General features: G+C 39.7%; 1 protein-coding gene across 1 annotated transcript; it reads left to right on the top strand.

Moving 5' to 3' along the window:
* Positions 1-21,929: 21,929 nt before the first annotated feature.
* PPM1A (protein phosphatase, Mg2+/Mn2+ dependent 1A) lies at positions 21,930-60,630 on the top strand. The gene is made up of 6 exons (XM_040641817.1): positions 21,930-22,060; positions 49,938-50,791; positions 52,970-53,087; positions 57,161-57,269; positions 58,697-58,754; positions 59,737-60,630. Exons 2-6 carry the CDS (start codon positions 49,958-49,960, stop codon positions 59,764-59,766), a joined length of 1,149 nt encoding a protein of 382 aa, XP_040497751.1. The 5' UTR covers positions 21,930-22,060; positions 49,938-49,957; the 3' UTR covers positions 59,767-60,630.
* The last annotated feature ends 61,266 nt before the right edge of the window (positions 60,631-121,896 follow it).

Genomic DNA, 121,896 nt, shown 5'->3' with positions numbered 1-121,896 from the left:
AAAGTATAGAATGCAAGCAATACAATGAAAAAGAAAACTGACTTTTATTATAGCATTTCCCCATGCTCTTCATCTTGGAACATATTTATATATTACATTGCCATTTCATTATAAAAATTTAGTTATTCCCCCAAGCAGAGGAGGAGCCCCTTGAGGGAAGAGATTCTGTCCTATGCAACCCGATGTGGAATTCTGGGTGTTTGGTAAGTGCTCATCAAATGCTTAATGAAGCATTAAATATTGTGAGACCTTGTACTTTATGCTGCTAACCCTAGGCCCACGATAGGACTGGCTTGCTTGGAAAGTACCACCCCAGCACCTTATGTCAGACTGTGACAAAACACCCCCGGGAAGCCCCCAGAAGTTTGTCTGGCTGCTTTCTATTGCTGCCATCACTTGAGTGACATGTGGATTTCCAGAGTCGGGTCCCATGGCATTCACTTTCCCTTCCCCTTTTCTCATAGTGCAACATACACACTGTTGGCTGAAGGATACGTACTTTTGGCAAAGAACAGGTTAAGTCACACATAGGCATTGTCTTCTCTACTCGCTGCACTGAGAGCTGGTTTGGGGCAATGAGCTGTCTCCTGACTGCTACCATGGGTGGGATCCTTCTTAGCTCAAACCTTTGACTCCCAGCCTGTCCTGATAATTTGTCTTTCTTGTGCCATTTGGTTTTGAGGTCCCCGATTTCTGAAGGCATAAAGTAACTTCTGCCCAGGACTTTGAATTTCTCTCCTTCTAACCACTAGAGCTCACTGCCAACCAATCTCCTGAAATGTTGTCATGGTGTAAGGCTTGAAATGAAGGCTCAATATTATTTGCTGTTTTGACATCTTATAAAATCCAGAGACCTTCCAGCAGCCTAACTGCAAGTTCTCCTCCCCGCACTCTTCATGCAGATAAGGTCTCTTAGCCAAACAACCCTCCTTATCACGGGGACCAGGCGTGCCGCTTGCTTATTCTTGAGCAGCAGCTTGCAGTTCCCCGCAAGCCCACAGAAATATTCAAAGATTATTTATTTATTTATTTGAGAGAATGCGAGAGAGAGAGAGAGAGAGAGAGAGAGAGGGAAAGCATGAGCAGGAGGAGGGGCAGAGGGAGGAGCAGACTCCCCACTGAGCAAGGAGCCTGAATGGGGACTCGATCCTAGGACTCTGGGATCATGACCTGAGCTGAACTCAGACACTTAACTGACTGAGCTACCCAGGCGCCCCCAGAATTATTCAAACAAGCCAATCACATCCTCCCTTGGGAATTAGGTGGCACCTCACGCTCTTGATACTACAAGGTCTGCTTCCGCCAGCCCCTGCTTGTTCACTCTGACCCTTAGTGCAACCCCCATGTGGCCCTGTGTGGCATGGAGTGTCCTCTCCCAAGCTAAGTGTGTGTGACCGATAAACTGTTGTTGATCTCATCAGTTCGGTGTCGGCTGTCACAGCCATCCCCACAATCCCAGGGCGGGAATCTTTCCCTTCCTGATGGGGTGAAGCAGAGGCTACGCCCACACCATTCCTGTCGGGAATCCGTGGTTATTAGTTCTTGCGCCTTTTTCTCAGCACTGCTGAGAGGCACCTGTTCCCTGCAGATTTTCCTTCTGCTGCCCTTCTGGAGTGCTGCATGCTGCATTTCCCCAGCCTCGCCCACCCCTGGTTCTTCACACTTAGCAAGTGACCAGCTCTTACAATGGCAACTACAACATGCGAGAGATTCAGAAGCAACTTCTTCCAGTCAATACAAAGTCATCATCGAGTATTTCACTGTCTTTCTCCGGCAACATTAGCGTTCTCCGCTTTTCTTCGGTATTTTCCTACATCCCTCCCACCACTCTGAGGTCACGCACACAGTCTAGAAATAAAGGGAGTTTTTTCTATGGAGACTCAAATGTCAGATCTACAGTAGCATACCTTTTAAAAAACTCCACTACCCTGAATAAGAAGCCGCTTCATTTTTTCACTTTCTTACAACATGGAAGCACATCAAAGTAAGGTCATTGTAGATGCACTTTTAACTAACCAATCTACTTGTAACCCACAGTTTCGTCATTGTAGATGCACTCTTAACTAACCAATCTACTTGTAACCCACAGTTTCGTCATTGTAGATGCACTCTTAACTAACCAATCTACTTGTAACCCACAGTTTCGTCATTGTAGATGCACTCTTAACTAACCAATCTACTTGTAACCCACAGTTTCGTCATTGTAGATGCACTCTTAACTAACCAATCTACTTGTAACCCACAGTTTCGTCATTGTAGATGCACTCTTAACTAACCAATCTACTTGTAACCCACAGTTTCGTCATTGTAGATGCACTCTTAACTAACCAATCTACTTGTAACCCACAGTTTCGTCATTGTAGATGCACTCTTAACTAACCAATCTACTTGTAACCCACAGTTTCGTCATTGTAGATGCACTCTTAACTAACCAATCTACTTGTAACCCACAGTTTCGTCATTGTAGATGCACTCTTAACTAACCAATCTACTTGTAACCCACAGTTTCGTCATTGTAGATGCACTCTTAACTAACCAATCTACTTGTAACCCACAGTTTCGTCATTGTAGATGCACTCTTAACTAACCAATCTACTTGTAACCCACAGTTTCGTCATTGTAGATGCACTCTTAACTAACCAATCTACTTGTAACCCACAGTTTCGTCATTGTAGATGCACTCTTAACTAACCAATCTACTTGTAACCCACAGTTTCGTCATTGTAGATGCACTCTTAACTAACCAATCTACTTCTAACCCACAGTTTCGGCAGGAGGCTTTCCACATGCCCTCAGGAGTGCTGAAGGGAAAAGAAAAAATACCTAAATGAAGTTAAAGGTCAAATTGGGGGAAAGATAAAACATTTTTGGCTGTCAAGGTGTTCATGGGCTATTAAAAGTAGTACTTAAAAAAAAGACAGATAGATGCCCCAATAGAAATATTCCTATAGAAAAGGCATCAAAAGATGGTTAAGGAGTTAACAAAAGAAAAATCACAAACTACCAACAGTTCTAGCCAAAAGATCCGTCCTCTCTAGCAAACAAGTAAATGCAAATTAAAGTAAGACCAAGAGGGGCGCCTGGGTGGCACAGCGGTTAAGCGTCTGCCTTCGGCTTAGGGCGTGATCCTGGCGTTATGGGATCGAGCCCCACATCAGGCTCCTTCGCTATGAGCCTGCTTCTTCCTCTCCCACTCCCCCTGCTTGTGTTCCCTCTCTCGCTGGCTGTCTCTATCTCTGTCGAATAAATAAATAAATTCTTTAAAAAAAAAAATAAATAAATAAATAAAGTAAGACCAAGAGACTAATATTTTCCTGTGAAACTGGCAGTGAGAGGACTCTCCCACCCTGTGAGTCTTGGTGGAAGGCTTCTCTTCCCATAGGAGGTGCAAACACCCGGGACTGTCATTCCCAACCTCTAGGTTTGGGCACTCAGATGTAGTGACCCAAGATCGTGTGTCCGTTGCTTATCATGCCTAGAAGCTGGAAGAGAGCAGAACTTTCTGGCTGCCACAGCAGCATCCAGTATCCAAGAGCCATCGGGGCAGCGGTGCCAGCATGGTGTCTAGTGTCCAGGCCCAGTGCCAGCAGTGGCAGCAAGCGCGGGCTCCTGTTCCACCTCAGTGGTGGTAGCAGAGGAGTCCTTGCCACACTGGGTCATTGGTTAGATGTTGGCTGGGGCTCTGGCTGCCCAGCCTTCCTCCATCCCTGCCCATTACCCAAGCCTGAGGGTCTAGCTTTCCTGACACATCTGTGGGCTGTCCAACACCTTGCAATAAATTCCTGCTGTAATTTCTGTTGTTTGACTGATAGAGTAATATATACAGAAAGCTCTCCCTAGTAATTTCTGGACATATCTTAAGTAAAAAATTAGAAGTGCACATTTAAGTAAAAAATTAGAAGTGCACATTTAAGTAAAAGGATATCCTCCTGTGCCCTGTTTAGAATAGCAGAAACATGGAAACAATCTGAACGCAATCTCTCTATATAGGGAATTGGTTAAATGGGTTATAATATATCTATAGCACGGAATATTATACAGTAATTAAAAATCATGTTCTTAAAGAACATTAAAAGATGTGAAAATACTCAATACTAAGTTTATTTTTATTATTTATTATTATTTTTTAAGATTTTATTTATTTATTTGACAGAGATAGAGACAGCCAGCGAGAGAGGGAACACAAGCAGGGGGAGTGGGAGAGGAAGAAGCAGGCTCATAGCAGAGGAGCCTGATGCGGGCCTTGATCCTATAACGCCGGGATCACGCCCTGAGCCGAAGGCAGACGCTTAACCGCTGTGCCACCCAGGCGCCCCTAAGTTTATTTTTAAAAAAGATTTTATTTATTTATTTGACAGAGAGAGAGAGAGCACAAACAGGGGGGGCGGCAGGCAGAGGCAGAGGGAGAAGCAGGCTCCCTGCAAGCAAGGAGCCCGATGCAGGGCTTGATCCCAGGACCCTGGGATCATGACCTGAGCCGAAACCAAGTTGGACGCTTAACTGTGCCACCCAGGTGCCCCAGGAAACTTGGTTTAAAAAAAAAAAAAGCCTGGAATTCATTTGTCCGTACAAGGCAGGAGGTCTGAATTGAGTGAAAGATTAGATGATAAGTGCATGGACTGATGGAGAGGCCCACAGAGGGAGGGTGGAGGATCATAGAAGCAATACAAGGCTTAAACACCTAGGGAACAGAAAGATATCCGCATTCTCCACTGAGAACATGTTAATTGTCTTTGCCTTATGCTGATGCTGCTCTTAATAACACTTATTACAATGGCAGGATGCTTTACAGTCTATGAAGTACTTGCACTTCCCCATATATTATTATTAGGCTCATTTTACTGGAGAGAAAATTAAACCCTAGAGAAGTTAAATGATTTATTAAATGTCTCATGTTATTCTGTGGCAGAACTGGGCCTACAAACCAGGTCTTCGCTCTTGTGACTATTCCTAGAGGTGGCACAGTAAGGTGATTGAAAGCTTGGGCTTTGGAGTCCAAGAAACCTGGGCAGGCACCCAGCTGTGCCCCTGACTATATGCACTCAGAGCAATTGCCTCGTCCTTCGCAGTCTCGGACTCCTCGTCTCAGAGCAAGAGAGAAAAACACCTACTTTGAACAGCCTCTGTGAAAATAAAAGGTGGCTGTTACTATCCCACCATCTCCTTCACAAGCCTGTGTTTGTTTAGTCTCCCAGGACTCACATCCCTGTTTTGGGTAGAATTGTGTCCTCCCCCAATTCATATGTTGAAATCCAACCCACAGGACTGCAAAATATGACCTTATTTGGAAATGGGGTCTTTGCAGATGTAATGAGTCATTGACGTCATACTGAAGTAGGATGGGCCCCTATTCCAATATGACTGGTGTCCTCATCAAGAGGAGAAATTTGGGGCACCTGGGTGGCTCAGTCGGTTAAGTGTCTGCCTTTGACTCAGGTCATGATCCCAGGGTTCTGGGATCGAGCCCCCTTTTGGGCTCCCTGCTCAGTGGGGAGTCTGCTTCTCCCTCCTCCTCTGCTGCTCCTCCTGCTTGTGCTTTCTCTCAAATAAATAAATAAATCTTCAAAAAAAAAAAAAAAGAGAGAGAGAGAGGAAGAATTTGGAGACAGATACACACAGGGAGAATGCCACATTAAGATTTTAGTTATGCTGTCACAAACCAAGCAATGAAAAGCTAGGAGAGAGGCCTAGAACAGATTCCTCCCTAATGCCTTCCAAAGGAGCATTGCCCAGTTGAAACCTTGATTTTGGACTCTGGCCCCCAAACTGTAAGACAGTAAGTTTTGGTTGTTTAAGCCAGCCAGGTTGTGGCACTTTGGTAGGGTAGTCCCAGGGCACTTGAACAATCTTCCACCCACCATGGTGCTGGTGCTGGGTACGTCTGTATCAGTACCTATTCCCAGTCCCATGCAGGGTGGTTTTGTTTTGTTGTTTTGTTTTGTTTTGTTTTTTACCCGGATAGCAGTCAGCTTCTCTCTGTGATGCTTGCATCCAAGTTCATTCATCAAATAGGGGTCATCGAAAGGGAAATCTGTGAATGCTGGAGAAGTCCAGATGCTAGGTTTAAAAAACAATTAGTCTGATTGTAAAAGTCTCATTAAAAATATACCTTAGCCTTAAGTGGGTTTAAAGTTGCCATTTACACTTTAACCATCTACCCTGTTAGAGTGGGCTCTCCCTTCAAGCCATACTTAATTCTGGAGCAATAATTCCCAACTTAGAATCCCTGGGGATGAAGCTCAGGGGACTGTATATTTAAAAAGCCTTCCAAGTGATTTCATGCTCAGTTGGTTTTCTGTACTAAAATGCCATTATTAAATTAGATTTGAAAATATCTCCTAATAGCAGTAAGAAGCAAATTAAGATCCTAAAGAAGTCAAGTATATGCCCTAGCTTCCTGTTGCTGCTGCAACAAATTACCATAAACTCAGTGGCTTCAAACAGCATAAATGTATTATCTCACCATTCCGGAGATCAGAAATAATAAGATCTGCCTGTAGGGCCCTGCTCCTTCGGGAAGCTCTAGGGAGAAATCCGTTTCTTTGCCTTTTCCATCTTCTGGAGATCACCTAACTCCTTGGCTTACGACCCTTTCTTCATATCATTCTGACCTCTGCTTGCATCATCACACCTTCTCCTCTGACTCTGCTCCTCCTGATTCACTCCCGTAAGGACACTGGTGATTACACTGTGCCTCGGGTAATCCGTGATCATCTTCCCACCTCAATACCCTTCACTTCATGACATCTCCAAAGTTCCTTTTGCTACATAAGGTGACATATTTGCAGGGTCCAGGGATTAGAGGTGAACATTTTGGTGGGTCCATTATTCTGTTCACCACACTGTAAGAATATTTGCTTTTATATATATATATATTATATATATTTATATATATAATATATATTTTATATATATAATATATATATATATAATATATATATAATATATATTTATATATTTATATATATAATTATATATATTTATAGAATAAGGAGACTTATTCTTGCGGGATGTTAATGAGTCACATCCTCCCTCTTTACAATTCTGGACTCTTTAGACCTATCTACGTTCTGATTTTCAGTTAAGAAAATTAAAAGTAACTGGGCACCTGGGTGGCTCAGATGGTTAAGTATCTGCCTTTGGCTCTCCACGTCCTAGGTTTGAGCCCTGAGTAGGGCTCCCGGCTCAGCAGGGAACCTGCTTCTCTCTCTCCCTCTGCCTCTCTCCCCTGCTCATGCTCTCTCTCTCTCTCTGTCTCTCTGTCTCAAAGGAGTAAATTTTTTAAAAAGTCTTTAAAAATAAGAAAAGAAAATTATAAGTAACAAATCTGGAATAAACTTGCTAGAATTTGAATGTCTTTGGAAAAGAAGAGAATATAATCTCTTTCAGTCCATTTTAGTTTCCAAAATTGTAGACGTCCCTGGGTTTGGGACATTACAGGATTTCTCTAACTATTTCAAAAGATGTTGTTAACTTTTCAAAAATGTATCAAGATGAAACTTATTTTTATTTACCATAACTTTAAACAAATATACCATATATATTTAGGGCCACAGAAAGAACTGTGTTACAAAAAAATTTTTTAAGCATCATTGTAATATTGCTAGTGGTGGTATAGGAATCATGGGCTGGGGGTGCCTGGGTGGCTCAGTCGTTAAGCGTCTGCCTTCAGCTCAGGGCGTGATCCCAGCATTCTAGGATCGAGTCCCACGTCAGGCTCCTCCACTGGGAGCCTGCTTCTTCCTCTCCCACTCCCCCTGCTTGTGTTCCCTCTCTTGCTGGCTGTCTTTATCTCTGTCAAATGAATAAATAAAATCTTAAAAAAAAAAAAGAAATCATGGGCTGAGTTGCTATATTAATTATCAATTGCTGCTTTAAAATTACCCCCGAAACTTTGCGGCTTAAAGCAATGAACACATCTTATCTCATAGTTTCTGGTCAATTACCTGGGGGTGGCTTACCTGGGTCCTCTTGCTCAAGGTTTCTTATAGTCTAAAATCAAAATGTTGGCCAGAGCTGCTGTGACTTCAAGGCTCAACTGGGGATGGGTCCCCTTCCAAGCTCGTTCATGGTGTTGTTGGCAGGATTCAGTTTCTCCAGCCTGTTGGACCAAAGGGTTCTGTTCCTCACTTGCTGTTGGCTGGAGGCTGCCCCTAGTTCCTAGCCAAATGGACCTTTCTATGGAGAAGACAGCTCACACCATGCCAGCTTCCTTCATCAGCACAAACAAGCTGGAAGGAAAGACAGAGTTCTAGCAAGACAGAAACCACGGTCTTTGGCAACCTAATCTTGTAAGTAACAGCTCATCACTTTCACCACCTTCTGTTTGTTAGATGGGAGGTCCAGCCCATACTCAAGGGGAGGGAATTATAAAATGATGTGAATAGCAGGAGATGGGGATCATTGTGGCCATCTTAGAAGACTGTCTACTTTAGATGGCTCTGGGATCCTCCCCTTCTATTTGTTTATGACTCCCCCACACCCTTTTTCCTTAACTCTGGCTGCCAGTCACACTGGCTTTGTCATTATTACTACAGGAATGGATGCAACTAGCTTTTTGAAATGATCCTGTCATTTCTAATATGTTTTTAGATGCTGACAAACACTACAATGACTTCCAACTGTATGCGTCATGTTAAACCTCTGTGATCACTGCCTTCCATAAATCACTGGCCATGTGACTCAATCTCCAGCCACCCCCCACTCCTTCCCATAGGTTGGACTAATATCATCCACTTCAAAACCCCAAACCTCTAGTCACACAATTGGTGTTTCTGGCCTGGGCCGCTTCTATCCTGAGTCATCACGTTTGTTTAAATTATCGAAGGTCCCACTGTTAGGCAACTCATCAGTGTAAACTATCCGGAAACATGATGAATAATAAAAATACTCCTATCACTTTTAAAGGCTACTTCCCAGGAACTAGGGAAAAAGGCCAAATTCTTTATTACACAGGTTGTCAACTAAAACACTGACACATGGTCTCTGCTCACAACATGGCAGTATGGTTTCCGGGGCAAATGTTCTGAAAGAGAGAGAACCAGATGGAAACCATATTGCCTTGTATGACCTCGCCTTGAAAGTAATGCAGTATTGCTTCAATCACATTCTATTTGTTAAGGCAGTTTTAAAGACTTACCTAAGATCAATGGGAAAAGATATAAATCTTCTCCCACCTTTTGATGCAAGAATGGCAAGGTTCGAAAGAGGAGAGGTAGAACTCGAAATATGACAGAGGTCTTTTCTGAAAAATAAAATCTGACATAACCATCCCCTCCTGGAAGCTTACAACATCTTTGACAATTCAGTCTCATACTACTTTTCATTCCTGATATCTAAACTGCCTCTTTGCCCTTTGCTTTCAATCCATTTAAGAGAGTCGTGCCCATCTCAAAGATTCTGGGCATAGCTTTCCCCCTCTGAAATCCAACCTAATACAAATCCAACCTATCCATCAAGGTGTATCCCTATTGTGACTCTATGAACCAGACAGAAACCCTAATTTAAACTGGCTTAACCAAATAGAGAATGTATTGCCTCAAGAAACTAAACATTCCGGAGGAGAAGTTATCTTTACACATGCCCCACACAGCTCCAAACTCTCATCATCCTTACTGCTAACAACCATAGAGGGACAGGATGTCTTTCTTCTAATGACTCCCAAACAATTCCTAGAATTTACTCTAATTGGTCCACTTAGATCATGTGTCCAACCTTGCATCAGATTCTGGTGTCAGAGGAAAGAATTACACTGAGAGGAAGAAGTGGTTCTTCCTAAAGAAATGTACATTACTGTTACCAGAATGTAGAAGAAATAGAACTTCAGTTCCAGGGTCAGGGATTTTTCATTGCTAGAGTAGTGGAATGTTGAAGATGGAAGGAACTGCAAGGATTGACTCAGCACCTTCATTTTACGTATGTGGAAACTCAAAATTAAAAAAGATGAAATGACTTGCCTAAGTTGCATACAGCGGCATAGCGTCAGAGCCAAGACTAAAACCCTGTACTCTGACTCCCGAGGCCAGAGGGTCTTTGTATCATCTGATACCTTAATAGACACCAACATTATATTTTAAGCTTCAATTTTGTTTTATAAAAAACAGCAAAACTTGGAGTCACATGGGGTCAAATTCTAACCACTCACTTGGTCTATGAGTTTGGAGAAGTGACTTCACCCTTCTGAACTTCCATTTCTCATCTGTGAAATATAGTAATAACAGCTACCTTGAAGTGATATTGTTGGGATTAAATTAGAAACTGTGGAAATAAAGATTCTAGCAAAAAAGGAAGCGCTCAATAAATGGTAGCCATCATTTGCATCTCTTGTCGTGTTTAATGGGATTTGACGCATACTACGTTTTTATTCCAAACTTAGTGTTTGACTAACAACTCTTTTCATAGGTGTGGGGGTTGTGATTTACATCATCGAGAGCATTTCATTAAGTCAGTGAAATTTCTGGCCCTTTAACAGCTTCGAACAAATATTAATAACCAAAAAGGATCTATCTAATCCAAATTAGATAGCATTACAAGGAGCATTTCATGGACTTTTAAACACCCTTTTGTAACATTGCCTTTGGGAATCTAAGTGTAGGACAGCAGAAATTTTATATGTTGTCAGTTCCACGTGTTTCTGTATTTTAGTTTTTGGTTTTGAATTCAGGGAGGACTGACATGTGATGATGAGTTTAGTGATGACAGTCCAAATAGTCTGACTGCCTTTAAGGCAATGTTTATGGGTACAGAACCCAGATATGATACACATGACTCACCAGGCCATATAAATCACTGGTATTTTATATCAAGCCAAGATTTTTTTTTGGCGTCCCATGTTTCAAGTACTCACATTGTTCCCTTTAACCTTTCCATGCTTTTGTTGTGATTGACAACACAAAAGAGTTTTGTATGTCTTGCCTACTTGGACAAAGGTCAGTAATTTCCTGAACCCCCCCCCCCCACGAGATGGACATATGGTTCTTTAAAAGTACAGATCCATATATTTTATTAAATATCTTTTCAAGAACTTACGATGGCCATAAAATGTAATTTAAACAACAAATTATTTCTAACCAATATTTTAATTTTATTTTTTTAAGATTTTATTTATTTATTTGACAGAGAGAGGGAGAGAGAGAGAACAAGCAAGGGGAGCAGAAGAAGCAGGTTCCCTGCTGAGCAAGGAGCCCGACATGAGACTTGATCCCAGAACCCTGGGATCATGACCTGAGCTGAAGGCCGATGCTTAACCAACTGAGCCACCCAGGTGCCCTAACAGATATTTTTAATGGAATTGATATGACATATATCAGAGTCTGGTAAATAGGAGGTTTGTGATATGTTACAGCAACTATTATTTGCATCCTTCTCTATATTTAATGTCATTTGACACATTGTAGATTCATAATCAGTACTCAGTTTTGAATGATGGATTATTTTTCCCAATGATAGGTGCTTATGATTTACACCATCCAGTGCATGGGCTGAATCTGGCACTATATCAGAGATTGGTTTTTGGCTCGCCAATGCAAAGACTACAGATTCTACAGGTGTAATATAATAGCCATAATAATTTTTATTATGAAATATTTCTTGGGTATCTATAATGTACTAATTATAAGATTAAGCATAAAATTAGTCATGGTCCTTTTCTAAAGGCCTATTCTAGGTTTACCTTGAAGACTACCAATACATGACCTTTAAACTAAAGGAAGAAAACTCAGTAGCAAATAAGACTAAACATGTGAAATATTTGTATTTCTTTCATTGGTCCATGAGTGAGACTGAAACTAGATATGGCTGTGGAAGTAGTAAAATTCATCTTTGATTTTATTGAGGTCTTTACCAAGTTCCTTCTTAAATTTCCTTTACCCTATCCCACTAATGCATGTCAATGCAACTTGCTTCCCACGTATTAAAATTTAACTATTCAAAAGATCTAAAGATTTTCATATTAAGTTGTAAAAGTATCTGCCTTAGGTAAGGCCACCTAAACTACCATTCTCACTGGATAGCACGAGGTGTAAATAACTAGCAGAATTTTAGTCTTCAGCCTTCAGATGTGTGTTAAGAGAACATCAAGTGGAGAGGGAGAGGATAATGAGGTTCTAGGAGAGTATTTTTGAGGGCAGTAGGTATTCACCTGAAATTGAACCACTTGAATGGCTGTCTATCTTACCTACTCTTAATTTAGCCTTTCCTAAAAGGTACTTCTTGCTACATTTCACTGTACTTACAAAGAAAGGCTACATGATGAGCCATTGGCAAAAATATCTAAATATCTTTCTCAGAAAATGAAAACATAAACTCCAATAACAAGAGCTCTCTAGAAGACCTCATTCCTACCACCAAAATGTAATCATTCTATGCCATTTAAAGCTGAAAACTAATTTCACTTCCTCTTTAAGGATTTGTAAATTGACATGAAAGGATTTTTCTACTTCCACTTTTACTTTTCTAAAATCTCTTCTCCATATTGCAGCAAGAGCAAAACATAAATCAGATCACATCATTCCCCTGCATAAAAACCTCCAGTGGCTTTCCATCACACTTAAAATAAAATCAAAATGCTTACTGTGGCCTATAGGCACCTTGCCTACCTAGCGCTCTCTCCCCCCTTGACCATGCCCCAGACATCCCAAAGTTCTGTCTGTTCCTTGATATGTCAAGAGCAGTCCCACCCCAGGGCCTTTGCTCCTGCCTGGGTCTTCCCTTAGATCTTTACCTGGTGGTTTCCTTTGTCATCTGGGCCTTCCCAGCTGCCACCTCTGTAACAGGCTTTCTCTGACCAGTGGCTATAAAGTAATCTTTCCTTTGCTCCCTCTCCCATCCTGCTTGCCCACATCATACTTTGCTCTACAGCTATTACAGTGTTTATTCCCCTGTAAGAATCTTGTTTGATTTCTGTTGACCCCAAGTAAGAGCTATGAAAACTGCCTTTCTTCTTCACCCTGATATCCCCAGCCTCTAGAGCATTACCTGGCATTTTTGAGGTACTCAATACCATCGATTAGATAAAATGCGTGATGGTGACTCAAGTCTATAATATAAACATTACAAATACTATAACACATAAAATATAGGGTTTGGAGTCCTTTTTTAAAAACAGTATAGGAAGAACAATCTAGAGTTTAGGTTCAGAACCAAATGGTCACCTCTGGTGTAGATGGCATGAAGTAGAAACTCACATTAAAAGGGTCAGCAGTGATGGGGGTGGCAGAACCCTCCAGCGGAGGACCGTTGGCATAGGTCACACCTACATTTCCACCGGCCCTCAGGAAGCCAACGGACTAGAAGCCAAAATAAATCTTGAAAAGAATAATTTTAGCCCTACAACTGACAACTCTGTTGTGAACCTATGTAGGCCTATAGAAGAGATAAAAAGTTGCATGGAAGATGTCAAATTATTTACAATGCGTTAGTATTAAATGTATCACACGATGTGCTTTAAAGTAACAGTTACATTTTCTTGTGTATCTACACACCACGGAGCAATGTGGCAGGTTCTTTCTGTACAAAATCTCATCTCTTTTCTGCAAGGTGGTTATTCCTGTGCTCCTGATGAAGAAACCAAGGCTGAGAGAGGTTAATAACTTGTCCACAGGATAAACAGAGCAGAGATAGGCTTTGGGATAGCCTCTTTGGCTTGAACATGTTTAAAATGTTCAAAAACGATTGTTATGAATACCTTCAAACAAAATAAATATGCTCTCCTCCTCCATAGTTTTCACCACTGCCTGTTGTCAGACGGAGCCTGTCTCACACTTACGGCGGACCTGCCTGGCCCCTACCATAGGCTCTAGAGTTGTCAGTCTCTGATGCTAATCTGAATGCCTCCTTTGACCAGCTGCTTCTCTACGAAGAAGCCTCTGCCATGTTTGTACCAATGAGAGGATGGGACCCTGGGCTGGGGGTCAATGGCTGTTAATGCTGGCTTTTGTCTTGCTAAGCGGGATTTGTAAAGAATCAGCCAAAGAGAAAGGAAAGAGTCTTAGGAGAAGGGAAGAGAGTTTTCCTTGAGTGGAGAGAGCCGGAGAAGGGAATTGGCGACAGCTGGAAACAAAATTCTAAGGTAAGTGATGATTTTATATGGAGCTTGAGAAATATTTTGCTGTTCAGTGTGTTGTGTACCTCCTCTCCCAAGACATCTTCAGCAAGGGCACCATTTTGGACTTTTTTTTTTCCTTGGATGGGAAACTGCAGTAGAAAGGGCCGCAAGAAGAAAGTCAGCTCAAGAAGGCCCGTCAGCTTCTGGGACAGAAAAGGCCATGGCTTTGGACTCAGATGGTCCCTGGTCTGCAAAACAGCTCTTTTTCTCAGCCTTAGTTTCCTCTTCTGTAAAATGGGGGGTGAGAGAGATGGAGAGGAAATATCTTTTTTTTTTTTTGCAAAGTTATTGTGAGAATTAAATAACACCCATAAGGGGCCTAGTATGGAGCTTGACATATTCCCTTCCCCTTATATTGAACTAGAATTGCCTTCGCTGTAATTCCCATGAATTGGTTCTTGTTCTACTCTGCAGAACCCAAAGAGATTTATCACCTTTTTCATGTGATAAAGCTCTAGTTTGTCTAGAACTTTCAAGGAAAGAAAATGCATATTAACATCTCTGTATCAATTGCTCTGAAGCCTAAAATGACTTAATTTTTCAATTACTGGTCTAACTACCCAATTAAAAACACTTTTAAGAAAGAATCAAGATAAAGATTAAAAGTGAATCCAAATACTGAACAAGTCCTTCAAATATTAAGAAATTAGGTAAATATACATCTCACCATGCAGCTTTTCTAAAGGCAAAGGATCTAAGTTGGTAATTAGCTAAACTTATTGAGCATTCATGGGGTGTCAAGGATGTACCAGTTCTTCTGTATTTGGCTGCTTTTAGCTATAAATAACTGAATACAAAAATAAAAGTGGCTTAAACAAGGAGAAATATTATCCACTCCCCCTCCCAAAATAAATTCCCAAGGTAGGCAGTTGCAGGGATAGCCCAATGGCTCAACAATGTGCAGGACCCAACTTTTGTCATCATTCACCCTCTCCGCGTTACACTGTTTCTTTGCAAGATGGTTCAGAAGTTGCAGGCTCACAGATAGACATAACAGCATATGGTTGAAGAAGCCATTTTCTCTTGGGTGACTCTTCTTATTAAGGACGAAAATCTTTCCCAGATCCATCTCCCAAGACTTTTCCTCAGGTTCCATTGGTCAGAACTGCATCACATACCCATGCCTTAAGCCAGTGCTTCCCAATTTTTTCACATCATGACGCAAACAGAAAGAGAATGTTTTTATGACATACAGGGGTACCTGAGTGAGGTTGCTTGTGGCCAAACAGGACAGTCTCAGGTTTCAGCAGCTGACCCTCACTCAAGGACTTAAGGGATCAATAGTTCGTCGCATTTGTAACCCATTCAAGACAAACTAGTGTGTGCTGGCACATCGATTGGGACACTGTGGGCTAGGCTACGAAGGAGACTGGGAAAGCATTATCCATATACAAACTGTAGTGACAGAGGATCTACCAGTGAGAAGGAAGAAGGACATGGTGGTCAAGGGTGCTCATCTATTCTAAATCTTACAATACAATGAGAGGAAATACAATTGACCTTTGAAGAACATGGGTTTGAACTGTGTGTTGACCTCATGGATTTTTTATAGCACAGTACTGTAAACGTATTTTCTCTTCCTTATGATTTTCTTAATAGCATTTTTTCTCAAGTTTACATATGTATAATATACAGAATGGGTGTTAATGAACTTATTGTTAAGGTTTCTGATCAACTGTAGGCTATTAGTAGTTGAGTTTTGGGGGATCAAAAGTTATGTGCAGATTTTCAAATGCACAGGGGTCTTTCCTTCTAAACCCCTGCCATGTTGGAGAGGTTTGAACATGGAGAAGGAAACTAAGGCTAATGATTTAAGTGACTTACTTAAGGTCACAGAGCCAGGAAGTGGCCCAGTTGGCACAGTGGATGCAGATCCAGTGGAATGCTGGTAAATGTTTAACAACCAGCTTTCCAAATGTAGTTCTGACATGCTTGTTGGTTAGTACTTAAGATAGAACTGAAACAGCAAACATGTAAACGGAACTTACTTGTCAATGATGTGAGGACTACTTTGCTGAACTGGATGTTCTGTGCCATTCACCATGTCACAGCTATAGACACAACATGCTTTTTATTTTTTTATTATTTAATTTAATTTTTAAAATAAAATCAGTTGAGAAACTTCTTTTCTTTTTAAGATTTTATTTATTTATTTAACAGAGAGAGAGAGAGAGAGAGAGAGCGTGCACAAAAGCAGGGGGAGTGGCTGGCAGAGGGAGAGGGAGAAGTAGGCTCCCTGTTGAGCAGGGAGCCCGATGTGGGGCTCGATCCCAGGACCCTGGAATCAGGGCCTGAGCGGAAGGCAGGCACTTAACCGACTGAGCCACCCAGGCGCCCCTATACAATATGCTTTTTTAAAGTTGAATCTGCATTAACAGTTTTCTCTGTCACTCTCTTAAGTCTAGACAATCAACAAAGCCTAAGTCAAGCCCTGATTTGTGGCCCTTGCTGATTTCCATGGTGTTAATACTCCTTTCATAGCCAATTTCAAGCTACCAAAGTGAAGTCACTGAATACAGCATTGGAAGAGATGTGCAGTAATACATTATAGAGAATCTTCACTACACAGACACAATACATGTTAAGTAACCTCAAGAGCATAGATAATAGTAAGATCCATTAAAATAATTTGGAAGTGATGAGTTTTTTAATATACATTAGCTTTGTTTAAATTTTATTTAATTGGAAGTTTTATATAATTTAATTTTTCATAATGGCTCTGTTTAACAAACAGCTGGCAAAATTCCTGAAAGTTAAACAGCCTGCTCTCATGAGCCAGCAGAAGCCAGTTCCACACACCACTGTTGACTCGAAGTCCATGCGTTTTCCACTGAGTCTTTTTGCTACTTTTATTACTGGAGTGTAATTGCTAGAGACGATCTGTAGCAAACAGGGGAGAAACCTGGGTACCAATGATTTCTTCTGGTGCTCCTGTGTTGTTGCTGCCTGACACTCCGTTTTCTCTTCTGTAAAGGGTGAGAACAACAGTCCTTACCCTGCCTACCCAGAAGGGATGTTGTGAGGATTAGATCGGCTGCCCTAAGTGACAATGCTTTGAACACTACAGACAGAGAAAAAAGCCTTTATTATGGTGGTTATTTCATCACTGGTTCTCAGCCAGGCCACTGTCATTAAGGATGCAAAATATGTCCCAGCTTTCAAAGATACGGTTTAATTCGAGATCTTTTCTAATGCCTGTGGTAGACAGTAAACACCCAGAAAAATTTTTCTTGAGAAGTCCAAATTTTTGCTAGTCTTCACCCGCTCAGAGTAACAATGTTGGGAGAAAAATGCTTCTTTTTACTCATTTCTAGCTGCTATTGGGTTGTCTGAAGGGATCTCTCCCTGGGCTTGTAAAATGCTGCTTATTTTCAATAGTTGAATAAAGGTCCTTTGATTTTTAATTTTGATTTTTCAAGCTGCTGTGCTTTTTGGGCCAGACCAATTCACTAAGTTATTTGGCATGGATCATGCCCCTTTGCTTAAGGTGGTTTTCTAACTGTGAATTGGATTAAGTATCCCAAATATCCCAAATTGAAATTCTAAACTTGATTGACTTTATAAAATATATACCTTGCGTTTGCTGAACTTCGCTTTGGTCTGTAGAAACTTTTCTGCCAAAGCCTCTCCCACATCAGGCCCTTTGCCTATGCTGATTCCCTCTGCCAAGAAAGCTCTTCCCTGATTCTTTGCAAAGTTGACTCCTCCTCATCCTTTAGCTGAAATGCTACCTTCGTACAAAAGTCTATTTCCTTCATAGCACTGATCCCAGTCTTAATTTCCTTATTTGTTTGCTTCTTTGTTTATACCCCTGGTTATAATATCAGGTCCTTGAGGGCTGGGACTTTTTGCCCATTCATGTCCTTATCTACTACCAGCCTAGCATACTGTAACTATCCGTTGATCAAATGAATTTTTCTGAAAGGACCTGCACCAATGTCGTGGGGCTCTGGCCATATACAGTTCTCTTGAGGCGAGAGCCTACTCTGAAGATTCCCTAGGACTTGGCCTGTGGTGTTCATGGTGACCCACCTTTCTCTTAAAAGGTCCAGGAGGAGTCACGGTGGCAACACAAGACTGGGGGCTCCCATCTGCTCCACCCTGATGGAGCTGCCTCAGTGATGTCACACAGGACAGGATTCTTTAATCCTTTTCATTCTGTGACAGTCCTTTAAATACCTCAGGTTTTCTTGACCCTATATGGTGGGGGGGGGGGAATGGAGAAAAGAGGGGCAGGGTGGGGGGCACACCCCCCACCAACAAAATTAGTTTAGGGGCACTATCCACTGATATGTACTGCTTCAGGAGAAAGTGGGTAGCAGAGGCTGTAATTTGGACTAAGCTAAGAAAAAGTGAGAAGAGAAGAATGGGGAAAAGAAGGGCAAAGGGGACTAAAAAAGAACAGAAGAAAGGGAGAAGAGTGATAAGAAGAAAAGAGAGAAGAGGAGGACATATGAAGAGGATATTTCTGAGAAAGACACGTGGAACAGGTAGTGAAGGTGGAGGAGGAGGGAAGAGTTGAACCTCTGTTCTGCTTGGCTTGGTGACTCTTGAGTGGCTCAAGTGAGGGGAATGCTCGAGTACTCCCCTGAGCGCTCACTTAAATTGCTGACCTTTATTTTGAGAGGCCTGAGCCAGGCTGTCTCAAGGGTGACTCTCCTGGATGGGTTCACAACAGTAATTTGGGAACAAGTAATGTAACCTTCACTTTAAATTGTGATTGTGGAGGAAAAGAGGAGAGAGTATTGCTAACCAGAGTAAGCTTCACACTCCTCACCTCAGCCCCCAACCTCACCCCAGGCCTCCCGATTACTAGGCTAATAGCACACAGTTAAATTCAGGAACTGAAAGCCAATCTTTCAGAAAATCTTCTTCCTCTCTGGTAATTGAAATGTAAACAGAATTCCAAAGCAGAGTAGGATAGTTTTACAATATACTTATAAGAATTACTAAAATACAATTATGGGAATATATTCTCACTGAGGTTTCGCAGAAACTCACTATGAACATCCCAAATATGTGTAGGAGGCCCAAGCAAAGCCTTGTAGTTCAAACAAAAAGAAAACTTTTAACCCTCTTTTTTCAATGTCCTTTCCTCCCTTCTAAAATAGTTGGGTTTTGCCCATAGCATAATATTTCGGGATCATACTGTTTAATATAATAAGGAAGGGGGTATTATAATATCAAGCATACTTATTCAGACAATATTAAGATACCTTTGTTCCAGACTTTAAAATGTTATAACCCATGAGTTTCCTAGTTCATACCAAAATGTCCCTGCAAGCTGTATCCAGAAGTAAGAAATAGTAGGAAGGTACAGCTTTATCAGCAGTCTGTGGTACACTGTGTGGCCTCCTTAAAAATCTCTTTATGCTCATATTTTCTATTTTGCCTCTTCTGCTATAATTGACCCAGATTCTCCTACAAGTGTAGAGCAGAGAGAAGAAAGCTATGGAAGCCTAAAGGGAGGAAGCAGAAAGATAAGCAAGCCCTTCAAGTTCCCTGTGGTCCACTACTGTCATTGGCTACCCAGGCTCTGCCTTAGGAATAAGAAAATTTGCTTTCCAGGGGCACTTCAAATAGTGGTTGCCACATGGGCTTTTTAATTTCACAATTGTAATGAGTCCACTAGCATTCTAATCATGCTGTTACTTGTCTTAAGTATTAGGAATTTCAGTATGGCACAGTTCCAAAGATCTTTGATCTAATTTCCCTTTTTTTTGGCAAGTGTACGGAGAATTAGGAAATGTTTCCTCAGATGATATTGCGACCAAATGCATAAGTGAATTTTATTTTCATGTTGTATACCTGGAAAAGATCCATCTTCGTCTTACCCTAAGAAATTCTAACACCATGGATATTGGGTAGAGTGATTTTTGGGTTTCTTGAAGAATTGGCCAGTCAGTGACTATTTGGTGAAACTGTTTTATCCTGTTGTCAGGTTCCAGGCCTAAATGTGAAAGGGACAGAATCTTCCCAAAAAAGTCATGTAGAAAAAATTGGAGATGACTTTCACAGCTTCAAAAACAGTTAAGTGTTCCCTGAATGACAGAAAGAATAAACAGATTGCTTTTGATCTAAGAGTAGGGGCAACAAAGTGCTTTTAGGATATACAAAGTACAGGGTATAAATGCTACAGTGAGTTCCTGAGATAAAATGGAGAGGCTTCATCACAATTTTACCTTTTTATTGGCCAGAATGCAATTTGACTAATATTTTCAGGTGTTCTTTTTAAAGTACTTGCCTCCTACACTGACTGTTTTTTTCTTTGTAGATTCGAGACCATCTTTTTAAAACACCGTTTTTCTTTTAAACTACTCTCCCGGCCAATGTGGTATAGGTCAAATTCAAGAACAGGTTAAGCCTCTGACAAGAGAGGGAAAGACACCCCAGCCAATGGGAACTCGTGCTGGTGATGTACTGCTCCCAGTTCTGATTCATTGGCCGCCTAGGGTTTGTCATTCTATCCCGGCGTCTGCAAACAGCGTGGGTCGGTTTTCTGTAGTCCAGCTAGCTAAACTGGATTTTGGCCGCAAGCATGTGCAATTTTAGTTAGATTCACTTCATCTCTAACTCTTAATAGAAGCAGCTGTTACGTTTCTGATCATTCTCAAGAAAAATCTTGTGTTCCTTAAACCTTGCAGGAGGTCGTTGGAAGTCTCCTGTGACAGAATCACGTGACTGTCTAACATGTGCAAATAAATACAATGTAGAATCCGATGAGCTACAGATGGAAAACCTGCCAGAAACTCAGAGCATGTGCCCTGTGCGTGTATCAGTTGCACTAGCATGTGGGTGGGTGGTGGTAGGGTGTTGCTGCCCTCCGGGACCAGAGGTGTATGGTAGGGGCACCTGCGTGGGGCTCCCGGGGTCACTGGCGAGGGTGGCTCCCGAGGCCTGGGGTTTCTGGGGGAGGGGGTCTGGCGGAGGTCTGGACGCAACAGTGAGTTCAAGCCGCAGCAGCCAGGCGGCAACTAGGCCGCGACTGCGTCCGAGAGAGGTCGAAAGCACGGGGTCGGTCCTCCGGGTCCTGAGAACGGCGTCTTTGCAGGGAGTGGGGTGTGTATTTAAGACAAGTGGAAGCGCCGGGGCGGGAGGAGCCGACGCCCTAGGGGGAGCTCCCGAGTCCCGGCTCGACAGACTGCCGGGTTTGGAGAAGCTCTCGATGGCCAGGTCTCCTTACACTCACACACTCTGTCCAGCCTCCAGGGACGGGGGCATAAAGGCTCCAGTCCCAGTTCCGATCCGGGATTCGGAAGCTCCCTTCGGCCTCGGCCTGGGGCCCGGGCCGCGAGGGGGCTGCGGCGAGAGAAGCTGGGTAGGGCAGTGATGTCATCTGAGGCTGCCCCTCCCCCGCCTGCCGGCCCTCGCCGCAGTTCCTGCCCAACGACATCCGGGTCTCTCCAGCTGCTCCGCCGCGCCGCAGCTGTAGCGGCCGCCGAGCCCGCGGGGCGGGGCGGACAGAGGAGTCGGGGAGGGGCAGCACGGCGCCGTCGTGAACGCGCCTGCGCGGGGACGCGCTCGAGGCGGCGGCGGCGGCGGCGGCGGCGCTACGGGCGGGAGCGCGCGCGGGAGCGAGGGAGCAGTGGTCTCGGCGCCGGCCCGGCCCGCAGCTTCGGGTGCTCGGGCGGCTGCAGCGCCGGAACGGGTGGTCGGGGAGGGGGGGTGGGGGGGCGCCAGGCAGGTGGGGCGCGAAAGCGATGAATCTTCGGCTCTTCCTCCTCCTCCTCCGGGACCCGCTCTCCGCCTCCCGCTCCAACGCCCGGATGATCTGAGCCGCGAGGGCGCCGAGAGCCGGGGGCCCGGACGCAGCCCCGCTCCTCCCCTCCTCAGCCCCCTCCCCGGCCTGACCTGGCCGGCGGCCGCCGCGGTGACCCCCTTCCAGCCCCCTCCCCGGCCGCCGTCGCCGCCGCTGCCTTGGCCGACCAGGGACCTGCCCGCCCGCGGCTGCTCCCGGTAAGCGCGACGCTCGGGCCGAGGGCGGGCGGGCGGGCGGCGCGGGCCTGCGCGGCGGCGGTGGCGGCCAGGCCTGGGCCTGGGGCCTGTAAACAAGCCGGGCGTCTGCCCGGGCGCTCCCGGGAGGAGACACGACAACTCCACCCCCTGGCCCGGCCTCCTCCCCGAAGCCGGGCGGCGGGCCGCAAGGGGTTAACGCTTAGCGAGGGCGGTGGCGGCCGGGAGGCGGGGGCGGGGTGTTGGTGGCGGCGGCGAGGGGAGGGGGCGCGACCCTCCCGCCGCCGAGGTCCGGCGGGTGTTTGTGGCCGGGACGCGGCCGAGGGCCCAGGCCACCCTGGCCGGAGAACGGCGGGCGGAACTTTTCCGGAGCGAGGAGTGGGGCGTCGCGGCGCCCCCACTCGCAGGGCCGCCCTGGGTTCCAACCCTTGGGAGGGAGGCCTGGAGAAAGAAGGGGGTAGGCTTCCTTTGGACCGGACTTCGCTTCGAGGCACCAAATTCTGGAGGATTTGCTTCAGGTCTTACAGGGGTCTGAGCTGAGAGTGAGGCTTCTTAAGAACTAAAGTCTGTGATGCCTCCACTTCATTCATTATTAAGGCATCGAACAAATCCATTGAAGTAAATCACACCGATTTCTTGTATTTTTAACTGTGTAAATTTGTCTGGTAAAGTTCTTCATGTTAGAGTTTGGTGGTTGAGGTATGATTCTGTTCTGCTTGTAGATTTAAATATTTTCTTGAAAGACAGCTGGCTGTGGAGAGCCTTCTACCAACCGCAGTTTAGATGCGTTTTGAAAATGTCATCACCTGAGGTATTTTTCCTTCTCTCTTCTCAAGCACCGCATGGTACTCAACAGATCCACAAAGGTCATACTGAAGTTGTCCAAGCCAAGAAATATACGCGCCGCCCCCATCCCCACCCCTGAATTTTCTGCAAATTACACTAGTGAGCGGAATGTATTTTAAGAAGTGATTGGAAGAGTGATGGGAGGTGTAAAAATCAATGGGATATAGGTATTTTCCCAGAGTAGGTGATTTCGATATTATTGAAAGAAATTAAAAATTTTAAAAATTGAGGAAAAAGGCTTAATCTTTTCAAACTTGCGTGTTGGGATTTTAAACACAACTAGTTTTTATATGGAAAGAGCTCTGAAGAGTAAGGGGATTTATTTATTTAAACGGTACTCTCCTGAGCCTTAGGGGTTCCAGAGCTCACAGGAGTTCAGCAGGGCTTACTCCCCAGTTCCTCTTTAACTGGAACTTCACTTTTAATAACTTTTATATTTTTACATATTGGGCCTTTTACAAATATTGTATTTCTGTAACACTTTACAGATTAGAAAATTGATTAGGGAGATAGTGACCCATCCCACTGCCTATTTTCTAATCATAGATGTTACCTTTATTAATGTTTCTTTGTCAGTAAATAATTTGAAGCACAAAGTAACATTGCTTGCCTGATGTTACAGTTCTGTTCTTATGTGTAACTCACATATATCTGAATAAACATTCAATCATGTAGGGATGATTACTTTTAAGCTGCAAGTTGCGGCAGTGACACGTTATTGAAACTATAATGAGACGTGCACATGGAAATTACTGAAGACATTTTTGATTGATAGCATCAAAAGGTTTTTCACATTAGTAATTTTATTATGGGAGAGGTATATAAGACCAGGAAGTTTGGCTAGCAACCTCAATATATATTTGAGAAATAACAGGGTTGAATGCTAGAATCATTAAAATTTCTTTTTTAGGGGCACTTGCGTGGCTCAGTTGGTTAAGCTTTGGACTCTTGCTCTATCCCCTGGTCGTGAGTTCAAGCCGCGCCTTGGGCACTCTGCTGGGCATGGAACCTACTTAAAAAAATTTTTTTTTCTTTTTTGGTGGAAATTTACATAAATTTATTTAAACATTCCTTTTTTAAAAACACAGGTTGTATCCTTTTATATTTTAGTTTTGAAGGGTTGGAGTGATGACCATAATTACAGTATAACCTGTTGAAGGGAACACTGTACTAGGAGATAAGAATTGTTTAGTCATGGCTGTGCCCCAAAGTATCTGTGTCCACGGACAAGTCCTTTAACCTTTTGAGTCTCAGTTTACAAATCAGTAAAGCCAAAGTGGTATACTGTACTATCAAATGCATGGCCAGTTGTTAAATTTTTTTATTCTGTTAACATTGTCTATTCAGTATGCCTTGACCAAATACCTGGTATACATATACCAGGCACTTAGATGTTTCAGTGTTCTATATCTGCATGTTATTTAAAAATAAGTGTCTTCTTTAAAAGAATTTTAAGTTGGTGATTGATCTTTCGGGATGATATTCATGTAGGTAGGCTTTATTGATTTTTCTCTTGGGATTGGGAAGTCTGGAAAAACTCTTGGGAGGAAGAAGGATGGGGATTCCACAGGAGACAAAGGGTGGTTGAGACTACAGGTTTGAACAGGTGCAGGACCCTTGGTAGTTTGATATGAAGGGCATTATAAGCACACATTATGAAGATGTTTCTGTGAGTTCAAGCTGGGTCTTGCTTATCTTGCTAATAAACCTTTGTCTGAAAATTTGTTTCCTATACCTAATTTTTTTCAAAGGAATATATAGCAACATCATATTGTCACATGGTAAACATTGCTAAGCAGTTACCAAAAACTTACAGTCTTTGAATTTGTTCAGATTATACCTAGACCATTTATTATGGTAGCTAATAGGATGTGTAGCCGATTCGGCTTAGCTGTGAATGCTTATTTATTTGATAATTTAAAACTAAAGACTGACATGTGTCCACAGGGAGCTCTTTGTCCCTGAAATGCTCACCCATGAGAGCTGGATTAATTTCTTAAGGTGTAAATCTGTGATCATGTAGATATAATCCATTATAGGGTGATATTTTGATGATTCCCCCCTTCCCCAGATGATTATCTAATTCTTGCCTGGGCACCTGTTGAGTGGTCCTGATTACTTTCCATCCTTAGATCAGAGGAAGGAGGCAGCCATGTAAGAAAGTGGCTCAAGTGGAGTCCTCCAAGAGTTAAACAAGAAGATAAAAACAAGGTGTGGCCCTGTGAAATATGTGGACCTTGGGTGAGGGGAAGGTATGAGGCAACTAGGTAAAAGTTTGTATCTTCATATACCTTAGGTAGTAGCTTTATGCCAGAATGTGTTCTTTCATCTCAAATAATGTTGGCAACATGAGCTTCATTTATTTTTGCACTATTCGCCAAGAAATTCTCTGAATTTCTACCTGGGATTATTAACCACCCTTATATGAAAGGAGCTTGGGTTAGATTATATAAAAATCAAAAGGTTGATTATATTCTTTTGCTCTTTCTAATGTCGAATGTGCTTCACATCACACAAGTAAAAATTTTATATTTTGTTGAGCCTCATTCCTTGATGATTTTGACCTTTGAGTGTCCTATTATCTATGTACTACCTAGATAATCTCTTTACCTAGCTTTTCTTTTGCTGAGGCAGGTAGGAGGAGCTAGAGAAAGGAAACGATTAAGAGGTGAGCTTCTGTACACATTTATCAAAAATGTAATAGACTTTAGATTTTTTATAAGAAACTGGGGGAAAAGTAGTAGATGTTAATATGTATTAATAGACTCCTGATACTGTGTTTATGAAATTAGAGGTGTTTTAAACATTCCTTGAATAAATGTGTGATAAAGGAGGGAGCTTGAGTTTTTATAATCGTTAATATGTTTATTTGGACTCCGTTGACCAAGTTTATGGAGTATTCATATTTAGGATCTGGATTGAAAGTCATTAGTGTTTTTGTAGCTGATATCATTTGGATTAAAATCCTATGAGAACAAACTACCTCTAGATAACAGAATAAAGGAATAATGAAAGCCACAGTGTATTGACCATTTGTCAGGCTTTGATTTTCCCACAACTCTCTGAAGTATATGATGTTATTTCTGTCTTACAAATGAAGAAATATAGACTCAGGGAATCTAAGTAACATGCCAGGATCAGAACTGCGTAGGTACAAAATTATTTTCAAAATACTTTCTGAGTGAATTTTTCCCAACTAGATGAGCCTTCTTGTTCCTAGAAGTCAAAAATTGAGAAGCTGAATGTTGATTCAGATTCCCAGAATTAAAAGACACCCTATATATTTATGTATAAATTAAGTCTTCCAATACAGGAGTCTCTTCTGAAACATTCAGAAAAGATTTAAGAAGTTAAGTTCATTTTTTCATTCCCCAAGTTTCTGAAGTCAGCAGAGCTAAATAGTTTTATGTCTTCAACTATCATTGTTTAGATTGAGGAATGGAATCAATATTAAATTCTCAAATGGTAGATATCCTTGATGAGGGATGAAGGGAAATGTTTCTAAGTACATACATTAAAGACTTTAGAGAGGAGGTGATGGTAAAATTTCCTAGTGGGGTGATTTTGGGCAAGCTCCTCGATTTCTTTAAGCCTCAGTTTTCTTTATCTGTCTTATGGGAAAGCCTTTCTCATAAGGTATTATTATTATTATTTTTTAAGATTTTATTTATTTATTGGAAACAGAGCATGAGAGGGGGGAGGATCAGAGGGAGAAGCAGACTCCCCACTGAGCAGGGAGCCCCACGTGGACTCATCCTGGGACTCCGGGATCGTGACCTGAGTCAGAGGCAGTCACTTAAACCAGCTGAGCCACCCAGGTGCTGCTCGTAAGGTATTCCTGAAACATTAAGTGAGATGATTGTGTATATAAATAGTAGCTGCTATTGAGTTTGTAAAATCTTAAGATACCAGAATAGAGATTTACTGAGTGTGAGTCTTTGAGTACAGTTTTAGCAGTGAGCCTAGAAACCATACTATAAGAGATTGAGTAGAGACTTTAGAAGAAGTTATAAAGGTTGTGGGCATATAGTATTTATATGTAAAAGTTAAACGTTAAGACGTTTGGAAGAGAAAGTTGAGTATGAGTAGATTTGTTTGACTGTATGAAGCTGGAGAGGTCATGGGTTTGGAGTTAATGGTTAGGTGGGAATAGATGGTTAAATAGAGGATAAAGAGTAAGTAATAAAGCAAAGGTGAATGCTCAGACTAGAATGATCAGTAAGGGAAGAAAGATAAGGGTTGGTATTTTGAAGAGAAGTTACAGTTTATGATTAGAAATGGGTTAGAAGATACTGCTATGGAAAAAATGCAAGAGAGGGTAAGAAAACTAAATTCTAATCAACAGTTCTTCTGAAAAAAATAGTCTTTATAGAGAAGGTATTAAGGCTTTACAGGTGGGTCCTGTGTTATTTAAGGTTGAAAAATTGTATTAAAGTAGTACAGATCTTAATCATTTCATACCCAAACCATGCTTTTAGCACTCCAGCTGGTCTTTCCCACTTTCATTTTGTGCTGCCATCTCCCTTCCCCATTCTATAAACCATCACAAACTCCTTCTAAAAAACTGTTTGTATCATATTATTTCTCTGCTTAATATGCTTTGTGATTCCCTTTTCATCTAGGAGAAAGTTTAGAATTCTTTGCTGGGCTTTTGAGACTTTCCATAATTGAACTTCAGGATTGATATATTTCTTTCTCTTTTTTTAAAGATTTATGTATTTATTTTGGAGAGAGAGTGTGAGTGAGTGGGGGGAGGGGCAGAGAGAGAATTTCAAGCAGACTCCCCACTGAGGCGGGAGCTAGACATGAGACTCGGTCTTGGGACCCATGAGATCGTGACCTGAACCAAAATCACAAGTCATGTGCTTAGCCAGCCGAGCCACCCAGGCGTCCCAGGACTGATCTATTTCAACCGAACCAGTACACTTGCCATCTCTGGAGCACACCCTGTCCTTTTACCTCAATGGGTTGTTGTTCATGCTAATTGGTAGGTTGGAATTCTTGCCCTTCTTTTTCTAGCTTTTGCTTTCCTCTCTATCAAAGCTCATTTCTAATATTTCTTCCTTCACAAAGCCATCTCTGATCTCAGTGTTTCATCTCTCATTTCTGTCCTTCTATAGCAATATCTATTGTATTATTTGCATGGCTTTAGTTGTATACTTTATTGCTGGGTATTTGTGTTCTTATTATAACTGTGTGTTCAGTTTAATTATAAAATTCGGAAGGGGAAAATACAATAACTTTTTATTATCCCCAGAGCTTACCACAGTGCCTTGTGGGTAGTAGATATTCAGATATTTTGTAAATATTAGGCAAAATCTACCTGAGACTGGAAGTGATTGCTGTAGGAGGTGGTGGAAAAGGTTCAGAGCTTTCAGGTAGCAGACATTTCAGGTAGCAGACATTTCCTACTTTTCTTCCTATATATTATTTTGGCTGAACCTGGATATTTAAGTGTGAAAATTATACATACCAGAAATGTGGCAGAGTTCTTATGTTGGTATAGAAAATTAGGTTGATTGATTCTAGACCTAAAGGTTTCATTTTAACTTCCAGTGTTTTCACTTTGAGGGTTAGTAGGACATTCATAGTCTTGCATCTCTTTCCAGAGTTTATTTGCAGATACTGTGAACTAGGCAACCTTTTAAATGGGGAGTTGTGGAGTCACAGTAATTAGATGATGTGTTAAAGAAGGGAGATAACTCTTGATGTGAACCAAAACAAATACATAATATATGAATAGTCTATGTTCATATAAACCTTAAAGCTAAATTTTAAACCGTATCAAACTATTAAACTGTTTTCAGTATTTGGAAAATGCATAGTAAAATTTCCTTTATTGAATTTTTAAATGGATAGTTTTATATAGGCAGTCTGGTTGCTAAGACTCATTTATTGGAGTATGATACTGATGAGACCAGAATCAAAAATTTAATTCTTTGTGCACCTTTTAAATTTTTCTAGCCTTAACATTAGCTACTAACAATGATAGCTAACATTATGGAGCAGTGGGCCAGGCATTATCATAGAAAAATTTTAATTACTGTCTCATTAAATCTTCCTATCTCTGTATATGAGATAGATACTATTATTACTTGTATCTTCACAGATGAAGAAATTGAGACAAAGGTTAAGTTACTTGTCCAAAGTTTCACAGCTGGTAATAGAAGCTAAACACATGTCCTTGGATTTTTCATAGTTATTGTATATATGTATCACTGTAGTTTTATTGCTCCTGCTAAAAGAAACTTTTGGCAGTTGTGATGGTTTAGAAAATCTTTGGTTATGAAGGGTATGACTACATTTCCATTGTACCCAGTGAGTGAATCTTGTGATTGAGTTGGGATCCGAGGTGGAAGGGTATACTAAATTTGAAAAGTATAGTGTCATATGTTATGTCAATTCACTTTAGAACTTTTTACCAAGAGCTATTAAATTTTGTAATATAAGAAAAATATAAGATATAGGCATAATACACAACTAGTACCACAAGCCATACACAGTTTTGCCTTATGGCTTATTCATAACTTTGCAACCCACTGACAAATGCTTTCATCAATCCTTTATTCAGATTAAATTCTTAGTGAATTTAAGAAGATAGTCTTAAACACAAGCTACCTAATTGGGTTTACAATAGAAGTTATATTATAAATGGAATATTTCAATATTAATATTTTTAAAAATAAATTCCTTGAAAGCAGGAACAGGGTTTTATTTGTTTTAAGTTGATGCTCAATATATGATTGTTTAATCTTCGTAGTCTCCTTGCTTACTTTCTGATGAACACATCACAAAGAAAATTGCACGTGAACCAGAAGTATAGCAAATTATGAGAGCGTAGGTCATGTGTAATCCATTTTATATTTAGGCTGGTTCTTTTTACTCATCTGTGATATGACCATTCAGGCAAGGATGTAGATAAATGAGGTTTTTTTGTGTGTATTTTGTTTTGAGTCAGTCTATATGTAGCCTACTTATTTTATTTAAAGAATATGTTATTCAAGAACTATTGTGCTTTTTCTAAGAATGTAATTCATTACTGATTTTGAATAAATGCCTTGGCTTTTTCTTTTTTTTTAGCACTTCTTTTCTTTAGTATCAGTGGTAGAAAATTACGTCTATTTTGATATTACGTCTATAGGAGGTGCAGCTTGCTTACTTACCTCTGTTACCAAATTTCAGAAATGAAAATATTAATGATAAGAATAAGCAAGGAGTGGCTGTACATTGTTTTTTTGGTTTTATTTTGCAAACAGAATTACAAAATTTACCAGGCTTTAGAAAAACATCTTTGCAGTATGCCATCATTCTTCAGAATGTAAATAGATGGTAAATCAAATTTTCACTTTTTATGAAGCAGTAGATTATTATCCTTGCTGAGAGTCTGTAGGGCTGTTTGGATGTTAGGGGCTGATCTTAGAAGTGGCAGTTTTTGTTCTGCTGTCAACCCACAGCTTAACCTGTATTATTCCATATCTGTCATGTTCATTTTTCTCTGTGTAAATGCTTCCTCATAGTGTAAGCAAGTACTTCCACAACTAGTCGGCCATCTAGTGTGATCTTATACTAGTTTGCTACAATCAGTAGAATAAGGAGCTCCTTAAGTGCATATGGGATTAATTCATTTTATATACAGTAAAACTCCCAGACTAAGTTAAAAATATTTTTGTCTGAAGTACGTTGAAAGTGGGTTTCCGAGCTCTCAGAAATTATTCCTTTGTGTCTAAATTACCTTATACTTTGCTTCTCATGTAGAAAACACTTTAAAAATTTTACTCATTCATGACTATTGATTGAATGATCAGATGAATAAGTAAATAGCTCAGAAAGAGAATGTATAGGCTCTAACTTCTAGTCAAAACTACATCTTTCTCTTTTGTCCCCTCCAGTATATCTTATGTGGCAGTTTACAGGAATGAGAATGTCAACTAATGATGTCAAGAAACTTTTAAAAGTCATTAACACAGGGGCGCCTGGGTGGCTCAGTCATTAAGCGTCTGCCTTCCGCTCAGGGTGTGATCCCGGCGTTCTGGGATCGAGCCCCGCATCAGGCTCTTCTGCTGGGAGCCTGCTTCTTCCTCTCCCACTCCCCCTGCTGTGTTCCCTCTCTCGCTGGCTGTCTCTCTCTCTGTTGAATAAATAAATAAAATCTTTAAAAAAAAAGTCATTAACACAATCTGAAAATCAGAGTTTTAATTGGTAAGCTGCACATGTGCATTAGAGTCCAATATTTTCTTACTAGAAATCAATTATATTTCTGTAGAGATTTTAAAAATTAGAACTATGCATTCTATAGAATAACAAATGGAAACGGTAGGATACAGTTTGTTTGCAGGTCCTCTTGTATGGGAATACCTTTTCCTCGGTAGAAAAGAATTCCTGAGTCTGTTGACAAAAGTCATGATAATGGCTATCATTCCTTTGTCCTACATATAAAACAAGTGTCTCACTATATGCAAAGTATTATGATTAGAAAAGACATGACCCCTTCCCTCATGAGTCTTAAAATCTAAAATGAGAAGAATTCATAGGGTCTTATATACTATGATAAGGGTGAAATAAGGATTCTGTGAGCTTATGACTAATGGTAGATGCATTTCCTGAGACAGGGAACTCAGTAGGAGAAGTGGCAGGGAATTGAGAAATTTATTTTAGGTCATGTCATTTGAGGTGTGGCTAATCAAGTACAGGGGGAAGTTAGATAGTATTTTTTAAGCTATTAGAAAGATGGAATTTTCACTTAAAAAAAAACCTTTTTTCTCTTACTTTCCCGACACCCTTTTCCATACACACAAAGCATCTCATCAAAACTTGTGGACTCAGTGAATGAATCTGTTTTTGAAAAATGGTTAGATTGTATGGACAGAAGTCTTTCTCTTAGAGGCAGATACTTTTTGGTTCTTTTTTCTAGCAGTGGCATTTCGTATGTGTAAAATACTTAAAATTTGCTACATATTTTGTTTGTGAATAAGCCTTTTATCATCTTAAATATTTAATAAATTTTATTTTCCCCTTCTTTCAGGTTGCCAGCATACATTTTTAAATGTACTGTCACACACGGGGTTTTGTTTGTTTTAAGCAAAAGAAAAAAGAATGGATTGGCTAATGGAGTCAGTTATTATTTTCTAGGTCAGTCTGAGTCTGAATCCTCAAATATGCAAGGTTTAAAATAGCAAACTGGAAATTGAATCCACTTCTGTAGGCAAGTTATTAAAAACTGAGAAATTTGAAATAATTAACAGATGAGGCAAATTGAGATTATGAATACTGTAGAACATTCTTAGAAAACTTTAAAAACTAGATAGCTCTGTGCTTTCCACATCTTTTCAATGTTTTGCTTATGCTGTAGTTGTAAGTGAAAATAGGTCAGTATCTAATTTTTATAGTCACTAAAACCCACCAACTAAATTGAGCTTAGATATTTTTCAGGCAATTATGTCCTTCTGAAGTTTACTTTTAAAAATTGCGCAGTACATACCTTTGTAGAAACTTAAGAGGACTACCTTATGGAGCATGTAATTCATATCACAGTACATGTCTGCAAGATACTGATACATTAAGCGTGAAGGAAATATCAAAAGCAGCAAGCTCTGTCTACACTTACTGTGTGAAACTGAGACTGCTGCTCATACCTGCACAATGTAACTATGGTTTGGGTAGTTGTAAATTTTTACCCAATTCAGCAAAGACTTTTTTTAAATGATATTTGGTAGAAAAAAGATAACTTGTGTCATGGACTTCATGGAAATACAGTTTAGCCTAGAAGAACTGTATCTGACTGACTTTGGTTGGTTTGCTTGTTCTCTTTTGGTTTGCTTTTTCAAATTTCATTTTTTAAGGTTTTAATTTAGGGCATTAAATTTAGGTATTATTTAACTTAGTAAGAGTCTTGCATTATAATTTATTTGGATGAAATTTGGTTATTTGGAAAAATATTTTATTCAAAGAGTGAAGTCAGTATTTAATTGAAGCTATAAGATGAAATATTGGGCAGCTGAGGAAGTTTTCAGATAATCTTTGAAAAATTTTAATATAGTATATTACATGTTGCTCCATATAATCTGTAGTCATCTTTTAAAATCTTTTAATGGAAAATAAAATATAGATACAGAAAACCATACAAACCCATAGCAGTCTTTTTAAATGACTTTATTGAGATATAACTCACATAGCATAAAATTCACCCATTTAAAGTCTGCAGCTCAGAAGTTTTTAGTGTATTCACAGAATTGTGCAACCATTAACCACAATTTAATTTTAGAACATTTACATCACCCCCAAAGAAACCTTGTACTCATTAGCAGTCACTCCCCATTCTCCTCTCCCCCAGCCCTTGTCAACCACTCATCTACTTTCTGTCTCTATACATTTTTTTGGATATTTCATATAAGTACAGTCTTGATAAGTTTTTGATCAGTTAATTTCTAGCCTTTATAAACATCTTGTATATCTTATGAGCTGAACCAGTGGTGAGTAATGTAGCCTCCTTATATAGCTTAAATAATGATTGTTTCCTCCTCCTCTGACCAGGAATAATTAATTCAGTAATTGGAAGACTGATTCCAACTTTAAACCAAGAATCAGCCTCTTCACTAGTATTATAAGTTCAAAGAGTGTATAACATTAGTCCTCATCCAGAAGTGCTTTTTCCTGGGGGTTGCTCATTAGTCCCTCAGCGTTCCCTGAAGTGTTGCTCTAGTAGCCATTTCTCTTCTAAAGTTGCAGGCTCAGGCTTGCTTGCATGAGCTCACTGAAATGTTTCCCCTAGCAGCTGACTTGCCTGAACTCTACCTTCTTACTCCCCTAAACCCAAGAATGAGAAAGGCAAGAACAGGAAAATAGAAGAGGAGATTGAGATTGATCAGGCTGGGGAGGGACAGAGTTCTCCTCATGAGAACAGGAATAGAAATGGTACAGAATTTGCGAGGAGACTGAGTTTGTGAACAGAAGAATAAAACTTGGAGGTTGCTTAGGAGAGAATAAGACCTAGAAGGAAGAAAAAAAAGGCAGAGATGTTATGTAGTAGAAGATAAGATTTTTTTTTTTTAATTCTCCGTTCTGAACTTTGAATTTTAGTCATAATGTCAGTGAAGCACAAATGATAATTCCATTTTCTGATGAGGTTTAGTACCCTTGACGTATTTTCTTTCCAGAACTTTGTATAGGAATTTAAAAAGTTGAATTATGGTTTTTTTTGGGGGGGGGTTATTTGAAGATCTTCAGGTTTGAACCAGTGTAGCATGGGTGACCCTTATCACCTTGGGATACTTTGGAGAAATCCCACAGAGAAGTAAATGGCACTGTCCCTTGAGGCTTTTCAAATTGGAGAGGTAGAATCCTGTTCTGGATGCCTCCATACTCAGTGGACTACTTCAGGGATCTAGATTAGCCAGGGGAATGGCGCTAATTGAGAGATTGCTGCTGCCAAAGAAAATCTAATTTGATTTGATAGAGCAGGGGCTTCTGGTTGGGCTAGGACTGTTATGGGATTTTAGGTACAATCAGTAAAAGTGCCCCCCATAGAGCCATAGTCATACATACAGCTTTAAAGGAGTAAAGTCCTGTAATAAGCAGACTCAAAATTTGGGAGGAGGGGAATGCAAACTAATGGGAACTGTTTGTATTTGTATTTTATATCTTGGATGATATGTTTAAAACCCCATAATCAGTTCCTTATCAGAAATATTGCCTACAGTATTTTGTATATAACTTTCTAAAGGAGCAGGTGATGGAGATACTTAATTTCTTTAGAGCAATGAGATTCATTATTTCACATATAAAATGTTATCTGATTTGAATGAGTATTTTTAGTATTGGAAACCAAGTTTACACTATTATATTTTTTTTAAATAAGTATTTCTATTCAAAAGAATGCTATAGGGGCACCTGGGTGGCTCAGTCGGTTAAGTGTGTGCCTTTGGCTCAGGTCATGATCCTAGGGTCCTGGGATGGAGACCCTCGTCTGGCTCCTTGCTCAGCGGGGAGCCTGCTTCTCCCTCTCCCTCTGCCTGCCACTCCCCCTGCTTGTGTGCTCTCTCTTGCTTTCTCTCTCTCTGTGTCAAATAAAATCTTAAAAAGAAAAAAAAAACCACACCTCTTTCTTCATAACTTTTACAGATTACTTGTAGGAGAAATTTAAGAGTATTTGTTGATTTAACTGACTAATCTAAAATTGAGCTTTATTAAAAGAATATTTAACCAGAGAAACCTGTGAAAATATTTTAGGCCTGAGGGAGATTGGAGTAACATTCCAGAGGCCTTAAGCCCTGTGAGCTGCAAATTTATGGACCCCACAAGAAACTTCTACCTCTCCCTAAAGTAAAGATATACAAATTTAAAGATTGCTGTGATTTAGGTATATTTAGAAAATGAGATACCAGAGGAGCGTTTGTTAGATTAAGCTGTACCTTATAGAGGAAGGTGCCGTTATTTTGCTGGTGTTTTCTGATTCTCTCAGTGGAATAAATGTTGCTTGAGAGTGTAAAGAACTCTGCTACTACCATAGCCATATTCTAGGGAGTTGGCATCGACAGAGAGATTAGTTAACAGTTTTTGGGCTTTCAGAGGCACTCTAAAGTCTGAGTCTTAACTTACAGCTACTTCTGTGGACTATGTATGCTACTTAACTATTTATTGTTGGAGAATTTGATTTTCTTTTCTCCTTCCCGTTTCCCCCTCATCCTTTGGTTGTAGGTTTTTTGAAGTGAACATAATTTTATTTCTTTAACTCAGTGAACTAAATTTATTGCATTTGTTTCTAATCTGTTGTCATCCTTTGAAATTTTAATATCAATGATTTTCTTAATTTCCAAAAGTGGTATTTAATTCTTTCCCAGTTTCCTTGGTAAATTTTTAAATAATTTCTTCTCATTTTCCTGGTGTGTGTGTGTGCTTGTGTGAAAAGTCTTGTTAAATGTTTCATACATAGTTATTTTATATCACATATTTGTTATGTCACTCCTGTTCATTGCAGCCTGTTCCCTTGTATATTTGGTGATTTTTTTTTCTGTGAGCTCAAATTTGATTAAACACAACATTCCTTCATCATCAGTATAACTGTCTACAATTTTATTTCCTCTTTTTGTAGCATAAAAAAGTTTCGTTTTCTTTTTTATATTTAATATCTACTTTAATCAGCCAAATATTTCAGTGAGGACAGTTCCTTGTATCTCACTACTGGAGTTACCTTTCTTGCTAAGGTATGTCTTTTAGTAATCTTTTCAGTAACAGAGTGTGGCCTATAAATGTCTGTACTTTTCATCTGAAAGTATATTTTATACATTATTTTCCTTTTTTTATAGCAAATAAAGAATTCTTGGTTAATAGGTCCCCCCTTCCTATTAGTACCCTCAAGATATTTCATTGTTTTATGAAACTTGGATCTCTGAGAAGTCTGGTTTCTACCTAGTTGTTAGGCCTTTGTATTTAATTTTTCTCTCTACCAGTTTTTAAAAAGATTCCTTTTCTGTATCCTGTCACCACTATTCACTGTGTGACCTTGGGCAAGTTCTAAACAGAGATGATGAGAGCGTATCTGTATTGTAAGGGGTTGTAGCAGTCATTACATTAATATATGTAAACTATATGCAGGACAGAACCCTGTTTTTTAAGTGTGGTATAAATATTAGTATTTGTTCTACCTACTTGATATCCTGAACACACGCTCATATGCCTAGGAGGTATATGTTGTGCTGTATGGAGGTACTCTTTGAAATACATTGTTATTTGAAGACGCCTATCTTTCTTCAATTCTAGAAAATTCTTTAACCTTTATATTTTTCTTTTTCTTTTTTTTTTTTTTTAGATTTGAAGTAATCTCTGCGCCCAACATGGGATTCAAACATACAACCCCGAGATCATGCTTTACCCACTGAGCCAGCCAGGTGTCCCTGTATTTTTGAATATTGCTTTTCCAGTATTCCTTTTTAATCTCTATGTTATTTTCTAGGCAGTTCCAAAGTATCATTTTTCAATTTACTAATTAACCCCTTGACTTTATTCAGCTAGAGTTTACGTGGCCTCAGTTGTTTTTATTTCTCAGTGAATGTTTTTCTCCCTTTCAGATTCTCCCTCTCTAATAGACACCTATTCTGGTTTGATTTCTGACGATTTTTCCTCTTCATGTCTATTGTCTTTTTTAACTTTGGAAGGATCCTAAACACACATTTTACGTTATTTTCAGATTGTTATTTTTCCTTCTAGTTTGAATTCCTACAATTGTTGATTTTGTTGGCTGTCCATCATAGTTTTTTTTTTTTTTTCCTCATGTGTTTTGGAGTTTGGTTTTTGTTCTCTTACTAAATGGAAGTTTTTTGTTTTCTTTGTTTTCACCCTTCTTATCCAGTGTTTTTGCATGTGCCTACATCTTGGCCGTGGGGTGCCCAGTCTGAAACCATGTCTTATGTTGGAGGTGTGGTTCCTGATTCTTGATAAGATCAGGATCAGGCTCTCTCCAAGAAAAGACACAGACTAGAAGAAGAGCTATACTCTTCTGCTCTTTGGGCACCTAACTTCATCTAAACTATAGCTCCAGGTGATAAGGTTAGTAAGTAGCTTTTCCCAGCTCCTTTTATAGGCAACAGACCCCTCCACCCCAGGCATGAGTTTCAGTGAGCTTGAGTTCTATCCCAGCTTTGCACAGGGCGTTTTTAATTGGTTACCATCCCTACAGGATGTAGACTCTTCTCCATCTCTGTTAGTTGAACCCAGGAGGCTCGTAGTTTCAGCTTCACAAAAAGCTTTGTATTTTAATAGTTTATCTTTAGCAGGTGACTTGGTCTTCTTAATTTTGTTTTATAGTTCATTTATTTTAAAAATATTTTTAGAATAGAAGGGTACTTCAGAGTGTGCATATAGAAAACCATTTAAATGGAAGTCAACATTTAAAATTAATGTGTGTCCACATATCCTTTAAAAAGGTGGCAGTTTACTCTTCTACCTATGAGAAGCATATATTTTTTTTTACTCCTTTGCCAATACTGGACACTATAAATTTTTAATCTTTTTTTAAAGATTTTATTTGTTTGAGAGAGAGAGAACATGCGTGCAAGAGCCTGAGCAGGGGGAGGGGCAGGCAGAGGAAGATGGAGAAGCAGACTCCCCCCTGAGCAGGGAGCCAGTCTCAGGGCTCAGTCCCAGGACCCTGGGATGATGACCCAAGCCGTAGGCAGACGCTTAACCCACTGAGCCACCCAGGCACCCCATTTTTAAGCCTCGATAATGTGTAAAAAATAAATCTGTGTTTAATGGCTAGTGAGGTTAGTTATTACTCCATGTACTTATTGTCCATTTGTATTCTTTGATGAATTGCATTATCTGTTCGTGTTCTTCGTTTCTTTCCCTTCAAAGTGTTCATTTTATTGCCTTATAAGAGACTTCTGTCTATTTTAGGAATATTAACTTTACCATATATATTGCAAATACTTGTTTTAAAGGTATGTGCCTCTCAAGCTTATGAGCTTGGTTTTATAGTGTAGAAGTTTTATTCCTCTGGAATTGCTTTTTATTTCTTTAAAAGACTTACGAAGTCTTTTTTTCCCCAATGGCAAAAAAATGTCATACTTAGATTCTTTCCTACAATAAAATTATAGAAATATTTGCCTGGATGTACTTGTATGGTTTTATTACAGTATTTCAAACTTAAATCTTTAATTACCTGGTATTTATTTTAAGATGTGTAATAGGAATTCAGCTACTTTCCATGGGAGGGCAGGATTGAAATAGGCCAGCTGTTTTAACACCATTTATTGAATTTTTGTTCCCACAGTTGTCTTTCCAGAGTCTCAATTCTGTTCCACTTACGAATCCTTTTAGTATTCCCTCTTAAATAACATAATTTGAAATTATTTTAATATTAGATGTGACAAATGCTGATGTTTTTTAGAATGTTTTGGCTATTCCCAAACATTTATTCTTTCATATGAATTTTGGAATCATTTCATCAAGGTCTGGGAACAAAAAGACCCAGTTGTGGTTATACTAAATTTATTGATTAAGAAAGGAAGGTTAACTGTCTTGGCAATATTGAATCTTCCTGTCTCAGAAATAGGAGTGTCTTTTATTCTGAAGCTCTCTTCTTAAAGGTTCTGAATATTTCTTTGATTATTTATTTAGATATAAAGACATATTGGCATTTTTTTCTTTACTTTCTAAGTGGTTATTTTTAATAGTTTTCTTAAGGATTTTCTGTAGTCAGATAACCTTATTGAACTTTTTTTCCTAATATTGTTTTAGATTTTGAGTTTGCCATCACATAGTTAATATCTGCAAATAGCAATTTGATCTTTCATAATTTTATGCCTTTTAAAAAAATCTTAACTGTATTGATTATTATTTCTGGACCTTGCTAGATATTAGGGATAAGAATAGGTATCCTTGTGTTCGTTTCTTTTCTGGGACTTGTTCTAATCACTATGTTTCCTCTTTGGCTTGAAATATAGATTATCATATTATAGAATGAATTTTATCAGATGAAAATTCGATCATGTGGTTTTTTTCCTTTGAACTTTTTTATTTTTATTTTTTATTTTTTAATTTTATTTAGGGGCACCTGGGTGGCTCAGTCGTTAAGCGCCTGCCTTTGCTCAGGGTGTGATCCCAGCGTTCTGGGATCCAGCCCCACATCAGGCTCCTCCGCTTGGAGCCTGCTTCTTCCTCTCCCACTCCCCCTGCTTGTGTTCCCTCTCTCGCTGGCTGTCTCTCTCTCTGTCAAATAAATAAATAAAATCTTTAAAAAAAATTATTAGAGCGCTTGGAAGAGTGGGATAAGGAGCAGAGGGAGAGTGAGAAGCAGACTCCCGGCTGAGCAGGGAGCCTGCCCCCCCCCCCCCCCCGGGGCTTGATTCTGGAACTCCAGGATTATGACAGGAGCTGAGGGTAGACGCTTAACTGACTGAGCCACCCAGGCGCCCCCCTTGGGATTTCTTTTTTAAAAAGATGGCAAATTAATAAGTCTCTGAATGTTGGCTCGTAGTTAAATTCTTTTTTTTTTTTTTTAAGATTTTATTTATTTATTTGACAGATAGAGACAACCAGCGAGAGAGGGAACACAAGCAGAGGGAGTGGGAGAGGAAGAAGCAGGCTCCTAGCAGAGGAGCCCAATGTGGGGCTCGATCCCAGAACGCTGGGATCCCGCCCTGAGCCGAAGGCAGACGCTTAACCGCTGTGCCACCCAGGCGCCCCTCGTAGTTAAATTCTTAAGATGAGCTCTTCTAGGTGATTTGCTTATACTTAGGGTTTTTTGCATCCGTGTTACTATGTTTGGATTATAGTTTTATTTTTTGGTACTGTCTTTGACAGTTTTTAATCAGGATTACTGTTTTAAGGCTTGCAAGATCTTGGTTGTGAAATTGTCTGATACACTTGTTTTTAATAACTTTATTTTGGAAACAATTTAAACTTACAGAAAATTTGAAGAAATAAAGGTACAGTGAACTTTCATATTTACCTAAATGACTACTTTTTTCCCACATTTGTTTTATACGTTTTCTTTTTTCCCTCTTTGTGTATGTACGCATACATACTCTTTTTGCACACACATATATAAGCCAGTGCACAATTGCACGTTAAACTTTATTGTCCTAGCTCCTTGGTCTTCTTTAACCTGGAATGGTTCTTCTGCTTTTTTTATTTTGTTTTTCATGAGCCCTAGAGTTCTTTTGAGGGTTAGTTCTTTGATAACTTTCTCATTTTGTTCCAGAGTTACTGGTCTCTATTTCATCACTGCTTGAAAAAAATTTGGTAATTTGTTTTTCAAGAACATTGTCTGTCTCCTCCATATTTTCAAATTTATTAGCAAAGAATTGTACGGTGTGTTTTATAAAACAAACACCTGTCTCAGAGGCAGGCTGTATGCTTGTTTGGTTTCTAATTTTGAATAATAGTTTTTCTCAGACTAATTAGTGGTTTACGTGTTTTACTCATTTTTCACTCATATGACATCACGTTTACGTAAATTTTTCTTAATATATTCCTTAATATATTTCTTTCCTTAGGTCTGTGTGTATGCATGTGGTTGGTCTTTTTACTTTTTGGGTTGAGATTTAATGTACTGATTTTCACCTTTTTTACTAAGAAAGTGTTAGTTTTCCTGAGTAACGTTTGGTCACCTCTCATAAAATTTGATATAAGGTTTTACTTATCATTATTGTTTCTAAATATTCTGTAATTGTAAAAATGTACAAACTCACTGCAAGGTTGATGAGAAGCATGCCTTTAAAGCAATTTCCAGATGTTTAAAGTTTTCTTCTTTCTTCATTGTTACCAACATCTACTATTACCGTTTTAAAGTCAGATAATATAGTCTGTGTCATTTGTTTTCTTTTGTGGGGGGTGGGGCGGTGGTTCCTGGAGTAGGGTGAATGGGAGTATGTTAGGAAACTTGACAGCTTTTGTTTTCCAATATACAATCAAATAAATGCTTGGTTTTTAATGTTTTAAGCATATTTGAACAGAAAATATAGTTTTAATTTCAGCACATAGTATTTTTGAAGGGTTGTATGAATTATCTGGCATAAAAGTATTTTAAGTTATAATTTTAGAGTACACATCAGTTAAAAAAAGATAGTCATTGTATTTATTAACTTATTCCTTATGCTTTTCTTTCTCTGAAATTAAAATCACAACCCTTGACTTCTTTTTTTCTAATAATTTTTTTAACTTTTTTTTTTTAAGATTTTATTTATTTGACAGAGAGAGATACAGGGAGAGAAGGAACACAAGCAGAGGGAGTGGGAGAGGAAGAAGCAGGCTTCCCGCTGAGCAGGGAGCCCTATGTGGGGCTCAGTCCCAGGACCCTGGGATCATGAACTGAGCCAAAGGCAGACACTTAACAGCTGAGCCACCCAGGCACCCAACCCTTGACTTCTGTTATACAGTTGACCCTCGAACAACATGGAGGTTAGGGGCACCAGTTCTCCACATGGTCAAAAATTCACATATAACTTATGTCTTCCCCGGAACTTAACTATTGATAGCCTGCTGTTGACTAGAAACCTTACTGATAACATAAACAGTTGATTAATATATATTTTGCATGTTATTTGTATTGTATACTGTATTCTTAAAATAAGCTCGAGAAAAAATGTTAAGAAAATCATAAGAGAAAATAATATTTTATAGTACTGTATTTATTTAAAAACAATCCATGTATAAGTGCACCTCGCAGATCAGACCCATGTTTTTCAAGGGACAGTTGTATTTGCATAGTGTATGTTGTCCACCCCAAAGTCCTGGATACTCTGACATCTCCATTTATTGAATTTCTGGTTTTGATTAATCTCTTGGCATTAATCTTTCTTTAAATAGGTTTTCCATTAATGGTACATAGATGATACTTTTTTTTTTAAGCTTTATTTATTTGAGAGAGAGAGAGAGAGAGAGAAAGAGCTTGAGCATGGGGAGGGGCGGAGGGAAAAGGAGAGAGAATCCACAAGCAGACTCCTCGGCTGAGCACAGAGCCTGATGGGGGGCTCTATCCCAGGACCCCAAGATCATGACCTGAGCTGAAATCAAGAGTTGGCTGCTTAACCGACTGAGCCACGCAGGCACCCCTGGATGATACTTTTTTAGTATTGGCATAGTTCATGATATCTTTTCTGTTACCTTCACATATAAATGCCAACTTTGCTGGGTATAGAATTCTGGGAATATCCCTCTTTACCCTCAACATTTATAGGCCTTACTTCATTATATGGCCAAACTTCAAAGAAGTTTGAGGCCAGCCTGATTTGTTTTTGTTTTTATTTTTCTAAATTGTATTCTTGAAATTCATTATCAAAGTATACTTTGGCATTGAACCCTTTCTACTAAAATTACTACTTGATGAACACTTTCAATCATCAATTCAAAATTTCCCTCAGTTTGGGATTAATTTCTTTTTTCTTTGAAGTTTTATTCTCCATTATTTGGTTTTCTGTTTACAGTACACTAATTAAATTGTTGGATCTGCATTGTTTGTATCTTCAATCTACTCACTTTTATCTCTATTTTTACCTGCATACAGGATGATTTTTCTCTTATTTTTAATTTTACCCCTTGCAGATGTTTTCTATAGGTTCTTTGCACATTATTGTTTTGCCATTTAAAACATTACAATAATTTTTATCTCTTAAATTTCTTTCCTTAGTTCTATTAATACTTTTTATACTCCAGTTTCTTATTTGTCATACACATTTATTCTCTTACCATTCTAGAGGGCACAAGTCCAAAATTCGTTTCACTGGGCCAAAGTCAAGGTGTTGGCAGGAATGTGTTCACTCTGGAGGCTTTAGGAAGAATGCAGCATTCCTTGGATTGTAGCCATGTATCACTGTAATCTTCAAGGGCGAGCATCATCAAATCTCTCTTTGCTCTGTCTTCACTTCACTTCTCCTCTGTGAAAGTTCTTCCTCTGCCTCTCTTTCAAGGACACTTGTGATTGCAATTTGGGGCTCCAGTATAATCCAAAATAATCCGCCCATTGCAAGTTTTTTAACTAATCATGCCTGCAGAGATTCCAAATAAGGTAACATTGTAGGATCCAGGCCTGGTACCTTTGAAGCCATTATTCAGCTTTTTTTTTACAGGTATCATTTTGTTTTGCTACTTCGAGATGAGATTGGCCACTTCATGAAAAATCAGATTAGAGTAAATCCTCATGGATTGTATGCTGTTATAGTCACAGGTGTTGTCCTCTTTATCAGATGATGCAAGCTCAGATGCCGTGCGGTCCATGAGGAGTAGTAGGGGCACTGGAGAATGCATGTTGTTCGGGGGCAGGGGCTAACAATATATGTGAAGATCACATTCAGGCTACCAGCTTGTAGTCCTAGTTGGTAGCTGGTTTTTTCATTTTCTACAAGTTGATTTTTCTGTTGTAAAATAATTTTATCTCATAATCTTCATCTTGGTGTTGAGAATAAAAATTTTTAAGTAGAATTCATCAGTATGATTTTAGACTGAAGTATTACTTACTAATCCCATTTTACCTAGGTATTCCTAGAACTTTAGACTCCTTGCTTCTACATTTTTCAGAACAAGGTAATTGTTCTGAAATGGTTAATCAAGGTTGTTTATTTATCAATGAAGAGAGTTAGAAATTAAGCTAGGGGCACCTGGGTGGCACAGCAGTTAAGCGTCTGCCTTTGGCTCAGGGCATGATCCTGACGTTCTGGGATCGAGCCCCACATCAGGCTCCTCCGGTATGAGCCTGCTTCTTCCTCTCCTACTCCCCTTGCTTGTGTTCCCTCTCTCGCTGGCTGTCTCTATCTCTGTTAAATAAATAAAATCTTTAAAAAAAAAAAAAAAAGAAATTAAGCTAAAGTATTTGTCCAAAGTCACATATTGGATACATCTATAACTTTTAAGTTTAAAACTTTTTAAGTTAAAAACTTTTAAATTTAAAAAAAGGCATTTCCATCTATAGACATAAAGGGGGTGTCTCCTTACTATTAAATTGAGTAAGTGGGCAACTTCCCAACTTCTTTTTACTTTATATACGGGATTTTGTTTTTTAGATTATTTTTAAGAAACAGGTTATTTAAGAGTTAAACTAATGAATGACAAGTCATAGAGATGAACTTAAGTTTTAAAACACAGTGAGTAGATATTTGCTTGGCTGGATTTCTCATTAAAAAAGTATGAGTGTATACTTTGAGTCCTTGTGTATCTTAAAATATCATCTAGTTCCCTTTCCCCCATACACATGAATAATAGTTTGGAAGCCAGCATAAAGTGAGAAAAGGGCTTAGGTCTAAGCCTTGACTGTCAATATTTAATGGCTTGGAAGATGAAGATGGGCATGCAAAGGGAACAAGGACGGAAAAGCCAGGGACAGGAGGAAAGCTGAGAGTGTGTAGCATCTTGAAAAGCCAGTGGGAAGTTGGAAGAGAGAGTGTTGAATGCTGTTGTAAGCAGTCAATGAAACGAGGGCTAAAAATGTCCACTGGATTAAGCAACCTGGAGGAGCCTATTTTGGTGGAATGGCCAGGCAACAGTGTGAAGCATCAACACGTGTTTTTAAGAAGTTGAACTGCAAAGGGAAGGGAAAGGCAGATGGGTAGCTACAGGAGAAGGAGTCACATAAAGACTTGTTAGTAATGGTCGACATCTGAGTGTCTCTAAAAATTGTTCTCTGATTGAAAAGGAGAGGTTGAATATAAAGAAGAAGAGGATAACAGTGTTGTAAGGTTCCGGAGAAGACATGTAAGTAGTATAAGATTCCTTGGAAGCACGGGCTTCAAAGCTCTAATAGAGGGATTTATGTTTAAGTGAGAGCACAGAGAGTACTCTTTTATAACAGAAGGTATGAGGATAGGATGGGTACAGATGTGGGTGGGTTTGTATGTTTGGAATTAACAAGATGAAGAGAAAGACCTGAGTTTTAAAAGAATTCCTTGAGGTGATCTCATTTATTGGTTTGGGGTTTTTTTTTTTTTCCCCCTGTGGTATCCAATTGGCTATTCATTGTCTTTATTGAAATTTTTAGTTCAGTAATTGTTTTTCCTTTCCATGTACCTACGTTCAGAGTGCCTTTTTTCTTTTTTAATTGACAGCCTGTAGTAGTGTTATTCATTTAGTGTCGTCTCATATCTCGTATCTTAATGGGTAATTTCTAGTTTGGAGATAATGAATATTGAGGTGTGTGCTCCGCGCCCTCCCCGTAACTTCTGAACCTTTAAAAATATATCCTTTTATTTTTCTTTGCTCATTATTACATTTTATTTAGCCTCTGTATTTGAGATTAGCTTTGCCAGAAATTGTTCACTCTGGTTTTCTGTCAGTCCCAGACAAAAACCCAAAGTTTAGATTTCTTGCTTTTTTTTCCTTTTCTATTCACCTTTCCTTCTTTTTTGTCATTTATCTTTGGCAGTATAGAAGTTTAGAAGTTAAGAATAGGCAGAGGAAGAAATGGCACTTTAAGGTATTTTCAGCTTTTTTCTGTGACAGTCTTCCTTACTTATCTGCTTTGTGTGTTTTCTTTTCTAAGAAGTCTGTTTTTAGATTTCCATTAACTTCATTTGCAAGTACACAGGACAGGATGTGTAGAATTGCAGTAAAATTCCAGAAACATAGGTCCTGTTCTCAGCTTTTACTGTTGAACTAGCTTTGTGACCTTCAGCAAATCATTCTATTTCTGTGTGCCTTCTCATTTGTAAAATAGATTTAGACAGATCATTTCTACATTTTGGCTCTGATGAGTTATACAAGTTAATCAAAATCAAATTTGTAAATATAAATACGTGTAATCCTTTTTTTTAAGAGAGGAGGGCAGGGGGAGAGAGAGAGCGAGCATCTTAAGCAGGCCCCATGCCTAGCATGGAACATGACGCAGGGCTCGATGTCAGGACCCTGAGATCATGACCTGAGCTGAAATCAGGAGTTGGATGCTTAACCAACTGTGCCACCCGGGCGCCTCCGTGTAATCATTTTTTAAAGTAAGGGTTGATGAGAAATCTCAGACTCCAATGAGAGAAAAATTACCCAAAGATTAGCCTTTTTCTTTTGTCAAATTGGTATAAAGTTTTGTTCATGCATTTATTTGTCATTACCATAGATAACTTTGACATGGCTGCCTTGGATTACAAAATAAAATTTATGAATTAACATGTCTCATAGCTTGGGAAGTTGAAAGTAGTTTGTGTACCTTAAATTATCCTTTGCAGAGATACAGCCACAAGGAGTCTGTTTCTTCACTGAACTCCCGCTCTACAATATATTGCTTAAATCCTATCGTTCAATAAATGTGCATTTCAGGGGTCAGCTGAGCATTTGTCTTCAGGTTTACAGAGTATATTCACGTGTAAGCATTAGTAGGCAATGTACAATATGCTGCATATTTGGTAGCAGTTAAGAGTTTACATCCCACATCCCGCTGCAAATGAGTTGAATTTTGCCATGTTGTGTACACTGCTACCAAATCAAAGACGAGTTCAGTCTTTTGATTGTCCTGCTACTTTGTTTTCAGATCAGCTGATTAAGCTAGTGTTGCGGTGAGGTCCATCCAGCATGTGCTCAGAGTAGATTTAAGACAAGGCGAGAACTAGAATTTCTCTCAGAAACTAGCTTAAGCTTTCATGGGCAAATTGAACCCCTAGGGATTTACTATTTATAGATAGATGCCACTTTAATAATTTGACTACATAATTAGTAGTCCACTTCTGGAAGATGACTGTGTAAACATAGTATTTATAAGTGAGTGATTTCTGGTATTATATTTACATAACCATCTGCTGTATTTATGTAGCCATTGTTGGCTGCTTCACTAGGATTCTACAAATTACTCAGAATCCCAGGAGGTAAGATTTCTGAATGGTCTTATTTTCACTATGTGAAAGTCCAACCACAAAATTATTAATTTGTCCTTGATGTATATTTTTATATTTGCTATGGGGTGGACCTAAAATTTTATCAGATGGTTGACTTGGTTCGTTACATTTTTACATTTCTAACATATTTTTTCAAAAGTTTGGGGTTTGTTTTTAGAAATTTTACCCATTTGTCTTCAAAGAATTTTTATTTGGTAGTTTTATATGTATATCTTGAAAACAGCTACTGGACTTTTCTGCAAAAGAGAGTAAGTTCCCTGTTAGGTAGTATCAGAATCTAGTGTGACTGTATATTTAGGAATGTAGTAATAATGAAATAGTTTGCTGAGTGCCTTATTTTTTGCCTACCTCATTTAAACTTTGAAGCGACATTCAGAGGTAAGTATAAGTATGTTGATTGTACGGATGAGGAATGCTAGATCATCAAGCATCTTAACTGTATCTCTCTCCTCCCCTTTAGCCTAGCTAAAGGAATTGAGGTACAGAGATGAGGCAAATTGCAGTTGACCTTCAGCAGATGACTTGACTTCACCATGCCTCAGTCATCGTCTAGCCATCTAGATGTACCTATCTAGGCATCTCATCTAATCTTTTTTACAGATAACACAGATGCCTAGGTTCCAGCCCTACCTTGAAAATCCTGATTTCTTAATTGTAATTTTTCAAAAAGTCCACAGATAATTCTTTTGTATATCCATGGTCAAGACCATTACCTTAGTAGTAAATGGTGCTTTAGATTCAGACAGGCTTGAATTAGAGTCCTGATTCTTCTGAACTCATCAGTTGATTAGCCTTGGCCAAGTTCTTTAGTCTCACTGAGATTCATCTATAAATTGAAGATACTATTACTCACTCTAGAGGGTTGTTGAGAATGAATGATTTAGAATTATTCTTAAACATTGTCTGCTATTAAGGTATCATCATTATGTTATTCCTTTGTCCAATCAAAACAGTCACTCTTGTCATAATAGTGTATATCAACTTGGTATCCGGTGATCTGATGAATACTACCATAAGGAATATATGATGGCTAGTTTTCATTATTTACCTACATTAGTGGAATTGTAATAGGGGACAGAGGAATAGGCAGGATATTGTTTTATCACACCAGTCAGCCAGACTTCTGTCTTGTGTATTAGTTTGGCCCTGCTAGGAAAAGAAGGGGGAAAAGGTTACTGGAACACTGTGACCTTCCTAAGGAGTTTTTCTTTTTTTTTCTTTTTTTTTAAAAGATTTTATTTATTTATTTGACAGATAGAGACAGCCAGCGAGAGAGGGAACACAAGCAGGGGGAGTGGGAGAGGAAGAAGCAGGCTCATAGCGGAGGAGCCTGATGTGGGGCTCGATCCCATAACGCCGGGATCATGCCCTGAGCTGAAGGCAGACGCTTAACCGCTGTGCCACCCAGGCGCCCCACCTAAGGAGTTTTTCTTAAACCTTTCTCTCCCAGCTTCTTCTCAAAGCCTAGCATCACTAGCATCATCAATCCCTTAGTCTTAGAATTGCGTCCTGATTTATGTAGGTACTTTTACCTACCTCCCTATTTTGCCTCCCTACTTTACCTCCATTAAATTTAATTCTAGCCTCCTTTCAGATTGATTTGAGTTCAGTTGTGACTTATTTGATGACTTGGACCCCATGTCTCTACATCCCAAGGCTATTACTCAAATAAAGGTCAACCTAAATTCTGACCAGCTGTCCCCCTGTGTTGTGTGGGCCCATTTCAGACCAGAGTTTTTAGCTTTTGATTATTGGGAAAGGATTAGATTAGCTAATCCTTGCCCACATGGCTGTTCCTAGACCCTCTAATCTCCTTTACTATTTATACCTAATGGTCATAGAGTATAATAATAATGATACATGTTATTACTGCTAAATTAATAGAACATCAGTAGACCACAATAGGTTGACTTTGTTATATATAACGAACTTTGTTGTATGTATATATAATTGCTTTGCAACTTGACAGTTGAGGTTGTACGTGATAATTTAATAACTTAATGGTTTTGTCAGAGACTGAAAAACCTATGGAAAAGATAGAAATTGAACTAGACTTTAGAAGATGGATATATATTTTTCTATAAGTAAGGAGGAAGGACAGGGGATTCCAGTTAAGGGGACTGACATGAACAAAGGCTTAAAGGAATGAGTGTGCAAATTTGGATCATTGTGAGTAGATCATTTTTTACTTTTTCAGAGGGTTCATGTAGTAAGAATAAAACTATAGGTAGTCAGAATAAAACTGGAAAATCCTAAATGTTCAACCAAGATGTTTGATTTCATAGGCTTTTGGTATGTTGTAAATTCATTTGGCTTTTTCTTGATTAACATACACATACAATTTAGGTCTGAGATTCGCTAAGAGATGCACATATTCATTGCACCCTGAAACACTTGGCCTGGTTCATGTAAGCTGATGCTCACTGCCAGTCTCCTTTCTACCTCAAGTGGTTGTGCCTGGTGGGGGAGTGTCAGGTCAGCTACTTTTATCCTGATGCTTCAGTTCTCCCTGTCTGTTACTCATTCTAAGCTGCGCCTGATCAGCCTCTCCCCCAGTTCTTTCTTGTTAATCTCTAGGTTCCAAGTTAGCAACACAATGAGTGTCTGCTTATGAGTTGTGATTTCTTACTTAAAGCTTTCTTTATATCTTCTTTACTCTTAAAAAATTGTTGAATATGTATTTTGTATATAAGATAGTTATTAACTTTCCTGTTTCTCTTCCTTTGCAGACCTAGAATATCAAGACATAATGGGAGCATTTTTAGACAAGCCAAAGATGGAAAAACATAATGCCCAGGGGCAGGGTAATGGGTTGCGATATGGGCTAAGCAGCATGCAAGGTTGGCGAGTTGAAATGGAGGATGCACATACGGCTGTGATCGGTTTGCCAAGTGGACTTGAAACATGGTCGTTCTTTGCTGTGTATGATGGGCATGCTGGTTCTCAGGTTGCCAAATACTGCTGTGAGCATTTGTTAGATCACATCACCAATAACCAGGATTTTAAAGGGTCTGCAGGAGCACCTTCTGTGGAAAATGTAAAGAATGGAATCAGAACAGGTTTTCTGGAGATTGATGAACATATGAGAGTTATGTCAGAGAAGAAGCATGGCGCAGATAGAAGTGGGTCAACAGCCGTGGGTGTCTTAATTTCTCCTCAACATACTTACTTCATTAACTGTGGAGACTCGAGGGGGTTACTTTGTAGAAACAGGAAAGTTCACTTCTTCACACAAGATCACAAACCAAGTAATCCGCTGGAAAAAGAACGAATTCAGAATGCAGGTGGTTCTGTAATGATTCAGCGTGTGAATGGCTCTCTGGCTGTATCGAGGGCCCTTGGGGACTTTGATTACAAATGTGTCCATGGAAAAGGCCCTACAGAGCAGCTTGTCTCACCAGAGCCTGAAGTCCATGATATTGAAAGGTCTGAAGAAGATGATCAGTTCATTATCCTTGCGTGTGATGGTATTTGGGATGTTATGGGAAATGAAGAGCTCTGTGATTTTGTAAGATCCAGACTTGAAGTCACTGATGACCTTGAGAAAGTTTGCAATGAAGTAGTCGACACCTGTTTGTATAAGGTAGTTAGACTTTCTTTTAAAAGATAAAAATGGTTTTATGTCACTAACTATTACTCTAGTATTTAATCATTTTAGAAACTGTAGTTCTCAGAAATAAGTTCTTGGCGCAAAACTGTAGGATACTCTTGGCCAATTACAAAAATTAGGAATGTTTTTAAGAAATAAATTACCCAATTACCAAATATGCAAGAATTATAATCTAAATGGTCTTTTAGTAACCACGACTACCTCAGCTTTTTAGTATTGTAGAAGATTAGGAAAGGCAAAAAGACGAACAGAGCGCATGTCTTAAAGGCATGGGGGGAGGGGTAAGCCTTTGTGTCTAATAAATGAAAAGCATTTTAGAATTTTAATATTTTATATTTATCATGTGATATCTCCATACATTCATGAAAGTACTTTGAGACTATAGTCTAATGAATCTGTAGCACCAGCAAAGAGAATTTAGTGATCACTTGGTATGATGTAATAAAAATAGCCTTGAACATGGAGTCAGAAGAACTTGGTATGAGACTGAGTATGACTTCAGGTAAGCTATTTAAGCTGTCTGGAAAATCAGTTTCTTTTACTGTAAAAAAGGTAAGAGATATAATCACCCTGTCTCATGGAGTTGTTGGGATGATCGAAAGGGGTCATATATGTAGATGAGTCAGCTCAGCCCCTTGATTTTACAGCTGAGGAGGCTGAAGCGAGAGGAAGCGGCCTGAAGAGGCAGGCCTTGAGGCAGGCTTACCTCTGTGGCTTTCGTACTCTGCAGTCTCAGACCAGTTCTACCCCTCTCAGCTATTGAGTGGAGATAACAGTAGCTAACTCATAGGACTGCTGAGGAATCAGATTTTTTGTTTGTGATGTTCATTAACTAATTCTTTGATTTTTTTCCTTTATCTCTAACAAATGTTGATTTTATAAAACTCTTCTGAGACTGCATGTTTGATTTTCTTTTAACGTGCAGAAATAGGAAGTCATCTTAATGTTCTTTGTAGTTTTATAAGCATACTGCCAGCTCCACTTAAAATCTTAATTAAAATCTGATCATACTCAGAAATCAGGTTTATGTAACATCCAGCACAAATCAAGTTTATGTAACATCCAGCACACAGGTTTTAAAAAAAGCCTTAATAATACACACTATTGATTTCTGAATTTGAGGAGAGCCGAACAGTGACACGTGTTCTTTGTCCCTTTTAGTATACATAAAAGTAGTATCTATTTGTTGGTCTTATTCTTTAGCTCTTGAGAATTAAATAGTTGGCTAAATTAAAAGCTATTTTCTTGGAGAGAATTGTCACATTCAGACACTAGTAAATTATGACTCAGCTAATACTTTATCTTGTCTGCATTCTCCATTTTAAAAATTATTCAGTACCCTATCATTTTACACATTTTATACTGTTTTTCTCCCAAGATTCTTTGTAATATTAAATTCTTTGTATGGTTTGCTTAAACTAAAGGTATAAGGTCAGTTTTCCCATATTGAGGAATCAAATACTTAAAACGTAAAAGTTAACTCCAGTTCCTAATAGGGAGGGGAATATGAGGAGGCTAACGTTGATTCAAGTATCTTAATTATAGCATTTTGAGTAGCTAGGTGTCTTTAAAAATGAATGTACTTCCTAAAAGTTAAGCCATTTTTTTAAATTATGAAAGTTAAAAAACTGGTTTATAAATTATATATATTTAGTTTTACTGCTAATTCCATGTTTCTATTTATTATGAAGCAAATTAATTAGCCCCCAAATTTATTATACTTTATTTTAAATATAAGTTTGTTGAGTATACATGTAACTATAGGTCAAATCCTCTAGAATTTTCTGTTTTGTTGATTGACCGTGTGTGTGTGCGCATGTGTGTTTGTGTTCAGTATCTTCATGTTAAGTAAGCCACCAGTAAATGTTTGGAAATACTCCTGTTTTATAGCATTTAAACACAATGATTGTTGCAATGGAGGTTAACCCGTGGTGCTTCTCCGACCTTTTGGAGTGTTGGTTATACTGTGCACCGTATACACTGTATGTACGTGGCGGGTGCCTCTCCACATATGCAGATTTTTTTCTCCTTAAAAACAATATATATATTTTTTACTAGAGCAAGTATAATTAAAATTGGCATGGCTGTAAAGGGTTTCAAGGCTTTAAAGAGCAAGAAGAAAGCGTAATATTTCTCAAACTTTTTCCTCAGGGAAGTCGAGACAACATGAGTGTGATACTGATCTGTTTTCCAAATGCACCCAGAGTATCACCAGAAGCAGTGAAGAAGGAGGCGGAATTGGACAAGTACCTGGAAAGCAGAGTAGAAGGTGGATCATTTAACAAAAATAAGTAGCTTTATTAAAGAAAAACCTCAACACAATCAAACTTTAATATTTTAGCTTTTAGATCTTTACATGCCTTTGACATCTAGTGTTTAGTGTACAAAAGTGGGAAAGGGCATTTCTGTGGTAACTGTGAGATGTTTTTGATTGTCCTATTATAGTTATATTAGAAATAAGAACTAGTGTGACCCTGTGCATTCTGTTCAGGATACTTTTGTTTAAAAAGGCTACAAAGTGTTTGTATGCTTTAAAATTCTTGATGAATTCACTGGCATGAGTAGTTTTATGCCAGGAAAGTCTGATTTGTGGTTTATTTAATTATAAACAGATTGTTTATGATGGTGATAATCTGAATACCATCTTTCTGTGTAAAGCTATGTATATGAATTTAAGGTCTTTAGGATTTTTTTTTTTTAATAACTTGAAGATCACAGCCTGGTTATTAGCAACTTTCATGTGCCACAGCTTTTAAAAATTTATTTTAAACTGTTTTAAGGCTTCTTGCCTAAGCCATAAACTTCCTCACCAAGACAACATAGACTTGAATAGAAGATATACTAGGTCTCTACTTGGCAGAAATATAAATGCTGAATAAAAGCAAGAAATAAGTTGGGAATTTCAGGAATATATTTGTCATAATTCTGCAAATTACTTTGAGACAATTAGATGTTTGTAACTCTCAAGTGTAATGCCTTTAAATATTTGAAAAAATAAAAACAACCTTTTATGCAGCTACTGCTTTAAATGCTAAGTCTCCCCAGAGAATTCCATTTTGCTGCATATATGCAATAAGCATGTAGATTATGCAGTTTCTTTTAAGCAAGAAAACGACATGCCTATGATAGCGTTAAAATGCATTTTGGGCTCCTAATGTCATGAATTTGCACGTTAAAGATCTAATAGCATGTAAGCCTTGACCTACACAGTATTATATCCTGCTGTGCCTGCATTATTAAAATTCATATGCACTTTAATTTTGTTTTCTCCCCTTTTACTGTTTGATATCAATTATAATCAGTCTATTAGAATCATGATTGGTTTTGATTTTCAGTACTATCTAGAGCTGCTATTTTGTTTTATTGCTCTCCCCCACTTGATAGTGATATATCTAGTATGTGTATGTACTGTTTAGTATTTCATTCATTGGACATACTATTCATTGAGTTTGTTTTCTCACTATTACCCAAGGCTCTTGGAATTTTTATATTTTAAATGAATCATTTTGGTATGTTATTTATATATAATTCAATAAAACAATATTTAGAATGCTACCAAGTCATATCACATTGGTTCAGACTGCTGGCTAGTGAAAAAAATGAAAGTAAGAATATGTATTGGGATAAATTGGTATGTGACTTATTGGCACTTTGAAGTAACTTGGGTGTACATGTTTTCTTATTGATTTAAAGAATAAGTGATTTAGTTTTATTTACTATGAAACAATCATATTTTAGAAATGAATTACAGCTCTTCTTGTTAGTGTGCACTCTTTTAAGTTTTTGGTGCAATTCTAACACACAATTTTATGTTACAATATTAAGTTTTATATTGCTTTTTATCAAGGAAGAATTTCCACCTGAACAGAGTTTATATCAATACTCAATATTTTTGATATGTTGAAATATTATACTTGTGTCATTCAATTTGAGATTATTATGTCACAAATCAAATTTCATATTCTTTATTGAGGTAGGTTTGATAAGACTGCAATTAGAAAATAAATACTACATTAATTAAAATTGCTACTATATTTTAAAACATAGAATGTAACTATTTACATTGCAGAAGTTGTTCTAAGTAAAAAATACTGCAGTCAGCTTCCAAAACAGGCACTGAATATTTTTTTCTTTGTTTTTTTCTTTGGTTAAATACGTGTCTTCAAAATTGCTGTGACCTACTAAACCTCATTTTATTTGCTTTGAATACTTTTGGCTTCTCTGTCTACACCATGAAAAGAAGAAAGGCTTTTCAGCTCTCCTATTACCTGTGCCCTTCTAAATACTTGACTCTCTAGGGTTGTGATAAAAAGACTCAGCTCATAATTTAAACTACATCACTTGAGGTTGTGGGTCTTCTAAGCCAATTTAAGACTGTACTTGTATATATATATATACTTTTTAAATCTTTTCTGTTGACTGCCCGAGCTTTAAAGTTGCTGATTTGGAGATAACTGATAGGATCTCTCAGACTTGGTGTGGAGGGGAGTAGGGAAGAGCAGAATGTGTTTATATGTGAGTATGGGAAACAGATCTTCTATACATATATTATTTAGTAAAAGCATTCAGTCTTTTTACAGTTCAAATTAATGTATAGTCCAAGAGCAATTAAAGGAATATTTCATAAAATTCATCTTGTTTTCCTTCTTAAAAGCAGAAGAAGCAATGCTAGTGTAGTATTAATGGTAAGACAGTTTAAATGTGTTGTCCCCTGTGGAATAGGAGATATTAACTGTTTTTAAAGCCTTACATTAATTTTTTTAAAGAATTTGTCTTCCTGTAATTTTCTTCACAATTAAAATACCCTCATATATATTTTAATAAAGGAGATGTAAGATACATCAAATATAGATGAATCAAGGTAATGTTTTTTAGACCTGAAACTATCATTGATTGAATTTATCATCAGTGTTCATTTCTATTGTATTTAGTTATCTATCCAGTAATTGTATTGGCTTAGCAGAGACTGTATGTTAAGTGTATTACAGCTTTAGATTGTGAAATTGTGCAGCTTAGGTAAACATCAAAATCCTTTATTTTTGTACAGAAGATTTCCAGCATTAGAACCATGTAGAATACTAGATGTTAAAGATTATACAATAAAGGAACTTGGCAAACCAAATCTGAGATCCTTGCTTTTTGTTCAGATTTAAGACTGGTTTTTAAAAAAAAAGGCAAAAAAATAATACGTGGTAAAATTTGGCCTTAATTCCAAAAGGACAATTTCATTTAAAATATGGGTAGCAACGTCTGTCTTTTAATATGTGGCTTTAATGAGGAATTGATATTTTGAGACTTGATTGAAGGATGGAAGATCTTTATATGTATTGTGATTTTCAAAGGTATTTACAAATTGAGAACTAGAATGACAGTTTTCTTGCCCTGATGATGACAAAGAGAACTTCTTAGTATAAACTTTTAAAAACAGAAAATTGAGCAAAACTTGAACTTTTAAATTACAGATACCTTTGGTATGATCTTGCATTTAGAATAAATATGCTAAAACTCCAAGTGAGGACTTCTTGTACTTGATAGTTTGAGAATTCTTTAAGTTGGTTGTGCATTCTCGTTGGTATTCTGTGGTATGAATAACAGTACGCGTCTACATGGCAACACTGCAGATCATATCACTATACCCATTTAGTAACTGAATGTTTTGAAATTAACAATTTTAAGTGCAGTTGTATGGTTTATCAGATTTTTTCTTTGTAAAAATTTATCATGAAATTTAGATTTTTTTCCATTCCATATGCCCTGTTCAAATAATCAACTGATGAAATGGTACTGTATATCTATTTACTGCTTAAAGATACTTCAGACAAAAATTAAGCTGTGAGTGGTATTCAGTTATATAACTTAATCTGCACATGGTACTTAAATATCACTTTGCAAATATAAACGTATGTAAAAGTGATTTGGGTTAGTATATAATCAAAAAATTCCCTTATATTTAAAGGGTTTTTTTTCTTTCAAATTTTGAAATTGGTTATTAAAAAAAAAAAAAAGTAACTAGTTGGCACCTTAAGAATATTCTCATTTGTATACCCATATCCTTGATTATGTAATACATTGATTTTCACATGAAATTTTTTTCACATTTTTATCTTGTTTATTTTCATGCTTTGAAGTTAATCTGGAAAGTATCACATTTTTTTGTGTCGTTTTTATGCATCCCTTTGTCATAAATTTTCAAAGGTCAACTTGATTTTCTTTTCTAATACCAGCTTAGAAAATCTCAGATGTGGTAAATGCCATCTTTAAAAACCTAAGTTATCTTTGTTTCAGTTTTTTTTTTAATTAAATTTGGACAACACTTACAAAAAAAGTACTTCTGATTCCCAGAAATCATAAAGAAGCAGGGGGAAGGCGTCCCTGACTTAGTCCATGTGATGCGCACATTAGCAAGTGAGAACATCCCCAGCCTCCCACCAGGGGGTGAATTGGCAAGCAAGTAAGTTACATTCTGCATACTCTTAAATTATCTCAGTACATAAAAATGTTAGGTGTTCATTGATCAGATGTATATTTACCTAATTTCTAAAGTGATACAGTTACCTGTGTGTTCAAAATGTTTAGCCTGTGATTCCGTGTTTTTCATTATTAATGATACATGATGCATGTTTAGAATAGGTGTCAGAATCTCATTATGTGTAACTAATTATACTGAAAGCTGTCTAGTGAAGGCTTGGGTTACATTGATTTCCTCATATAAGTAAATTAATAAAGTGAAATAATTTTTTAAGCTAAATTATGTAGCACTACAGAATTCTGTCATTTTTTTGCTACTGTTTTAATTTGATTTTGTCAGTCCCTGGATGATTTAGCACCCCAGGGATGCACATCTTTCTCTTCTTCCATCTAGGCCATTTTTCTGCATCTCTGATTTTCCCAGTGTTTTTGGTTGTTGATTCCTGGTTGGTTGGATTTTGTTATGAGGGAAGATAGGAGGATGTATTTCTTGCCTTTCTCTATGTGCATTTCAGTTCATAGAACTGGACTAATTTGTGTCAGATATTAAGCTTACATCTTTATAAACTAAGTGGAGACTTTAAGAAGTTTTATAATTCAAACATTTTTACCTCCGATATTCATATAATGGACCTAGAAAGATATATTGACAATTTCCTTGATTCTCTACTGTGTTCTGTAAATGTAACCATGTTCTTTATAATCATTTCTCTGAGTAGTAATTGTTAAAATTCCTATTTGAAACCTGTATTTCTTGGAAACCTTTTCTTCCAATATGACCTTCTGTGGAATGACTGTCTATGAAATTGCTTCAGATCAATTTTGGAAGTAGGGGAGGCTCTAACTTATAAATACCACTACAGATTTTTTTTAACAAAATGTTACTCAAAAAATCCTGGACTTGGCAGGGAAATGTCATATTTGACATTTTAGCTTTAATAGAGTTTTTTTAAAGAGGGCATTACAAAAAGCAGAAATTTAAATGTAAAATTTATCTAAATTATTTTACCGCAACAGATGTTGAAGTTACTTCTACTTCAAAACTAACATTCAGCTCTTAACCAGGATATATATTAGTATTATCTCTTAAAACTGTATCGTCATTGCTGAACCGTAACCACATAAGCCAGTTCAAATGAAGCAGACCATATATAGACGGGATTTTTTTTTATACCATGACTTTAGTCTTCTATTAATTGGGTTGGTGGAATGTTCCATCTTAGAGTAAATTCACCTCTAGTTTAACATTGGGACTCAAATACCTTAAAGTGAGGATCACTTATTGACAGTATGAAATAGAATTGACATAATTTCTAAGTGTAAGATTATCTTGACATTTTAATGAGCACCTATGAATTATTAAAGTTTTGTGCTCTAAAGAATTAACTTTCTGCATTTTTTTGAATTTAGGCGGAATGTAATTGAAGCCGTTTACAATAGACTGAATCCTTACAAAAATGATGACACTGTAAGTAACATTTTGGCTCCGTCGCTTTCCCTTCCCCTCCACTCTAAATGCATATCCTTCCTACCTGTTTCTGCAGAGCTGTTCACTGCACCCATTCTCTTACACACACCCCTGACTGATTGCTCTGAACTCTGGCTGCACCACAGTTCTAGTGATTGAGGACATAATCATGGTGAGTGGCCACCTGTCTTGAAAAAGAAGAAAGCCCCTTTGAATTATTCTTGTTTTTTTAAGCCTCTAGAAGCAATCAGCTTTAGAAGGTTTGCTTCCACTAAATGATTTTTTGAAGTTGGAAATAATACCTCTGCTCAGAATCTTGAATTATTCTGAGTTTTGTAAGCTGCAACAGAACTTCAGAATGCTCAGCTCCACTAAATAGTTTTTATGTTTGGAAATACCTTTGCTGAGAACCCCAAAATATATACTTCATTTAAATACTGAAGTAGAAAATTCTGCTTCTGTGAAAAAGACATTAGAATGTCCTATTCTCCAGTTAAATTTCCTGTTAGAATTCTGTTGTAGTGTGGTGTTTACAGGTAACTTAAAATCATTCGGGCACAGCTCTGAGATCTATATTGCATTATGAAGCCTCTTCAAATCTCATATTACTTGAGGCCTCAGTCTCTTCTTATGTAATAAAAGTTTATAAAAGTAGTGTTCTGAAGATAAATTGGGTTTTAATTGAAGAACATAAAATTTTTTTAGTATTTATACTGGTTTAGAAATACATTTGGTCAATCTCATGGTAAAATTGTATTTCACATATTTTATCCCAAAATAAAACAAAGGGTTAACAATTTTTTGAGCAGATTGGATACTGATATTTCATATACACACATACACATAGACTTTAAAAAGCACGTAGAGTCTAAATGTCAGCTTCACAAAACCTTACCTTTCTGCATTATCCAGAAAGTAATGTACTTTGGCACCTCTCAGCTTTAATGTAGTTCCTTGTTCTGCTCTGTTTCCTTTTATCAAGGATTCGACGTCAACTGATGACATGTGGTAAAACTGCTCATCGAGCCATGGAGTTTACCTTCACCTCCAAAGGAGAGTACAGCTCAACTTCCTTGAACCTTTTAAACATCCATCCTCAACTTCACAGAGGGACACAGGACATGGGTGAGAGTGGATCACACCGGAGAACTCGGCAGTACAACAGCTAGCCCAGGACTGAGTTGTTTTTTTTCTTTTTTTGTAAATTTGAGACTTATGTAAACGTGATTTCAAACCATAATTCATGTTGTAAATCAGACTCCAGCAATTTTTGTTGTATGATTTTGTTTTTTGTAAAGTGTAATTGTCCTTGTACAAAATGCTCATATTTAATTATGAACTGCTTTAAATCACTATCAAAGTTACAAAAACTGTTTGGCTTGTTGTGTGATGCAGCAGATAAATAGTCCTTTCAAGTCATGTTGTGTTTGGACTTGGGGTCGGGACAGGGAGAGCAGCAGCCATGTCAGCTAGACGCTCAAATTGCACACGATTATGGAGAATAATTCCAAAATCTTACAAAGCCGAACATCAGGGAGTTAACCGAAAACGATCTTGGCAGTGGGGTTGGCACTGTTGATAAAGCTGGTCCCTTCATTTAACTGTCTTTTAGGTTGTTCCCGCCTTGTTGCCAGGAGTATTGCAGGTAATACAGTATATTCATAAGAATATCAATCTTGGGGCTAAAATGCCTTGATTCTTTGCACCTCTTTTACAAGTCCTTACGTTGAATTACTAATTGATAAGCAGCAGCTTCCTACATACAGTGGGAGACTGCCACGTTTTTGCTATCATAATCGGCTGGGCCTGCTGCTGTTCCTAGTAAGGTATTCTGAATTCCATTTTATCAATAAAGCTTGATTTAACAAACAAGAAATTTAATCATGTATGTGTAATTCCTCCTTTACCCTGCCCTTTTAAAACACCATGCCATTGTAAATGAGGAGTTTCTCATGGGGAAAGATGTTAGTCTCTTTTAATTGGGAAATAGTGTTACTCAAGGCACAGATGGATCTGTTTCCCTTCCATTAGAAAGACTACAAGATTTCAATCTGTGTTGTTTCTTAATGTGTTTTTTAATGGATTTCTTTCTGGCTGCTTATTTTTCATTAAGATGTGGATCAGCTTGAATTTGCCTACTGTTTAATTAAAATAATTGTCAGAGCTTGACAATCTAACACTATAGTAGGGGTGTGTGTGTGTGTGTGCGTGCACACACGTGTGCATGCGCGCGTTTGCCTGTGATTCTTAATTGGCCCATGTCTTTAGAATCCAAGTAGTTAAGATGTATTTGTGATTTGAAATATAGCATGTTGCTAATATTTAGCTGTTGGCCTTTAAAAATAACTTTCAAAGCTTAAAGAATTGTAGATATAAAAATAACCTAATTTAATTTAGGCTTAAATTCCTCTGATTAAGCATGTGAAAGTAAGTTTTTAAATCTGTCACGCAGAAAAGACTACTGTTTTGTGCCCTTCTGTATTTTTGTCTGTCTAGGTTGGATATTGTATTTATTGCTGTGTAATTTAATCATTCAGTAGGCAGATTCCCCACTAGAAAACTATTAACATGTAAGATTACAATACAACATTGAATACAAAATCGAAACTCTGTATAAAAGGTAGTATAATCAGTTTTGTTATATTTGTTTTTTCCCTAACTTAGAAATATACATATTTGTATATATAGCCTTAAAACTAATGTAAAGTTAGGGGAGTAGTGGGCAAAGTAATGTGAAATGTCTCCGATCTAAGTAGTTACATACCAGCAAAACCTTTCCATTATCCCTCTTACTTGTGAGGCGAGTCAATGTAATTTAATTGTATTTAATTTATAACGCAATCCAGCATGAATGAAGAAAAACAAGTACTATTTATATTTAGAAATTCATAACAGTTGGAATTACAGAACCAATTCCAGACTTACAAATAAATGCTCAGTGTCTAACGATCTGTGGTAGAGTGCGAAGTGTGACAATGTTCCGTCAGGCTTTGCAGGCACCTCCGTGTGCAGTCAGTCCGCGGATGGCAGGGCTTCCCGCGTAGAGGGATTCCTAGACCTGCTAGTGCTGAAGACTCGATTCCTAGTAGAAGAAGCCAGCTCCTTAATATTTAAAATAGACTGAATTTTTTAGTTCTAGAAATTTCAATTAGAGTTTGAAATGCAAAATTGTAGGTCATGAGTAAAAATATGTGATGGAAAGCTATATTTCAAACCATAACAGCATATTTAGAGGGGTTTTTTTTTAATTTGAGAGTTTTTAAATAAAAAAGAAGAGGTTAAGATATTCCTTGTTAAAATTATTAGTACTGAAGTGCAGCTTGGAAGTGAGAGAAAACTATTAAGTGTTCTCTGAGAAGACTAAATCTTTTCCACATGAGTCAGCATTGCCATACTATCTGTAATTTTTCATTGTCAAAAAGGACGTATACATTATACTAGCAGACTGTGTGTTCTTGATTCCTGGGGGCAATGGTGGTGGTGGGAACCAACCACACTTCTAAACGGCACTCTTGCACCTCTGCTGTGGTTCATTTTTGTACCACTTAAGTTCTTGCCCTCCCAACCCCCTTTCGGGGGCTAATTAGCAACTCAGGGCAATGCCTCAAAACGTTTTGATGTGTTATATGTTATTTTCTTTGGAGGGTGAAAGTTCTTGTATGATGATAATATACCATCAAAATGTCCTTTCGTTGAAGTGTTTTAATAGGATGAACTCATTTGCTGCTTTTAATAGGAAATTCAGTTTGTGTAGCAGACTCTTGTTACCCTAACATTAAAAAATGTCATTGATCTCTTCGTGTTTTAGCAAAGTAAGCTCTGTGAATTTCCACTTCCTTAAGGAATACACTTTTACGGATAACAGAAGCAGTTCTCAATATTAGCATTAACTTTTAAAAATCCAAGTGCTATTTTTCCTATTTAGTTATAGAACTATTTCAAACATCTTTAATTATAATGCTTGCTTCTAGAGTACTATGCAATTAGTGTACTGCTCCAGCCACATATTTTTTTTACCACATTAAGAAATTTGGATTAAAGACTAAATTATGTAATTCAAATAATCTGAATTATACCAACACCTTTAGTGACCATCTATTTGACCACATATTAATTCCACTAATAATACAGCTTTTCCACAAAATGTGTTGAGTGTTATTTGCAAAACACTGTTCTAGGTGCTAAGTACCTTGGAACTATAAAGAACTGAGTAGGTCCTTGCCCTCAAGGAGTTTACATTTGAGTACAATTTATAATCTAATGTATGTTAATATTGTAACTGAATCACTCATCCAAAAAAATAGTTACAGCCCTCCTACTGTCTGCCAGATAATCTTCCTGAACAGGGCAGTTCTCTCTGCCCTAAAAGAGCTCATTTGTACTTCCATTATTTACTTGAAAACTCTTCCGTTTATTTTCTTCTCCCCAAAGTTAAAAATCTCATTCAGAAGAAAATTTTGCTCAGCACAGTAATAAAATTAGACTGAGGAGACTCAACTCTATTCAGCATGCTTGACTACCTTTAACAAATGGCCTTTACTCTTCCTGCTGACAGCAGCCAGTCTGAGAAATAGGTAATGGATTTCTTAGAATTCTCCAACCCTGGAAATACTGGTGGAGTTTGAGTTTAAGGCATTTAAAAGAAAATATATATATATAGCTAAATTTATCTTATTTAAGAAAAAAATCTGTTTTTTGAAAACACACTGCCAGTGTTAATATCTAGTTTTAGCCAAATGATTACTATGTGTTTTAATTTTTAAAAATAATTTCACTGCCCATCTTTATTGGACAAGTTCATATGGGAATTCAATTTGTGATTTCTGAAAGAGCTGACAAAGTTGGTTACAGGTTTTCTTTCTTGTTTTCATTTTGAATTTCATGGTGTATACTTTTAATTCATAAAGTTTGAATTAGAAGTATAAGCCTATAATGTTTTGTTATTTGTACAGTATTATGTTAGGATTTGGTAGTAGAAAATATGTAAATATATCAGTACATAAATGTTTCTCTTTTGAGGTTTTTCTTTGAAGGAACCTTAAAGAGTTTCATACTTTTGCTTGCAGATTCTGCTGGTGAGATGACCATTTTGTAATTGATCTAGTCTTCTAATTAGTTTTTCTTTTAGTCATTAGAACGACTTCTCTATAGTTTAAAACTTTAGAGGCCTAATTTTACTTTATTTCCTTCAATAATGTGCCATGAGTTTTGGATTGTATTTTTAAATTATACATTACTTTAGAATATGCTTGAAATATTTAAGAATACATTTTCTAAATGTTGGGAGTAAAATACTGTATTGTTTTGTTGGTCAGAATAATAAGTCTCAAGTGTTAGTTATTACTGATAATCAGAATGCCATTCAGAAATGATGAGAGGCATTTGGTTCTACTTTGTTACCAAATGAACATTTCTACTTCTGTTCACCTTCACACATTCTTTCCCTTTTACGTGCTTTATATATTAACCTAGTGGCCTCTGCTCTCCTGTTTTCGCGATTATATTACCAGCAGGTAGGGGTGCGCCAACTAGAAAAACTCAGATATATTGAAATTGTAGTTGACAACATATTAGATGGGGGGGAAATGTTGTTTGAATTGATACAACAAAGAAGTGACTTTTCTTTCCCTCCTTCGTCCAGCATGAAATGTTGCTTGATTTCCTCTACTATCTTCTTGGTGATGGCTCTCTCTCTCTCTCTAAGCAGGCCAGTTCTGTTTTCTTGGGTGCATTATCTCACCAAGGCCAATTAACACTATATAAAAGTGGGCCAAAAATAAGAAAACTTGGGAGATGGAGGGCTGGGGAGATGCCACTGAGGAAGACAGGATTACTCTTTAATTATTTTCTAAGGCCTTGGAAGGTCTTCCTTGGGCCCAGTTGTATATTATTAAGAACTGTTGCATCACATAAACCAGCAAGAACCAACCTTTGCTTCTCAGATCATTTGATTTTTCCAGCAAGGGAGATAATGGTAAAAATCACTGCTGCTTCAACTTAAAAACCGAGAAAAATAAATGCAATGTATATTCACCACAAAACCCAATCCTTTTGTCCTTTTAATTGCTCCAAAACTCAGTTTCCTATTAGCTTTCCTATCGAATTAAATGTTTAGAAAAATTTAATGTTTTTCCTTTGAGTAACGTGTGTTTGTACGGTACTATGTGAAGTAAGATTTGTGTAGGAGATTGCGTAGCTGCCAAACAAAATTGGAAATAATTGGGTGCAGTGAGTGGTACAAATCATTTTAGCAGGTGGTTCTTAACTTTTTAGGTTCCCGGGCCCTTTGAAGTTGGTGAATCCTCGGGACTTCCTTACCCAGGAAAATTCATATAAGGTCCATAACTCCCCAAGGTTTGCAATATTGCAGTGGTTCATCAGCCTCCTTCCTGCAAAACCCATAAAAATTTCAGGGGCATCAAAATAATTTGAGCCTATTTTAAGGAAGCGGTTCAGTTTTTAGAAGATAGAAGAGGTGGATGCAGCCTCGGCTAGACCCTGATATGAAAATACAGTATTTTGGGGAAAAGCGAGTCATTAAAAATGAATAAAATAGAGCATTTGGACTAGTTTTGGAGGATAACATCACTCTAAGTTTGCTACTTGAAACAACAGAAAAGAGGTTAAAAATGGAAATTGAAAGTTTGGAATGTTTCTGACCTCTCTGCATAGTGCAAATACAGTATATTCACAACACATTTAATTGTCAGATCTCACTCAGGTTTTGAGCTCCCTGGTCTTAGAGTTCATTAAACATTTAATTCACTTCAGATTCTAAGGAATTAGGTATTTACTTACTGATACAGAATGTTAAAATAGGATGTAACATACAGCCATTAATGTACAGAATTAATGGGATTTCTACTAAAATATAACGACCATGAAAAAATTTATTAGCTTGTTGCATTTGTTGCCAAAATTGGATGTTCAGTTATAGCTCATTTAATTCCCATTTGTGGGAATTTTGAAACACAGAAGCCATTGTCTTACTTGGAGTTAGCCATTGATTAAGGCAACAGCATATCTGCAGGAAAATTCCTTGTTTGTAGTAATATGCCCCAGTAGTAGTTGGTTTCATTCTTGAAATGATTTATTTCACTTAATTTGTATAAATGTTATGAGTGGAGAGACCATGTACATGTTAAAGCATGTTGCATCACACACACACACATATATATATATTCATTTTTTAAATCTATAAATGTAAAACTAATAAAACTGCAGAAATATTTTTCCTAAACAGTGTATAACAAAATTATCCACAGTTAACTCACCCGCTGTTTGCCATTTATGTGATCCAAACTTTTAAAGAAATTCCATAAATGTATATTTTGTATTATGTACCATTTTCCTGGTCCAAAGAAAACATGTGGATTCAGTTCTAACTTTAAGAATGTACTTTTTGTTTCTAAGTCTGTTGAAGAAATTGCATTCAGCCTGTGAATGATTGCAGATTGTACGTGAGATGAAAAGTAGAAGTAATTTCTAGTTTGCAAAGCTGGTGCCACTAAATAAACAGGCAACTGCATAATGTGCGTGTGTTTATGATTGTCTGATTTGCAGGCAGCATTTTTGTTCTGCCTAGAAACAGGGAAACTTTGAAGTTAGTTATTAGGATACCTTAAGAGAATTTTTGTTCAACTCAGTTTGGTTAATTGGCTAAAGATAGAACTGATAGTCATAATTTGAACTAGACTTGCCCCTTCTTGATTTTAGGAAGATTACTGAAAGCAAGTAAGTTTGAATTGATGGCTATTTTCATAAAAACATTCCAGAAACAAGCCGGAAGTCCTTCCTCTTTGACAAGAACATTCCCATTTGTCTTCTTACAGATGATAAAGATTTCTTACTCCCTTGGAGAATCGGGAATTGGGAGTGGTCTGGAACTTACCTCTTTGGTGTCCCTGGTGTAGTGCTCACTTCAAGTGGGCTGTGTGTATCTGAGTGTATGTGTGTTGATGCTTCTGCTAATCGTGATATTTTGTTTTATTACCTGTGTTCATGTCTGAGAGTGTGACTTATAAGGCTTGCACAATTGAATTAGGGATTTTAAAGTACATTGAATTGGTGATGTAAGTGAAGTCCTATGAACGGCAAAAGCTTATTTTCGTTATAGAATGTGTAATGAAAACACATTAATTAAAGGTAGCAAGTCTTAGAATAAGGTGGAGGCAGGTAGGAATTTATTCGGCTTACGTGTAACTAGTATCTGTTCACCTGTCAGTGTAATTTTGTATCCTGGAGTTCCGTTTTTGGTTTTTGTAATTATTCTTTTAAACATTGAAGGTAGGGTTTTTTTAAAAGTAAAAATTGTTTATTTCAATTATTTTTTTCCCTTTAAGTGATTACTTACCAAACTAATATTGGGGAACCCTTTCCTTGTTACCACTTAATTGCTTAGACTGAAATTCCCATCAAATCAAATATTGATTCTAGTTGAAAAATCGGTTCTTAAATGAACTACCCCAGAAAAACTTAGTTTGCATGCTGTCCATAGGGTTCGGTTTACCTGCCACAAACGCCTCCACTTACCAGCGATAAGGGAAGGATTCGTGCTCTGCTGCTGCCTGTTGTCTGAGATTCACAGTAATTTCTCCGATACCTTATCTAAGGTGATCCAGAGTATCTAAAAAGCTTTTGATAAGATTGTGTTTCATGTTAATAGTTGTACCATTACCTAGATAGTAGATTAGCTAAATGTACTGCCTATGTGTCCTCCTCTGCTTATAGTTTAGGTCCGGGCTTGGGTCTCCCAAACCAAAGCACTTTTCTCTATGGCTTTCCTTATAGGTACACAAGAATTTTTCCAGATGTTAATTAGAACCATTGAAATTTCTAATTGAAATTTCTTTTTTTATTTTTTAAAGATTTTATTTTTAGAAAGAGGGAGTGAGTGAGAGCAAATGGGGGTGGGGGGAAAGCAGAGGGAGAGGGACAAGCAGACTCCTTGCTGACCCGGGGCTCAATCCCACAACGCTGAGATCATGACTTGAGCCGAAATCAAGAGCCAGACAATTAACCAGCTAAGCCAGCCACCCAGGCACCCCTTTAATTGAAATTTCTAATTTCAAATTAGTAATTTGACCATTTTTGATCTACAAAAATGGCAGTTTTATTTGGTTCAATTTCATAGTTTCTGAAGTTAGTTGTTCTTGAATGATCAGATTGCAAGTCAGTACTTCTCTTGTTATTTCAATTTAATCATGTCTCCTTAGAATTGACCCTTAGAACTGGATGACAGGTTTAAAGAAAAATACATATATAAAATTTGCATACATGAAGTTTGATAAATATAGACAATACCAAATAATTCCCACTTTGAAGTTAAGTTTTTATTTTAAATTACTTAATCTTCATCGTTTCAGCTTTTCCTAAAGCCCCCTCTGGATACTCTAGTATAGATCAGCTTGCTTGGACATTGCTATGGGAAATGTTATTCCAGCAGTGGACCCAGAGGAAATAATATTGAGCTTCAGTGCTAATGCTGGATTATGATATAGCATAAAAATAAGATGGGGAAATGATTTTAAGGTTTTCTTTTGAATGACACAAAAGTGAGGTGAGTGGAGAGTTCCTTTCAAACACTAAGGATATTGAGATTTATGGATCCAACTCAGTCTGACTGAGACATCACTGAAGTCTCCGAAAATTATTCTTTTAAGTGTAGTCTCTGTTATGGGTGGATGAGGGCTCCAACTAGGGGACAAACTCTGACTTAGATTATAGCCATGCTGTGTCCTTAAAGATCCTTTTTGTATTGTATTTTGCTATTTGTGTTTGTTTTGCTACCAACTGATTAAAATTGTTTAGTATTTAAAAAGTAAAGGGTTTGCTAGAAGAGTTTGTGACTGTTCTAGGTCAAATGGGTTATATCCGTACCTCACATTAGCATACTGAAACTATTCTAAGGATTGTCTTTTAAATTTTCAGTATAACAATCTTCATTGTATATTTGATTCTATTTAATGAAGAAAAGAAAGATTCACTATATATCATTATACAAGCAGAGCTTTTTTCAATTATTTTAGCCATGGATCTTTTAACTGCTTACTAACAAAACTGAAAGCTTTTTTTTTTTTTTTTAAGATTTTTATTTATTTATACGACAGAGAGAGACAGCCAGTGAGAGAGGGAACACAAGCAGGGGGAGTAAGAGAGGAAGAAGCAGGCTCACAGCGGAGGAGCCTGATGTGGGGCTCGATCCCGCAACGCCGGGATCACGCCCTGAGCCGAAGGCAGACGCTTAACGACTGAGCCACCCAGGCGCCCCTTATTTTTTTTTTTTTAAGCTGAAAGCTTTTTCTAAATTAAAAGTCTCCAGATCATTCCTAACAAAACAACTATAATGTTTTAGTGATTTGATGTGGTAGAAGCACCTGGGAAGTGACTTTTTTTTTTTTAAAGATTTTATTTATTTATTTGACAGAGATAGAGACAGCCAGCGAGAGAGGGAACACAAGCAGGGGGAGTGGGAGAGGAAGAAGCAGGCTCATAGCGGAGGAGCCTGATGTGGGGCTCAAACCCATAACGCCGGGCCCAGGAAGTGACTTTTTAATGGCATTAAGCAAACAAGTCTTCATGTAGCTGACGTAAATTCAGCTTTTATAACTGTCCACTTTTCTTGATGTATTTTGACACACTTTGCTGCAATGATCCTTAATAAAATAAAAAGACAGAGGTCTTAGCATTTAATAAGGGCAACAAGACGGCAAATGTGCCTAGATCCCAGAAGGGAAGCTTGCTTGGTGTCTGCCTGCCTTAGCATTTACTTTTATGTCTGAAATCAGAATGCTCGCCTTGTGTTTTTCCTTTGGTTTTGTTTTAAATATGTAAGTTGCTAGACTACATTCGCTTTAGGACTTATGTAAATACTTTTTTAGAAAAGTCTGAGGGTGTTGAATTCTGCATCCTCTCATATCCTAAGGCTTTGCATTGTGCTCTGTCCTAATTTCCTCAATATATGTAGGTTGGACTGTTTAAACGACAATATGGTTATAAGGGTGTTATATACGCATATATAAATATCCTTGTTGAAGGTCAACTCCAAGTGCCTGTCGCTAGTGTTACTGGTTCAACTTGACCTTCGGAGAGGTTTGCTGCTTCCCGACCAGATGGATTTGGCATCTGACAGAACCACAGTGTCAGTAAAGGCTTCATCTCAGGAGAAGCAGGGCTCGGAGAGAAGCTTCCCGGAGGCGAGTCTTCATGACCTGAAATCAGAAGGCAATAGCAGTTTTTGAAGATCATGTAGTCGGTCCCCTAAATCTGTTGGAGCTGTTTTAATAATTTAGATTCTTGGGCTGAAAGTCAAGCACTTTTGCTCAAAAATCATTTGTTCAGGTATAAAAATTTGAATGCTTTATGTGAAAATCATTGTGCTTTTTAATCTTGGATCCATGATTTTCTTAGACTTTAACTTGAAGTCATTTAATGAAGTCAAAATATTCTTTTTGGCAAGAGAGAAAGAGGAAAAGAGAATGTGGTGGAGGGGAAGGAAAGGCGATAAATACTAAGGGCAAGAAGAAGAGGTTCTAAAGTGAAAAACAAGGTATCGGGGTTTTTTAAGGTAATTTCTACTTTTCTGAAATTAAAAACAATAAATTAGGGTCCATAAATCCTTATGTTTTTATAGCAGTCAATATGCATCACTGGTCCCTGCTCTCCCTCCACTAAGTCCCTCCAAAGGCCCTGTATGCGGGTAAGCGGGATGACTGAACGTCAGTTGTCAGCTGTCACTTGTACATTCCATTAGGAAAGCAATAAGAATGAAGTTTAAGATAAGGATTGCCGGTTTCCCTTCTATTAATTGGTCCCCTGGCTTCTCTGAAGCAGTGGCTCTCAACTTGCCCACAAGGTAGAATGACCTGGAAACCTAAAAAATCATCAGTGAAGATTCAGTTGGAAGGTTTCTCCTCTGCCATCCCCAGGGAATGCCTGCACTCCCCCTCGATCAAAGAATACTTTGTTCAAATTCCTGAGGTGGCTCCAGTTTCACTCAGTAATAGCCAAAGTCCTTCACAGCGGCCTGCGAAGCCCCCTATCTGATGTGGTCCCCGAGACCTCTCGGACCCCCCTCCCCTGCCTTGCTTCAGCCACACCGGTCTCCTGGCTGCCCCTCGAACATGCCTGGCTCATTCAAATCCCAGGGGTCTTAGGGGAACTTGCTTTACTGTTCCCTCTACTCGGATGGTTTTATTGGCCAAAGCAAATCACATCTAACTTTAGGAGACCTCAAAGGAACAAACCAGAATATTCGTGAATAACCCTAATAAGTATGTTGGGTGCACAATGTGCGCTTGGATAAATGAGCCTGCGCGTGTGTACGTGCCCGCAGAAAATGAGACCGGTGAATACACTCCTAGAGATGTGGTCTTGTTGAACTGTGCGCTTTGAGGCCAGTGCTGGCAGCAGAGGCTGGGACCACATGGCATGATTTCATGTTGTAAATGCTCGTAAATATGAGAGGTCAGCGTTCCTGCATCTTTGGGGATGAAGTGGAACACCTGGTGTTAAGGGTGAGGTCAGATTTGCATAGACAGAGCTAAACGGGGAGTTTTCCAAGCAGAGGAAACCGATGAGCAAAGGAGCGTGAAGGTTAAGTCGCTGGGGCGGTGAGAAGGACGGCCTTAGCAGGACCTTCCCGCGCCCGGACCCCCGCGACGGGGAATGGCAGAGGTTTAAAGGTACCTCACTAAGAAACCTGCTTTCTCTGTCCTTTGCTTCCTGAGAAGAGTTTTCCACCAAGTCTATATTACGAATTAGGACGTTGCGTATGTTCAATCAGCCTCACCCCAGCGGCATTGCAGTCACACAGGCAGCCCCCCCCCCTCAGGCGCCACCAGCGCAGTGCCACCCCAAACCTAGCAGTCGGTCAGTAATGTGGGCTGATAGCCCAGAAAGTTTATCTGCTACGTCCTCCCCCCAGGAGTGTTCTGGAGCCTCTGGATCAGATACGGCTGTAGAGGAGCCTTGGCAGAAGCCCTGGCAGAACATGCTCAGGACCCGGGCTGAGCACCCCCGCCCCCAGCCGGCCTGGCCGTTCCGCGGCCAGCATGAGCCCGGAGCCCGGGGCGAACTTGAACTGTGTACTTTGAGGCAAGTGCGTGGGAGCAGAGAGGCGGGGACCACATGAAATGCTGTTTGAGGTTTCCTGTTTGCTCCAGCTCCGCTGCTGCTGCTGCCCTCTGCCACCACCGCCCTCCAAGCCAAAACAAAATAACCTCAACACTCAGAACGTGCAGTCAGCTAAGAGCCGTTAAGCATTTGATAGCTTGTCGTTTTTCAAGTTTTACGATGGACAACCCATTTCATAATTAAACACTTTATAAAGCAGCCTCCAATTTATCAGCAACTTATTTCTGATAGGACTACTCTAAGATGTACAATAATTATATTTTTGAGCTGCTTCAGAAACCGTTGCCCAAGCCCATTCATTGTGAATATGACAATTTGGAGACAAACCTTGCAAGAGGCTTTGTTTTATCAGAAAGCTTCCCTCTTCCTACTATGCCCTCCTTCCTTCCATTCTAAAACATTAACCTCTACCAGTTGTGGCTAGGACACACCTTAACACAATCCTACGTTTTTCTACTTAGTAAATGTAATTCTTTGGAGACGTTCTCTGAATATAAATGGTGAGAAAACAAAACAAAACAAAACAAAACAAAAGCAAAACGCACCAACGTGGGCTCTGCCTGCTTACTGGCCAGTTCATCTTCTTGCTGCCGCAGCCTCCTGCCCTTCCTCGCTGGCTGCAATCATTAACCAGTATTAACTAGAGAACCCCTGCTGTCACTACCCTGCACTGTGCTGCAGCGGCCGGGTCAGCGGCCTCTCCACTGCCCCCCTCACCTGCATCGGAGACTGAGTCGGCAGGTCTGGTGGAAACCGTTTGCCGCCCACTGTGCGCCGGGGGCGGGCGGTGGGGGAGGGGGGCGCCGAGCACATCCGCAGGGCTCGGCCTTGTCTTCCGCAGATAATGATCGTGTCTCTCTCCGGCGCTTCTGGGAGCACCAAAGTGAATTTGAGGTTTGCCACAGAGCCTATAGTTTAAGTTAGACTAACTTAACACCAGCCTCTGAGTTTGGTGACAATCCTTCCAATCATTTTCTTGTGATTCAGGGAAAAGACAAATAGAAATTCTAGTATATATGGATTATTGTATAAGCTGAGAAATATTAATAATTAAAATAGACTTGGCTCCAGCCATGATTTATAACAACCTGTAAAACAAAACAAAACAAAACAACTCATGCTGGGGGGAAAAACAGTATTTTTTTCGAACATCTTTGGTCTTTAGCCACCCAAATTAAGTTCTCAGGGAAGATCTCACCAGCTTTACTATCTTGACATAATTTCTTTATTGCAACGTGTACATAACGAAATTGCCATTTTAAGTGTACAATTCAGTGGCATAAAGTACATTCACAGTGGTGTTTAGCCATCGCCACCGTCCATCCTGCACTTCCATCACCCCAAACAGAAACGCGGTATCCATTAAGCACTAACTTCCCATTCTCCCCTCCCCTCAGCCCTTAGCAACCTCTATTTTACTTTCTTATCTCTAGAAGTTTACCTATTCGAGATATTTTATATACGTGAAATCATACACTGTTTGTCTATCACGTGTGACTTACTTCACTTGGCACCATGTTTTCATGTTTCATCCGTGTTCTAGCACATAGCAGAATTTCCTCCCTTTTTATAGCTATTATTCCAACAATGTGTATACCACAGTTTGTTTGCCCATTTATCCATTGATGGACAGGCTTTTCTCACCTTTTGACTATTGGGGATTAATAATGCTGCTATGGGCATAGGTGTACAAATCTGAGTCCTAGTTTTCAATTCTTTCAATTTAGAATTGCTGGGTCCTATTGTAACTCTGTGGCCAGCTTACTGAGGAGCTGAAGGATGGTAAGGATGGTTTCCCACAGCAGCTGTGCCATGTTACACCCCCACCAGCAATGTATGAGGGTTCCAGTCCTCCACATCCTCACCAACACTTTTCTCTTTGTTTGAATAACAGCCGTCCTGATGGGCACGCAGCGGTCTCTCACTGGTGCGCATGTGCATTTCCCTGATGGCCAAGGTTGCTGAGCATCTTCTGTGCTTACTGGCTCCCTGTGTATCTTTTTTGGAGAAATGTCTAGTTTAACCTTTGCCCATTGTTTAACTGAGTTGTTCGGCTTTGTTGGTGTGTTGAGTTGTAGGAATTCCTTATGTATTCTGGATATTAATTTCTTATCAGATAGATGATTTGCGAATATTTCCTCCCATTCTGTGAGTTGTCTTTCTACTCTGTTGATGGTGTCTTTTGATGTGCAGTTTTTAATTTTGGCGAAGCCGGATTTATTTTTTCTTTTATTGCCTGTGCTTTTGGTGTCATACCTAAGAAATCATTGCCTAAGCCAAGGTCATGAAGATTTTCAACTATGTTTTATTCTAAGGGCTATACGGTTATTAAATTTAGGTCTTTGTTCCATTTTTTAGTTAATTTTTATAAATGGCATAACATAAGGGTCCCACTTGATTCTTTTGCATATGGATATCCGGTTTTCCCAGCACCATTTGTTTAAAAGATTACTTAGCTATCAAAAAGAATGAAATCGTGCTATTTGCAACAACGTGGATGGAACTAGAGGGTATTATGCTAAGCAAAATAAGTCAGAGAAAGATGAATACAATGTGACTTCACTCATATGTGGAATTTAAGAAACAAAACAATGAACATAAGGGAAGGGAAGGAAAAAGAAAAGATAAAAATAGAGAGGGAGGCAAACCATAAGCAACTCTTAACTACAGGAAACAAACTGAGGGTTGCTGGAGGGGAGGTGGGCAGGGGAATGGGTGGAGGATGGGGTAACTGGGTGATGGGCATTAAGGAGGACACGTGATGGGACGAGCACTGAGTGTTATATGCAACTGATGAATCACTAAATTCTACCCCTGAAATTGATAATACAGTATATGTTAGCTAAATTGAATTTAACTAAAGAAAAAAAGATTAACAAGTTTATTTATGATGATGGATTTCTCTTCTTGCCTCACCTGACACCGGGCACAGGCTGGAGACAGAAAGCTTACAAACTGGTTCTTTCCCCGGCTGGTGACGATCAACCCGATTCCTACAGTAAAAACTACACTCATGCTCCCCATTTAAAATTCCCGATTAGCCGAGACGAATGGATCTGTGGTTCTTGCTACTAGCAATTAGCCTTTATATGCCTGTCTTCTCCATGAGGCTGGTAGATGGCTCTGAGAATTGTTGACAGTGTATACAAAACACCTACCGCAGTGCCCACCACGCAGTGAACGGATCAGTCAGGGCTCTTCCTTTCCAGGCCAGAGACCCTGACTCTAGATAACTTAAGCAAAAAGTGAAATTTATAGCAAGGTTCTCAGCAGCTCACAGACCTACAAGAAGGCTAGAAAACCAGGCTTGGAAATGGTACTTAGAGGAAAGATCTATCCTCTTAGCTTCATAGTAAGGCAGACGCCAAAATTTAGAGGCACCAAGACCATACATAAGGCTGTCTAAAAGAAACAGAGCCCAGGAGGGGGAGTGAATACTGGGCAACAACCGACAGTGACTGTCCGCTAGAAATCATCTTGCTGGTCTCCCAGTATCTACATCCACGTCTTTTTCACTCCTATACTTCCCCCAAATGCTCCCGGCCTCACATAATGCAAGTTTCAAAAATGCGTTAGCCCTGAATACCTACCATTTGCATCAACTTGGACGGAACTGGAGGGGATTATGCTAAGTGAAATAAGTCAAGCAGAGAAAGACAATTATCATATGGTTTCACTCATTTGTGGAACATAAGAAACAGCACAGAGGATCATGGGGGAAGGGATGGAAAACTGAATGGGAAGAAATCAGAGGGGGAGGCAAACCAGGAGAGACTTTTTAACTCTAGGAAACAAACTGAGGGTTGCAGAAAGGGAGGTGGATGAGGGGATGGGGTAAGTGGGTGATGGGTATTAAGGAGGACACGTGATGGGATGAGCACTGAGTGTTATATGCAACTAATGAATCATTGAACACTACATCAAAAACTAATGATGTACTATATGTTGGCTAATTGAACTTAATTGAAAGAAAGAAAGAAAGAAAGAAAGAAAGAAAGAAAGAGAAAGAAAGAAAGAAAGAAAGAAAGAAAGAAAGAAAGAAAGCAAGCATTAGCCCTTCCCCAGAGGGAGACAATACAAAGTGTCATCAGTTACTGTTCCAAGTCCAGGAAATCCCTGTGATATCTACTCTTTGGTCCTTGCCTTCAGTAGCTGACATACTAAATGGTGAATTTAACCAACAACTGGCAAGAGTGTGTGGGTAAACAGAGGCACCACTATTTGTTGTAGCAGCAATGCTGTCCTCTGAACTGCCCGAGTATGAGCTGCAAACACGGGGCTTCTTCACCTCTGAATACTTCCACGTGTGTTTCCTGAGAACGAGGACGTTTTCCTACAGAATCACAGCCCAGTTCTCACCATCAGGTAATATCACATTCATAAAATACAGTTTCCTAATCCACAGTCCATATTAAAATTTCATCACTTGCACCAAAATGTCTTTCTAGCTCCTCTTTCCACCCCAGGGCTCAAGCCGGGATCACGCATGGCCATCAGCTGTCCTGTTGCTTTCGTCTCCTCACTGTGGAACAGTTCCTCAGCCTGCCTTTGTCTTTAATGACTTTGCCACTTTTTTTTTTTTATTAATAATGATTTTTTATTATATTATGTTAGTCACCATACAGTACATCCCCGGTTTTCGATGTAAGGACTTTGCCACTTTTGATGAATAGAAGCCAGTTGTTCGGAGAATATCCCTCAACTTGGGTTTTTCCGGTGTTTTCTCATTACTAGGTTCAGAGGATGCAGTCCAGGCGGGACCACCACAGAACGGATGCACCGCGTCGGGAGGCCCGTTTATCCATTTGTCCCATTCTTGGTGATGTTCTCTCTAATCACTCGATTAAGGTGGTATCTGCTGGTTGTCTCCACTGTGACGTCTGTGCTTTTCCCTTTGTAATTAATGTGTCCTTGGTGGGGAGATGATTTGAGACCGTGTAGTCTTTTCCTCATCTAACTCCACCCCCAGTTTTAGCATCAGCTGATTTTATAACACCATACTTTCTATATTCTACTATGAGGAAAGGCTTTCCCTTTTCTTTCCGACTTTTAGCTTTTTAAAAATTAATACACGTACCCAGCATATTCTCACTCCATCCTTGATTTCCTTATCGTGAGCTTCAACCCACCGATGGTCCCTGCTCCAGTCCTGAGCTTGGCCTTTGACTGACTGCCATCCCATCCTGACTTCTGCTCCATTTCTGAGCTTCACCCATTCCCAAGCTTTCTCCCTCACCGCCCCCCCCCCCCCGGGTTTGGTCTCGAGTCTGGATAATGTGCCCTGGAGAGTAGACTGGACATTGATAATGTGCTATTAAAAGCATTTATCGCAGAGAGCACATTACATCAATCTTCACCTCCTTTCAAGTATTATATTCCCTCTCTTACATCTTGTAGATTTCTACTATTTTCCATCAGTCCTAAACATTTTAGACATACTTTCATTGCTAATCTTTGTCTCACTGGCTTTTCTAAAAGTCAAAACTAGAATTTTTTTTCTCAAAACATGAGTCCTGATTTGACTATTTGTTTACGCCTTATTCTCAAAGTTAGTTTTCAAAAATATACTAATGACTTTAAGAGAAAGATTGGGGATTAGGGAAAATACAGTGGGTTAAATGTTTAAATGTCTCATATGTTCATATATAAAAATACATACGTTGAAACCCTAATCTCCAATGTCATAGTATTTGGAGGTGGGACCTTTAAGAGGTGATTAGGTCATGAGGATGGAGGCCTGAGGAGTGGGATTCGTGCCCTTATGAGAAGAGGCCAGAGAGCTGGCTGGCTCTTTCCGCTGTGTGAAGATACAGGGAGTTGACAGTTTGCACCCTATGAGAGGGCCCTTACCAGAACCCAACCATTCTGGCACCTTGACTTCGGACTTTTAACCTCCAGAACGGTGAGCAATACACTTCTGTTCTTTATCAGCTACTCAGTCTATGGCACTTTTGTATGGCAGCCCCAACTAAGACCCAAAACAAGAATAGCAAAAGACTAAGCCTGGAGTAAGGCTAGTATATAGAACGCATGTCATGGGGGCTTTGCTTGGTTTGGGGCTTTCTAGTAGCCAGTGCAAAAGGGAGTTTTATTATAACCTGTCATCTCTATTCAACAAATAGAGGGTGATACTTTTTCAATTCTCTACACCAAAGTCACATTCAGTTGCTTAGAAGACAGTGGCTCCTGGAATACGGAATATGTGCAATATATATACATTATCCAGTGCTGGCGGGTCTGCAGCTGCGTTATGTGGTTTCCTCACATGCTGTGCTGCTTGGAGCTCAGTGGAGACTTGCAGGAGAGAGCCCTTTCTCTTCAGTTTTCTCAGAGACTCTCTCCTGAGAACTCTAGTGCCTGAGCTCCCCCGGCTGCAAACTCTGTCTGCCCAATGCGGAGGGGTCACCAGTCTCCACCTTGTTCCCCTCCCTGTGACATAGCCTCTTCCCAGGCAATGAGCTGGCATTCACGGGCTCATGTTTTATGTTTCCCTTCTCTCAGGGATCCTGGTGCTTTACTGTCTGATTGTCCAATGTCCTGAAAACCTTTGTTGCATATATTCTGTAGATGTCCTTAACTGTTTCACGTGGAAGGATAAATCTGGTCCCCAGTACTCCATCTTGACTAGAACCCAAAGTTCCTTGCTGCTTGACAACCCCACACTTTAAAGTCTTAGCCTAGATAAACCAACCTGTGATCAGAACTTTCAGGAACCACTGTCTTCTAAGCAACATTTATATAAAAATATCCTAACAGAAACTCCGTGACATTTTATTTTCTCTAACTGCATTCAGGTGGGATGTCGTCAGATCTACAACGGGTTGGGAAAGGAGATTTTGTAGTTTTACAAAATCATGTTATGTTAAGCCAAATCACGATGTTGTATGCCTGAAACTAATGTAACGTTGCATGTCAACTATACTTCAATTAAAAAAAAAGACCATGCAAAAGCAATAGATGCATTGTCTATGGAGAGCAAATTCACAGGAGAAATATGAACTTCCAGGGACGATGGAAATCTTCTGATCTCAAAGCGAAAGTAAAGGCGCAGCTCCAAATCTGTTCTTTTCAACTCCACCTTGTGATGCTAGGGCTCCAATCCCTTCGACCACGTTTCTCCTTTGCCAGCAGATTTTGTTTCCTTTTTAAGTTACTTCACACCAATGGACTACAAAGCTGGAGTAAATTTTCTGTTTTCCTGACAGCTGCCACCCACTAGGAAAAGGACAACTAATGGCTGCTACGTAGGTGTTCTTTGTCACCTCTCAGACTGGCGAAAACAAAAAAGAATAAGATCCTGTGTTGGTCAGTGTGTGCGAACATATGAACTTATACACTCTTGCATGAAGATTAACATAGCCATGATTTTTGTGGACACTTGGCAATACATGTTTGCAAGGTGTATGTGTTTTGACCAATGTATTTTACTTCATGGCAAAAAAAAAAAATCATGTTATTAGCCGAACCCAACACTTATTTCCTAGAATGTAGTTATTATTGTTGGTTATGATGTCACATGTATTGGTAATGCCCATCATGTAAATATGTTTGCATCTTATATGGATGTATATGGATATATGCAGATTTATTGAGAATACTCAATTCCCCGTTATCCAGAGACAAGTAAACTATAATGAGGATAGAAAAAGTCAATGTATGACTAATATAACATAATAAAAAATTATTATTAAAAAAAAAGTCAATGCACGTTGGGGAAAAAAATTACCTAGAAAATGATGAAAAGCCCCCACCAATGGGAAGGCATCTGTTATTTGGCACTAGACAGGAACAGTAGACCTCAAGCTGCATCTACCACATCCTGGGAATGCCCCTCCCTGGCCAGCCAGAAATACAACAGTCAGACAGTTTGATTGCTCAACCCACAGCCCCTCTGGAGAACAAGGCGGTGACCCACAGTCTGGATACAGCAGCCTGCATGGCCAGAGACCCCATTCCAGTTAGCCATGTGAGACACAGAGCTGGGTGAGGAAGGGGAGGAAGAAAGCAGGTGCAGGCACTGGACAGTGCTTGGTCTCGTCCTGAATTTCTAAACAATGGGCTCAGCTAAGAAACCGTTTGGCTGTTTTTCATTTCGGTTTATAGTCCCAAACTCTTTTATAGTATGTTATATTTTGGGATGGTGGTTGTAGAAGAGTAAACATGTTTTTAAGTATAGATTTAATTTCAGCTAGACAAAGCCTCAGGGTTACACCATCCGAGGACATACCAGCTCTAACCCCTGACACATGGGCAGCCATTCTGTTCACGTCCAGGATTCCACTGCACGTGTGACTCAACTTGTTTCTACTACTTTTGCTACCACCAACTGATGAGCTCCATAGACCTTTCATCCAAATTCCCCAGGAGAAGATCTGATGGGCTGGCTAGTCAGCACCCATTCTCAAGAGTCAGGTTGGGCTGGGCCCCCTCTCTGGGCCAGCCCCTCAGAGACCACAGCCAGCCCGTGAGACAGGGGCCTTCCACTCAGTGCCAACCTCTGACCTAGGACAGCAGAGTCACGAGGGGTAAGGCAAGATCATCTGTGAGTATGGCAGGCACTCGGTAGATGACATCTGGTATGTAAGTGGAGGATTTTAACATTTCCAGCAGTACATGCCAGCCCCTGAGCTAATCTCTGTGGGAGATAAAGATGTGAGAAAGACTTGATTCTTGTCGTTGAGAAACAGTGATGGATGCTGCTCACATTTATGAATGAACAGGGGAATGGAAGAATGCAGCATTCAGCTGATGCCTAATGTTGGCTCCCCCCTGAGTCAAGCATGTAGGTCAATTGTTTAATTCGGATGCTTCCCAATGACAACTTGGTAAGTGACAGCTGTTACTAGGGCGACAGCAGATAAAGCCCTATCCTGGAGCCTCCCAGACATGTGCTTGTGTCCCACCCAGTCCTGCTGGACCAGGAATGGTTGGGGAGCAGGCACAACCAGTCTGTGGGGGTACAGCTGCTTTTGTAAATGGGAGAGAGCAGGACAGGGACAGAGACCACTGGGGCTGCCACTATCATTCCAGAAACTCCTAACTCTTGCCTCAGGGCTGCCCTGAAGTTGGGGGAGGGGGCACCTGGACAGGGCTAATGGGAGATGCTCACCTGGGACCTGAGGAATCTCCAAATGCAAACAATTCTAAAGTCCCCACACCCTACCCCTGGCTTGTCAGCACAACAGCTGGCACCATCCTTTCATGGGCACAGCTCCCAGGTCTGTCTTGGAGTTTGTGTATTCAGATAAATTTCTGCCAGGTTTGTCAGGGGTACCTTCAACTTCCTCAAAGCCATAAACCACAACAGCTGGCTGGAGGGTCATTGTGAACAGCAAGTGACTCTGTCTCCCTGGGTGTCCCCCGCCCCTACAGAGCCAGCCCTGTGGTTCCCCACATGGGGGCTCCCACCCACCACTTCGCAGGCAGGGTGAGCTCTTGGTTTCAGATACATGCTTCCCAGGTCGGGGTGCGTTGAATTGAACGAGTAATAAGGAATATTTTATGGTGCACTACAGACACTGCTTGTAAAGTCCATTGGGTCTTACATTCAAATTGGCCAATTAATCTTTTCACCACAAAAATTCAGGATCACCACAGAAGCATGACTTTTGAAAAATCACCTTTGAAATATATGAAGGCAGGCTCTCAGCCTTTGGGAAGCCCAGAAGCCAGCACTGTGGTCTCCTGCCCGGACGGAACTGGGAGGGCGGGCTAGCAGCCATCCAAAGCGAATGACTGCCCTAAGGGCCTCGAATATGAATTATATCCCTATGACTAAATTTGGCCTAATTTCTAACTTGTGAGCCATGATTATTTGTTTTTTAAATGGAGGGTAGGCAGTCTTTTCGGCTGTTGCCAGGGGTTCAGATGAAGTCTCACAGGCTAGTTCAGGATGGGGGTTGGGGCCGGTGATCATCGTGCTTCTCATCTGTGAGCAGGGGTGTCTGCTCCTTCCTCATGGCCTCTCCTTCCCACGTGTCCCACATCATTACTCCACCTTATTCCTAAATCCTTGCCTTGCTAAATTCTTTCAAAGTCTCTCTTAGAGAAATGAAGATGCCTGGAGAACTAATATTCCACGAACCCCTCAAAGGCAACCTAGTCCACAGAAGAGCTGACGGGGGTGGGGGGGTAAGGAAACCTGGTTACCAAAATAAGATTTTAAATCCTCCAGAATCGGCTCCTTAGAAAATGCATTGGTCAGGAAAAGACGGGAGATGCTACCCGGGACCCTTGGGATGTATACCTCATTCTCCCACCTCTGGGAAACCCCAAAGCAGGGAGACACGCTGAACACACAGCATAGAGTCCCTTGTATTTGAGTCACAATCTGTAATGCGTTCCTCCCTCTGTCATCCAAGATGGAAGTTATTTACTAATGACTCTTACCTCTTTTAGTTCACTGGAGCGGACTTCCCAACCTCTCAATCTGCAGCAATAGGTCTCCGGAGCCAGGAAAGGCCTGAAAGGGGGAAGGAGTCTCTGTCAGTCGCCCTCCTAAGGAAAGAGACCTGCATAGAGGTCAGCAGAGGCAAGAGATACACTAAACCAGCTGCATGCATCATTCTCTTCTTCAAGATACCGAACATGACAACTTGGAGGGAGATCCCTCCCAAAATACGGCCTCTGTCTTAGGACTACTCTGCGCTGGGCAAAACAAATCAGACTAGCACCACCACACGGTTGCCACTACTGTGTGTATATTCTGTGTCAGGTACTGTGCTAAGTGCTTCCCATGCAGCATCTCCTTTCAGTCCTTAAAACAACACCATGGCAGAGGCATGATAATTGTCCTCTCACTCCAACGAACAACTGAGGCTTAGAGAAGGCGCCTGACTTGTACGAGGGCGCACGGCCACTAACTGCTCAAGCCAGGGCTGGAAACAGGACGTCTGCCTTCCAATCCAGTCTCCTAACTGCTCTGTGGTCATCACTGGCAATCTGTTGAGTGGATAAACCACAGCCTTTGGCTTCGGGGCAAATGCCCCACTTGGCGTTACTCAGCACCAACCCCAGGAGTGCCTCCTGCCACAAGCCCCTTCCTGTTCTGAGCACAGTCTCCATTCTCCCAGAGCCCTGTGGTCAATCCCACAGTGTTGTCTAGGGCTAAAGAGAAGTGAGCTGCAGACGCCTTTGTTCCCTGGGTAAATTCCATTTCCTTTTCTATTGTCTAAGGATTCTTAGTGATGTAACATTATACCCAGCATATTCTGCTTTTAAAAAGAAACTTCCATGGAAGTTGGCAAATTACCACTCGCAGCTCTGTGAACGATAAAGTCACAGGAGATGAGGGGAAGCAGTGCACCTGGTGTCCATAATTACAGGCTTGGACAGGGAGGAAAGAAGGGATGAAGGCAGGCCAAATACAGCTGGGTGTGGAGCCTGGCTCGGGAGGGTTTTGAGAGTGCTGGGGGATGAGAAGCAGGCAGCCCAGGAGGTTACATTATCTCCCACCCCAACCTCGCTCCTCTACCTTTTCTTCTCACCTTGGGTTTCTTTTCTGATCTGTGTTTTTTCCTCATCTCAGATCTCTTTGTTCATTTTCCCCCACCAGCTCCAGATGGCCTATGAGGATCAAAACACAAGCTCTTGAGGCATCTCATGTGAAACAGTCTGTGTTTTGCTTCTTCATTTGGGTTCTCTAAGCTGTATTATGTGTGAGGACGTGCCAGGAACACTCTAGGAATTTAATCCAGAGACAAAACTGGAGGGACTAGAAAACAGACATCACAATGTCCACTAGCCCTCAAACTGGATTTCTTCAGTGACTCCTTTTCCTTTGACCTGGAAAATAATCTAATCTCTTAGACACCAGTATTATTGTCCTAATGCTGATGACACTTCATTGGGGCAGAACTTCTGACGGAGGAGCTGAAAGATACTGCTAACACTGAGAGTACGCTGCCTTCCAGGCAGCCCACTCAGCACTTTTTGGGAACCACTTAGGCATGATCCCAGCTTCTATCTCTTGCTGTCCAAGGAGTAATCTGAACTCTGAGGGTGAATTAGTGGTTTCAAGAATTATCCTGGCATTAAGGGTGAGGCATCCAGGACATGTAACATCCTCTGTCCTTGGCTCAGTCTCTAAGGATGCTTTAGTCCTGCTGGGAACTCCAACATGTATGGTCCAGCTCATCTGTTGATGGCATTCCCATGTCATAACCGAGAGACTTCCAGGCTATCAGCCCTCTCAATCACCTCCAGCCCTTTTTAGGGGACATAGGAAACTTCCAGAAACTCCCATAGCCCACTCGGTATTGAGGCTGCCCCCAGACCCTTCATGGGGTCACCTGCAGGCGAAAGTTTTCTCTGCTCTTTGCCTCCAAGTTGATCTGTGGTTTTTATTTGCTGCTCCCTCTTTTGGACTTTAGCTCAGGATGGTGGGCTCTGTGCCCAATCCATGGGCCCAGAAATCTCTAAGCTCTAGTCACCCATCCTTAAATTTCTCCCTTCCTCCTGCAGGTCAAACCCTTATCTCTTTTGGGGTGGTGCAGAAAACACCCTCTTCTTATAGTCTTCCTTCTTCCTATGGTTTATGCAGAGGTTAGCAAACTTTCTGAAAAGGGCCATATAATAAGTAACGATTTTAGGCTTTGCATCCCATACAGTGTCTGTTGTGATCACTCAACTCTACTGTTCTAGTGCAAAAGTAGCTATAGACAATTCATAAAGAAATGGGTATGACTGTTTTAATAAAACTTTATTTATAAAAGCTTTACCCCTGCAGGTCATAGCTTGCTGACCCCTGATTTATAGAATTAAGTCTGGACTCTAGGTACTATTGTCTTTGGCCCTTATTTTGGAAACAAGATTTGAGAATTAAAAAGACAAAAATTATTCAAGTGCCTGGCTCTTACATTTGAAAGTCTGATATCTGCTTAAATTTTTAAAAATCTACCTTTGAACTCAAACAGCAAGAATTTTCTTCTTTCTGCTTGGATTTTAGTCCTATCCATATAGAAAGTCCCCATGGATGCTTGAATGATAGGAGAAAGGATATGGGTAAAGGATCAGAAAATAGTTAAAATCATAATATTTCTCAGCTACATTACAAAATGGACTAGAGTTCTTATCTGTGATCGTAATGATTATTTTATAAAAGGTGCCTCACACGTTGTGAGGCGTGCTCCATAAATGCCCATCGCTTTCCATTTCTAAACCTTGAGGGTCAACATTGTGATGTCATATGAACAACAGCTGGAAGACCTGCTCTTTCCTAAAGTGCCTGCACTCATGAGCTTATTGAGTTGAAATGCATTCCTTTTCCCATTCTTTTTTTTTTTTTTTTGTAAGATTGATTGATTGATTTTAGAGAGAGTGTGAGTAAGGGGAAGGGCGGAGGGAAAGACTCTCAAGCAGACCCCCTGCTGAGCAGGAAGCCAATGTGGGGCTTGATCGATCTCACAACCTTGAGATCATGACCTCAGCCGAAGTCAAGAGTTGGATGCTTAACCAACTAATCCACCCAGATGCCCCCTTTTTCCATTCTTAAAGAAATTGCAGATTTTCCCCAAAGGAGAAATTTTGAAATTCTCAGCTTGTTCTTAAAACCACAGAAAGCTGACGGTCAGATCCTCTGGGAAGGAACCGTCAGGCTGCTGCTGTTGAAGCGGGAGAAAACAGTGTCCCCTGCAGGAATGCACTGCCCGTCCACTTCAGAGGAGACGACACTGAAAACGAAGTGTAGATTTTCTAAAATCACATTTCACACTTCTTCTGTAGGAGTCAGGACTTCTCTCGGTGACAAGTGTTAGAAACTTAACTAACCTAGGTTAGGCAAAAGGGGAATTTGTTACTTCACAATATCTACTGCTGAACGACTAACTTGTGGCTGCTCAGAATGCATCTAGGCCTCGGGAACAACTGGGATGGTTTTGTGTTTTTTTTTAATGATTTTTTATTATATTATGTTAGTCACCATACAGTACATCCCCGGTTTCTGATGTAAAGTTCGATGATTCATTAGTTGCGTGTTGGGATGGGTTTTCTGACTGTTCTCCCTCCTCTCTCCCTAGCCTTTCTTACCTCCTACGGGAGACCAGCTTCCTCCTTGGAGGAAGCAAAATGGCTGTGACAGTCCCTCCTCTGCTGCCACTGGGAGGGTAAAGATTCCTTTTCTCACTCCCACTTTTAAAAATCCCAGTAAAGCACTCTGATTGTTTCCGCTGGGGCCATGCATCCACCCGGCCAACGCTGGCCATGGCTGTCCCCATCCTAGCCTGTGGATGAGGAGGCAGCAGGCTTGGGGTGGGTCATGCCCCCCTCTCTATCCTAGCGCAGACCCAGGACAGCAATGCTTGCTTATGTTTGTCATGTATAAAAGTTGTTACCATGTTGACTCAAAGCTGATAGATGTTTATACTTTTCAGGCAAACTCTGCATTTTAGGTTGCTATTTTAGAAACCCCGCCTGTCCTTAGGAAAGTGTTATATGAACTGTGGGTCTTTGCTGTCTTGTGTTGTTGGTTAGGCTTTGCGGCGGAGACAGGCCAACGAGCGTGTGATGAGCCTGCCCTTTCTGGCAATGTAATTCAGCCCCTGTCACGCTCTGTTTCTTCTCGCGGTCATTGAGTCGGCTAATGCAGCCCCTCAGTGGCCAGCCTGGTGCTCCCTGGGGCTGAGGATCTAATGTCAGTAGGACACGATCCGATTCACATTGAGGATGGATATTAAGTCTTTTTACTCAGGGTCTTGTCAAGAAAAACAAATCGGCCTGCTATCAAAAGCACAGAAAATGCCCCTACCCTTAACAGCAGTTGTCTGTGTTCACTGATATTGAAGTCCCTGTCTGTCCCCAAGCCTCTAAGGCAGTTTTGTCAAGGTCAATTCATCTGATCTTTTTTCAGTGATAACCCAAAGAGGATTAAGTTAACATCTGACTTTTAAAGAGCTTTATCTTTGGGGAACCGGGCTAATTAAAAAATTAAAAGGCTGCTTTTTAAAAATATTTGGACCACAGCCTGGGGGAAACATGAACACGCTGCATATAGCAGCAGAAATAGCCGTAGAAAATTCCAAACAGCAAGCTAGGTTTATCGTTATATGGATGACCTTGGTGTGGTGACCCTAGAGTCAAACAGAAGTGGGGTCCAATCTTGGTTCCGCTACTTGCTAGTTGTGTGACCTTGGACAACCATCTCATCTTTCCTAAGCTCTGTTATCTTATTTGTACAATAGAGAGGGATAATAATAGCAATCACCCCAGAAGGTTGTTGAGAGGATTAAGTGAAATAGTACACGTAAAGCCCAGTCATTTAGGCTAACCATGACTATCACTGTGGACATGTTTACATTTAGATATGTTTAAATTTTGTTTAGTTACTTACCCCATCCGGTTGACGGCTGAATGGAATCTCATGACAAAGTGGCTGGTTCTTTGAGGCCGAGAACTCAGAGACACCTCTAGACGTTTGGAGATGACTCTGCTTTGGGCTGGATGTTACTGGCAGAGATGCTGGAGCCCCAGGACCCCAGCTGCCCCTGAGCTTGACCAGATACCATTGGGATGACTCTGCTACTAAAGCCGTTTTGAGGAAGAGTAACATGAGATTAGGGATGGTAATATAGTCCCCAAAAGCCAGGAGTATTTCTGCCCTTTAAATTCTGCAGATACTTTCCCGTTCAAGGAGATACTGGTCATTGTCAAATATTTTCATCCAAAGCAGTGTTCTTGATGTTGCTTTTCTTCTCATCGGTTTATAAGATGCTTGAAGTGATCTCTTTTGCATGTTGACAAATGTCATATAGTCACTGGGACTTTGGGATAGCCTGAAAATAAGATCAAGGACTCTTCCTGGGAAGGAGATTGGTCTGTTGTCAAAGGCCCCTGGCCCCTTACTCAGAGTCTGGTGCACAGACCTGAGCTCCGACATCACTGGAGCACCCCACCACAAGCTCTGCCCCCACCCTAGACCTGCTTCATCAGGATCTGTATTTTCACCAACACCCCAGGTGGTGCTAATGCACACTACAGGTGCTCTTGTCTCATTTTTTAGCTGCAAATCAGAATCACCTGGAGAGCTTTAACAAACACAGATGCCTGGGTACCACAAAGATCCCGACTTCACTGGCACGGGGAGTTTTAAAACCTCCCCAGGTGATTGTGATGCACAACCAAGCTGGAGAACACGTGTGCCAGAGACATTCCTTCCTCTTTCTCTACTTATTCCTACAATACCAATTTCTCTAAAAGTTAAAATCTCTCAAGCTGCAGTGAAGGCTCACTTCATGTTGTTGATGTCAGTGAATGGATACCCACTTTCTAGATAATGCCATGCAATTAATTTGAAGATTCACTTTGAATTTTAAAAATAACCTTTAGGAATTTCTTCTGAACCTTTGCCAAGGTCTCCACATCCTTCTTTTATTGTAAAGTCCAGAATGAGACACAGTCTTCTAATACAGCCCTAAACAGCACTGAGCATCAGCATAAAGGACTTTTGTGTCCCTCTGAATGAAAGGTACTGTTATAAGTAAAGTCAGACCCTTTGAATGGGGAGGGGGCAGTTTTAATGGCCAAGCAAAAGATTTTCTCATGCCTACTTCATTCTGGAAGTGAATAAGCCAGTTATGCAGGGAGAAAACCCACCTTCTCAGTTTTGAGCTTTCCTAATGGAGCAATAAACGTATTGTTATGTAACCGAAAAATTCATAAGCTTTATCGCATCTGTAATTCGTGGACGATCAAACAGATAAATCCACTTGCACCAAAAGACACCAAAGACAGTTGTACGAATTCAAAAATTTGGCTGATATCATGAGCATTAAAGTCACCTGAACCTTAGACATTTGTCACAGTGACCTCCGCACGTGACCACTCAATTTATAAGAATCATGTGGGCTGCTTCCTGAACACGCCTAGAAGTTTGGGCAAAAGTATTTGGGGTTTTAAAAAAACTAAATCATTTCTTCCCAAACTTTAACTCGAGGTCTTGTTAAAAATTTAGACTCTCAGGTTTGAGGTCTGGTCTGAGATTGGGCATTCTAACGATCTTGAAAGTCATGGTGTGCTGCTGTTTTGTGGACCACACTCTGAGTGGCAATGACCCAGAAAATTCTAATAATCAGCCAGCTGGAGAACCAGAACTTTAGGCATTTCATTTGTTGCTTGATATATGAAAAAGCTCGTTTCCACCTCAGTGTTTTCAGTAGCTTCCGGTGTATCAATGAGAGTGGGACATTGGCTGATCGAAAATGTCAGTGGACAAATTCAATTCCAATCGGTGTTAGAAACCTGGGTGAGAATGTGTAATTGCATCCGTGCTTTGGCAATACAAGAAGAAAGTGACTTCTGAGTTCCTTTATTTCTTTAGGGATCTATTCTTTAGAGTTCACCAGCAAACACAAAGGCAGGAGGAACCGTTACTTTAAATTCATATTATTTTAGCTGATGTATCTGGAGCACGGTGATAAATTAATCATGACGTCTGGTCTGATTCACAATCATACTCTAGTCCAATTTACACTTCGCATTTGCAGAAGTGAAACGCGATGCATTAAAATGGTGCACACATCACAGATTTTTCTCTCCACTGAACCCGCGGAGGGAGGTGCTTTCTCCGCCTTGCAGTGAGGCACCTGCCCCTAGGCCGAGGCCAGCACTGAAAGCCGCCGCCTGCACCGAGCCGAGCCGGGAGGCAGGCAGAAAGGAGGACTGGGCACTGAAGACAGCCACAGCCGCTGCCTAATGGGCGAAACCCGCCTGCGAGAGGGAGTGGGAGTCGTTAAAAAAGAACTTCCCGGCTTAATGACCGAGGCCGGCTTATAAGCAGGAAGGGGGAGCGGCGTGGGGTTGTTACTAAACATAACAGATGGCAGCTGTCTGCCGCTATATAGGGCGCACTGACAAATCCCCGGGACGGCCCCTGGGCGCTCAGGAGTGCGCGAGGGGGGCTGCGGGAGTGGTGCAGCTGCCGCCCCGCTCGCAGGGCGCTCCCTGCGGAGGACTCGGGAGGAGGCTGCCCGCCTGCGAGGCCCCGAGAGTGGGGAGAGTGGGCCGAGCGTGGCTCCCGACCCCGGGGGAGACGGGTTTGGTCTAACTCCCGGGTCAGGGACTGCGTCGGGCAGGGGAGATCTCGCCTTGGCTTGGTCTGCCCTGTGCACCTGCGGGCGTCCAGCCCCAGGAGGCGCTCAGGAGGCTCCACCGCCCCCCTGGACGCGCACACCCAGCCCAAGCTCCCGGGGGAGGTGTTAATGAACCATGCATTGATCCAGGCCTGCGGGTGCTCCGTGCCTGGGAGGTGTGTGCAGAAGAGCTAGGACATGGTCTCCCTCGTGCAACCTTAAAAAGCCGGAGTGTGGCTGGTAAAGTGGCTGGCACACACACACTAAAGATATCGAACCACGCCTGAGAGGTAGTTTGGTGAGAAAGTGTCATAGTCATGACTTCCCGTGTAAACCTGTTTTCCCACCCCCAAATCAATCATCCATATACTACCTTTTATATCTGTCAAGTGACTTTTTTCTATGATTTGGATATTGAGATGGGGGAAAATCTTACAAAACTAGGCAAGTTAAATTGCTTTTAGAAATACATTAAAAATACTTTAATTGAAAATAATAAAATAACGCTGGACAGCACTAGCAGTTGGGGATGATTCCTGAAACACAGGGCAGGAGAGTGAGGCTTCTCAGTTATGACTGGGGGGCGGGTGGCAAAAGGGAAGGGATTTAAGAGTTCTGACGACTGAATAGCCATGCAACGCTGTGATTTTTCTTTTTTTTAAGATATTATCTTAAATCTGCGAGAGAGTGAGAGAGAGAAAGAGTGAGCATGAGCAGTGGGGAGGGGCAGAGGGAGAAGAAGACTCCCCGCTGAGCGAGGAGCCTGATGTGGGTCTCGATCCCAGCACCCTGGGTCATGACCTGAGCCAAAGGCAGACGCTTAACCGACTGAGCCACCCAGGCACCCCATCACTGTGATTTTCAAGCTGCAGCGACCGTTGAAGATTGAAGTCCAAACTAATTGTATACATCAGGCAGTTTATCTCTAAATTTACAATGGAAACTGTTCCCAGAGAGGAAGCAGAGGAACTTTCTGGCTAAGGTTCTAAGTCCCTGAAATGGGCCTCAAGAATGACCACGTGGGGTCGTGGTGCATGTCATGTGTTTCACTGTCTGTGTGGCAGGAAAAACCCTCCTCACCTCAATCCTCATGGACTTCTTGGCACCTCCATCAATAACTGTCAGGGACCAGGCTTCCTTATTTTCTTTTCAATTGCTTTGCAGTACTTTTCATTGAAGCTGGGAAAGACCAAGTTTCATTCATTCATTCAGCAAATGGTGATTAAGTGCCTTCTGCGTGTTGAGCCCAGCTGCTCCGACTCTGAACAAAACAGGTGAGAATCTCTGTCAGCTTGGAGCTTGCAAGAAGCAAGATAAATTGATAAAAATCTATGGACAATGTCAACCTGACAATGGTCTGGCACTAGTTTCCTATAAATAGAATCCTTCCTTTCGTCTTAATGAGAATTTTGACACACTGAGGGTCCTCCATACATGCGAAACTCTCGTTGTGGTTATTCCGTAATTTCAAAGAAAAAGGCATAGCTGGAACCCGTATGTTTGAAAGAACAGAAAAGAGTTCTAATTCCTTCTTATGAATTTGATGAAGTTGGTACCCAACTTCGTTGGGACCACAATCTATTAACCTGTTTTAACTCTCTCTCCCTGACCCTCTTCCTGTCTTCATTTCCCTCCTTCCTCACCTTCAAATCCATGTCCACACATTATATTTTTTCCCTTGTCTCTGCCACAAGATCTGTTTCAATGGTTTCCAAAGCCTAAAAGAAACTGTATGTCCACCCTTCATAAGCCAAAACAGACTAAAGTACATGTTAAATTTCTTCGCTTTTGGCTACGGCCGTCATAATTCAATGTGGTAACTATTTTACCAGTTACCTATTAAAGAGTATTTGGAAGGTAATACAAGAATGCAACATAAGGCCACAAAGAATATTAGATATAACTGCATGGACGCAGACACACACACTCACACGTTCTAACTCATGCTTAGGACAACTTTATCATAAACCTCTATGTATTCGTGTTACAAACATGAGTTTATTCTTTTTTAATCCCTCTGTTTCCTATATAGGATCTGGATTTTTAGAGCTCCTTTGTTTTATTGTTATAGGTTATGGTTATGGTTATAGTTACACTTACTGAAGGTGATTTAAGGTGATATATGGGTGAACTCTAAAAAATTTTAAGTTATGCATATATTTTAAGGTATATTTGAAAAAACATAAATAGCTTATCAAAGCATCATTCCACAGAAATTACTTAGGATTCAAACAAATTTTTAACAAGTGAGTTGATAAAAAATATGCAGTTAATTATAACACGCCTGGTAATCAGATACAACAAAAATAACATAAGCAGTAAGAAACACTTAAAATTTAAGTCATAGGTTCATATATGATCCAGGAGGACCAAAAAAGGCAACTGCAGTTGGCTGTAAAGAAAGGACCCTTAACAAGGTGTGCTCCAGTCTGATTCTGCCAACATTCCATTGGTCCTCACTAGCAGACAAATAAAATCAGGTACCAGTGGCTTAAGAAAAAAAAAGTTTTTGTTTTTTTTCCCCTGCAATTAAAAAATTCTACCATACAATTTATCAACAGAACACTTCCTGGCTCATAGGACATCTGCGTTTAATGTGATCATGGCTTTAGACCTTTAGAGTTCAGAGGCATTAGAAACATGCCAGAAATCTCCAGTCACAACAAAGCTGTTTCCTTTAGAAAATCACCCAGTATTTAGACATCTGTTTGGAAAACTCCATATAAATCATGAACGATTTTTTCACTTCCCTTTAACATTTTAACTTTCAACTCTAAGAAGCCCGTTTAACAGAGCTGCAAAACTTAAAATGGCTTTTCTTCTGTTTTTATAGGAAGGAGCATCTGTAGAGACTCGGAATCACCCAGTGTTTCTCGGCATGTTTAGCACTGATGGCTTCTGGGTGCTAAACGCCGGGAGTACCCCCTTCATCTTTTTTTTTTTTTTGACAATCAGAACTGCCCCCTGCCTCCATATGCACACATTCCAAGTGTCTTCGGTGGGAAAATATTGCCCTCACTTGAGAACACAACTGCCTAACTTACTGAAATGAAATCTGAGACCCAGAGGGGAGAAGGCATTTGCCCAAGGATCTACACTGAATTGGTATTGTGTTAGGTTGCTGAGCTGTAAAGAAGACAGACGGACCACCTCAGATGTCAGGGGACGACTGAAAGTTTACACAGGAGGTGAGGACATGGGGGAAACCTCTCGGGAGATGCCTCACTGGGCCCCGGGGCGGGGGGTGGGGGGGAGGTAGGCAGAGCACCGTGTTCCCACTCTAACAGACTGAGCAGACATGACTTCCCAAAGGAAGCTCAAGGGACTTGACCGCCATGTCAACTCTCCCAGCAACTTAGGGGTCCTGGGGCTCAGCTTTCTTCTGACAGCATCACCCTCTGCCTCTGTTTCTCCACTGTGCTTCCCCTTTATTGCCTCTGGCCCTAGTACCCTCTTTCTGACCATCTCACATTCACACTTTTCTCAAGAAAATACAAATGGGAATCATTGAATATCACACCAAGATAAAGCATGCCTTTGGGGCCAAGTTTTCTTGTTTGGCCACCCTACAGGTCACTGGTACAGCCCAAAGCTGGCTGCTTTGGCTTAGGCCAACAGCTTAGTTCCCCAGCTGGGGGCAGCAGAGCTCGTAGGCATCTTGAGGTCTTATTGCTTAATGCAGATTTTGAAGACCCACCCCCAGGTTTGAAAGCCATCCTACAGCCCCTGTGTAACTTCAGCTGTCTGTGCCTCAATTTCTCATCAGTAAATTGACACATTAATAGTACAGACCTCAACAGGTAGGGGTGTGTGTGTGTGTGTGTGTGTGTGTGTGTGTGTGTGTTTAAATGAGATAAGGCATTTAAAAGTCTTGGCACTTAGTAAGCATTTGCTGAACACCAACCTGTTGTTACTATTGCTATTACTATTACTAAGTAGAAAATGGATTATTATTTCTATTAAGTAGAAAGTTAAAATTTGTATCTCCTGACCACCACCCCACCCCTCTGCCCAGCAGTGCTTTTCAGTATCTCTACTGGCCGAAGGCAGTGAAGATGCAGACCCTGGGAGGATAGAGGGGAGGTGAGGCTCTAAGTGTCCTAGTGCAAGCCTGATATTTGTTTGAAATCACTTGTTTCCTTTTTGTTTCATATTCCGTTTCATACATCACTTATATAGTATGAATAAATTCAGTGTGCTTTTTAATATGCTATTTCTTAATACAGCCATACCTGTTCTTTTTAAAGATTTTATTTATTTATTTATTTATTTATTTATTTATTTATTTAAGACAGAGAAAGAACGAGCGCGTGCGAGTGCATGAGCAGGGAGGAGGGGCAGAACCAGGCTCCCCAGCGAGCAGGGAGCCTGACGCAGGACTCAATCCCAGGACCCCAAGATCATGACCTGAGCCGAAGGCAGACACTAACTGACTAAGCCACCCAGGCACCTCCAGCCAGGCCTGTTTTCATACAGAATGTCTTAAATTACTTACCAGTTCAAATGTTTAGTGTTTGTCCAAAAGCTCTTCAGAAAACTCAGTGTCCCAGCGAGTTTCACCACATTTCTCTCCAAGTACATGCCTACGGGTACCCATACCTCATTCTGTGTCACCATAATTCTCTTGTCTTCGTGGTCACAGGTTTTCCTTCCAGGGAGGTCCAATAGAAAAACATGCAGTCAGTCATCAGATTGTCAAATATGCAAGAAATTTCATTATGTGCAAGAGATGGAATAAGTGGATTCAACCACACACAACTTCAATGAAACTTCATGTTCAGCCGTCCTAGTGAGGCTTCTGCAATGTGACTCACACCTCTCAGCCTTCCCCAGCTGGTGAGGAGGGATGTAAATCCACACATACCCAAATTTCAGTGGCCTTAAATCCCTTTGTCCCTCCCTGACCACAGAGCACACCTTCTTTTACATAGTTCCCTCTTGCTAAAGTATCTTTAGGAACTCCCAAGGTCTTTACAGGAATCCATGAGTTAGTCCCAGTCATCCCTTGCTGTGCTGGTGGCCAAACTCTGTCTCAGGATCCAACAAAGCATGGAGGTTTCCCCTGGAGACTGGCACCTGCCCTTGTTGCCATCGCTCCACTAGGGTGACAGGAGGGCTGAGAATGTGCTGTGCCCAATACCAGGGGGCATCACTGTTCTCGTGAAGACAGGAGAATCTGTTTTTACTTTTGCCCATTTGGACTCCCAAAGCAAGTTGAGCTCCCAGATACATACTGAGTGATACCTTCTTTCTTTTGCCACCTGAGTGAGGACTCTGCTGCCTCCAGCCTCTAGAGGTCCACAGAGGTCCTGCCCAAGTGCTACCTTATTCTCATTCTTCTCTACCGTCACCACTGCCTGGATGTGGACAGAGCAGAAAACCTCTTTGGCTCAATGCAAGCAGAACAGGACTGCGGCCTCCCTGAGACTGAGAGAACGTGGAGGGGGGATGCACTGCAAGGCCAGAGATCCAAGTTATCACTGGGAAAAGTGAGAAGAATGCACCTTCTGGGTTGTAGTCAGTTTGTGTGTAGAGGGGAAGGTGTTCCACTACAAGTCGGTTTAAGCCCTGAAGTGGTCAGCCTTTCCTGTGCACACACAGAACCACACATCTCATGACATGGGATGTAAACAGAACTGACTCTCGCCTCATTTTTTGCAAGCATTTCCCACAATTCGGGTTTTGATTATGGCTGTATATTTCCAAACCCCAGGTGGACAAGGATAAAAATCTTGTTTGCAGGAGGTTCCTCAGCCCTTATGTAAACAGTAAACACATAACAGTTCTGGGAACCCTTTTCCAGTTCCATGGACGTGCATATTCTCTCTGACTTCCCAGCCTTCACCATGCTACCCCGCTCCCTGTTTTCCCTTTTCCTCTCTCCTTCCTCAGGCCATTTGTTCTGAATAACTCCTATCCTCCCTTCAGGTTTGACATCTTTCCTCCAAGAAAGCGACACTGACCCCAGACCCCCAGTTCTGAACTGGGCAATCTTCCACTGTTCCCACATAACCCTCTCGGCTTTCCCTTCTCATTGTCACACTTCATTGTTCTTGCTTGTTCCACTGTCGCTCTCCCCTGGAAGATTTAATCCTGTGAGGAGGGTGGAATTATGATCACAAAAGGCCAGCACTTGCTTAATATTCACCACAAATGCCACCAGCATATGTGGAGTATGGCTTTGCTCCATTCTCCAGGAGCCTTCTGTGTCTAAGGTGAAGAGGAGAACATAGCTATGATGTGGGCAGGATACTTCCTTTTGGTCTAAGTCACAAACGAGCAATATGGCCAAACTGTGGTATTGCCAAACTGAACCATCGTAGCAGACGATTCCATTCGTCTTGTCTCCAGTCACACCAATGACAGAGAAACTGGTTGATGACGCAGTCCTGTTCTGCAAAACAGAAGGTCTGCCAGCCACTTAACCAAGGTGTGAGGGTCCCATCTGTGAGAACTAATGCTTCACATAGAGGGACTTGAACTTAGGAAGCCATTATATTGGAGCCAAATAGTAAAGCTCCCCTTACAGTAGCTTTGCCAATAGTAAAACTGTCAGGACAGCTGCAAAGAATATCGGCACCTTTGTAAAAAACAGGGCAAAGTGTGGCAGAGAGGAGAGCGGGAGATGGAGCCCCAGCTCTTCCACTCACTTTTCTGCGTCTCACCTCTCTAGAAAGGGCAGCAGGTTGGAAGGAGCTCTTGTTCTGCCAGCACTGACATCGGGTTTCCACTGTAAGCAAACACCCACCCCAGGTCAGCACTGGCCAATAACAGAGGCTACCGCACCTGAGCTTTTTGGGACAGGGGGCTGCATAGTAGTCAGGAGCTGGGGTCTCATAGAAGCAAAGCTGGGTTTGATCCCGACTGAGCTTCTTACTCACAGTGTGACCTCGGGCATTTCTCTTGCATCAGCCTCAGTTTCCTCATCTGTAAAATGGAGATCATGACAGAACCAACTTTATCAAGCTGTTAGGATGAAGTGAGAAAAGTTCTTACACATCAAGTACTCAGAACAGCGCCAGGCACACTCAGTAAATATTCCCTATTCTTCTTAACTGACTACATGGTTCGTAACACATGCGTGTCTGCTGTTGTTTGTTCGTTTAAGTAGGCTCCATGTCCAGCACGGAGCCCCACGCAGAGCCTGAACTCAGGACCCTGAGATCAAGACCTGAGCCAAGATCGGGTGGGACGCTCAACCGACTGAGCCCCCCAGGTGCCCCCTGTATGTCTGCTTTTTAAAGTTAGAGCAACCAATAGGGCTTTTGCCTTTAGTAATAATGGCTTTCTCACGGTGCATCATGTTTCTGCCCCCGTAGTGTCCACGGTCCTGTGAGGCTCCTGCTTCTCAAACACACGTGGCAGTTGCTATCTGCGGCACTGGGAGTCCTGCCTCAGGAGGAAATATGATCAGCTCCCATTATTTCCATTTCAAGGGAGCATCTGTGGAAGTCAGGTGACTGCACAGCATTCTGAACTTGCTCATAAGCTGTGGCAGTTGGTGGTGAAAATTGAAATACCTATAAATTATTTCTTTTAAAGAAAGGAAACCATGGTGATTATTTTTTTAGAGCATTACAGTGCATTGTAAATGTAAGAATTCCTTTTGAAGCTCATTTTTAAGAAGGGATATTTTTCTTTGTCAGTGAAGCTATATACCGTATGTTATCACAGACTTCCTGGCATGTTTTCTAACCTTTGCTGACGAGCTACAAATAATCCTTTGTACATTCTCTGGGTAACACCTCGGAAATGGAAATAAGCAAGATCTGTACTTAACAAAATCCAGTCTTTCAGATTTAAAAAACAAACTTATAGTGGAGTCTAATAAGGAGCTTATTTAAAAAAAATAGTCCACAGGAATAGAATGAAAGAAAAACACTGGCTTTCTTGTGGAGAGATTTACTCTTTTATGATTAGTTTATAAGTAGGTTATGTCATAATGAATAATTCAATCCATTTTCTAAGTTTGTTGACTTGTATATCAGTGAGTGAGACTTAAGCATAATCTTGAGAATTGTTGGGAGGGAAAGTCAGGCATTCAGAGAAGGGGAGATTTTTGTACTTCTTCGTTATAAAAAAGAGAATCCTCCATCTTCATTGCCTATATTCACAGCATGAAGAATCTGCCACCCATCATGTCGAAACTCTAGGGGTCTCCCTGTCACTTGCCAGAAAATCAAAAAGGGAACAGAGTTCCTGATGTTTCTTTCTAATTACTTTATCTTTCTTTTTATTTTTGGCAAGGTCACAAAGTGACTCAAAGTCCCAGAGTAAAGAACATGTGATGGAAGATCTTTTCCCTACTTCTTTGACTGATAAGGCTGAGAGGACCTTTCAGGGGTTTTCTAGTCTAATATGGATACAAAAGTAGATTGGGTGAATTTCAGAGTTTTCAAAGGTATTGCAAGGACTATGAAGCATTTAGCTTACTCTTTAAGTCAATTTGCCTTTGTTTTTGTTAGATGATAGCCATCATTTGTCACATGATAACTATTTGCCATGATAATTTAAAAATAAAACTAATTATCAGTTCAAAACAGCATCTCAAGCCCTTATTTTCAACCTCTCCCAACCCCCTGCCTACCTCCCAGAATAGAGATGAGAGTCAGTGAAATGCTAGGCAGATTTGCCATGGAGAGGACCGAGTCACTCTCACAGTGTCTCTGGTGATGAAAATCTTTCTTATGTTTGCATTGTAGAGTTGAAGCAATAAAAATGATTATCAGCATTATTGGAAATTTTAGAAATTATAATGGAATTAAATTTAAGCTACAGAGTAAAAGTTTATATTTTTTTTATTTACTCTCTTTTGTTTCCACAGAAGCAAAATAAAAATGTAATATTATTACAAAGTCCCACTATTAATGGCATTATGACTTTGTACTACAGCCAAAACAATACAATTTTGTGGTGGTTTTGATCAGTTTCCCTGCTTCTACTCTCCCCACAGGGCCTTCTTAGAAACAAGTATGGTCTTGTTGGTCACCTTGCCCAATACCCTTTCCCACAGGATTAAGCTAAAAGTTCTCAGATGCAACTTCTTTCTCTACAACAGATCCGAACCACCCCCTTTACCTGGACTCCTCTCGCCTCAACTTTGTACTCCAGCAAATTGAACTGTTCACAGGATCATCTCGACCTGTTGAAATCCTAGCCATCTCCATTGCTACAAGCCACTGTTTTCCCTATGCTTACTATGTGCCAGATAATGCCCTCAGCACACCACAGGGCACTGTCCAGTGTAACCCCCATCACAACCCAGGAAGTGAGTAGTAACACAATACCTGAAAACATCGAAAAGTAAAATGACTCGCTTCAGGTCACACCACTAGTGTGTGGGATGGAGCCCGGAGTAGAAGACAGGTCTATGAATTCCACGCTCAAACCACTTCAGCACCTGGTGCTTTACAACTTTCTCAAGAGCTGCCTCAGCTGTAAAGAAAGCCTTGCCTAACTTCCCATGTAGTTTTGATAGCTCACTCTTTAGAACTGGAGACTGGGGACTATTTTATGTTCATCTCTGTGCCCCTTGCAGCACCTCCCACAGGCTGGATCACATAATGGGGCTCCCTATGTATCTGTTAGATCACGTTTACCTGGAGAACAACTTGTCACAAAATGTTATGGTCCTGATAGTAAATTCAGTGGAAGTTCAGAGGAGAGAGGTTGAACTGTCACAAATGGCTTCCTGGGGGTGTGGAGAGCTCTTTGAAAACCGGGACTGTTTTGGTGGGCTCTAGAAGTGGTGATAATGTAAGTGAAATCAAGGGAAAAGGAGTGACCATGGCATACATGAGGAACTATCAAAGAAGCAGTGCCTCGTAGAGTCAATGACTTAATGTGCTTTGGGGAAGGACATGAGACTGGATAGATTAAATGAGCTTTATGGATTATGGAACGATATGAGTGCCAGGCAGAGGAATGTGCATAAAGCTTCCGGGTGCTTTTATATTCTTCTGTGACACTATGTCCCTGATATTCACCTATGTTGTTGTGTGTAGCTTTAGTTCATTCATTCTCAACATTGTACAATATTCTACTGTGTGATTCATATCACAATTTATTTATCTATTCTAACTTGGGTGAACATTTGGGTTATTTCAAGTGTTTTGACTATTATGAATTTTGCAGCTATGAATGTTCTTGTACGTGCTTCCTGGTGTGTGTACTAATGGCTGGGATATATGGCATGTACGTCTTCAAGTTTTTTAGATAAGGCCGAATTGTTCTCCCAAGTGGTTGTAACAATCTGAACTCCCACCAGCAGTGTATAAGAGTTTTTATTCCTCCACATTCTTGCCAACACTTGATTTGGTCATACTTTAAATTTTTTGCCAATTTGAGGAGTGTGAAATGTTGTCTCAAATTTTCTCTTTATGTTATTCTGACAATTTTTTATTGGTGGACTTTTCCTCCACAGTTTGTGCTTTTCGTGTCTCGTTTAAGAAATAGTTCCCCATCATCAGGCCACAAAGATATTCATCTTCTAAAAGCTATAGTTTTGCCTTTCACATTCAAGCCTCTAATCCACCTGGAATTTCCACTTAGATGTGTGTTTGGGAGTGTTCTCTTTCTTCCTATGCTCCTTCCCGTATTTGTTAAACTGTTAAAAGTGAAGGAGTCTGGTGTTTAATCTCTATGGCATTCTTAAATGACTAAATTCAATTTCTTTAATGGTTATAGAACCCTTCAGGTTTTCTATTTTTTCTTGAGTCAGTTTTATGATTTACATATATAAATTTTTCAAATGTATTTGCAACAGTTCATAATATCCTCATAATTTAAAAAAAAAATCCCTGCAGCATCTGTAGTGGTTTTCTTTTCATTCCTGGTTTTGTTTATATATGTCCTCTATTTTTTAATTGACCAATCTTTATGGAAATTTGTAATTTATGCCTTTTCAAATAGCCAATTTAGGACTTTGTTGATCCTCTTTATTTTCTACTTTTTTCTCTTTCATCAGTTTGCTCATTATTATTTTCTTCCTCTTCTTTCTCATTTTATCCTGTTTTTTGTAACTTCTAATGTTTAGCCTTTCTTTTTCTAAGATAAGTATTAAAAACTGAATTTATCTATAACTATCAATTTAGCTTTATCCCACAAATTTTGGTATGTAGTATTTTTAGAAGATTTTATTTATTTATTTTTGCGAGGGAGGGAGAGAGAGAGCGCACGTACGAGCATGAGTGGGGGAGAAGGAGAGGCAGAGGCCCTGTTGAGCAGGGAACCCAATGTGGGGACCCTGAGATCATGACCTGAGCCAAAGGCAGTTGCTTAACCGACTGAGCCACCCAAGTACCCCATATGTAGTATTTTGTTATTATTCCATTCTCAATATTTTTTCATTTTCATTATAATTTCTTTATTGATCTATGAATTAGGTATGTTTCTTTGTCTGATTCTTTGATTAATAGTCAACTAATTTAAATTTAAAACATTAAATTCCCCTAAATATTTAAAACATTTACATAGTTACTCAAATTCCCTTAGATATGTTAAACTATGATTATAAATTCAGCATATCTGATTCCCTCAAATGCTTAGAATATCTCAAATGCAGACTTAAACATCAAAATCAATAAGAACTTTCTAAGCATGTGAGTTAGGCTTATCATCTGTGTAGTACAAATTCTCTTAACTGGTTCACATATCTGAAAACACGGGCCAAACCACACTATGATAGCAGAACTCATTGATACACAAAAGTGTAATTGTTATTTTAAAAAATACCTTCCCTGAAATTATAAATTTATTCATAAAAAATGGAATAGAATGTCTTTCTTAAATGAACAGAATCTACTCTATCACCTTGCTACTTCAGAGTAGGATCAACAGACCAGCAGCATCAACATCACCTAAGAACTGGCTAGAAATGCAGACTCTCAGACCCACCTGAAACCTTCCGCATCAGAACCTTTAACAAGATCTCCTTTTAATATGCTTCACTGACCTCCATTCTAAGATGACTTCAAGGACACTGGGAAGTGGGAGGCAGAGCCAGGCCTAATGGAAGGTTATGTCTGGGATTTATCAGGAAGCAGAGAGAAATTTCAGGGAGTTCCCAATGGAGAATCTCCCCCTTTCCTATTTCCACATCTCCACATCCTGAAAACGCACAGGTGAAAATGGGCAGGCAGAAAGGAAAGCGGAAGCAAGAACTAAGGCTCCCTTGTCTGAAGCTAGAATATTGACTTGCCAGACTCAGCCAGTGTTGACACCTGATCTCCTGTGCCGAGTGCGCTTGTGTCAGCGGCTGCCTGATGAGAACCATGAAGTCAGTAACGGACTGTATTTCCATTTAGTGGCCTTTTCACCAATACACAAGAAGTCAGTCACACGGCAAGGTCATTAAATTGTTGGCCTAATTGATTGGTCTAATTATCCTCAACTAAGGAAGAAAAATTGGTTACTGGGGATAAAAAGGCACTGGCTGCGAAGCAGTATTTCTGGATTACAATCTTGCACCAGACTCTGACCCTGCTGTGAAAGCTTGACGAACTCTCCCTTAATTTCTCTGGACCACAGATTACTTATTGAGCAGGGGGATTAGTTCCAAAATAATTGGTTTTCCAAGATTTCCTGATTTCAGGCTACCCAGGCTATCCTGAAGTCCTGTGCTTTTCTGGAATCTTCCCATACGGTTTATTCAATAATACTGTGTGTGACCAGGGCTGTTCTTTGGACTTGGCTTGGCAACAGAACCCGTTGAGCTTTTTGCTCAGCACCGAAAGTTCTAATCCCTATATTACCTCTACCACCCTTGAGAATCAAGAAGAAAATTTCCTAGAGAATGGTTCAGTGAAGGGAGACTTACTAGATACCGACTTCCAGTGAATTCATGATATGAAGGGAAGTCACAGACTCTGGACCTTGCTGCCTGAGTTGGAATCCCTCCTCGACCACTTACTATCTGGTTTTGGATAAGTTAATTAACCTCCTTATGCCCCAGTTTCTGCACCTGTAAAATGACGTGAATAATAGGAAACACCTCACAGGGTTGGTGTGAGGGTTAAATGAGACAACATATATAAAAGAATGTTTGGCATGTGGTAAGCACCCTATTATAAGCTGTGCTTATGAAAATATTCAAGCTGAATGTAAAATACCCACATTAAATGCTCATTTTGGTACATAGGTTATCCCAACATATTTTAAAAGCAGATTTTTTTCATGCACTCTAGGGAAAACAAAATTACTTCTTGGTACTTAATTGTAGTGGTTATGTCACACAACGTGAAGAATTCCAGAATCATTGATCTGGGTTTTCTTTACCTGAACTCATTGCTCTGAGAAGAAAACAACTACGTTATGGCTGGCAATTGACTCTGACTTTTTCTTTTAACAACAGTAGGGCTTTTAATCCTTGCATTCAGAGTAATACCTGCCAATCACCTTTTTTCCTAATTAAATTTACCTGGAGTTCATTTTAAAGAAAATAGTTTGTTCAGCCAAAAGTGGTTGCATATTTATGCCACAATTAGTGAAAAACTCCACAAACGAACCCTTACCCCTGAGCCTCAGTAAAGAAAGGAGAATGCAGTCGAGAGCCTACAAGATTTCAGAGCAATTAAGCCTAGAAATGCAGGTGTTGGAAACACCTGTTTCCCCCTCCCTCCCATGCTGACTGCCCTAGCCACCCCTCATCAGTGGGTTAAAATAATTAACTTACCCTATTGGCAGAAAAGCCCAAGAACTGCTAAGGGCAACAAGTCTCCTTTTCTCCCCTTTCTCAGATTAAAAGAGAAAAATAAAAAGATTCATGGGTGGTCTACAAACAGGAGGGGGGAAAAATACTTTCCTCTTCTAAAAAAAAAAAAAAGGACAAAAATCAAGTGACAAGAAAGACATTGTCTCCCTCAAGCAGACTAAGTGGCTTGCTTAGGTTCAGAATTCTATGTTTGTTTTGTGAGAGTGATTGCAGTGCTGTTCAGGAGCATGAAAAAGCCTATTTTAAGGGATACTTATGTGAAGAAATAAAGCAATTGGGGAGGATGTGATTTTGCCTGACCTGCCTTTTGTGAATACCTGCAAATTTATATTAAATCTCAACAACAGAATTCCTCACAAAGATAAATTGTGGAAATTTTATTGGGGCTTTAAAAAATGGATCATCCATAGCGAGAAAACCAAGAAATTGTTGGGGGTGGGGAAGAAAGTTCATTTTGGCAATTTGAATCAATTCAATTTTGGCCTTTTTGTTTTGTATCTTGGTTTTGTTTCCCTGAGCTCCATTAAGGTCACCTTTGAATACTATTTGCCATTACTACAGAAGATTGTGAAGTTAATTCTGTGTTTACGATTACTGATACTATTTCTATTTGAAGCACACATTTTGGAAACTTTCAGCATTTTAATTGGAATAGGTATTTTGGGAAGATGGGATGCTACAGGTAAGGGATCTGCTGAAGTTGGAAACTGGTTCAGTATACACGCAAATATGCATAAGCATTTATACTTTCCATTTTTTAAAAGATGATTTAAGGTGATGTCAGTTCGATTTTGGGCTTTAAAAGTTTTCTCACAATGTCCACATGAAATAAAGATTATAGGGGGCACCTGGCTGACTCAGCCGGTAGAGCATGCAACTTTCCATCTCCGGTGGTGAATTCAAGCCCCATGTTGGGTATGGAGCATACTTAAAAAAATAAAATAAAAATATTTTTTTAAAAAAAGAAATACAGATTATAGGAAGCCAAGGGACTACTGCATACTGTTAATTTAACCCCTACTTCTGACCAATACGATTATTTATATAATGCCTTACAGTGTTAAAATCATTTTTCCATTTGAGGTATTTAAGGCAGGTCTCAGGACACCTATTCTGCGGAGGAGGGAATTAAAGGGTTGGGTAGAGCGGTGGAGAGGGAAGGAGAGAGGCTCTCATAGCATAGGGAGCCTTAGGCAGTTGGCCATAGAATAAGTGATAACACTGAGACTCCTGGACCACCGCCCCAGCCGCCCCCTTTGCCCCAGTGCGATTCTACCGCCACCCAGGCTAGGTGAAGTCTTCTGCCCAAAAGCACAGCATTTTCACAAACCAGGGTCAGGCTCCTCGTTCATGTGGCAAGCCGCAGAGGGCAGCGGTACTTCCAAATAACCAGCAGGTGGCGGAGTAAACCCTGTTCCCAAATCTGTTCCCAGGGATGTTTAAATTATTTGAAAACTAAGGAATTAAAAAATTCAGTATCAGCTCAAATAAATTTAGCATTCAAGGTTCCATTAAAATAACAGCAATAATAATATTTAATATAAAGCCTTAGTCCACTGTGAAGCTGAATGCTGGCTATAAGGCACACTGGCATTGTTTTTTCTTAGCATCGTAACATACTGCAATGTCATTTTTAAAAATTACAATTCTTTTCTTTCCTCTCACTGTACTACTGAGTTGGAAAGAAATAATGGCTTCTTATTCATCCGAGTTTATTTTCTCTGTTAAGAAATCTCTGCAATGGTTATCTAAGTGTGACATGAATCCACTGAACACTACAGCTCTGTCTGAGTTCAGGGATGTTTTTATTAAGTGTTCACTGTTAACCACTAGTTTCCCACCTTCTCCAGCCCTGGCACTATGGGAGGCTATATTACACTCCTGTCTGCATCCCGAGCTGCTCCACAGGCAAGTGAATTGAAGAAGCCTCTCTCCTCACCTAACCTTCCTCTCCTTCATAGTGTCTTACTTCACGGTGCTGTGACTCTAGGGTTTGTAAACCTTGAGAATACACATTGTCCCCCAAACTCTTTTGTCAAATAATTTCTTCAGCTGTTTTCATACATTCTTGGTCAGCACCAGTAATGATTAAAAGGGGTTACCATCCAAACATATTCAGCAATTTTTTCTTAAAACACAATCGGGACGCCTGGGTGGCTCAGTCGGTTAAGCTTCTGCCTTTGGCTCAGGTCATGATCCCAGGGTGCTCAAATCAGGTCCTGCATTGGGCTCCCTCTGCCTGTGCTCCCCCTGCAGTGCTCACTCATGTGCTTTCTCTCTCTCGCTGACAAATAAATAAATAAAACCTTTAAAAAAACCACACAATCATATATAAGCATTGTACCCATACACATTCTCATTTCCACACATACATGCATTTGCCATTGCACGCAGGTATAGATATTTGCATACATTTGTATAAGTATCAAATCTCATTACAGTGAATTTCATTGGATTATCCAAATCCCCATAATGTGCTGGAATTTTATGCATCAAGTATGTTTTAACCAAATGAAAGAACCAAGTTATAAGTGGTAGGAACTATGTGATACCACCTAATTCCTATCATGTATAACTTAGGGACATAAAGATATTTTATCTGCAGTTTACTTATTTACGTATTTATACTCAAAGATTTTATTTTTTTAAAGTAATCTCTACGCCCAAATGTGGAGCTTGAACTCACAACCCCAAGATCAAGAGTCATATGCTCCACTGACTGAACCAGCCAGGCGCCCCTCTGCAGTATGTTTTTTGATATGAACTTTGCTATAGGTACATAGACATCCACAAGTGAATTGATTAAAGAAAATGCATATTGAAAATATACATGTTAATATTCATTTACAGTCATTTTGTCTTTTTTCAGAAAAAGATTTCAAAAGGATTTGCAGAGTTACATGAGAGTTCACATAGATTCACTAGGGACTTCAGAGATTTTGTTTTGATGAAAAGCCAAGAATGGTTAAGGGCTTTGCTCCAAGGCATAGAGCTAACTAGAGATTGAAGAAGGACTGGAATAGGAGGTGTTCATCAAATGTTTATGAATTAAATAAGATGGAAAATAATTCAGTGAGACTTTAAAAGATGCATTAGGGAATAGGTGAGCAGCTTTTATAGGAATCAAGAAGGTAGAAAGGCTTATGAGGAGAGGTAGAAATGTATATGTTTGGGGCCTTCTACAGCTGGTGGAGGGACAGGCATAGTTACTGACCATGGTACCTGTTATTGGATATTTGGAACAAAGCATTCTCTTTGGGAACTTGAGAACAATGCCCTCCTCCCAATTCCAGAGCATTTTGGAGAATGAAATAGAGTTCAGCGAGAGCTGGGAAAAGAACCCAGGAGTCCTTGCATTTCACCTCCTTTATTATCAAGGAGATAATTCTAGCAGAGGACAAAAATCCAATAACTATTTTATTTATGTTATAAAGATTTTAATGCATTATCTGCCAAGATTTATTAAAATTTATTAATAACTGACCTTTCTATAATTACGTAATACTTTCTGTGAGTTAATACGTATTTAAGCTGACCAAACAAAGGTAAATGTTAATAGTAAGCCTTAGCTGTCTACTTGTTTTGTTCAAAGTCACCTTAGTTACCAGTTGAAGAATGGGGTTTATTTAGTATACTTCAAATCCTGTCATTTTTAAATGAATTCAAGGGAATCAAACAGTACAAAAGAATCCACCAGGAGTGGAAAACGAGTGTGTTGATGGTGACTTCAGAAGTCATTTTGCCTTTCCCTGAAATAGAAAATTATATTTCATAACCATGCTAAACTCCTTCTGTGCCCAATTCCCCCATTGACAAGTACATCACACACACACACACACACACACACACTTTATAAGAACTCTGAACTCTCCTCTCCAGGGTTATTTTTTATTTTGGAACAACACTAAATCTACATAAAATCTGCTGTAAGAATGTACACATTTTATTTGCTTTTCCTACATTATGTGTTTCTTTATTTTACAGATTAGGTTGAGAGCTGGAAGATTTTTCTTTTCCTGTTTCATCTTAAAAGCCTAAGGATCAATGCCAATTGCATACTTAGATATCAAGGCAACTTTTCCAGCTGTGCTCCAACTGTTTTCTATTGTGCTCACGACCATGTTCTTGGTGCCATTTTTCTGATTTGAGTGAAACCTATGCAAGACATTAATTGTGTCTTGTTACTGGTTCTTGCTCTTCTTTTCAATTCTGGTATATATGAATGCTCCAAAAGAAATACAACTGATAAACAAAACAGCAGTGTATTCTTCTGTACATTGTTCTTCAAGCAAAGAGTAAGTGAGAAATTCATATTTGCCAGTGTATTTCAGGGTATTTTGCGGGAGTCTTTTAAAAAACTGTATTGCTCTATTTCTACCACAATACCTCTTCAGATCTAAATGTTGGGGGCTTTTAACCAGAAGGGTAATAATTATTAATTCTTTTGATTAAAATATTGCAGAATTTTGTAGAGTAAAATATGCTGCTGTTACAAAATGGGGAAAATGCAAAATAGAAAAATACGGACGTTAGAATAGTTTCTGGTAACTTATTACGAAAACAATATTTTGGCCTGTGTTATCTACAATCTGGATTCAAAGTAGTCAAAGGAGTGAGCTAGTAGAACCCATACTTCAGGTCACATTTAAAGCACTTTCTAAATCTATGGCATAAAAATGCTAATTTTTATTTTAAATTTGATAAATGCTGCTTCAAAATGGAGGTCATAAGAGAACCATTACTAAATGATGGGAAAATCATTTAATCAGAGAATCTTTATAATCTCCAGAGGCAAATCATGAGTATCAGGACCAAACCCTTCAACCATTACGCAGCACTACCTTAAAAAGTAACTTTCTCTTTTGTTCAGCCAGAGGTTACCAGAGATTTTAAGAAATGGGAAGGCCATCAGCTGTTAACTTCAGGCCTGACTAAATAAGAGCTAATATAATTGGAGTACTTTTATCGGAGAGCAGTTTCTGGAATAAAATATACATTGTACAGCAAAGTTTTAAGAATTACAAAGAATGTTAATTCAAAGCGATAAAATTTTTGGATTCCAACAGAACTTTAAAATTTTACATGTATTTCCTTATGTGCAAATGATTGATAATCTCACATTGTTGAGTATACAGTGGCAGAGTATATTTGACATTTTGTGCGTCAACATGAATTTATTTTAATACTAATTTTTTTGTAGATTTAGATGTGTTTCCTGCAGTTTTATTCATAGAGAAAACAGAATACTTGGGAGTGGAAATAAAAATTCATCCTCAGAGATAACATCATTAAGGGGAAAAAATATCTTGGTAATTACTAATTGATTTTCTTAACACATTCATTGTATAAGAGTATTCTAGAGGGCCAATGGTCTGAAATTATACTTTCTTACATTGAAAAAGGTTAATTAGGAATTGAGCTCAAAGTTAATTTTTTGAAGGTCAGCTGCTATGCTGTTGGGTCCTGTGACCCTGTCTCAAGTAATCACAGCATTAACATACAAGTTATAGCTTTCCTTTCACTTGATGACATAATCTCTTTAATTGGTGTCGGGAAGCCTGCATGTGAAAGAACCGTGGAAAACACCTAGACACTATAATTTTACTCTCTCCATTCACAGGGCAAATGAAACAAGCCTTAAGAATGTACGAAAGACTCATTACAATCCCTTGGCTGTCAACACAAAGCCCTCACATTTCAACTAAGAGTTTTAGGAATGATCAATTCTGTTTAGTTCTAACTTCGGCTGGTGAACTATTAACCTTTTCAGAAAAACCGTTGAATGCTAAATGTCAGATAATCTTCTATGAGAAAGCTAAGAGGGTAGATAATGTGATTTAAGTGATTAGACATAAATGTGAGAAGGTAATATTTGCAAAGTTATTAAGCATGCTCTCTGAAAGAAACTATTGGAGTGAGACTCCGTAACCCTCACATTGCTACAACCTTTGACATCATTCTCATAAATCCCCTGCACCTCATCATGCAGGCTTGATATGGCCCATTTTCATTTGAGAGTTTTAATTCACCTCTTACAGAGAACTGATTGGCATTGTTGCGATCCTGTTTTCCCAACAGATTCTGCTTAGTAATGAAGAAAGCTACTGTGAAGTAACCCTTGAAATGCCCATTATGAAACTTTTGCAAGGACAGGCTTTGGGAGAAGGAAGAAAGGAATACTAAAGTTTGCTAAGCCTCTCAGCGTCAGTTTAACAAGTGCTCGGTGCAAAATGGAAGGGCCCCGGATCTGTGGTTAATGGAGTTCCTGTCCTTGTAACACTATTTCAGTCTTGTCACCTTTCATGTTCCTTTTACCTCTTGAGTTCTGAGATGACTTTTAAAAAGTCATTTTTAAAAAATTAGGTAAACATCCAACCAAGAAGTGCTATGCCTGGACTGCTTTGTGCTAAGGCCTCAAATCCAGTCGGCCATCAGCAGACTGGAAAATATGGGGATGTGCTACCTAGCAGAGTTATGAAATCATCATTTGGAACTGGTTCATATTTGGTTCTGATATAAATACTGGACTCTGCCTCTTATACCCTGTCTAGAAAAAACTGTACCCTGAAGGTGTGGGGAGAGAGAATGTGGGTAGAAAGAGCAGACAGGCGTCCATGATTACAGACAGTACCATACTGCCTTCCTATGACAACTATCAGACAATCGCAATACTGTGTATTGACATGTCTTTGACCATGGCTCTGTGTAGATAATACACTGGTCTTATGGGATCTGTTTTGTGTTTTGCATAATCTTCCATTTTTCTGCCCAGATGCATAGTACACACACTCAAGGCTACAAAGCCAGAAAATAACCTATTTCCTCCATTATTCTAATTTAGTCACAACCACAATTTTATTAATCAGCAAAATAATGATGCACAAATGCCTTAACTATAATTTGCTTTGTTTCACTCTGTGCCAATTTGGTGCAGCCTCAGTAATATCAAGGGGTCACAGATTCATTATGCCCTGAAAATTGAATTATATTTTCACCTTCACACAACAAAACCAACAACCTTCTTTTCCCATCAAGAGTTTTCAGCAAAATCTGAACTCTATCATCTAAGTTAAATGGTAACTTACAATGGGGAATTTGCATTCTTTTATTACCTGGGAACTTTCTGGAGGAAGAGGAAACAAAAATCACCTGTTAATGCCCCCTGCAGATCTAATGCCACTGTATCCTAAGATCTATCAGTATTTACTCACTCCCTTCAAGAAAAGTCCTGAGAGTGATGTCACTGAGACAGCAGCATAAGTCATTCCTGACTTCACTCCCCCTAACAAGAACCAACATCTATTCAAGAACAAGACACCACTGAGGGAATCCTAGAACATGGGGCTGAGGCTGAGGAGCACCCTGCACTGCAGAGACCAAGACAGACTGCATTAGAAAGGTAAGAAAAGTGACTAAATAAATGTACACCACATTGCCCCTCCCACAGGACAGCAGAGTACTACACTGAGAGGTCTCCCCCAAGCCACTACTTCCTCCAGTGGGAAAAGAAAACCAGGGGTACAACTAGCCTCCCCCAGCATGGTGGGACACTTTTTGGGAGCCCCTACTCTGATCTTGAACTCTGGAAATTGCAGGGAAATCTGTGGGGCCAAGCTGCTGGGCATCTGACTGTGATAGAAAAGCAAGAAAGGGCTTGCAATGACCATCATGAGGATCTTGGCAGACTGAGCTCATACCTGCAGTGCCCAAGCTGTAATCCCAAGCAGCTGCTTTGCTCATCTGCAGAACCAAGTGAGGAGCACACTCTGACCAGGGAACCCAGGGGGATGCAGACATGCATGATTCAGATCTTCAAATATAGAGTTTTGCTGGCCCTAGAGTTTGCTCACACCCAGGCAAGGTGCTGAGTCACAGACCCACTCACTGTTAAGAGTTCCTTCTAGGGGCATCTGGGTAGCTCAGTCGGTTAAGTGTCTGACTCTTTTTTTTTTTTTAAGATTTTATTTATTTATTTGATAGAGCTAGAGACAGCCAGCAAGAGAGGGAACACAAGCAGGGGGAGTGGGAGAGGAAGAAGCAGGCTTCCAGTAGAGGAGCCTGATGTGGGGCTTGATCCCAGAATGCCGGGATCACGCCGTGAGCCAAAGGCAGACGCTTAACAACTGAGCCACCCAGGCGCCCCAAGTGTCTGACTCTTGATTTCAGCTCAGGTCATGATCTCAGGGTCATGAGATCAAGCCCCACATTAGGCTCTGAGCTGGATGTGGAGCCTACTCGGGATTCTCTCTCCCCCCTCTTTCCTCTACCCCTCCTCCCTCTCTAAAAAAAAAAAAAAAAAAAAAAAAAAAAAAGCCCCTTCTAGTCCTATCTAACCAGAAAGGCAGGGACAACTCCTGGAAGCTGTGTAGCCTAGTGGTGCTTGAGCTGAGAGGTGGGTGGGCAGAACTGATCACCCCCAGCGCAAAGCCAATACTGGACATGAAGACTTCCAATGCTATGCACAGTCAGGGAATTAATTCTTAGCCAAGGCTGAGGATAGCTCCTAGTCCCTTTGAAATGGAGAGCCTATTTGGGAGATTAAGAGTAGCCTAGGACATTTCCTGTCCAGGAAAGGGGGTTGAGACATAGTTCCATTTACTCTGGAGTGCATTCTGGTCTTATCTGATCAGAATGGTTGGTGACAACTTTTGGGAACTATGTGGCCCAGTGGTGCTCCAGCTAGAAGAAGTACAGACAGAGGTGATAGTTTGCAGAGTAAAACCAGTGGCCCTGTTTGTCCAGTAAAGTTGGGGTGTGAGTCAGCTTGAATTAAAACAACAAAAAGCTTTAGAGCTAATTTGTAGCCCTGTTCACTGCTGAATATAGCTTTAGCCTGTCTGACCAGGGAACCTAACCAGGGCACACAGGAAGCTGTATAGCTCATTCAACAGCCCTCTACATAATAGCACTTGAACAGAGAGCACAGCCTGTGGCTTCCCCTGTCTGCAGAGCAAAACCTCACCAGACCAGGAAATTCAGTGCATACTCAGGCCTGATTCAGACACCTAAAAAATGAGCTCTATAGGGACTTGAGTCCTGGCCTGCTGTCCTGCCAGGGAGGGAAGCTAATTTATGGGCCCACCTTCTATTGAATATAGTATCCAGTCCCAACCACCTAGGCACCCTGACTAGAAAATTCAGCAACTGTGGGGCCCATCTTACAGCCTCATTTGACTAGCAGGGAACAAGCCTGCAGTTCATTCCAGCTGTTCTCAGCCAATGGTACACCTACGTTCCCTATCCTCAAAGCTCAAACAGTTGCCACACTCAAAAGTAGACTATAATACTGGGCCTTACCTGCCCAAAGATTACCAGCAGACATAACCAGAAATCAAACTGAGCTGGAGTGAAGCACTGTCTCTGCCCAAGCAAACCTGTAAAGTCTGGAGGAGGAGCCCCATTACCCAAATGTGCAGATAACAATGTTAAGAATCAAGGATCACAAAAAATCTGGTAAAATGTGACACTATCAAAGGAAACTAATAAAGCTAATCATAACTGACCCTAAAGAAAAGGAGATCTGTGGACTGTCAGACAAAGAGTTCAGAATAATCCACTTAAGGAAGCTTAGTGAACTACAAGAAAACATAGACAACAAAATGAAATTAGGAAAAAAATAGATGAATAAATCAAGAAGTTTGACAAGGAAATAGCAACCATCAAAAACAAAAACAACAAAACCCCCAGAAATTCCAGAGTTGAAGAATATACTAATTAAACTGAAGAATTCAATAGAGAATTTCAAAAGTAGGCTTGACCATGCAGAAGAAAGAATCAGTGATCTGGAGGATAGGACATTGGAAATTACACAGTCAGTGGATCAAAAAGGAAAAAAAAGAATTAAAAAGAGCAAAGAAAGCCTACAGGAATTATAGGACACAATGAAAAGAAACAATATTTACATTATAGAAATTTCAGAAGAGGGAGAGAAAGAGAAAGTGAGAGAGAGTATATTTAAAACAATAATGGCTGAAAACTTCCTTAGCCTTGGAAAAGAAACAAATATCCAGATCCATGAGGCCCCAAGGATCCCAAACAGGTAGAACTTGAATGCACACACACACACCAAAGCACATTAAATTAAATTGTCAAAAGTCAAAGACAGGGGCACCTGAGTGACTCAGTCCATTGAGCCTCCCACTCTTGGTTTCTGCTCAGGTCATGATCTCAGGATCCGGGGATTGAGCCCTGCATCGGGCTCAGTCCTCAGTGGGGAGTCTGGAGTCTGCTTCTCTGTCTTCTCTCTTCCTCTCTTTCTGCCCTTCCCCCTGATCGCACATTCTCTCTTTCTCTAAAATAAATAAATATTTTTTTTAAAAAAGTCAAAGACAAAGAATTTTTTTAATATGCTTTTTAAAAAATTCACATATAATGTATTATTTGTTTCAGGGGTACAGGTCTGTGATTCATCAGTCTTAAATAATACCCAGTGCTCATTACAACACAAACCCTCCCCATGTCCATCACCCAGTTACCCCATACCCCCAAGGATTTTAAGATTAGCCAGAGAAGAAAGAAAAGTTACATACAAGGGGCACCCCATGAGACTATCAGTAGATTTCTCAACAGAAACTTTTCATGCCAATAGAGAATGGCATGACATTCAAAATACTGAAAGAAAATAATTGTCAACCAAGAATTCTATACCTGGCAAAGCTGTCCTTCAGAAACAAAAGAGGGATAAAGACTTTCCTGAACAAGCAAAAGCTGAGGAAGCTCATTACCACCAGACCTGCCTTACAAGAAATGCTAAAGAGAGTTCTCTGGGTAGAAGTAAAAGAAGGCTAATTAACATCATAAAAAACACAAAAAATTAGAGTAAATCTCACTGGCCATGGTAAATATATAGTCATAGTTAGATTCTGCAATATGGTAATAGTGGTGCTGAACTCACAACTCCAATTTAAAAGTAAAAAAAAAAAAAAAAGAATATAGCAAAAATAACCATAAGTAAGATAATCTGTTATTAGTTACACAATAAAAAACATGTAAATTGTAACAGAGATAACCTAAAATGTGAGGAATAAAAGTATGTGTTAAGTATACAAATTCTATTGATGTTAAGTTGTTATCAGTTTAAAATAGGATATTACAAGTTTAAAATATTTTGTGTAAACCTCATGGTAACCACAAGGGAAAATCTTGTAGTAATTACACAAAAGAACAAGATACAGAAGTCAAAGCATACTGATACCAAAATACATCAAAACACAGAAAAAGACAACTGGATAAGAAACAAGGAACAATACATATACAAAACAGGAAAACAATTTAAAAAATGATAATAGTAAGTCCTTACCTATCAATAATTACTTTAAACATAAATGGATTAAATTATAAAATCAAAAGACATAGAATGGCTGAATGGATAAAAAACCAAGATCCAATAGAATGTTGCCTACAAGAGACATTAGCCTTAAAGACACACATAGACTGAGAGTAAAGGGGGGGGGGGGATACACATTTCAAGCAAATGGTAACCAAAACAAACAAACAAGCAAAAAAGACAGGAGTAGCTATCCTTAGACAAAATGGACTTTAAACTAAAAATGGTAAAAAGCAGGGTGTCTGGGTGACTCAGTCAGTTAAGCTTGATTTCAGCTTAGGTCATGGTCTCACAGTTGTGGGATCAAGCCCACCATCAGGCCTGTAGTGTGGAGCCTGCTTGGGATTCTCTCTCCCTCAGGCCTTCCCCCCCACCCAAAAAATGGTAAAAAGAGACAAAGAAGGTCATTAAATAATAATAAAGGGGTCAATACATTAAGCAGATATAATAATTGTAAATATTTATGTGTTCAATATTAGAGCACCTAAAATACAGAAATAAAAAAACAAACAGAACTAAAAGGAGAAATACACAGTAATACAATAATAATTTGGGACTTTGATACCCTTCTCTCAGCAATGGATAGATCACCCAGACAGAGAATCAATAAAGAAACAGTGGATTTGAACAACACTATAGACTAAATGGATATAATAGACATGTACAGAACAAGAGAATACAAATTTTTCTCAAGTGCACACAAAATATTTTCTAGGATAGACCATATGTTAGTCCACAAAATAAGCATCAACAAATTCAAGAAGATTGAGATCATACCAAATATCTTCTTTGACCACAATGCATACAACTAGAAATCAATAACAAAAGGAAAATTGGAAAATTCATGAACACATGGAAATTAAACAATATTCTCCTGTACAACCAATGCATCAAGAAAAAATTAAAGGGGACATAAAGTTTCTTGAAACAAATGAAAATGGAAATGGAACATTTCTTATGGGATATAGCAAAAGCAGTTCTTTTTTTTTTAAAAAGATTTTATTTATTTATTTGTCAGAGAGACAGAGAGACTGGGCACAATCAGGAGGAGTGGCAGGCAGAGGGAGAAGCAGACTCCCTGCTGGGCAAGAAGCCTGATGCAGGACTTGATCCCAGGACCTCAGGATCATGACCTGAGCCAAAGGCAGACGCTTAACTGACCAAGTCACCCAGGTGTCCCAAAAAAGCAGTTCTAGGAGGGAAGTTCTTAGTGATAAATACATACATTAAGAAGCAAGAAAGAGCCCAAATAAGTAATCTGACTCTATGTCTTAAAAAACTAGAAAATGAAGAAAAAACTGAGATCAAGGTGTGCAAAAGAAAAGAAATATTAAAGATTAGAGCAGAAATAAATGAAATAGAGAATAGAAAAACAATAGAAAAGATTGACCAAATTAAGAATTGGTTCTTTGAAAAGGTGAACAAAATTGACAAATCCTTGACTAGACTAACCAAAGAAAAAAGAGAAAGGACCCAAATCCACAAAATTATAAATGAAAAAGGAGACATTACAATCAATACCACAGAAATTCAAAAAGTCATAGAGGTTATTATGAACAACCCATACACCAATAACTGACATCTGGACTATCTAGAAGAAATGAAAAAATTCTTAGAAACTTATGACTTGGGGCACCTGGGTGGCTCAGTTGGTTAAGTGTCTGCCTTCAGCTCAGGTCATGATCTCAGGGTCCTGGGATCAAGCCCTGAGTTGGGCTCCCTGCTCAGCAGGGAGTTGGCTTCTTCCTCCCCCTCTCCCTCTGCCCCTCCAGCCCCCACTCATGCGCATGCTCTCTCTCTCTCTCTCAAATAAATAAAATCTTAAAAAGAAGAAGAAACCTACAACTTACCAAGACTAAATCAGGAAGAAATAGAAAATCTGAGAAGAAGAATTGCTAGTAACGAAATTGAATCAGTAATCAAAAATCTCCCCAAAAAGAAAAGCCCAGGACCAGATGGCTTCAAACATTTTCAAAGAAAAATTAACACCAATCCTTTTCAAACTCTTCCCCCCAAAACTGAGGAGGACCAAAAATACTGAAGAGGAATATTATTTAGCCATGAAAAATGAGGAAATCTTACCATTTGCAATAACATGGATGAACCATTATGGTAACTAGAATACGTAAGACAGAGAAAGACAAGTACTGTATGATCTCACTTAGATGTGGAGTCTAAAAAAACAAAAAACAAAACTCAGAAGAAATCAGATTTATAGTTATCAGGCAGGGAGTGGAGGGTAGTTAGAGGAAGGTGGTTAAATGTTATACAAACTTCCAGTTATAAGATAAATAACCACTCAGGATGTAATGTACAACATGATGATTATTGCTAACACTGCCGTATGATATATAGGAAAGCTGTTAGGAGAGTAAATCCTAAGAGTTCTCATAAGGAGAAACTTTTTTCTTTTCTTCTTTTCTTTCCTTTTTTAAAAATATATCTATATGAGAAGATGGGTGTTAGCTACACCTATTGTAATCATTTCACAACATATGTAATCAAATAATCATGCTGTATGCCTTAAACTTATACAGAGATGAATATCAATTATTTCTCAATAAAACAAAAAACAATAAACAAACAAATAAAGTCCTTAGCCTGGCATACAAGTCTATGTATGACTTTGTTCTTCAATACACCTCTACCTCCAGCCTCCCACCGTATCAAACTTTCCTCAGTTACTCAAAGCACCATGATCTTTTTCTTTTTAGAATCTTTGTACAATGTTCTCTTTGCCAGAACTTCTCTTTCATTTGGACACTCTCTAACCAGATTAGGGGTTAGCTCTGGTGTCATTCTCCCAGAATACCTAACCAGTATGGACAACATTCTCCTACATTCCCCTACCTTCCGGGCCATATAACACTCAAGGTGTTCCCTTACATGCCGAACTCAATCTCAACATCCTCCACACCTTGCTTTAATTGTATGATACTCCTCAGGTTCTCTTGAGGGCTAGGACTCTGTATTTTTCATGTCTGGAACCCCAGCATCTAGAACAGTGCCTAGCATAGGTAGGTGTTTCATAAAAGTTTGTTGAAACTTTTGCATGTTTTGGTAAGAACATTTTGTTAATGTGTGGGAAATCATTTATGTTTTGTAAAAGTCATATATTTTGTATGATAAAATCCTTGAGTATAGGAACCCTGACGGATATATTATGTTTGCTAATCTACTTAAAAATAATTTCAGTATTATTTCAAAATTAATTAATTAATTAAATGACCTGGTTTTAAAACAACTGTGACTATGCTGGATCAGTCCTTTCAAAGATCCCAACATAATCTTTTATAGGAAATCAACCTAAGCCATACACAGGTCACTTTAATGGTGTCCTCAAGATTAAGAAGATGAGCTATTCTGCTATCTGCTTGTCTCTGCTCCTGTCTCTGAGCCAGGTTAAGATTTTAATGTGTTTGAAATGGTGACTGAGCTTTGACCAGCAATTTACCGTCTCTTCACAGAGGGCACAATCAAGAAATCAAAATTCTCTCTACTATTTTTGTCCAGTTGTTTTGCAAATGAATGAGCACGCATTGCCTGTCTGCCTTCAGCAAAGCAAGCATTTGGGAGAGCAGCTCTGAATAGAAGTTTTCCTGTTTACCTTCTTATCACTTGTTTAAGTTCTAAGGAGAGAGACCTGGCCATTTTGTTATAGAATGGGTATTTTCAATGCAAAGAAAAGAAAAAAAATCACAGTTTTGAGTTTTTACAATGTTTGCCCCTTTTCCCAGCAGGAATGTGTTTTGAGTGCCAGGAGACAAAAGTGTGGCCTCAACAAGCAGAATTTTAAAAAGAACATCATTTTCATTATGTAGTCAATCTCAATTACAAGCAAATGTTTTCTCTGTGGAGACTCTTCTCCTTTCAGGGCATTATGTGAACCTCTTTTGTGGATTGAGAGAAAGGATCAGTGGTCAATAGGGAGCAGAGTGCTGTGTACAGTGGATTTTTGTATCCCTCCGTCTCCTACATAATGCGTTTTGTCAGGAGAACAGCCTGCCATCCTGAGCAGATTTGCTGAATTAAAGAGCACAGCGGGGATAGGAAACTTGTTGCTAGGTGACTGACCGCTGCTGCTTGGCGGGTCTGGGCCGAAGGTGACTCTCTGCTTTTCTTCCACTACTTAATCTTGCCTTTTAATCTGCATCTATAATTAACTCTGTTAATGCCACACATCCATTTGTTTCTTTTATACCGCACTTCAGGCAACTAATTTATCATTATTTAGTCTTTACGCTCAAACAACAAACTATTTTTTCTCCATTAGCGTCATATGAGGTGAAACATTCTACAGGCAAAAAAAGATGTAGACTCAGTAGATATTGCCTGTGATTACTCACTTCCTCTGAGGATTTTCAGAGATACTTTTTGCTAATCTAAATGGAAAATACATCCTTGAGAAAACACTCCTGTTTTCCATTATCTCTACAGATTGATTGTGCCTAATTAATGGAAACATTCTTAGTGACTTTAAATTCCTCTCAGTGGTGACACATATCAACAATTAAAAATTGCTTTCTTTATCAAAGGTTTACATAATTGTTTCACCTGAAACAATGTGTTGCCTCCATTGTCTTTGCAGGACGTATTCTTTGTGGTCATTATCAGTCATAGAGGCGGGACTTGGATGCAGGACCTAGGAATGCAAAGAAGTGGGGACTTGGCAGAATCAGTTCTGTTGAAGTGATGGCTATGTCCACTGTCTGGGGAATGCTGTAGTAGATTCTGGCAGCAGCATCCAGAATTCAGCTTGGCTGTGTTGGTGGTTCAAGTGTGATGTTGTATGAAGAGGAAGAACTAAGGTGGTTTTAAGGAACTGGGTCTATGGCATGATTTTCAACACTGTTCCCGACCCGATGGCCCCACACCTAAGTCTCTGACCCTCCTCGACATACTGTGAGTTAAGATATCCTGCATGATACAATAGGCCTCGACTTGTACTTCTACCCCCCTACAGACATTCTGGTATAATAGTTAAAAGAGCTGACCTAGAGACAGACTGACTGCTTGGGTTCAAATCTCAGGTCTACCATTTACATGTTGTGTGGCCTGGGATAATTTAACCTCTCTATGCCTTGGTTTTCTCATCTCTAAAATAGTGATAATGATAGTACCTTCTGATTAGGGTTGTTATAGTATTAAATAAGCTAACCCTTGTAAGGCAATTAGTGCTTATTAGCTATTATTACTATATTGATCATATGATAAAACAATTATCTAATTTTACATGTCTTATTAAGACAATGCTGCATGCCCACAGTGAATAAAAATATTAAGACATGGAGATTAAATAATGCCTTTTAGGGTTTTCATAGCAGTTTGCTCACATGATCTCAATCCTCAAACTCCTCTAGTTTCACAAATTCTCAGTCTGTGTACAGAGACAGCTTACCATACCAAAGATAATTTAAATGCACATTTTCCTTAAGAACGTATATTTTGTGTGTACTATAGGGTTATACTATAGTTCAGGTTTTTAAAAGTGCTCGATCTGACCTTTCTAAATTAAGAAAAGGCAGGTTATGCAGGCTTTTATGCCAGACATATTTGGAGAGCATTAGGCTGTAATTAGACTAACTGGGGCTAGTTGGAGGTTGTGATGGCTCTACTTCAGTGGTGCATAAAAGCATCTTGTGCACAGAGAATTAGGAACCCAGAATAAGGACCATTAGGATGTCATTTACTACATTTTCATTTAATCAATTTATACTCTTTAATGTGATGGCCTAGTTTGCATCCTTTATGCAGGTGTTAATTCTCTGCCTTTGACTCTCTTTAATATATGTCTATGAAATGTGGCTGCCTGCAAGTTCTATGCACGTGTGATGGTGGAGATGAGATCACACTGTTGGGGAAAGCGGGCCCAGTCCAGCACTCTTGATCATCACCAAACACAGTGGAACAGCTAGAAAACTTTTATTTCTGATATTCTGAGAGTGAGCTAAAAGCCCCAGTTTCTTACGAAGAGTGCCTGAATCTACATAACACAATGAACTTGAATTTATTTCAGGGTATTTCTTCCTTATTTTTCCTTTTGACCATCAATGATAAAGTAATGTACAATAACAGTTTGAAGTAGTGGCTCTTCTGAGCACTCATATATAATCTCACTTACCTTAAAAATCTGCGTAGATAATTCCATTTTATAAGTGAGAAAACGAAAGCCCAGTTGTTGACTTAGCTGCCCAAGATGATTCAGTGAGTCGATAGCAGGGATGCGCTGAAGCATATATAAATTTTCCTTTAGGCCATACTCCATGCTGCTTCTCTGCTAGCTTTTGCTGATTCAAGTATGGTATAGACAGAACAATAAGTTGTTCCTCTTCTTGTCTTTCAGAAAGAGTAGGTGATGACCTCAATTGAACTTACAGGATTGTTTCACATTTTGACATTTTATAAGATTTTCCTTCCAAAAACAAATAAAACACTCTTTAAAACTACTGTCAATTTGTGAGGCTCCATAGCAGATTTCTTAATTCTCAGGTAAAGCATGTCTGGAAGCTGAAGCTCCATGAAGGCAGGGACCATGTCTTCGGGGTTCACCACTATATCCCCAGCATTTAGCACAGTGCTCATCAGTACATAGTAGGTGTTCACATCATGTCTGTTGAACAATAAGTTGGTAAACAAATGAATTACTAAATTAATATACTTGAAAGGAGAAGCTGGTGTCTACCATTAGTTCCCTAAAATCCATTAGTTCTCTAAAATTCATTTTTTCCAGTAGTTTTCTTTTTTATATATATTTTATTTTTTTGAGCAAGAAAGAGCATGAATGGAGCAGGGGCAGCAGGAGAAGGACAAGCAGACTCCCTGCTAAGCAGGGATTATGACCCTGAGATCATGACCTGAGTCAAGGCAGACGTTTAACCCACTGAACCACCCAGGCGCCCCTCCAGTAGT

Source organism: Ursus maritimus, unplaced genomic scaffold (genome assembly GCF_017311325.1).
Source record: "Ursus maritimus isolate PB19 unplaced genomic scaffold, ASM1731132v1 scaffold_25, whole genome shotgun sequence".
NCBI lineage: Eukaryota > Metazoa > Chordata > Mammalia > Carnivora > Ursidae > Ursus > Ursus maritimus.
Note: the sequence above shows the minus strand (reverse complement) of the source record. Positions and strands in the feature narration are given on the sequence as shown.

What these genes read in the sequence shown, in the direction of transcription:
- PPM1A (XM_040641817.1), top strand. Translation starts at nt 49,958, where the DNA reads ATGGGAGCATTTTTAGACAAGCCAAAGATGGAAAAACATAATGCCCAG. An exon ending in TCGACACCTGTTTGTATAAG is followed by an intron (nt 50,792 to 52,969) that starts GTAGTTAGACTT and finishes CTTTTTCCTCAG; the next exon opens with GGAAGTCGAGACAACATGAG. An exon ending in CCTGGAAAGCAGAGTAGAAG is followed by an intron (nt 53,088 to 57,160) that starts GTGGATCATTTA and finishes TCTGATTCCCAG; the next exon opens with AAATCATAAAGAAGCAGGGG.